Source organism: Hyperolius riggenbachi, chromosome 2 (genome assembly GCF_040937935.1).
Source record: "Hyperolius riggenbachi isolate aHypRig1 chromosome 2, aHypRig1.pri, whole genome shotgun sequence".
Taxonomy (NCBI): Eukaryota; Metazoa; Chordata; class Amphibia; order Anura; family Hyperoliidae; genus Hyperolius; species Hyperolius riggenbachi.
Window position 1 is genome coordinate 145,197,849 of NC_090647.1, and position 144,179 is coordinate 145,342,027.

The following is a 144,179-nucleotide window of genomic DNA, read 5'->3' on the forward strand; positions in this document are numbered from 1 at the left end:
ATGGTTATAGGATCGATATAGGACAGAATAAAGTATTTACATTCTAAACAACTGATCTGCAGTAAACATGAAACTGAGCAGGTTTTGCCATTACGGCTACTACTGACAAAACAAATGGCCTTTTTTGTGGTGAAGCTACTGGCTGGAACAGAGACGGATCCACTTCAAAGGGCCGGTAAACATTACAAGCTCATTTCTAGATCTTAATGAATACCTGAACTCAGGTACAAAAAATAAAAATAAAATAAAGGCAAGCGTAGGCCTTCGCACCAGTGCAGAGGAATGACAGAAGGGGGAGAGAGCAGAAGCTTGTTTATTAGGGTAATCACACATGGGTTATATAAGGGCAGGAGTAGGGAAAAGGGGCAGTGAGGCTGTGCTGAAGCAGACTTTTAAAAGAAACCTTAAGTTTGAAGGGGGAAAAAAAAAATCCTAGACACTTAACTCGGGAGAGGGAAGCCTCTGGGTCCTGAAGAGGCTTCCTCAGTCATCAGCCAGCCTGATCCAGCGCTAGTAGTTGCGAAGAAACAGGAATAATAATATTTACTTTGGCATTTACTTTGGTCGATCAGGTGTGCTCTACTGCGCAGGCGGCTTGCACTTGAGCAGTAGAAACTACCCCATCGTGCTCGGCCATTTTCGCCAGAGCCCGAGCTGAAAGCCGCTAGTGTACCTGCGCATAGTGGTGACAAGAGCCAAGGTAAAATTGTAGCATAAACCCCTAGTCCACGAGGGAACTCACTTGGCACAATCCGTAAATGGTTCCAAGGTTAAACCACAAGTATGCAGCTGTTCAGCTGTAAAGTACTACAATACAGCTGGGAAAATGTAAAAGACATAAGCGCTCCTTGTGCTTAAAAAAAAAAAAGTATTAAAAAAAAATCCTCACTTTCAATTTAGATAGCGGCTCGCCTTATTAGATGGAGAAGTGACTATTTTAGGCTTCCTTATTTTTTCCCCGAAAGTGTGCTTTCGGGTGTCCCAGCGCTGGATCACCTCTGCTGAGGATGGGGAAAGCCTATTTAGGATCCAGAGACTTCCCCCTCCCGAGGTAGGTAGCCGTATTGGCATAATTTTTCTCTCCAAGTTCACTTTGAATTTTACTTTTTTGGTGTAGACTTCAGGTTCATTTTAAAACCAAAAATGTAAGGAAGAGATCTAAATGTTCGAGCCACCCATTCTACAAATTGCTGTCAGTTACACATAAAAAGAAAACAAGCTTTTGGCATGTCAGAGTTACCGTGAAAAAGGCTTGAGTGCAGGTGATGTATGATATGTGAAGCTGGAGAAACGTCAGAGGCTACCTTATATGAAAGGCTCTCCAATAGCCTTTAGTCTGTGTACCCCCCCCCCCCCCCCCCGCCCCCCCCCCCAAAAAAAAAATCAAGTGTGCTAATGCTGAAGCCCCTATGTGACATCGCCAGCCTCGGAAACTGGGCCTCCTAAACAGATCCAACTCAGATTACGCAGGGATTTCTCCGTGAATGGCCAGCACAGCCATTACAAAGTTATTCAAGTATAGAAATTTTATTTTTGTTTTCCAAAAATATGAATTTGCAGCTTTGCACCGTTTAGAATGTTCCCCCCTTTTGATTAGGTTTATGCTGGTGAAATGCAGTAGGACGTACAATATGATCACCCATTTCATTCAAAAAAATGGAGCTGGGTGATGAAATGGGCAAGGAGGAAAAAACAAAACTAAAAAGGTAATTAAAACTGAATAAAATTCTTTGCACCATTGGCCTTCCAATTTAACCACTTATCCTTTAGCCAACTACATCCTTTTGGGACTTGAGAAATATTTTTGGTAAAAGAACAATAATCAATTAAAACTCATTAAAAGCTATTCATTGATGGAGTTGGCAAATACGTAATTATGCATGAAGTTCTAGTCTTCAAGAACTTTGTAACAGTCATGGGAACATTCAGAACTGAAGTCTTACCTGCCTCAACTTATTGCAATTTACAGAATAGTTTGGATTTATGAATTTTAGGACTTGCTTTGGAAATATTAAAACTGCATGATAAAAAATAATAATTAAAAAAAAAAAAAAAAGCACCATTCTTACATTCTGATAAGCATACGCAAAATATTTCAGGTCAAATAAGCTGAAGTAAACATCTAGTGCTAAAAACATCACACGCACTCACACGCGTACTGGGACTTAACTTTAGTCAACCCAAGTGCAAACAATGCTCTGACAGGAGACAATCTGCATCCGAAAGAGGAAAAGAGAAAAATAAGTGTTGTACCTGTTAGCTATGGAAAAAGGATGGGAAAGGAAAGAACATATAGTTCCCTAAATGATGAACATACTATAAACATTTAAAATACTGATGGCATGGCAGACATCACAACTAGTGGTGACAGATGATGGGAAGGCCAGAAAGGAATAAAACGCTGAAACACGCAATTACTAAAGTGCCTAGCTGGCAGAGGTATTTTGCAGCAGTGCATAGTGGGAATGTCGAACAGGGATCCATCAACTGGCTAAATGCAGCACCACATTTGCATAAAGAGGAAAGCATTTATGCAGTGCCCAGCGTGTCTTAGGCATGAGATTGGAGGACCACTGAAGAACGGTTGCTAAACTAATAGAGAAGAGTACAAAGAAAAAAATACTAGGGCAATAAACTGAAGTTAAGGTGCTGCTTGCCCTCACAGTCCCGTCACCCCCCAAAAAACAGATTGTTCTGCCCCTGAAATAAATATTAAGGCCTGGTGACCCTTCAGCAGAATAATGGCTTTCATGATCTTACAGCAGCAAAGACATGAATTGCACAGGGGGGTTCCCAGAATACAGATGCAGAGGCCTCATCACCTTCAGCAGCACAAGGCTGCGAAGGCATGGTCAGCCGATGCAAGAACCACAGACTAAAAAAGTACCCATCAATTCCACATTCCACCACACCTGGACTTCCTCCCTAAATACAGGAAGGTACAATACTACAGAAGCTTCAGTGCAAGCCAGGGCAGCTCAAGAGAGCAGCTGAAAATAGAATGGAAGCCCAGGCACAGCTCATACATGTGTCTTGTTCTCCTTTAAAGTGCTTTAAACTTATCCTAAATAAATTAAAGTAAGGTTTTGGGTAACCCGCAGGGCGGGATAAGCTACTCAGTGTAGCAGCCATCCATGGCAATGGAACTGTGCCGATCCTTAGAATATGGAAGGCTGCCACCATTAGGAATGGCAGTCTTGGCAGCGATGCCGCAGTTCTTCAGGAGGTTGAAGCTGAAGGGGAGGATGGCATCTTTTTGTGGGAAAGGCTTCATGGTGGATAGGATAAGTGCCAAGCAGTCTGCTACGTCTTTGTTGGGAGCACAGGCCAAGGCTGGGGTGTGACCTGCTGTCAAAGAAAGAAAAAGATGTCATGCAAACAATATTACTGAACTAAGAGTCAAAAAATATTGAGTGTCAGTGTCTTAATTTCTAATTCTACAACGTGCTGAAGTATACCCCACTAAATATTCAGTAAAGCCCCATTTCTGGAGGACTCAACTGCCATTCTCTCTGCAGTATTGTATTGAAGGTTTAGGTCAGCACCACCATGTGATAATCATCTCCTTAGTAAAACATAACGCTTTATTACAAAAAGTTAAAAATGGGTTTAAAAAGAAGGGAACTGCTGCTCGTTGACAGCCTGCTGTTTCAGGCACTCAGCCTTTTATCAAGCTGAACAGCCTTTGTTCAGCTTGGGGCTCCCCAGCTTGATAAAAGGCTGACTGCCTGAAACAATGGGCTGCTGATGAGACACGTTACCCTTCCTTTTATACCCATTTTTTAACTTTTTAAATAAAAAGCTATGTTTTACTAAAGAACAGATCATCATGTGAAGGTGTCAGCCTAACCCTTCAATACGTGACGTAACTGTACTAGAGGACAGCCAGGTCCAGGTACCCCACTACTTTTTAACCACATGGGTGCGGATCTCACAGAGGTAACGATTCTCTCTGAAGTACGTCACTTCATGCCTTCACCCAGTAGTGGCCACAGAGTACAGAGTACCAGTATGGGCGATGATCACTGCATCCACTACATGTGGTAATGTCCCTTGGTAAGGATGATCAAAGAGATGCAAACAATTTATCATCGCAATCAAAATTTCATGTAAAATGTTATACAGCTTCAACTTAGGGTTCGTATAGACGTCCGATAAAGATCGTTCGTTACGAACGATTCGTGACGTTTACACGATATTCAAATTAGACTGAAAAGATCGTTCGTAATGAACGATTGTGTACACACGTGAGCGATATAAGTATAAAGTACTGAACGACGAACGATTAAAAAATGCGTGCGCAAACGGAAGTGACGTTATGACAGGCAATAAGAACATGCGTTATCGAACGATCTTTGTACACACTGCAACGATTGAACGATTATCTTTCGAAAAAATCCGCCGGGTTGGATCGGTCGGATTGAACGATAACGGTCGTTATCGTCCAAAAAAACGATCGTTGGAAAATTTGGAGCGCACGATTATCGGTCCGATTGTCGTTATCGTTCGTTTTCGAACGATAGTTATCGTACGTGTGTACTCAGCTTTAGACCTAGTATTCTGCTTGGTCTAGTTTCAAGTTACATATAATTTACATGAAATTTGAATGCAAGGGGAAATTTGCATCTCATTAAACATCCCCGCCCATTAGTAGAATTTCCTGTTTAAACTACCATTCAGACTTTTACTACTAATCAAAAAAAGGGATGCGCTTCATTTTACAAAACAAGGTTTATAAAATAACCAATAAAATGTTAATATTAGATAGATCAGATGTGTACTTTTCAGGTACCCCCCATATAAAATGGCCACCAGGGCATAGATTTCAGCTTCTGCATGGACACGCTACAGCTCACTGGCTCACATTGATCACAAGGTCAGGAGCCAATTAAATAGTCTCCTGACTGGCTCACAGAGTTCTGCTGTTATAGTGACGGCAGAGCGAGTGAACTTCAGCGACGAGAGGGCGGTGCGATCTGCGGGAATGGAGGGTCAATGCAGCGGGTTTGTCTAATGGTTTTTGCACCAGCAGTCTCCGGTTCTTAACCTCCTTAGCGGTATGGACGCATTATTACGTCCATTACCGCCGGAGGTCGCCGCTCAGGCCCTGCTGGGCCGATTTTTTATCAAATAAAAAGCAGCACACGCAGCCGGCACTTTGCCAGCCGCGTGTGCTACCTGATCGCCGCCGCTCTGCGGCAATCCGCCGCGAGCAGCGGTGAAAGAGGGTCCCCCCCAGCCGCCCGAGCCCTGCGCAGCCGGACCAATCAGTTCCGGCCAGCGCTAAGGGCTGGATCGGAGGCGGCTGACGTCAGGACGTCGCTGATGTCCATGACGTCACTCCGCTCGTCGCTATGGCGACGAGGTAAGCGAAACAAGGAAGGCTGCTCATTGCGGCCTTCCTTGTTAATTCTGATCGCCGGAATTGAGGCGAGGCTCAGCCCCACCTTCAGTCAGCGAAACCGACGTCTAATACCGGTGTACAGCCGATCATGCTAATTGGCTGGCGGGGGAGGGGGGAGCAGGGCAAAAGAAATAGAACAGTCAAATTTATTACAAAAATAAAAACAAACTATGGAGGGATCAGACCCCACCAACAGAGATCTCTGTTGGTGGGGAGAAAAGGGAGGTGTGAAATCCCTTGTGTGCAGAGTTGTGCGGCCCTGCAGCTTGGCCTTAAAGCTGCAGTGGCCGAAAAAAAAATAGCCTGGTCACGAGGGGGGGGTTTAACACCACAGTCCTCAAGTGGTTAAGGGGCCAGACACTGCTGGTACTGAAGTAGTTAATACTGGAACATCTGTTTGCATAACAGAATTTAGAAGATCACCAAGTGTGGTCCTACTAATTAAACTGAATGCAAGCAATGCTCAAGCCATCTTTTTGCCTTCAGCCCACATGCAATAATATTGTAAATGTAATATCTGCATCAAAGCAGCATAAGCTTACTATAAGCCAGAAAATCCTGGCCTGTATTAGGGACATTCTCACCTTCCTCATCCACAGCCTGAACAGTGGCTCCTCTGGTTAGCAAAGCTTGGACAACAGATGCAAGCCCATTTCGGGCAGCAATGTGGAGCGGCCTATTAATATAAAAAAGAAAAGTAGAAACGTTAAAAAAAATGTTATGTAGGACTATGACCTTTTACAATGCAAAAGGGCTGATAGAATTTAAAAAGGGACCTTGAGCTGTTCTTAAAATCAAAATTGGGACTTATCTGGGGCTTCCGCCAGCCCCCCATAATCCGCGAGATCCCCTGGCATCTTCCGCTGTCCCGCAGTCTGGTCATGCAGTGTCTTCCAAGCAAGTCAACCATGCGCGCTCCCAAAGAGTGCCCGCCGCGTCATCACGATGGGTGCAGTCAGGCTCCTGTGACTGCACAGTACAGTGTTAACAGAACCATGCATGTGCAGGAGGCTGGTGGCGCCTGGGGTGATGAGGCGGCAGGTGCACTTCAGGAGCACACATGGGCAACTTGCCTGGAAGTCGCCGGATTAATGGACCGGACAGCGGGACCATGGAAAAGGCCAGGAAGATGCCGGGGGACCTCGTGGGCTATGGGGGGCTGGCGGAAGCCCCAGGTAAGTCCTGATTTTGATTTTAAGCTCAGAGTACCTTTAAGAATCATCAGTTTGCATCATTAAAAATGTCAGTCCGCTAAACATTGTTATTTTTAATGTGGATTACCAGTAGCGGGTTGAATCACCCCTGGCAAGTCTAGGGATATTATTCCAGTTAAAAGCGGTAGGTGGTGGGCAGCTTCATATCGGGATCAACATAAGAGAAGTTCTCTACACAGGTCTGAATCAATCTTAAATGCTGCAAGATGAATGGAAGTAACAAATAGGATAGCCCTACGTTGGTTGCTTCTATGATAAACTAATTCTGCTGCCATACTGTCCCATGCTGGTATTTAAAGATCCTCTGGTTCCCCCGCTGCCACTCTGTTTTTTCACTGCCGAATTACAAGTCAGCAGCTGCTGCGCCTGCGCCGCCCTAGCCACGCGCATCCTTGTTTCCCCGTAGCCGGGGGGCTTCCTGCACTCCTGGTGACGGGTGTGCGAACGAGGATGTGCGGGGCGAGGGCCACGCAGGCATAGTGGACGACAACTAAAGAAAGAGAAACTGAGCTGCGGTGGGGGACTGGAGGATCGTTGTGTACAAGTGCGGGACAGGACGGCTGCAGGGGGCTGGGAGAAGCCCCAGGCAAGTGAAAGTTTGTTTTTTTTAACTTAATTCAGGTTCCTTTTAACATGGGACCTGTCAACATGCACATTTGTCCATTGCAGAAATGTGTTCATCTACCATGTGTAGTGTGAACCTAGCCTTAGAGTGAAAAGTAGACAATTATTACACTGACAATGATGATCTAATGGTATATGACAAAAAAAAAATTTGTTTCATAAAACACTAATGAATAGCACAGGATATAGATATACAGTACCACCAGGCTATACTACGTACATTTGCAGCATGCTGTTTGTTGCATTGATAAGGCCAAGGTCCCGTGTCTCCCCCAGAAGCAGCAAGGCACATTTCTCATGACCCTGAAAAGAAAAAACAATTATATAAGGTCTATAACATGTACAAAGAATACTACACTCTGACAGCAGTGAAAATATGCATCAAACATGCAGTTATGTGTATAAAGCACTTGAGAAATACAGATGTGAAGCAAACTGCTTTTGATGGCGGGAGGGAGGGGGGGGGGGTCTTGGTGCAATGTTTTGCTTTATGGTGTAGCAGTTCCCTTATGTTCACCTAAAATGTTTATGTAAGCACTTGGAGAACCACCTGCTGTCCCCACTGCAGACTGTGCACAAGTGCGGAGCCGAGAGAGCTTTCCAAGGGTTCCCACAGCAGCACATTCAAACAGGGACAGCATTGGAATGAGGACAGCAAAAGAAGGGACAGGGAAGGATCTATAGGATCCAGAGTCTTCCCTCTCCCCTGCACATTTTATTTAAATAACATGTACTTCCAAATAAAAGTCAAGTCTCTAATATACACCTTGCTGCAGGCTAGGTGAAGAGCAGTGTTCTTGTTTATATCCATCACAGTTAAATCAGCCTTCATGTGGAACAGCAGGAACTCTAAAAATTAGGAGGTAAAGGAAAAAATTAAAAACATACAAAAAGGAATCCATTATTAAATGGTTTAGCAGTATTTTTTTTTTGAATAATTAAATTTCATATTTACCAACTGCTGAATGTTTTCCATTCTGTGCTGCCATCATTAGAGGTGTCTGACCGGACTGGTCAGCGGCATTGGCCTCAGTCTGGTGTCGCAGCAGTAGCTGTAAACCATTCACGTTGTCAGCAAAGGCTGCAGCATGAAGAGGAGTCCTAGAAAAGAGAGTCATCAGAAACTGATCAATGCTCACTATGTGGGAGCAGGACTATCGGGTTAGAAGGCAAACATTTCTAAACTTTAAAAAGTACATCTGTAATCTGAGAGTAAAAATACAATAAAGATCAAGGGTATGTCAGTCAGTCAGGGCTGGTGCACACCAAAACCCGCTAGCAGATCCGCAAAACGCTAGCAGATTTTTAAACGCTTTTTTTTATTTTTATGAGGCGGTTTGCTAGCGTTTTGCGGATTGCTGCTGCGGTTTTCAGTATAGTAGATTTCATATATTGTTACAGTAAAGCTGTTACTGAACAGCTTCTGTAACAAGAACGCCTGCAAAACCGCTCTGAACAGGCGTTTTTCAGAGTGGTTTGCGTTTTTCCTATACTTAACATTGGGGCAGAAACGCATCCGAAATCCAAAAAATGCCTCACCCAGGCATTTTTCGTTTCTGCAAAACGCCTGCCGCTCTGGTGTGCACCACCCCATTGAGATACATTGACCAAGCAGATCCGCAGCCGCAAGCGGATCTGAAAACGCGGAAAAAGCCGCTCGGTGTGCACCAGCCCTCAGTCAGTCAGTCAATCTTAACCACAGTATTTGTTGTTAAAGTTGAATATTGCAAGGGGGGTCATAAGAGAAACTGAGGAAGCCTCTAGAGACTATCCAGAGGTTCCCTATACCGAGGTATGTTTTTTAACCAGTTCACCCCCAAGGGTTTTTACTCTAACGGACCAGAGCAATTTTCACTTGTCAGTGCTTCTCCCTTTTATTCCCTAATAACTTTATTACTACTTATCACAAGAAAATGATCTATACCTCGTTTTTTTCACCACCAATTAGGCTTTCTGTGGGTAGTACATTTTGCTAAGAATTTTTTTATTCTAAATGCATTTTAATGAGAAAAAAACAAAAAAATAGAAAAAAAATCATTATTTCTCAGTTTTCAGCCATTATAGTTTTAAAATTAAACATTCTACTGTGGATAAAACAAACACATTGTATTTGCCCGTTGTTCCGATTATTAAACCATTTAAATTATGTCCCTATCACAATGTATGGCGACAGTATATTCTTTTGAAATATAGGTGTTATTTTTCTGTTCTGTTTTTTTTTGTTCTGGCCATAATTACAAGCCCCAATGTAATAAATTAAAATTAATTTTCCCCCATAAAATATAGATTAAAAAAACTGAGTCCCTAAGGCAAGTATTTATTTATTTATTTTAAGCTGATTTTTTTTTTTTACAAGTGTTTTCTTTTGGAGGGGGAGTGTTGGAAGTGGAATTTTATTAATGTTATTACTCATGTGTATGTACTTGTAAATGTATGTATTTTGTATGTGTCCTATACTTTTTGGCCACAAGATGGCGCTAGTGAACACTTGTTATAATAAGTGTTCACTTTTTTTTTTTTTTTTACACTTTATTTAATTGTTACATTTCCTGTTTTTGTGAATGGACGTAGCCGCTGTTCGCGGTCACGTCCATTCACTCCAGGCACTGCGATTGGGTAGAGGACCGTTTGGTCCTCTTCCCCAATCCCTCAGCACGGGATCCTGACGGAAACGGCGGCCGTAGCAGCGCGCACACGGCGGTAGCAGCGGCGGGAACGCGTGACTTATTAATACGTCATGTTGCCGTTAATAAGGTAAAGCATGACGTATTAATGCGTTAGGATGCCACTAAATGGTTAATGCAGATTACAAGCCCGTTTTAAGAACAGGTGTGTTAAATGGCGATGGCAGACACCATTGCAGTTCACAAAGAGCAGAACTATGCAGCTCACCCCTTTTAGTAACTGGCTCTGACGGAAGTGGCAGTATACTTAAAATGGGGCCATCTACACAGGTGGTTGGGGTAAGGCACCTCCAAATGAGCTGAAATCCGTTGTCTGCAACTACTATCATTAGAATGTTTTTTCATTATCTCTGGAAACTGTGGTGCTTAAATTGCTGTGCAAGTGTTCTCCCTGACCTTCATGCTTGCCTCTGGAAAGAACAAGTCAAAGGAAAGTCCCTAAAGTTCCCACAGAGCGCTCTAGAGTCAAAACAATTGTTACTGTGCCTTAACTCATGGCGGTGCGATTAGGCTTCCTTGAAAGAAAAGGTACATTCAACCCAAGAAATTCATTAGAATTAGTTCTCTTTTTGTCACAAACATGCTCTAGTTATGGTATGCAGGAGAATGGAGAGCAAGGTCAGCTCATTTTTCATCAAGGTGTACTTAAGAACTTGAAAGCTGGAAAAGCTTTAGCTATCCATTATCCTGCCTTCACAAGGAGGTTTTCTATGGTGATAAGTTTCATACGAATGTAAGACTTGCATTGCTTTACTGAACTAGCGAGTATAGGCCCTACGATAGTCAATGATTGTCTGCAATTAGACAACACAAATAACATTTCTATCACTCTTTTCTCTCTGGCGGACTCAAAGCACCAGAGCTGCAGCTACTAGGACGTGCTCTATAGGCAGTAGCAGTGGTAGGGAGTCTTGCCCTAGATCTCCTACTGAATAGGTACAGGCTTACTGAACAGGAAGAGCCAAGATTCAAACCCAGTTCTCCTGTGTCAGAGTCGGAGCCCTTAACCAGTACACTATCCAGCCTCTGGTTACGCTATCCAGCACTGGTTAAACTATCCAGCCACTGGTTGAAAGTTTCTTGATCTAATGAAAACCATTTCTAATGATAGTAGTTGCAAAGGAGGGAGCATCAGGATCATGTAAGACACAATATGACTCACAAGGCAGTGAACTCCTCCTGGCCGTCCGCTTGTTAGGAGCTGAAAGGCGGCGGTCGGGAGTATACAGGTAAAAATATGCTGTCTAGCATCAGTGCAGACACAGACTCTTGTAATTCAATATGGATGTACCAACCTCCCTTTGGCATCTCTGCTATTCACAATCTTGGCACCCATAGCTTCTATAAGCATCTCAGCCGTACCGACTTGGCTGTTAATTCTGTAGGAACAATACAAATCATGAGAATTATATCTTTCAAGCATTTAGAAAAATTAGCCCAACTGCAAACTCAGAGTACTTACACTGCACAGTGCAAAGGGGTGAAAGGGTTTCCTTCGAGGTAAGCAAATGGGTTGTGTTCAAGTAACAATTCCAAACAATCTTCGTGCCCTGAAAGAAATTAGTTTCCAAATTAATGATAGAACTCCTACAGGGAAAAATAACTCAAACCATGCATAGACTAAAGAATGGTTAAAATGAACCTGTAACTATTGCAATAACATTTATTTCCCATTGACACAATTCACACTAGTTACAAACATCTTTTAGATTCTGAGAATATCAACCATAAATAATATTTGATATGCCCTGAAGAAGGGTCCTGGGGTGGGATTCAAAATGTATCAGGCGTACTGCATATTGTTGGAAAGCCAGTAGACCAACAGAATTCTTACAATTTTATTTATACGCTGAGAATCAAGATCACTTGTAAGCAGAGAATATTGGGTCAGTGAAAAAAAAAAATCTTAATACACAAGAGAGGTTCTCATTTTATTTGCTCTAGATAGCTGAAACTATGATCAGGAGGAGGCAGCAAGAAGAATCAGGAGACAGGCTGCTCTACAGAAAAGTGGTGTGGATGTGTCAGCTGAAGCAGTTTGAAGCTTTTTCTTTTCACTCTGAACAATTCCCCTGCAGCTCTGGCTGAATGTTTTGTCATTCTACCTGACTGTGGCTTGGTGTCAACAGAACACCTCAAATTCCACTTCATTATGAGCCTGAGCACTGCCGACTGGCATTCTCAACTCTTTGGATACATCTTTTTATATACTTTTCCTATTTTATGAAGTCAAACAACTTTCTCTCCCTCTCAACTCTGTAAGAAGCTCTGTATAGCTTACTTTGGTTGCTAAACGTAAAGGTACCTGTAGGCAGAATAATAATTTTAAAAAAAGTTAGAGATACTTCTAGTCTAGAGGCTTCGCTGATCGTTCTACACCCCCTCCATTCCTGTGCTAGGACTGCCTTTACAATACTAATCTTAAATGTCCAATTACTGCTTATAGCAACATTGTGTACGAGTAACTCGGTGTACGAAAGCGGCCATGCTGTGCAGGAGCAAAGAATGGCCCCTCGCCTGCGTAGTAGCATGAAGCCGCTTGTGGACAGCTTTTCCCTCCGTGCAGGAGTGGCTCTGCCGTGCTACTACACAGGCACAAGCTTTGCTGGTGCCAGTGCAATGTGGCTGTGCTGTTGTACGATTAAATTCAAGGCAGTGTTTTTAAAACCAAGTTACCAAAAACAAACTGTGATGGCAGCAATTTTGCCTCGATTTTAATGCTGGCTGGGAGAGAGCATTTGCTTCTCGTGTATTTTGCATTTAGCATCTATATAAAGGCAGTGTGGGCAAGTTCCTTGGTAGTGGGAGTACCAAGGTTCTTGGTGTCGCATTGGGGATTTGGGGGTCCCGTCTGCCACGTGCACCAGCATTTGTATTTTTAAACTTCAATTTTAATGCAAGTCAATAGGACAGTGTTTGTTTTTTTTAAACAAAAAAAGGATCAAAAAGCAATATGCAGTGCGTCTCTGCCCTAAAGGGAGAAAAAGATCAGTGGACAACTAAATGGGAAGAAGGATTTCCTTATCAGCAGTGCATTTTAATAATAGCGTACCTTTCTTCCATTATTCACATTATACATATTCTAGTGATAGCAACCAGAATTTGACATTGTAGTTTAAAATAAACAACTGTTTGGAATCAGAATCATTTTTATTTGGCCAAATAAGTTTTTGGGGTAGAAAGTTATTGGACATGCACATCCATAAGGTTGTAGCAGCACTTTATTCGTTGAATTAAACATGGAAACTCATTATACATTAACCATTTCTGCTGCCCGGACGTGATGCTCACGCCCGGGCGGCTGCTCTGCTGCGGTGTCCCCCGTTAGCCCTGGGATCAGTGAACGGGAACATGGTTCCCGATCACCGATCCGTGTCCCCAGCAGAAAAAACGAAGCGCTCTTACAAGAGGCTTCAGTCTTTCTGCATTTAAAATTTTCCGTGTCCTCAAGGTCGCCATCTTGTGGCCAAATAGTAAAACTACATCTACATATTTTTTGCATTACAATTTACACGTATAATAGTAAAACTACATCTACATATTTTTTACATCACAATTTACACGTATAATATTAAAAATTAACTATTTTTCACACCAAAATATTACCCAAATAAATTTTTTTTTAAATATGCATATGAAGGGGGTATACTACAAACATTTTTTAAATTATAAGCTTGTAAATCGTGGTGGATGCAAAACGGAAAAAATGCACCTTTATTTCCAAATAAAATATTGGCGCCATACATTGTGACGGGGACAAAATTTAAATGGTGTCATAACCAAAACAAACGGGCAAATAAAATACATAGGTTTTAATTATGGTAGCGTGGATTATTTTAAAGCTATAAAGGACGAAAACTGAGAAATAATGAATTTTTTCAATTTTTTCTTATTAATCCTGTTAAAATGCTTTTATAAAAAAAATAATTCTTAGCAAAATGTACCACCCAAAGAAAGCCTAATTAGTGGCGGAAAAAAGATATAGGTCAATAAATTGTGTTAAGTAGTGATAAAGTTATTAGCGAATGAGTGGGAGGTGAAAATTGCTCTGATGCATAAGGTGAAAAATCCCTGCGGGCTGAAATGGTTAAACATCCAAAATGGCTCAGCAGCCTGCAGAATGCCAGTGAATACAAAATCAGGCAAATGTTATGCCTCACCATTGTAAGCAGCCCAGTGCATGGGAGTGTAACCATTGTAATCCACCACTGCATCCAGTGGGTCTGTAGACAGTGCAGCCTGCAAATACACATGCACCAGGGTTGCATGGCCGCAAGCCGCAGCAAAGTGAATAGGCGTGCGTCCCTTGTAATCTCGACACAGTACAAAGGCATCATGGTCCAGCAGAGCACCCACACAGTCTTCACAACCAGTTACAGACTGCAAGAGAAAAGAAAATCACATTTAATAAAGGACACCAATATTTTGTGAATAAATGTGACAGAGATAAGTGTAATGTACCACAAGGCTATCCTCAGGAGATCTGAGGACTACCAGGCCTACATTTTTACAACTGTGCCCCAAATGCTTCTACATCTGGCATGCAGTCCTATTTCTAGATCTGGAATGACATTTTGTAGAAGCTTTCCTGAGCACATTAATGCACTTTGCAGAGGCTGCAAGGAACGCTAAACTGTGCTGCAAATTCCTGAAGAGCAGCTGGCAAATTAAAGGTGCCCATACATCAGGAGATTATGGACAGATTCGACAAAGACGAATTTCTCTAATCAAATCTGATTAGAGATACATTTGTCTCTTTGTCCAAGCTGCCCATATACTGCAGGCCGGTTCCCGTCCAATTTTAGCATGAAATCTTCAAGGAATCGGTTGTGCCCGCCACGTCCACCCCGCCGCTGCCCCTCAATATATAAATGTGCCCACCGTGTGTGAATGTATACATCACCTGCCCAGGTAATGTAGAAATGCATACACAGGTGGGCACATTTATACATTACAGCGGCAGCGGTTTCATCCTTCGTTCCGGAATCCGCCACTGCACACCCAATCAACTAACATCTTGCACCAGGCGCGATCGACCAATGTGACCAATTTTGGCCCGAAATTGGTTGCATCGTAGATCGGCCTGCACTTGGTCACACAGATTTTTAACCAATTTCGATAATCAAATTGGTTGGTCAATTGGCTACCGAAGTCGCCAGATGTATGGGCACCTTAACTCTCTACGTCCTTCTCTCCCAAGGGTGGTAACTAATAGACAGCATTAGGCTGTGAGCACACCTGGCTGTTTAGAAAACCATTCGATTTTTGCTTTGTGTGCTGCTACATTTCTTTCTTTGAGAAATTTTGAATGAGTTTTTCATTATTTTGCCTTTTTCAATAGAATAAAATACAGTATCATATAAAAAAAAAAAACACACACACACACATCCTCTGCATTTCCCTAGAAATACATAATATGTGAATTTAGAGAAAAATGCAGCAAGTTGGGAGTTTTGAAAAAACGCACACCGTAAAATGCAGAGATACGCGGTTTTTCATGCGGCCCGTAGACTTTCATTATTGGGAAAATCCCAAGTTTTCTGCAACGCTAGTGGTTTTGCCTAAGTGTGCTCCTAGCTTCAAGTTTTCTTAACTACAGCCAGCCGCATTATTTTGCAATTCACATATTTTTATATAAAAACAAAACTAAGGACAACGCAGCCTTCAAAAGGGAACCTGAAGTGAGTACAATTATGTAAAATAAACACATGCTGTACCTGCAAATGAACATTACATAGTTACCTCGCAGTGAATTCCTCTCAGAAGCTCACTATTTTCTTCTTACAGTGATCCCTTCCAGTTCTGACAATATTTTGTCAGAACTGAAATATACCAGTTGCTGTCAGTTATATATCAGCTGCTGTCAGTTACAACTGAATGTGCAAGGTAATGTCCATGTTTTCCTATGGCTCAAGTGGGGGATATTACAGTTTAACAGTCTTCTGACCAGGAAGCTGTTAGGGGGTAATGGCCATTTTCAAAATGGAGGACATAGAATTCCATTGGTCACAGTGGACAAACAGGACGCAGGAGAGGAGAAAGAGATTGAGGAGTAGACTACACTGGAGGTAAGTATGATGTGTTTATGTTTATTTTGACTTTTCATTTTCAGTTCAGGTTCTCTTTAAGTTTCTGTTTCAGAGCCATCATATGGAATTTTGTAGACAAATGTGTTGCTTACTGCTCTGTGAAGTGTGGTTCTCCCTCTTTTATCTCCAGCATCTACAGTGGCTCCTTTCTCCAGCAGCAAGTGTACACAGTCAACATGTCCATTCATCACAGCAAGCATTAGGGGAGTTCTTTTAAAAAGTACAAAAAAAAAAAAAAAACAGGATTAGAAATGTATATACACTCATTCGGTCAAAACCTGTCCTTATATTGCTGTGTTGTGCAATCGAATGCACAATGAGATTTTTCAGCAGATTTACCGTCCTATTGATTTTCCGATTCTAAATGATGGAAAATCAGATTGGACATTTTATTTTTATTTATTGTCTTTATAAAGTGCCAACATATTATGCAGCGCTGAACATTAATTTAGGTTACAGACAATATTTAAGGGTGACATACAGCAATATGACCATACAGGAATACAAGAAAACCAGATCACACAGCACAGGATGAGCACCAGGTAATGCTTAGTCACTGGATGGAGCATGGAGATTAGACAAGTGAGGTTCACTCAGATGCATAGCATGGGTTCACAGTAATGGAGGTGCAAGATCAGGTAGGACACAAAAGGAGGAGGACCCTGCCCAAAGGCTTACAATCTAGAGGACATGTCGGAATTTATCCATCGAACTATCTATCTGCTTCCCAAAAAAAATCTCATGGTGTATTCCCAGCATTACATTTAGCAACTGCTCCTTTGCTATTGAATGCTCTTTTTTCAAGAGCTTATCTATATAGTTATTGGTTCGGTTATTCAGCTGTGAACGCATTTGTTACACTGCTTTTTCAAAAAAAAAAAAAAAAAAAACAACAACGGATAGTCACAAAGGGGTACCCTAATCTAATGTACAGAATGTGAGATTTTAAGTTACATTTAGTACTGTAAAGACCAAAAACTGCAAGCACAACAAAGAAAATCAAAGGTGCTTGCATAAACCAAACTTTACATAATCTCAGGCCAAAAGATGTAGCGGCCTGTTAATTAGGCCAATATATGATGTAGCAGCCCACTAATTTGCCTATATCCATAAGAAAAACGGTCTCTACCACCTTGTATAGAATACAATTCATATTACAACACAGATCCCAGCTAGTCTCCTTGCATCTTTGAATTCCAGAGAAAAGAGAAGCTCTTTCATTTGACTAAGAACATATAAAATATTAACATTGTAACTTGTTGCAGGTCTTCAGCACCTGTTATCTAATGTGGCTCCCAAGCAAAATATCAGCAGGTAACAACAGTAACTGACATTCAGTGTCCCATCCATATTAAAACCTGGAAGAATGATGAGAGAAAGAACTCACTGGCCATGTGCATCTGTCACATCAGTAATATCCAGTCTCTCACTGCTATCAATCAGCAGGTGCAGAACATCAGTGTTTCCAGAAGCAGCTGCAAAAATAAAACAAGTCAGTTATAGCACAACTAAATGTCCCAGATACTAAAGAACCAGCAAACCGAGAAGTTTAGAACCAGTCAGGTGGTTAATTCTTTCTAAAATCTCAGTTATGAGACTTCCCCAACCCCCCCCCCCCCCCACGCCCAGGACCACCTAGACCAGGGGTAGGCAACCCGTGGCTCCAGAGCCGCATGCGGCTCTTTTTCACCTTTGCCGCGGCCTCAGGTAGTGTGTGTCAGTGGCTGCGGCACGTGTGTGACGTGTGCTGCCGCTGGTCGGCAGCCTATCAGAGAGGCCGCCGGACCGGTGCATTGCGGGGCTTAGGGCGGCCATTTTCCCGTAGCCCTGCAGTGTAATGCAGGCAGGACGTGACGTCGGGAAGGAAGAGGATCGTGGGAGTTGCGCGCCACAAGGAGGTCGGGACAGGAGGAGATCGTGACAGGAGGTCTTCTGACTAGGTGAGTAAATGGGTTTTTCTTTTCATATCTGCTGAAGGATTGTGCATATTGGGGTCATTTCTGCTGAAGGATTGTGCATATTGGGGTCATATCTGCTAACAATTTGTGCATATTGGGGTCATTTCTGCTGAAGGATTGTGCATATTGGGGTCATTTCTGCTGAAGGATTGTGCATATTGGGGTCATATCTGCTAACAATTTGTGCATATTGGGGTCAGATCTGCTAACAATTTGTGCATATTGGGGTCAGATCTGCTAACAATTTGTGCATATTGGGGTCAGATCTGCTAACAATTTGTGCATATTGGGGTCATATCTGATCCTGTATATAGCATTAAGGTGAGAAACAATATATGCAGTGTTAGATTTGTTTTATAATGGTTTTGCGGCTCCCAGTTTTTTTCTCTTTTCGGAAACGGGTCCAAGTGGCTCTTTATGTCTTAAAGGTTGCAGACCCCTGACCTAGACTATGATGTCAACCTATATGCTCATTTATTAGGTGCGGAGATAAAGGCTAGGCTGCTGAGACAATGAATACTTAGGTTATGTGGTAAAACATTGCAGGCAAATCTCACCTGCTACATGCAATGGTGTCCATTTCTTCTTGCGGTCCTTGATGAGTGGAGAGGCCCCATGGCTCATGAGTACCTCTACACACTCTGTGAACCCCCTTTCTGTGGCGAGGTAAAGCGCAGTGCGGCCCTTGTGGTCACGTACGTCCAGGTTCACCAGCGTTTCCGCTAACGTTTTCAGGGCGTCATAATGACCATTGTAGGCCTGTATACAAAGTAGGAGCAAATTATTATTTATTGGATTTATATAGCCCCAACATATTACAAACTGCTTTATAATAAAAGTTAAAGAATCTTAATAGGGGTATGGACAACACAAGTAATTAATAAGTAGTAAGTCACAATGCCAGATCATGCACTGGAGTAGTAGTCCAAGTAATTCAAGTTCATGTACTTCTGTAAACCGGATGCACAATCTGGTAGGATACACAAGGAGGGAGGGCTCTGCCACAGGCTTACAATCTAAAGGGAGGGGGTGGTGACATGATTGGAGAGGGACTGCATTGAGACTTTCCATGGACTGTCTAGGCTGAGAGCGGTGATCGCGGCTCGCAGACTAAATGTAAACGCAGGAGACATTTGTCTCCTTTGTTTACATTGAACGGCGCTGCTGCTCAGCAGCGCCGTAAGGCAGATCGGCGATCCCCGGCCAATCAGCGGCCGGGGATCGCCGCCATGTGACAGAGGACATCCTGTCACAGGCTGCACAGGACGGATAGCGTCCTGTGCAGCCCCGATCACCAGGGGGGACAGGTAGGAGGGGGGGGGGGGATTTCGCCGTGGAGGGGGGGCTTTGAGGTGCCGTCCCCCCGCAACATGCCAGCCGGCAGGAGCGATCAGACCCCCCTGCACATCATCCCCATAGGGGGAAAAAAAGGGGGGCGATCTGATCGCTCAGCATGCAACCTGATCTGTGCTGGGGGCTGCAGAGCCCACCCAGCACAGATCACAAAAAACAGCGCTGGTCCTTAAGGGAGGGGGGGGGGGGGGGTAAAGGCTGGGTCTTATATAGACAGCCAGAGTTATCTGCTGAATGGAACAGATGTGAGGGACCAGGAGGACTACAGAGGGCTGGAAGAAGCCACTGTAAGTTCAACTGGGCACATCACTTCACTTTGGGTTTACCTTAACCACTTTACCACCAGTGGTGCGGATATCTCCGTCCCTTTTTCCACCCTGTCAACACCAGGGATGGAGATATCCGCACCTCCCGCCGCTGTCAGTGCTCCCGCCCCCGCCCGGAGATCAATGAACGGGAAAAAACGTTCCCGTTCGTTTATCTAAGCCCCCCGCAATGATCGGCTGTTTCTATGAGAAGCGTTGATCATTGTGAGGGGGAAGAAAAAAAAAAGTTCCCAGCCTCATACCACTTCCTGCAAGCGTACTTCCTACGCTTGCAGGTCACATAAACAAAAAGTTACTGTGGCCATCTTGTGGCCAAATAGTAAAACTACACCCTAAAGCATTTTTCATATACAAATACATTAGTTTTACACGAAAAATTAACTCATTACCTCCCACACTCCAATTTTTTTTTGTAATTAATTAAAAACAAAAAATACATAGTTACCTTAGGGACTGAACTGTTTAAATATTTATGTCAAGAGGGTATAACACTGTTACTTTATAAACTATGGGCTTGTAATTAGGGATGGACGCAAAACTGAAAAAAAAAAAATGCACCTTGATTTCCAAATAAAATATTGGCGCCAAACTTTGTGATAGGGACAGAATTTAAACGGTTTTATAACCGGGACAAATGGGCAAATAAATTTAATTGGTTATAATTACAGTAGCATGCATTATTTAAAAATTATAATGGCCGAAAACTGAAAAGATTTTTTTCCCACATTTTTCCTATTTTCGCATTAAAACACATTTAGAATAAAAAATTCTTGGCATAATGTTCCACCTAAAGAAAGCTTAAATTGGTGGCGAAAAAAAAACAAAAAAAAACAAGATATAGCTCATTTCATTGTGATAAGTAATGATAAAGTTATAGACAAATGAATGAAAGGAGCGCTAAAAGGTGAAAATTGCTCTAGCGCTCAAGGGGTAAAACCCCTCAGTTGTGAAGTGGTTAAAACCTTGGCCTCCATCTTTAGTCTTTGGAATGTAAACAAATAAGGACTCCAATGCACAACTCCCAAAGTTCAAGCAGGTAATACTATGGATGGACACAAGAAAAAAAAAAAAAAAAAAAAAGACTTACAGCCAAGTGCAAAGGGCTAACTGGTACAGTGCTTTCCACATCATCCAGGCAGTTGAACGACATCTCTAGGAGCTAAAAACAAACATGTTTGGTCAGGAGTAGACAGCTCTATGTTATACAAAATAAATATGACAACTAACAGCATTAAATATTCATAGTGTAATTCACCTCACCCCCAATTATAATACCCTATATAAGTGCAACTTCACTCCCCTTATTCAACGGATCTTACAGGACCTACACAAATGGACGGCATATAAAATCTCCTGGCTAGGCCGGATCTATGCTCTAAAAATGAATATCCTACCCAGAATACTGTACTTATTCGAAACCTTACCAGTCCTTGTCCCATCCTCTCAACTGACGTCTCTACAAGCGGCATTCCATAAATTTGTTTGGAATTATAAACGACCGAGAGTCCATAAAAACATTCTTAACTCTCCTAGGGAGCAAGGTGGCCTGGGATTACCACTCCTACGCTACTACTATTACGCTGCTCATTTACGTCAGCTGTCAGAATGGTCCAACCTCAGAGTACATACAAAATGGGGTCTTATTGAAGCGACCAGTATGCTACCCATCTCCCTAGCTTCTTTACTCTGGTCTCATACCACACCAAAAATTCAACAACAGCATTTACTCCCCACCATCAAATTTACTTTACACATCTGGAGAATTGTGGCCCCGTTGGGTAGGCTGAAGTCATCCCCCTCTCCTTTGCTACCAATATTGGGAAACCCCAACTTCACTCCAGGGCTCTCCAAGTCCTTCATGAACACCTGGTTCACATTAGGCTATTTTAACCTCAGCAATTGGATCCACCCCCTCACAGGGAAAGTGTACACTAGATCGCAGCTCGAAGACAAAATTAACTTTAATATGCAGCGGACCATGGAATATAATCAGATTACCCATTTTATAAACTCAATTGTCCACAAACCCTTAACTACCCCTTTTTTCTCCCCCTTTGAGAGACTATGTAATCGTAATGGACATCAAAAGGGCTTAATTTCGCAAATCTATATAATCTTAATGACCAAATCGGGAACATGGACCCCAGATCACCCATACATGTCAAAATGGTCATCTTCATTGTCCACACCCATAACAATGGAAGATTGGGGAAAGATTTGGGAAATCGCCAAACACTCCTCACTATGTATACAAATTAGAGAAAATATCTACAAAATTTTGTTTCGCTGGTATCTTACCCCAGAAATACTGTCTAAAGTATACCCTGGTACTTCGGACTTATGCTGGAGGGGCTGTAATGAAGTAGGAACGTTAGAACATATCTTCTGGCTGTGTCCCTTGTTGACCCCCCTGTGGTCCAAGGTCCAAGAAATCATTACCTCAAATACGGGCGTCACAATACCACTTGACCCCCTATACACGATTCTGGGCAAACCTCTCCCAAAGGTGAACAGATACACAAATCGCCTGATTAACCATATACTAACGGCAACCAGATTAACTATTGCCTCCTCTTGGAAAAATATAGCCCCCCCAGATATCTCTGAAGTCATTCTTAAGGTCAATTGGACCAGGTCCATGGAAGAATTAACTGCATCCTTAAGGGACACCAAAAACAACTTCCATAAAATTTGGGATTCATGGCCCTACTCATCCCCCATCTTCCAACCCCCATAACTTCATAACTTCACACCCTCCTCTACATGTTGCAAGCTGAATCAAAGATGGACATCGTGACTCCAACAGGACACTTTCTTGACTATCCAGCATGAGGCCCTGACTTGAACACCTCTCTATTGTCTAATATATGATGTACGACGACTGTAGCTATGGCTAACCTTCAATTTCTTTCTAGAACGACCACTTTTCTTTTTTTTTTATATACCTCATATCTCTACTAATTAACCACTACCCTTTTTCTTCGTTACCTAGTTATAGTTATACCTCTCTAATAAGAAACCATAAGTTTCATTGGATTTCAGTTATACAAGAACTTTGAGCTACTCAACTCTCATGGATGGAGAACTAAGCATATATAGTCAAGATAAACGAGCTGTATTAGTTAACCATTACTATGTTGTTATCCGATTGATAAACTATAATTGTAAATCTTAGAACTTTTTATACAATATCACCTAAGTCCAAATACTCTTGCTATATCCTGTTATATGGTTTTGGCTTGTAGCATAATACATCCTGTTATAATGTCTGATTGAAAATCAATAAAAAAAAGTATGACAAAAAAAAATATTCATAGTGTGTATAATGCTACAGAAGAGGTTATTGCTCTATAAACTGAAAATAATATGAACTCACTAGTTCCAAGTTCTGTCTGTTGCCAAAAGCAGCTGCATAGTGAACAGCAGCATATCCCTGTTTATCACGAAGTGAAGGGTCGGCATTGTTGTCAAGCAGGTATTCTAAGGCCCTAGAAATAAAGACAATCATTACTGAAAACCTTTGGAGGGATTACATGTGCGCATATTTAATAGGGTGTAACAAATTGGTTAAGTTGTACTGAGGTATACCGGTAACAAATCAAAAATAAGAGGTCACGCAATGTTACTTGACGGTAAGGACAACTCAGGAGCACTTACAAGAGCTACAGAGATGCAGACATGGTTCATGTTAGCACAGTTAGTAGAGGACATCTGTTAAGGTCACATCCCAAAGATTCATGAATAAATGGCAGAACAAGTGTATGCCTGCCTGCCCGTACACATTTACTGGTCATGTATCTGGTCCATCTTCTCTGAAGCAATAACTCCGACTGCAACGAAGGGGCGTCACTATTACCCATAAACACCTGCTTCCTAAGAGCACAATCTGTCACCGCTGCTGAAAATTATGGGGAATGTAGTTCCTCTAGCCTTATGTACCGGTATACGCCCAGTGCAGATGGCAAATGCATATGACTATGGAATTAAAGCAGATGGGACTTTATCTCCCGATTATAAAAGTTATTTTGACCATAGAATGTTGCATTCCCAGCATACAAAGAAGCGAAAAAACTGGTCGACTTGGTTCAAACAAGGTAGCTATAGCCCTGGAGAGTCAGAGGTGACATCTGAGCAGCCGTACCATTTTTTTCAGGCTGGCAACCCACACTTGCGTATCTTCAGGAAGTTTTTATAGCCCCCCCCCCCCCCCCCCTTTCTTTGCATTCCCTCCAAATAAGCACAAATGCATGCCCTGAGGCTGCCAGGCTCTTGACACTTCTGACAAAACAAGAATGGCCCCATGCGGGCAAGAGTGCCATTATGAGGGGCAAGGGTGTGGGGGCCATTGCATTATTTTGAATCATCTGCATCAGCAGAAAGTCTGATCCAGGGTGAATAGACATGGGTAGGGAAACACTAACTAGACAAATGTTAAATCCCCCCCCCCCCCCTCCTTTATAATTGCAAGATAATAAACGGTCTTCTAAAAAAAAAAAAAGGTTCAATTAACTACTTTTTAGATTTGTTTCAAAATATGGGTGAAATTGCAAAATAAACCTACATGAAAGCCTCCTTTTCTAGTGAAGCTTTTTCATCTTCTTCTGACTCCTGGCTTGTCCCAGAGTTAGAGTCCATTGATCTGAGTAAGAGGATTAGATAGATTTATATTAAATATGGAACATACAGTATGCACAAAGTTCCACCCAAGTACACAGCCTGCTGTTGAGTCAGAGGATGAAGCATCAGATTTTCTTTTGTGAGAAGGCAATTATTAAAAGTGGTCCTCAAGGCATTCTGGAAGTTTCTGAAAAACACCTGTTACTTGAGCTTGATGCACTCCCAGGTCCAACGGGTGAATAAAGTATACAGGGCCCTTTTCCACTAGCAATCGCAAATCACAAACACCAGCAATTACGATTTTTCATTCATTTTGTTATGCGATTGCGATTTTCATTTGCATTGCATCATCATAAAAATCGCTCCAGAAAGGGATTGCAATTTCCAAATCGAATCACTGTGGAAAATACTTCTCGTGATTTCTATGATAAAAGTAACAACCCTAGCGATTTAAAAATCACTAGCGATTTGCGATTTAGCAATCGCTCTAGTGGAAAAGGGCCATCCAGGCCATTCTCTCATTAGCACCAGCAGATGGATATTATCCTCTCTGCACACACATACCCATCAGATGGCTTACAGCCCCACTGCCCAATCTCTGCATTCTCTCCTCCTGGAGCACTGTATGTTCCCAGTTACACTTTGCTGCCAGCCCCATGCCCTGCCTCTCGTTCTCACCAGGCACACACACATCCATGGCTGGCTTGTACATTCTTCTTAGTCTTACAGTCTTTTATTGCAGCTGAAGTAATGCCACATATGCACTAGACTGAGGCAACTAAAATGTGCTTGAAGGAGAAATGAGCACCCCTAGGGGGTACTTGTCTCAGGAGGAAGCCTCTGGATCCTAAAGAGGTTTCCCCCATACTTCTCACCTGAGGGGATCCAGCGCTGGGACCCCCGAAGATCGAAGTATTGTAGGGAGCCTTTCCCTCGGGCTTTGTCAGAAATTTCAAAGCCTGATTGGGTCTTTTCTACTGTGCAGGCAGCAAGCTGTGGCAGTAGAGCAGATGAGATCAGGCTTGCCAAGATCCGCTTATCTGTATCTGTATCTAGGCATGCTAATCTGCATATTCTGTGAAAACTCCACTCTTATCTCCTCCATTACACAGGCAACTGATCTGTATCTGCACTGCAGCTCTCAGATTGTGAAAACTCTGCCTCTGAAATCTATAGCTAGTAACACCTTTTTCACCTGCCCAGACTGAAATCCCACAATCCCTTGCAAGCGCCAAGGCACTCTGGAGAAGCTGTGGGCGTGGCTTAGTTTATAGGAAATTAGGGTATTAAAACAAAACAAGTATTTGGCTTGAGGAATGCCCTATAAACTATATGTAAGGAACACAATTATGCAATGAGTAAAAGTTCACCTCGGATCCACTTTAAGTTCTATCTGTCCTGTTGTCTTCTCACCAATAACTGCCTAATCATAGACAGGAAGGTACTGCTAAAGGCAGTAAGCATCCCAAGCGCACAGAATGCAGCTCTGGCAACAGCTACCATAAAAAAGGGAATTACATTGCAATTCAGCTCCTCATCAATTTAAGTCCATGATTAACCAAACCAGCCAATCCAGGAGATTCTTTCGAATTTGCTAGCTTAGGTGTCATGGTTTCAAACACAGCACTGATAACCTGGCCTGGAGTCTGATCTTTACTGCTTGGTTGGTAGCTGCAGCTTGCTGCAATATTGTTGGCATTGGAAGCACAAAGCCTAGGGCGGTGTAAGTGCAAGCAGGGCGTGACTGAAGCCATCTTACCTGGACTGTTCAGTCTGGTTTGAAGCTTTAGAAGCTTTATGGGGAACTCTACAAAACAAAAACACATTTATATTTCCAATAAATGGTCAATGAAATACTAATAATTATGAGTTGTTGCAAATATGCCAATTTTATGAACATGTATGCAGCCTGAAATTAGATTAGTTGTAATCAGCTACTGCATTGGATTGCTCAGATTCCGAAATGAATAAAATTAACATACAAATTCTAAACTCAAGATCATTAACACCTAATTGGTCATCCCTACTTCTAAAGATGCCCACTAATGATACAATCTTGATTGCACAATTTTACCAAATTATGTAGCAGGAGGATAAACAGATTGAATATACTTTGGATGGATACTTCAGCTAGTCCTTCATGTTACATAAATAAAAACAATAAGAATGTAGAATTAAGAGATTGTACCATTAGTGGGCACCTTAAGACGAGCACAGTCCAAATTTATCGTTTAAAATTAAAATGCTGAATCTTGGGGAACAGCAACAACTATGGTGTGTTTCACTGCAACAAATATTAATGTTTTCTACTTTAGAATTCTGCTGCCTAAAAAGGTTGGTCACTTTTGGTGACAGTGACGCTTGTACAGCTGTCCCCATCTAGAGAGCATAAAAAAAAAAACAAAAAAAAACACTTTGCGTTCGGCTGTGAGAGTGTATAGGAAATGCTAGTTTGAGCACTGAGGATTGTTTTAATGTATATATGGTTTGCTAGGGAATATAATAGACAATTCCAACTCCTCCAGAAGCTGACTGGATATTTCATGCACAAAAATACTCATTTAACACAAAATCGCAATATTATTTATCCTGCCTGGCGTTCTATCAAGATCGCCAGGCTGGCGACCGGACGGTTTTTTTTTTAATTAAAAAAAAAAAAACTATTTCATGCAGCTAACTGAAAGTTGGCTGCATGAAAGCCCACTAGAGGGTGCTCCTAATCCATACTTCTGATCGCAAGTAACAAGGGCCGCGATGAGCGGCCCTTCTTATTTTGCTTTCCTCGTCGCCATGGCGATGAGCGGAATGACGTCATGGACGTCAGCCGACGTCCTTATGTCAGCCGCCTCCGATCCAGCCCTTAGCGCTGGCCGGAACTGTTTGGCCTGGCTGCGCTGGGCTCGGGTGGCTGGGAGGGCCCTCTTTCGCCGCTGCACACGAAAGTTCCGGCTGCGTGTGCTCCATTTTATTTAGTGAAAATCGGCCCAGCAGGGCCTGAACGGCACCCTCCGCGTCTCTGGACGAGCTCAGCTCGTCCAGAACGCTCAGGAGGTTTTCTTTTGTGCCATATAACTGTCTCTTTCCTTTAGCAAAGTCTGATCTTCCCATTAGGTTAAAAACTGCAGCAACAACTCTCAGGCTTAGTGCACACCGAGCGTTTTGGAGCGATCAGCCGGCCGCATCCGCCTGTAAAAACGCTTGGCTAATGTATTGCAATGGGATGGTGCACACCGGCGGTTTGAGGTTTTTGCCCAGCCGCAAACGTGCCTCCTGCTGCACGTTTGAGGTTTTCTGAAGCGTTTCGTCCTCAATGTAAAAGTACAGGAAAAACGCAAACCGCTCTGAAAAACGCTACTTCAGAGCGGTTCGCCAGGCGTTTTTGTTACAGAAGCTGTTCAGTAACAGCTTTTGCTGTAACAATATGTGTAATCTGCTACACAAAACCGCTAGGTAGGTTTAGAAAACCTCTCTAAACATACCTAGAATCGCTCTGAAATCAGCTCTCAAAACCGCTAGCATATTGCGGATCTGCTAGCGGTTTTGGTGTGCACTGGGCCTAAAGCTGGCCACTAGCGGTCCAATTTCTAGCGAAAAAGCGTTCGAACGATCAGAAATTCTGATCGGATTGGTTGTAAATAATCTCCATTGGTGGACACAATCGATTGTGAACGAGTGAAAAAAATGTCGCCCGAATGAATTTTCGTCGAATGAAAATTTGGATTTTCTTGGTGGTCGTGATAGATAGGAAGCAAAGATTGGTTAGTTGATGGTGTAGTGAACGATTTTTCGTCCGATCAGAATTTCTGATCGCTCGAACGATTTTTCACTAGAAATTGGACAGTTAGTGGCCACCTTAAGAGTCAGAACAGGAAGGAGCTGTGGGAGATTGGTTCAAAAGCCTGTGCTCGTTACAGAATGAGTAGAGAGCAGAGAAGTTCCCATCAGATCATACAACTCCTTCCTGATGTGACAGTCCATTTTTGCTCCTTCCTGATGCAATAGAGTCCATTTTTAAGAGTTTGCATACTGCTGGATTCTTAACCTGCACAAACTAAGTTTTTTTTTTGTCTTATGCAGTTTGGCAGATCTGTTCTATTGACAGTTTCATATGCTGGAATTTAACATCTCCCCCAAGGGGAGAAAAGTATTGAGAAAATATTTAAGGGTTCACCTCAGCTGGACTCCTGGCCCACATATACAGCACACAACGCTCCCCCTTCCAAGAGCTCACTTAGTAGAAGGTGAATAGGGGAATGCCCCTCACACAATTGATATTTAATGCAAACATTCAAAATACATTTAATTAGAAAAGACAGTCACGTGACCAAAGTTTTATTCACAAAAGCTTGCAGCTGTAACGTTAAAAGTTCAGCAGCGGACAAGAATACATTTCTATGAGATATAAAAGGGTACTCACCTCCTATATGTATCTGAAGCAGCAGCATAGTGAAGGGGAGTGCAGCCTTTATAGTCTGCCACATTAATACTAGCGCCAGCATTGACCAGAGTCATTGTACACTGGTAGCTTCCATTAGCAGCGGCATAGTGCAGAGGAGTCCTACAACATTTAAGATTGAAATATTAATGGGGATTCAATGTATAAACAATTCAAATATGTACTTCAAAACAAAAATGTATACTTTAGCATACTACATTTTACACCTATAGAATTACCACAATACCGGACGCTAATTTGAATAAATAGATTCCTTGAAGTTTAAAAAGACACAACCTAAAGTGAACCTGAGGTGTTCTTAAACTGATGAGCTAATAAATTGCACCTATCCTCCTCCTAAAATTACTTTTTAGATATTCTGTGGTTTTATTTTATGTTTAAGTATTTACAAAATTAGATTTGATTTAATGCTCAATTGTCTCTGTTCAATAGCAGTCTATTAAAGGGAACCTAAACGGAGAAAAGGATATGGATTGCCTGACTCTCCTGCTGATCCTGTGTCTATAATACTTTCAGTCACAGCCCCTCAACAAGCATGCAGATCAGGTGCTCTGACTGAAGTCAGACTGGATTAGCTGCATGTTTGTTTCAGGTGTCACTACTGCATCCAAAGAGATCATCATGACTGACAAGCAACTGGTATTTTTTAAAAGGAAACATCTGTATCCCTCTCAGCTTAGATTCCCTTTTAAAGAGAACTAGATACGAAGAGCATAACAGATTTATACATACCTGGGGCCTCCTCCAGCCCCATCAGCCTGGAATGCTCCCACACCGCCTTTCTCCGCCGGTACCGGGTCCCGTCATTTTCGGACAGTTGAGCTAGTCGACGCAAGGGCAGTGCGCTCCCTCTGTATTGCGCAGGCGCATGCGTAAAGAGCCGGAGGGAGCCCCTGCGCATGATGGAAGACTGGCCGCGTCTGGCAGACGTGACTGGACCCGGCACCGGCGATAGAGGCAGATGGGGCTGGAGGAAGCCCCAGGTATGTATAAAATCTTTTTTTCATTTTTTAGCTATTCTTCGTCTCTGGTTCCCTTTAAGTATTCCAGAGCTAAAATATATGAACTGTCGACTTTTTTTTTTATATATCTATCCCCTGTACTCAGAAGTTGTTCTCTACAAGGAAAACAATATGGCTGTAATTCCTCCTCACTAAGGGTTGTGCTATACTCTGACAAGAGTCCCACAAGAGAGAAAATGTTACTTGTAAGCCTTAAAGAGGAACTCCAGTGAAAATGTAATAAAATAAAAATAAAAAAAGAGCTTCATTTTTACAATTCTGTATAAATGATTTAGTCAGTGTTTGTCCATTGTAAAATCTTTCCTCGCCAAGATTTACATTCATCACATGGTGACATTTTTACTGCTGGTAGGTGATGTCACGAAGTAGCTGCTGCTTGCTTTTTTTGGCAGTTGGAAACAGCTATAAACCGCTATTTCCCACAATGCAACGAGGTTCACAGTTTCCTGTGGGAGGAGTTTCACAACAATATCAGCCATGCAGAGCCCCCTGATGCTCCATTTGTGAAAAGGAATAGATTTCTCATGTAAAAGGGGGTATAAGCTACTGATTGGGATGATGTTCAATCTTGGTCACGGTTTCTCTTTAAAGTGAACCTCCGGACTAAAAATTGACTCAGCAGCACTGAAAAGGCTTTGTGTTTCTTTAACAGTTTCACAGCATCAGAACTTTGTTTCTCTTATACAAGCCTCATTTTTTAGCTGCACAGAAGAAAACTGCCCGGGCTTTTTTCCCCTGATGCTGTGCAAAGCATGATGGGATTTCTGATTTTGTTGTTCTCATTCTGCTGTTCTGGTGAATTTTATTTTTTTTACATTTTGAATTTGACATTTGAAGCCTAGCGTGTGCAGCTGGGAGGGGTAATCAGGACACAGGACAATTGGAACTGTGTTTCATGCTCCCTGTCACCTCCTTTCAACCAAAAAGATGGCTGCCCCCATGACAAAGATGGCAGCCCCCATGAATCACAAACATTTACAGGGTGTGTAAGAGATTACCTATCTATTCTAATTAACATAACTAATGTAACTTGATGACAGTATGTTTAGGCTGAAGTTCCCCTTTAAAGAGGAACTCCAGTGAACATTTTACTGTTGGCAGGTGATGTAGCTGCTACATGGTTTTTGGCAGTTGGAAACAACTGTAAACAGCTATTTCCCACAATACAGCAAGGTTCACAGACAGGAAACTGCCAAAAGTTCGAACTTTTCTTGTGGGAGGGGTTTCTTGTGGGAGGGGTTTCACCACAATATCAGTCATACAGCGGCCCCTGATCGTCTGTTAGTGAAAAGGAATAGATTTCTCATGTAAAAGGGGGTATCAGCTACTGATTAAGATAAAGTTCAATGTTTGGTCGGAGTTTCTCTTTAAGGTTAACTCAGGCAGAAAAAAAAAAAAAAAATGAAGATGCTTGGCACTGTGCATACACATTTCTCTCATGTCACCTTGGGTACCCTTTAAAAAGTGTACCCTAAACCCCCTCCCCCCCCCCCAAAAAAAAACATTTATGCATCCAGGTCTGCCTCCAGCCTGCTGCAGGCCGGTAGCTTTATTGCCGTCCTTCCAGGCCGCCTCCATCCACTGCTAGCTTTCCGGCTAAAATTTCCAGTCAGCGATTGGAAGTTATGCCTAGAAGGCCAGCAGAGGCTCGAGGCAGCCCGGGAGGATGGCGATGGAGCCAACGGCCTGAAGAAAGCACCAGGTATGTATAAAAGGTTTTTTTTTTCTTCATCTCAGGCTTCCTTTAAAGAAGAAATGTGTTAAGTATTAAAATACAAGTATCTGTCCTTCGCTAATATAGGTAGATTGCACATGTCAGGTATACTATCCAAGAGCTATGATCAGAATCGGTGTCAAATCCCCTTACCTTCCAAAATTATCCTGTCTCACAAGATCAGCGCCACTGCTCGTCAGCAAATTAAGACATTCAACATTTCTGAAAAACAGAGATAGTAACATAAGACAAATGTCTTCAATACAATTACAACATAAACTTATAGGTTACCCAACCAGAATCACTAGGATTTTCTATACTTGACCTTAAAGGACACCCGAAGCGAAAATAAACAAATGAAATAAAACGATTGTATCTATCTTCCCGGCTCCTAAAAATGACTTAAGATGTTCCAGTTTTATTTTTAAATCTACTTTTTAAGTTTTAACTGTTTTGTTTTTGCTCAATGACACATTCATTGAAGTATGCCCGAGCTAAAATTTATCAACTATTGGCCCGTTTTATATCTCTTTCCTGCTCCCAAAAGCCAATTCCTGCTAGGAAAGTGTTTTATAGTTGGAATTTCTTATCAGTGAGGGTCACACTGTAATCGCTTCCTGTCTGAGTCAGGACTGAGTCAGCCACATACATACCTGATATTTAACTCTTTCAGGCAGAGAAAGAAGGAGAAAAAAAAAAAAAAAAAAAAAAAGGAACACAGCATAGTTGTGTGCTAGGCACTGTACTACATACCCATGTCTATCTCATATCACAGGTCACTTCGGGTATCGTTAAAAGCACACCTGAAGTGAGTGGAATATGAAGGCGGACATCTTTTTCCCTTTGAAACAATGCACAGTGCCTGGCTGTGCTGCTAATCCTCTGCCTCGAACACTTATAGAAATAGCTGTGTGATTCAGACACTCCTGCAGCCAAACGTGATCAGCAGGACCACAGGCAACTGGTACTATTTAAAGGGAAATAAATATGGCAGCCTTCATGTGCTCCTCAATTCAGATGTACTTTTAACAGCTTATGGTTTTAGGACATAGATTCTACATCCTAATTAGTGCTGCTGTAGGTTCTAGGACGAACAATCCATATCCTTGATTAAAAACCACCGTCATGCGTCCTGTGCAAAAGTGAATGATTGCTGCTAACAATTAAAATAAAATAAATAAATACAAAAAAATAAAAATAAAAAAAGTGACAGGGTCTTAATAAAGTGCTTTGGTTTTTTTCAATCCCCAGTTAAGTTTTAACCCCTACATAGCTGGTTAGCCTCTGCAATACATATTCCTGTTTATACACTTAATGATCTGCACCTGTAGCAGTCAGATGCAATCGCTAGGGCACCAGTTTGAGGCAACAATGCTGTACGGATGCAATGCTATGCCACTGCCTAGCCATGCATCTGTACAGCACTAAGGGCTTCTTCACTCTTGGCGCTTTTGCTTTGCTGATCAGCAAAGCGCTGCTGAGAATGTATCCCTATAGACAGATTCTCACAGCAACGTTTGCAATCAATCGCAAACGCGCTGCATGCAGTGCTTTGGTGATCATCACGCGGATTCTCTTAATGAACGTGAAAGGACTATAAAATAGTTTTTTTTGGGGGGGGGGGGGGGGCAGGGAAGGGGGGGAAATAATATTACCCAAATAAAATAACTAAAGCGACACAGCTTAAAAGGAGTACTGGAGGGGAGAAGGAAGCGTTGAACTTACCTGGGGCTTCTACTGCCCCCATTAAGCCCCCCCCCCCCCCCCTGCAGATTTCCTGTGCCCACACCAGGACAAAACCATCCTCTGGTACCTGCCACGGCTCAGTGCCTGGTTTTTGCAACTTTAAGGTCGCTGTCCACTGTGCTTGTGTGGCCCTGGACGCACGTGTCCTCACTCCCACTGACGTTAAGTGGGCTGTGGTGGGGACCGAAGGATCGTTTTGTCCCAGCGTGGGCACAGGATGTCTGCGAGGGGCTGGTAGAATAGATGTAATATGTTGGCTAATATAGATTCAAATCAACAAATAAGGCAAGTTTAACTATTTATTCCCCCTTACAGTTGTCCTTTAAGTGTCAAAAAATGTCAGGAACCTTAGAGGGTAAAAACCCTGGAACGCAAACCAATTTAAGAGAATAAGGGGGGAGGGGGGCGGCGCGCCCTTGGGTGGTACATACCTCAGGAGGGGGAAGCCTCTGGATCCTAATGAGGCTTCCCCCTTCCTCCACAGTAGTCCCAAATCCAGCGCTAGCTCCCCCGAACATCCGCTGACAAGCTTCACACAGGCACAATAGCACCTGTAGCACGCGGCAATATTTGCCTATTGGATCCAGCGCATGCACATTACAATCTTCCCCCTTGGCCTCCGGCGGGAAATAGCCAAGCCCAATCAGGCCTGCTCTGGTCTCGCCTGCGCAGTAGAGCGCTCCTGAACCGGCTCGGATATTTCCGCAGGAGCCCAACAGAGAAGATGGTACTGCGCCTGCACTGGATCCAAAAAGGTAACTATTGCCATCTACAGCTGTCCGGGGTTCCCAACACTGGATCGGGACTACTGCAGAGGACAGGGGAAGCCTCATTAAGATCCAAAATCTTCCCCCTCCTGAGGCAAGTACCCCAGCGGCACTTTATTATAATAGGTTCTCGTGAAGGAACATTTACATATTGCCTCCACCTCCTCGTCTGAAAAGCCTTCATCAAACGGCAGTATGCAAGAATTGTAGAAGTCAAAGGTACATCTAAAAAGACCAAAAAAGCCTTCAGAGAAAACTGCTTGCATGCTAGCCAGAGGCAAACGTTTGATGACCGTGAAGGATCTCATCACAGAAGTCTATTATTATTTAGTATTTATAGAGCGCTAACATCTTCCACAACGCTGTACAGAGTATATGGTCTTGTCATTTAACTTTCAAGGTCTCAATGAAATTGCTATAGTAAAATGAAATGGTTGTCTCACCCCCCGGCAGCAGCAGCGTGGAGACAGGTCCTTCCAAGGTTGTCAGGTGTGTTGATATCAAAGCCGGCAGACAAAACATGTTCATTGCTCAATGAGGCCACTATACTGTACAACTGACCTGAAATGATAAGCTAGTGTTACAAATACAGAGGTTTACGGTGCACCACTGTCCCTCACACACAGTACTTCTCTCTTCCAACGCATGAGTAAATTGATGGCATGCATCTGTCACAGCACTCCTACTGCTGTATGTTCAGATGTAGCACTGCTGAACAAATCCCAACTGTAACGTGGACATGTGATCAGCATTGCTACACAACAGTGGTATTACTACTACTCAAAAGTGGAATTACTGAGTTTCAGCACCAAGGAGGAAATGGTTCCTTAGGATCCATTCACAGAAGAGATGTGTGGGGAAGAATGCCCTCCAGCTTCCACGTATGGCTTTTGTAACATGATAATATGTCCTAAAGCAAAATAGTTTAAACTACTGTTCCCCAAAACAAGACATCTTTTAGGGTGACAGGGAGTTTTGTAGGCACCATATTTAGTTCCCAGGCAAGCAGCCTGCTCTGCGGAGATGGGAGGACATTTGTGCAATGCTCTGATAGGAACTTCAGGCAACAACAGCTGCTGCTTATGATCCAACACAGATGGCCTTAGTGGTGTTAGGGTAGGGTAAACTCCTTTAAAACACAGATGATCATCTAGGATTGTGTCAACTGAAGAAAATTTAAAAGCGTGAATGTAGCTTTAGAGGATGCAATTTTCTGTATTTTGGGAGCACATTGCTGGAGTGTGAACAGCACAATAAACGAGTACAGGCAAGAGTGCAATGCGCCTTCCTGAGCAGAAAATGCAAAGCTGGGACTAGCACATACATACGTAAATGCTTATTCTACTACCCCTTATGTATGGATGATATTGCCAGTCAATAAAGAATAGCAAACAAAAATATGACAATCGTGTTTTTTTGGTTAGAATGTTTCCCTTACCTGAGGAAAGTAGCTTACGGCAACAGTCTGAGAACCCATACAAAACAGCCAAGTGCAGGGGGAACATACCATGAACTCCACGTCTTTGGGGGAGGGAAAGGAAGAGAGGCAGAACAGAAAAAAAAAAAAAAAAAAATTAGTCTGAGGAATATCCATATATACATAAGAAATTTCTCCTACAGTGTAATGTAGAACATAATCCTATGCGTGAAGAAGAAGGAAAAAAGAACAAAAAAAAAAAAAAAAAACGACATTTAAGTCGGACATACACTGGTCAGTGTGGCCATCAGATAGGTCCCTTTCAGATCATTATCTGATCAGTCCCCACACCTTACACTACTACAGGCCTCTAGTTTTGGCCCCTAGTGTTTAGTCACTTGATTCACAGTGAAAAAGACCATCCAGTGCAATTGAATAAATTGTTCTAAGGCTAGGTTTCCACGTGTGCATTTTGAGTCCGATTTTTCTCTCAGAAAATTCGCATTGACTTGGCAAGTAATGTTAGCAAATGGGGCAGTTTCCATTCAATGCAAATTTTCGTACAAAGACTCGCATAGAACACGTAAAAAATTGACATGCGAATTTTCAGCAAGCAGAAAAATATCTTACACGATGATGTTTTGCAGGCGAAAAGGTCACTCTACAGTGGAAACGTAGCCTTGGACAGAAATACATTTGGGAATTATTGCGGCGTCAATTTTAGCCATATTGGGGGGATTTTGACAAGTGTATGGCCACCTTTAGATCAAAACAGATACTTATTTCCATTTAAACAGAAGGGGACATTCATTGGTTTAATGACAACCTTGTACGTTAGCATACACACCGATGTGTGGACTATTCATATGAATGCGAGTGTTGTAAAAGCCTTACCTCGCAGTATCAGCACCATTTGTCATCAACGTACTAATTAGCAGCTCATGCCCATATCTAGCAGCAACATGCAGAGGAGTATTGCCATATTTATCAGCACAGTCAATTTCTCCACCTATGGGGAATAGAGAAGCGTATTACAGCAGCGTGCACCACCACAATGAGGACAGGTGACTAGTTACAAGAGCAGCAACGTACCATTCTGAATCAGAATTTGGGAACGTGTAAACCTTCCATGTATGGCAGCCATGTGCAAAGGGCTCTTCCCTTCTTTACTCTGAAAGCAGAAAAAGAAAAAGGTAAGCATATGCAGCATTACACACACACCTAGATTAAACAACCTAAACTATGTGCAGTACAGAAAAAAACCCTGAAACCGGACTTCATTCTATGTACACAATTTGGCACTTGCGCAAATGATTCCTTGTAACTTCAGAGTTTACTAGTTGTTACGGCAACCAGTTGTCCCCAGTCTGGCAACTGCTTCCCACACCACATGACAAAGTATGTTACAAGCAGCAGCCAGAAGGGAGCAGAGAATAAAAGCAATGAATTCTCATGTTATTTGTAATGTACTCTAAAGCCTGACAAAGTATCGTCACATTTACTGTACAAAATCTTCATTCCCAATTTCCCATAGCTACAATAAGAACTATGATATGATAGCTCATATCTATCACATTCTCATTCACTACTACCGATCAGCTACTCAAGTGGCGGCATACGATTTCTTGCATATCTTAAAGGATATATAAAAAAACATCTTCACAAATGGCTGAATAAGCCGACTATTTGCGCATATTTTCAACTCTCAATAAAGCTCTATTATAAATGGGGGCCTTAAAGGGAACCTAAACTGAGAAGGATATGTATTTTTCCTTTTAAAATAATACCAGTTGCCTGACTCCTGCTGATCCTGTGCCTCTAATGCCTTCAGCCACAGCCCCTGAACAAGCATGCAGATCAGATGCTCTGACTGAAGTCAGACTGGGTTAGCTGCATGCTTGTTTCAGGTCTGTGATTCAGCCACTGCTGCAGTCAGAGATCAGCAGGACTGCCAGGCAACTGGTATTGTTTGAAAGAAAACATCCATATCCCTCTCAGTTTAGGTTCCCTTTAAGAATAATAAAATCTCTAAAAAAGGCCACAATTCTTTATCTACAATACATACTGGCATTTCTGAGGTCCTCACTTGAGGATGCCCCAGCAGAGAGCAAACACATGCTTGGTGTAAATGCTCCTAAAGGGTTACCAAGGTAACCTTTGGAGTTTTAACTTGACCCATATGGGCTGACTGGAAGGAATTGGTATAATCCAAAGGCTTCCCATGTCCTCCTTGCCTCCACTGTTGCTACGCATGGAGCCCCAGAACATACATAACAAGAGCTTGTTGGCTGTGTTATTGTGGCTATTCCCCCACCATGTCCTGCTATACTGCTCGAGTATGGCTTATCCATATGACTGTGCAACTCGCGCAGGTGCAGCACTCTTGCACAAAGAGGAGCGCGGTCATAAAGGAGGACCCAAGCGGCAGTGTTGAGGACAACATGTGAAGCCTCTGGAGAATCCAAAGGCTTCCCTCTTTGTGGTTAAAGGACAATTGTAGCAAGAGGTATATGAAGGTATATGGAGGCTTCCAGATTTATTTCCTTTTAAAGCCAATGGGTACCGCTATAAAAATAAAAAAGTCAGATACTCACCTAAGGAGAGGGAAGGCTCGGTCCTAATGAGCCTCTCCTCGTGCCCTCGGTGCCGCGCTGGCTCCCCCGTTCGCGCCCGCCGCCACAGGGACTTCGGAGGTCTTCGGGAGCACTCGGGCTTCCGAAGACGGCCCGCTCCATACTACGTACGCGCGAGTGCAACATAGAGGGCGCTCGCGCATGCGTACTATGGAGCGGCCCCGTCCTCGGGAGCCCGAGTGCTCCCGAAACATCCCTTCGGCTGCGGAAGTGGCAGTATTTGACCAAACTGGTCGAATACTGCCACGGGGGATCCTGCGCGGGACCGGGCGAGGAGAGGGAAGGCTCATTTTTTTTTTAAACTGTAAACATTCACTTTAAGCAATATCAGTTATCTGGTATCCTGCTGATCCTTTCAGCCATAGACACTGAACAAGCATGCAGAAGATCAGGTGTTTCTGACAAGATTATCTGCATGTTAGTTTCTGGTGTTATTCAGACACTACTGAATCCAAATAGACCAGCAGGGCTTTCAGGCAACTGGTATTGTTTAAAAGGAAACATGTCAGCCTCCATATGCCTCTTGCTTCAGTTGGTGGTGGGAGTTGAACTTTGGGGAGGCCCCAAAGTCCAGCTTTAGTTTCAATGGACAATGGTCTGAGATGCCTCTTGGAAGCATCTCTACGTTATGGACCAAGGTTTGTCCAGCAGAGGTGGCATAGACTAAGTCTATTCGGGATAGGAGGAGTGGCAGGTAAACCCTTGCACATCTGGATGCTTCCAGCGCCACACGTCGTTAAGGGAGTGGGCGAGTGACCAGTCAAAAAGCGCAGGTGCTTCTGAGTTGCGAGGCGTGAGTCTGTCCACGCCTGGGGATGGGACCATATTAAAGTCACCCAAATAAAATTTATAGGGGGTAGCATATTGATAGGTTAGCTGTGTAATCTCATGTAGGAGATCTGTTGATGCTGATGTTGTATAATCCCACCAGAACAAGCGTGAGTTCGTGAATTTTGGCATGGATTAGGACATATCGTCCGGAAGCATCCAGATGTAGATGGTGTAGTTGGAATAGCAGGTTTTTCCTGACCAGGATGCTGAGGGCCCGTTTCCACTCTCGCGGAAACGGCCGCGAATCCGCAGAGTTTCCCCGCAGGCAAATCGCGCGGGGAAACTGCCATAGGGGACAACGGCGCCGCCGGCCGAATCGCTTGCAGTAGCGATTCGGCCGGAAACCCCCACAGAATTCGCGGCGGAGGCTGCGATTCCCATAGCCGTGCATGGCACGGCTGATGGGAATCGCCTGCGATCCCGCCCACCCGCTCAGTGCCGGCGTGCGTCTACGAGACGCACGCCGCACTAGTGGAAACGAGCCCTAACTCCTCTGGAGTATGAGGAGTACGTGGAGTGATAGCAGTTAGCAATCCATGGTTTTTTGAGAGCTAAAAGCTTGCTGCCCACCAAGTGCGTTTCCACAAGGATAATAACATGGGGTTCGTGTTTCTTTAGGAAGTTAAAGACCAAGGATCTTTTAAATGAGGAGTTGAGGCCTCTAACGTTCCAAAGAATACAGTTTACATACTCTCTTTTATTAGCCATAGTCAATTGGAGAGGTATACCTAGACAGCGTCTCAATAGAATACTCATCGGAGGGGTAGGTGGACCAGACCTTGAAAAATAACCTGGGGAAGGGAACAGCATCCCCAGTAACCTGTGCCCCCCCCCCATATCAAGTGCAATCCCACCCACAACAACCCATCCCACCATCCCCCCCCCACCCACCTCCCAGGTTATCTTAAACCCACCCTGCAGCTTCCCCCTAACACCGAAGTTGCTTAGACCCTTAACCCCTAACAGTTGCGAACCTGTACCCAAACCTGGAACTGAGTGTGTGCTCCGTACTGTGGCTTAATACGGATAAATGCAGAATGTATGATAGATAGGAAGGGAGGATAGGGATGGGAAAGAGGGCAAAAGGGAAATTGGGAAATGAGGAATGAGGGAAGGGATAGGGGCAGAGTTGCACATAAGTGTGGATAAGACACAGTATACAGTCATTGTTTACATCTCTCCTCTCCCCACATTCTGCATATACATATAGCCATCATATACGGTAGTAAAAAAGAGCAAAAACAATAAAGTGCTATTTGGCTGCTCCAGCTAACAGGCTGGTGCTCCACGTTGCATATATTCAGTTTCGCCTCACACCGAGGTGGAGAAAGAAAAGTTATTAAAGTAGGATCAAACAGTCTGTCTCTAATCCTGTAAAAAGAAGATCTGAAGGTGATGGTTAGAGTGACCTGCTGTCTATAGCATGGCCCGGTAGATATTCCAGCGAGACGTGTCCACGTAGGGCCTAGTAGTGAAAGTGCGCGGCCAGACCATAGGCCTCTAGCCGTTATTTATCAGTGGTGGAGCACCAGCGATTATGCAGTACATGTCGTGGGAGCAATCATTATTTAAAGTGAAGGAAAAATAAAGAGAAAACATAATCAAGAACGATCTCACCATCAGCGGAGAGTGTCCAGCCAGTCGGATGCCTCCGTAGCCGTGCTAAAGAACTCAACCTTGTCGTTATGTTGGACGCGCAGTCTCGCTGGCAAAAGCATGGCGTACTTGAGGCCTTTGTTACGGAGACGAGATCTCACACTGTCGAAGAGCTTGCGCTTTCGTTGCGTCTCAGCCGCCAGGTCTGGAAAAACCATCAGGGTTGCATTTTGGTACCGCAGATCCTCACACTGGCGGGCTTACTTCAGGACCAGATCACGATCTAGATAGTTGAGGAGTTTGAAGATGAAGGGGCGGGGGTAGGCGCCCGGAGCTTTCCCGCGGGTGGTGATCCGATGTGCTCTCTCCACCACAAAGCAGTTAGAGAACGGGGCCTCGGGGAACAGTTGCTTGAGGAGGGTGATAGTAAAGGATGGCGGATCTTCTCCCTCTGCTCCCTCCGGTAGGCCGAGGATGCGGATGTTGTTACGCCTGTTTCTATTTTCCGCGTCCTCCATCTTCGCTTCCAGTGCTGAGATGCGCTTGGAGTGGTCCTTCGAAGTGCTGTTTAGAGTGGCGACGGAGTCTTCTGTAGTGCTCACTCGTTGCTCTACGTCCCCTATTCTGGCTCTAATGGCGCCAACGTCTTGCCGGAGAATGGTGACTTGTGATTGCACATTGTCAATCTTGAGTGCAAGGGCGTCTCTCGTAGTAACGATCAGATCTTTGCAAGACGTGATGGCTGCAAGTAAGGCTGCTGCGTCAGGCTGGTCTCCGTCCTCAGACGCCATTGTCTGTACGGCTTTGGCCTTCGTTTTAATAGAGGATATGGCGGGCCGGCCTACTTCCGGTTTGTATGGCGTGTCCTTATTTCTTGCTCTATTGCTTCTTTTTGCTGACGTGGATGTCATCACCTGATGGCTAGGTGTTCCCGTTACCGCAGGGCTGAGAGTGAGCGATTGTAGGATAAAAGGTGTAGCAGGATTTTGCCCGGTAAGGCTAGCCACAGACGGAGCTCCTCTTCAGCACGTCTTCTCAGTCCATGCGTCTGGCCACGCCCCCCCACCAGGGGCCTTTTAATGGTCTCCCGCAGACGTCCTGTGCCTGCGCAGCCACTCACCGATGCTCCAGTCCCCGCCTCCGCTTTATTTTTCTGACATTAAAGTCGCAAAACCACTGCACCTGCCTGGCCGTGCCCTTGCTCCCGCTAAGTCACCAGGAGTGAATTGCGCAGGCCCAGTACAGTCTACGCAGGTGCCATGGTTTTCGGAAATTCCTGAAGTGGACTGGAGGCAGGGACAGGAGCATCGGTGAGTGGCTGTGTGGGCACAGGGCGTCTGCGGGGGTCCATTAGAAGCCCCTGGTAAGTTCAACTCTTTTCCCCCCCAACCGCCTACAGTAGTCCTTTAAGTATCTTTTTGTTTGTTAGCAACAGTCTCAGGTTCTCCTTAAAAAAAAAAAAAAGGACAGGCACAAGCAATTTAAAGAAAAATTCATCCAGCCCCTGGCAGCCTATATGTCCCTCGCCGCAGCTCTGGTGTCCCGGGATCCCCTCAGTTAGAGATGCAAACCTCACCAGGTCAGCATCTTCTGCGTCTGCACCACTCTTGATCGTGCTCACATGGCCTGGAGCGTTCATACCTTGTGAGCGCGATAGTGAGTGGCGCAGATGCAGCTGACCTGGCAAGGTCAGCATTTCCAACAGAGGAGATCCTGGGACCCCGGAGCTAAGGGACATATCGGCTGCCAGGGGCTGGATGAAGCCCTGGTAAGTAGTTTTATTTTTTTTTCTGGATGGGTCCCACCCACCCACCAGCTACCCCATCAAGCTATTCCTCTACCTTTATTTATATTTGGAGTTTTTAAAAAACGCTAGCGTGACCGTTATCACAGCTTTGTGAATGAAGCGCATAGTGTGAACAGGCCTTACTTAAAAGCATTGCTTTACTGTAAAATATATCTAACACTACAACAACAAAGTCTCTGGCCTTGAAAATTGACTAACACTGGATTACTGTTGTACAAGGACCATCCATGTACAGTCATGGGCAAAAGTTTTGTCAGTGACACAAATGTATTTTGCGACATTTGTACCTTCCAAGTTTTTGTGGTATCCACAATCCACATTTGTTTTGTACAAAGTGACGTTTGCAGGGGTTCCTTATGATCCAAAAGCTATTTGCAGGGCTCCTTCCAGGTAAAATGGTTGAGATGGGCTGCTCTACCCTGTTGACCATTCCAGCCTGTCATTGCCAACCTGAATTCCTTGGCACGTTGTCTATATAAGATTCATTGGAGCCCATATCAGCTGGGTTCTGGCGTGTAGCCCTGCCACCTTGCAGGAAAAAGCCTCTACCTTTTCTGTATCTGTTATTGAAAAGGCCAGGGCCATTTCCTGCAAGGGGACAGAGCTTTGCACCAGAACCTAGCTGATACGGGCTTCCAGTTAATCGTATTAAATAGACCACGTATTGGGGCATTCTGACATTCACCCCCCCCCAAAAAAAAATACTTAAAATATAGCTACAGAGCAGTTGTTACATAGAAATCAAAACTAGTCCTTGGTAAAGAACATAGAGGGGTGCAGAAAGAATATCCACTAGGCTTCCTAGGCAATGTAACTGTGGGTACATGTAAAAGAATGATGTGAAGGTACTCTGCAGGAGTGTGGGGATTGTGCTTCTACCACAAATGCATGCACGAACTGAACCAGGTTTATGGGTTTACAATTGTTGTTTAGTATACCGCAGAAAAAAAAAATAAATAAATAATCAGGACAGAAAAAGAAAAAAAAAAAATATGCAAAAAACACATTTGTGTCAATGCAAAAACTTGACCATGACTGTAGGTTTTGTTTTCCCTTTCAAATTAATTGGCACTAGACTTATTAAAGACAACCTAGGTTGTTTCACAATACTGCTGCTTAACATGTGGGTTAGTTATGTCCATAACAACTGCTGATTCTAGCATAAATTACGAAGAGGTATAAATTTAAATGAATTGCATATTATAACATAGGTGGTCTTTAAAATGGAAGTTACTGTATACTGCTTTAAAAAAATATTAAATAATCACAGCCTATATAAGTCTTCTAATGCATTTTTCTTGTGGCAACGGATTGCAAGGAAAGAGAAAGCAGCACATCATCAAAAAAAACAGCTTTAAAGCCAAAAAAATAATGCTCTTAATGTACAAGTTGCTGTAAAGGCAAAATAAATTACAAACAAACAATACCATTCATTTATGATGTGCAAGATACCTTCTCGATCAGTTAGGTGGTTCTTTTGCTGAGATATCAAATGGAACAGTGAAGCTTTACTTAAAGTACTACTGTCACCAATTGCAGTATATAGAGAAAACAAAAAAACAAAACCTGTACACTAATGGGACTCAAAAATGTTCAGTGCTTCATCTGTGCTTCCGCTCTTCAAGAAACGAGACAATTCTCAAATGTCAAACAATTTAGAAGCTGGAACCAGAGCTAAAATAGGTAGCAAAAATGTATTGGAGCAAAATATACACTTACATAAAACCGGCAGCGAGTGATCAGCAGCATACAAAAGACATACCCAGAAATGGACCGTTGTTTTACGCTATTCAATGCATCATGAGTCAACATGTGGAGGCAAAGTAAACCGTCTGTAGTGTTTGGGGCATGAATAAAAGCCTTTATTCCACTTCAAACCAGCCTACATCAGCCAAACAGGTGCAGAGTGTGTGCGCCACAGTGACATACAATGCCATTGCGCGCAGTGACCTGTAGCAGCAGCATTAAGCAACACAGCGCAGAAAAAAACAGTAGGGATGGTCAAGGAGATGGAAATAATTCCAAGATGATGTAGAATTAACTTTAATGAAAATTTATGCAGCTTGAAAATGGACCAAATTAAGCCAATGTTGAATTCAACTGCTCCATTTTCAAGTTGCATAATAAAATTTGCACAATTCTGCATTAACTTAAAAATGAGTTCCATCTCCACCATCACTACAAACCAGTAAGCAAATGAATGCATTGCTAGATACAGTATAGTAGGACATAGTGTCTAAGATACAATCGATAATTCCATACACAAAAAACAAAAAAAAAAGGGTGACAAAGACCACCAGTGAATGATGGGGAATCTATAAGAAAGAGCACTAAAAACGAGAGTGCAGCCCTAAGACTGGGAACACGAAATTACCCATTAAGAGCCCAGTGAGTGTTTTTTTTTTTTTTTTTTGTTTTTTTTAAAGGGACCAAACCATAACCAAGAAAAGGGGGAATAAATGAGAAAGCCAGGACACTCCTAAACAGAAAAGCACCAAAGAAATGGGTACACAGAGCAAGGGGTGCATATAAGAGATGGCCATTAACACATTTTCAACACTACCAAATAGTTGGATCATTACTTTCAGAGTATAATTCTAGATCAGAAAGAGCTTGCAGGTCTTATGCCACAAATGAAATAAAACCCAAAAGGGCCAAATAAAAGGACTATTGTTCCTTCTCCCAAGTACCAAATCGATAAATAATTTTACATATCTACTTTAAATCTGGTTAAAGAGAATCTGTATTGTTAAAAATCGCACAAAAGTAAACATACCAGTGCGTTAGGGGACATCTCCTATTACCCTCTGACACAATTTCGCCGCTCCTCGCCGCATTAAAAGTGGTTAAAAACAGTTTTAAAAAGTTTGTTTATAAACAAACAAAATGGCCACCAAAACAGGAAGCAGGTTGATGTACAGTATGTCCACACATAGAAAATACATCCATACACAAGCAGGCTGTATACAGCCTTCCTTTTGAATCTCAAGAGATCATTTGTGTGTTTCTTTCCCCCTGTTCTCATGCACTGAAGTTTCAGGCTGCTCGTTTCTTCCTGCAAACAGCTTTGCCCTTGTCTGTAATTCTTCAGTATGTGAAAGCCCAGCCAGCTCAGAGGACGATTTATCCAGCTTGTAAAAGATGAGAGAAGAGAGAAGCTGCCCTAATCTAAATAATACACAGGCAGTGTGCATAGAGGGGCCTGGAAGGGGGAGTTCATAGCAGAACCACAACACTGAAGAACTTGGCAGCCTTCCAGACAGGCCGACAAGTCTGACAGGGGAAAGATACATTGATTTATTACAGAGACTGTCATAGTAGAAAGTGCTGCAGTAAGCTAGAACACATTAGAATAGCTTTTGGAACTTGTAGGATGATAAAAAACAGGATGCAATTTTTGTTACGGAGTCTCTTTAAGTCAAATTCTCTGGACATGGAAACATTGAATCCCTTCTTCAGTACTTTAAGTGTGTCAGCGATGGTACATCAGACAAATGACTAACTTGCACATCCATAATTTATATCTTATGGCTTCATTTATTTAATAGTTCACAAAGCACGGTGTCCTGTGTTGTAAGTAGCAGCAAAACACATTGTTGCCACCATTTTGGACTCGCAGGGAGACCCTTTCAAGACACTCGTTTCACAATGGCGGTTTCTGCGCCTTCGTCTCCTACGTTTTTTCCCCCTAGAAAGGACTTGTGAGGTTTTCCAATTAGAAATTGCCAAGTTACATTTATGTTTTTGCGAACTGGTTTCTGATTCAGAAGCAGATTCTGATGCAGAACCAGATTCAAATGACCAAAATCCCCTTTTCCTTCTACCAAACCTCTTATTTTTTTGAGAACAATGTTTAAAGAATTTCTTTTCCCAGTTGAATAGCTGACCACTTTGGAAATCTTTCTGATCTCTTAAAAATTGAATACGCTTTCTTTTCTTAACCTTATCTTGTATGGGAACAAGTCTCTTCAGTGTTTGATATAATGTCCTTCGCTCTCTCACTGTCAACGGTTTCATAAAGTTGGCTCTTCAGGGCTTCAACCTCTTCTGATATTTTCTGGTATTCCTGCTCAGACCTTACTAATGGTAATCCCATCAGAACTTTAGCATGGTTGAGGTGAGCTTCTTTCTATTTATCTACAAACTCTGCATCATCCGAATATTCAGCTGGTGCTTGATAAGATCTAAAAGCTCTAGAAACAATTCCCTTTTCTTCATATATTTTTAAGGATGCAACCACCCAAAACAGTTTTATCTCCTTCTTCCATATATTAAACAGTTTCTGCTCCAATATTCTGGCACTAATGTCATTGTAAGCTTTCTCCCAATTAAGTCTTCCAGAAAGTAAGGACTCATTGGCATCTGTCTGAGCTACATTCAGAGTTTCCCCCTTGCAAATATCAGACTGGTCCTGTTGCAATGGTGCAAAAGTAGAAAAAAAATAAAAAATAATAATATTTTTGCACACAAATAGACTCAAAAATACTCAAATCTCCACTCCTCAAGGAACAAGGTAATCCTCATCTCTGGAACAACTGTAGAAGCTGGCACCAGAGTATACAGGTAGTGAACATTTATCGGAACAAGATTTGAGCAATGAGCAGCACACAAAAGCAGTGCCAGGTAATTTTCAGCTTGAGGATTGTTTTATGTTATTCAGCACATTGACAGGGTTGTCCACCAACACAGAGGGGGAAGTTAACTGTCAGTTGGTATTTGGGGCATAAATAAGAAAACATTGTTTCGCTTTCCAACCTGTCTCACACCTCTCCCATGTCCTTTTAGCAGGATTCATCAACAGTATTTTTTGGCACTGGCTTCATTTCTACCCCGCTACATCAGACAATGCATTCATTTGAGGCTGGTTGGTTTACTTTTCTTCATGTTAAGCCTCATCTACACGCGCAGATGAGGCTGCGATCCGGCGTCTCGATTAGCCGCCGGATCGCCTCTTCCGCGTGCCCGCCGCGTCCCCGCATTCGATTCCCCGCATATCTTCCGCTCGATTCCCTGCCATTGTCCCCTCGCGGGGAGCGAGCAGGGAATCGGCGGAAGCAAGATCCGTCCTGTTGGATCTTATCAATCGAGCCGCATTAGCGGCTCGATTGATAAGGAGCATCGCGGCCGCATCTACGCGTGTAGATGCGGCTTTAAGGTGCATACACACGTCTTATTCAAACCAAGTCGTTCAGACTCCTTGTACATACAGACTACAGAACGTTTGAAATGCTAATTACAGCTAATTTACATGTTTGATTGGTCAATGGACTGGATAGAACAATGGACTAGATCAAATGCCTGAGCAAACGACTTGTTTTTTTTTAAGTCTATAAAGGCCCGTACACACGCCGGACTGGAGGCAACGACGGGTCCGTCGTCACCTCCCGCTGGGTGGGCATTCCAACGACAGTCCGGCGTGTGTACGCACTGTCGGCGGACTGATACAGCGGTTTCTGAGCGATCCGCCGGGCAAAGCGACAGGGGACATAAGACCACTGAGTGAAGCCTCAATTGGCTCCTGAGTCTTCCCTTTCTTTAGTCCAACGTTGTTGTGACAGCGCTCCTCTGACGACCTAAACAAATAAACACAGCCGCCTATAGTGCATTAATGTAATACAAATCAGCGATATAGCAATACACTCAGCGATATAGCAATACACTCCACCCAACACGTGCATAGGTGACAACAGTGAGTTCCACTCTCAGTGAAATATAGCCCCTTTGGTATAGCAGCTCACCAGATGGACACCACCTCAGATTCCAGGTGGGTCTAATGCGTGGCCTTCAAGCGGCTAACTATAGATCACAGCCTCCACACTTCAATGTAAACAGCCTCCACACTTTGTTTGGTAGTAGAAAAAGGCTCCAGGTTTAATTGCACATATCCACATGTAAAACAATAAAAAATACACATAGCGTAATCCAATTTTTAAAAAACAGAAATGGCCCGCGCAATATAGCGCACTCACTCAGGTAGATGTATCATAAGCATCTCGGGCATCAGCCCACCAATAACGCTCTCCTTGTTTACAGCGGCCGCTGTAAACAAAGTGTGGAGGCTGTGATCTATAGTTAGCCGCTTGAAGGCCACGCATTAGACCCACCTGGAATCTGAGGTGGTGTCCATCTGGTGAGCTGCTATACCAAAGGGGCTATATTTCACTGAGAGTGGAACTCACTGTTGTCACCTATGCACGTGTTGGGTGGAGTGTATTGCTATATCGCTGAGTGTATTGCTATATCGCTGATTTGTATTACATTAATGCACTATAGGCGACTGTGTTTATTTGTTTAGGTCGTCAGAGGAGCGCTGTCACAACAACGTTGGACTTTTGATACAGGACTTGTGGTAGCGAATACTCATTTAGATAATTCTACATTTGGCTGGCGCAGTTCCTGTTTTATGATATATTCCCTTTCTTTAGGTAAGAATCATTTTGTACCAGAGTTTCGGCTCGGGTACACTTTGAAGGAAACCAGAAAGAAACTTTTTCCGCTGTCCTCCACTGTATGCAGCTCCGGTACCGTGTCCCGTAACTTCCAGCCGTGGGCAGTCTGCGCAAGAGAAATGCGTCCTCTACGCATCTCTCCGACATCCACCGCGCACTTCCTCTTGCGTGACTGGAGGAAGTTGTGGGACCCAGTACCGGAGCTGCAGCTAGCGGAGGACAGCGGCGTGGGAGCGATTCATGTACATGGGGCTGGAGGAAGCCCCAGGTATGTATAAAAAAAATGTTCTTTAAAGACTCTGAAGTCTCCCTAAAATGAGGTTTTTATTTTAAAAACCTCATTAACATTATAGTCCGACCTAAAATGCAGCAGAACCGCGGCTGAAAACCCCCTCAATCACCCCAAACTCACGGGGGGTACAGGGCAGGCAAAATCCACGACTTTCTTGGCCGTGGATTTTGCTGCCGCCTCTATGCGCGTTAATCAGCGCATATCTCCACCTCTCCCCCGCCCCTCTCAGTGAAGGAAGACTGAGAGGGGCGGGGGAGAGGCGGCGATCGACGCTGATTGACGCGCATAGAGGCAGAGCTGCGCTGCCTCTATGTGGAAGTTGCCTCCTTGTACCCCCATGAGTTTGGGGCGATCGAGGGTTTTCAGCCGCGGTTATTCGGCATTTTAAGTCTGGACTATAATGTTAATGAAGTTTTTAAAATAAAAACCTCATTATAGGGAGACTTCAGAGTCTCTTTAAGCTCTGTTACACAGGCCCGGCCTTAGACTTTTTGCCGCCTGAGGCAATCCTTAAAGAAATCGCCACCCCCCCCAGCCATGGGTGTGGGGGGGCCACCCGAGCTGGAGGGGATAGCAGGCAGGAAGGGGGTATTGGGCCTGGCGGCGGAGAGGGGGTCGGACTCCCCCCTCCCTCGCCTGGGCCCCCCGTCCTCCGCTTCCCTCCATCTTTAAAAAGTTACGTTGCTGCCTGCAGCTATTGTAAGAGACAACGGGCGGGGATCACTCACCTCCGGTGTAGCAGGAAGTGACGTCAGTGGAGTGCAGGCTGGAACGAGGAAGAGGTGAGTGATCCCCGCCCGTTGCCTCTTACAATAGCTGCAGGCAGCAGCGTAACTTTTTAAAGCTGGAGGGGAGCGGAGGACGGGGGACCCAGGCGAGGGAGGGGGGGGGGGGGGGGGGGGGTTCCGACCCCCCTCCCCGCCGCTAGGCCAAATACCCCCTTCCTCCCCGCTATCCCCTCCAGCTCGGGCGGCCCCCCACACCCACGGACGGGCGGGTGCCGCCCCCCCATAAGTGCCGCCTGAGGCAAAAGTTTCACCCCGCCTCATGGGCGGGCCGGCCCTGCTGTTACACTTAAGTACTACCAATTACTGACTGGGAACAGCAGCCCTTCAAATATTATAATATCTCGCTACCTTCTTTTTCCACTAGCCACGATTGCACTGCTATCCATCATGTATGAGCGCAAATGCACCAAAATCATGCAGGCCAGCAATTGTGATTTGGGGAAACGCTAAATGTACTATTGGAAATAGAGCACCGCATCAACATGTTATTGCAATGCTCTTGCCATGGCACAATGTAGGCAAATCACCTTCTGAAGCGGATCGCAGCTAGTGGAAAAGAGCCCTTAGGGCTCTACTTTACTAGGAAATGCGATCACAATCGTGCGATCACGTTCCCTCCTAATAACTACTGCGAGTTTAAAAGGAATACTGTAGGGTGGTCGGGGGAAAATGAGCTGAACTTACCCAGGGCTTCTAAGGGTCCCCCGCAAACATCCTGTGCCCGCGCAGCTACTCACTGATGCTCTGGCCCAGCCTCCGGTTCACTTCTGGAATTTCAGACTTTTAAGTCTGAAAACCACTGCGCCTGTGTTGCCATGTCCTCGCACCCGCTGATGTCACCAGGAGCGTACTGCGCAGGCATACTGAGTCATACCTGAGTCACAGAGTCATACCTGGCGCCTTTGTTACAAAGGCGCCAGGTGTAACTGACATACTGCTGTTGTGTACTCCTACCCTTACTGCCTGATGAAGCGCGTATAGACCTGCGAAACTAGTTGTGATTAACCCTTGGAGTGTACCAATAAATATACCTTTGTTGAATACACAGCTTGTGGTGTCTGCTTGAAGGAGGCAAGTCCACCACCACTGCCTCCTAAGCATTTTTAAATATTGATTTTAAATATTGATTTTATTCTTTTGGCGCCTCTGTTCATTTTACAATACGTTATACATCCACCCTTGGTGGAGGGGGATACCCCTTTTTCTTCACGTCTACAGAGAGCGATTTCTTAATCCTGAGTGAGGACAAGTTAATCTCCTCACCTGCCTATACAGTGGTTGCCTGGAGGTAACCCTGGTTTGTGAGTAAACATTTTACTCTCTCATCATATCAATTGCCTTGACTTACTACACTATATTGGGCTCTGGGTTCTCTTTTTACATATGACTTGAATACAGGTTACTGGCTTCTAGTGAGTACAAATCACCTGTGTGTTCCTGCTGGAACCCATTGGAGGACCAATTGATCAGGGTTGCTATCCCTGACTCCAGTTCCTCAAACCCAGCTAACCCACACAGAGATCTGCATAAAGAATTCTAGAAAGTTATTATATTAACTCTGATCCTCCGAGTACTCTTCAGGTACAGAGGCTGAGATTATCACCAGTAACAAATAAAGTCAGTAGGACTTTCAGTGTGTCCAGGATGAAAGTGAACAGCCGGTTATGTAAACACATTTTGGAATCTGTTGTTCCTAAGCAAAAACGGTATGGAATCTTACTCTCACTACTCCTTCCACAGCTTCTGAAATAGAACTTGAGTGGAAATACATGAAAGCTTTGTCTTATAACATCATTCTGAAGTTAGTTGAACTTTTTAACTTCTCCCTCATCCACCCAAGCAGACAGAAAGCACACTTCAGAAAGCTATTATATTACACAACTAGAGTGGGTATCCTGCCATCTGACATACAAAACTAGATCAAAAGCTTTAGGAGAGCTGGTCACATGTCACACACTAATTACTGTAAAAAAAAAAAAAAAAAAAAAAAAGTGTGAAATACAGTAGAGTCTCAGTTACTCTGCACTGGCGGAGATCGGCTGATGCCGAATAAGTGTGCTTTCTGGTTGCATAAGACTCAATGTTAAAAATAGGCCTAGCTAATACAGAACTATACCCCACTCTGAATGCGTATCATGAACTCTGTATTCAATATTAAAATACAGTAACTGAAAGGGAGCCATGGAACCCAGTCTAAACGCAACAGAATCCACAAACAGCCTATGAAGTTGGCCTTCATCACTTTGAGTACTGCCGGCGATATGTGCTAGTCGGGTGAAACTTCTGGTTAGTTGAGTTCCGGATAACCAGCACCCTGCTGTACAACAATTTTTTGAGCTAGACATGCTGGTCTAATACAAGTTTGGGGAGCAGTAACACTTGATTTTTATAGAAGATCATACCTTACCATTAGGCCTGGGGCCCACTTGCAGCAACTGGCAATCTGTGGCAATGGGTAAAGTGCTGCAACAGTGGAACCCTAAGAAGGCGATTCCATAGCATTGTTGCAATCGCAGCGCTGCCTGCAGCATTTTTGTGAAAACAACTGCAAGTGCCCACCACCTACCAATTAAAGTAAGCCAATTACAGCATGCTGGAAAGTATAAGAACCAAATGTAAGCCAAAAGAAACATGTGTATTCAAGCATTCACAATGTAAAGAATTTATCAAAACTGTAATTTTATTGGAGACATGAATAACCTTAAAACAGGTGGGGAGGGGAGGGGGGGGGGGGGGGGGAGAAAGACACCTTGTGGGCCCATACCAATGGACACATGCTAGTAATTCTTAATTGAGCTAGCAGAATTCCCCTGAGAAGAGTTTATGATAAACCCTTACAAGGCTCATATGAACTTCAAATAATGTGCTGTATTCTCAGACAAATGATTAAAGTGCCCGTGCTAATACCGGTGCATAACAAAACAATAAGAATAAATGTTCAAGTAGTGCAATGTGAAGAATCAAGGCCATGGCAGTGTGAACCTGACGAAAAATTTGCAACCATGAGGTTAAAACCATACAAACCCAACTAGTCCTAAATGAGAAAAAGCGGGGGAAAAACTACTTATGAAGCAGTATCATAATCCTTCATGTGTGGCGTGGTCCGCTGACCACTTCGTCAGAAGAGCAATATAAAATAATGCTACTTAGCCATTGCAGAAATCACAAGTGACTCCCAAAATTGGAAAAGCACCGCTAGTGGGCCCCAGACCCAAAAGTAACGCAAATCTAGAGACATGACTAACTGGGTCCAATTATTCTTTATCTTCCTTTGTAAATTATAAAAATTCCTTAAAGCTGGCGAGTTAAACCAGTAAGTGAAGCTCCAAACATAACATTTTCATTTGTGACAATTACACTTTCTCTGTAGAAAACAGAATATATATATTTTTTTTTTTTAAAAGCAAGCAAAAGTAAATCTAAAATCAACTTACCTGATAATTGACATCAGCTCCATTGTTGACTAGCAGCTCCAAGCACAGTGCCCCATTTGTGGAAACAGCAGCAAAGTGCAGAGGGGTGAAACCTTTCTCATTGGGCTGATTGACATTAGAGCCATAGTTGACCAATTCATTGGCCACAGCATCCTGTCCCATGTAACAGGCAATGTGTAGGGCAGTGTTCCCGTAGCAATTGGGCTCATCAATCTGATCGAGACATTTAGAATTTTAAGTTGCATCTAGTATCTGCACACATTCAAACATGAACTAATCTATAAATTTAGACAAGCATTAAAAACATTGCACAGTTTCTCTGTTCGATAGTAATTACTTGAGCAACAATGTAAATGGTTTCAGTACATACATAAGATAGAGGCATTGTCTAACATTAAGCGATGGTTCAGACTGGCGTTCTGCAGTGCTAAACAGACCGTGGCACAAGGTAGTCTGAGCGCTGTCCATTCAAGTGAATGGACAGCGCCGGCACAATGATTTACAGTCATTTCACAAACACCATGTTCCGATCCTGATTTTTCACATTTCAAGCGATCCTGGAAGCTACATGTGTTAACTTACCAACGGCGCTGCTCCATGGCCCCTGTCTAACAGGGCATCCACCTTGCAGCTTTCAATTATGCAGTTCAGAGTGCTTGCATCCAGTGCTTCCTTGGCCGGATGCCAGGAGATGGTGTCCCTGGCTGCAGGTGCATGCCAGAAGATGTAGTCATTACATCATCCAGGAATAAAAGATTAATGAGTACATCTCCCAGCATGCACTAGAGGCTGAAGACAAACTTCCTGGCATGTGGCCGTGCATGCACAGAACATCACGAGCACTATGAACCACGACATTGAGGCTGCAAGATGGATGCCCTAGTAGAGACAGGGGCCATGGAGCAGCACCATAGGCAAGTTAATTTAACGCTGCCCCTCCCCACAGATAATTTACGATTTCCATATTTTTACATTAAAAAGGTGCTCAGGTAGCTTTAAGCATCTCTACACACCATTCCTCCAGCATTACATTAGAATCTAATGTGTCCTTTGTGACTCTGAGGAGGTAGAGTAGACTAATCGTTCACAGAAAGTAGGTAGAGAGCAACATTAAGCCCCACCAATCTTACCCAGTGAAGCAAAGACCCATGCTGACAGCTCGCATTTCAGATTAATGAAGCAGCTAAGGGAGGTGTGAAATGAAAATGTTGGACTTATTTGGGCTTAAAAGTATTGAACCCTGCAAGGGCTTGCCTGTAATCATATAGAAGAACATTTTGTGATCATTCCCTAGTAAAATAAAATAACTGTATTTTTTGGACCAAAAGTGGGAATAAAAAGTCACTGCGTCTTATAGTCCAAATGTAGGGAGTTCCTGACTTGTGAACACCTGTCAATACGAACCTCCAACCCGCCTCAATGTCGGGGACTCCCTGTACTGTGCCCATGCAGAGGAGGACACAGGGGGACACAGTTGGACACAAGGAGGGCAGAGGACGACACGGAGACAAGCAGTACAAGGGGGCATGGGGTACAGAGGGGGCATAATCCACAAGATGCCCCTTCACCATGGATTCCCCAGGTTTCGTATATATATTTTTTCCCCTTGGTTCTTGTCCTCTAAACCTAGATGCGTCTAATTGGTCCGAAAAATACGGTAAATTACAAAATACGGTAATACAAAAGTATCACTCTTACCTCAACACCCAGTTTCAGTAAATACTTCACAATATCAATCCTCCCACTAGAAGCAGCTACATGGAGAGGAGTGTAACCGTCTTTATCCTTCGACATGGCATCAGCTCCCCAAGAAATCAACAGCTTCGTAATCTCCAGATGTCCTGGAGGAAGAAAAAATAAATAAATAAAAAGTGTAAAAGGCTGTTAAAGTGGAATATAACCCTGCATTTCAACTTTGCTCTAAAACATTATTTACAGTATATTATATGCAACCAGCATTGGAAGGGTTACACACAGCTTTAAAGTTCCTGGAGATTTCTGCAGACACATCCGAAGCTGACAAAGATACATTTTGTTTACATAAATGTATCTAAGTGTTGAATGTGACTCACTCTCTCAGGAGCTGGAGGACAGCCAAAGAGTGTAACATTTCTCAATAGATACATATAACTAAATAGAATGTATCAATCTGAACTTCTGCATATCTCTCCCGGAACCTAAACCTCTGTGTTTAACCCTTCCAATGCTGGTCTAGTAAAAAAATAAAAAAAAAATAAAATGCTTTTTGCATAGAATATGCTGTAAATAATGTTTTAGAACAAAGTTGAAATGCAGGGTTATATTCCGCTTTAAGTTAACAGTGATGCATTTCCCACAAATGTTAACACAATATGTAACAAAAGTGCACGTTTTAAAGATAACCTTAAGGCCCCGTTCACACTTGCGTTTTGGCAAGTAAACGGACCGGATCCTGACCTGATCCTGATCAGAACCGTACGGTTCCGATCCGGATCCGGTCCGTTTGTATCAGGCATGCATCAGGCTGCCATCCGGATCCGTGGGCAAAAAATAGTTAAATATAAATAAAAAAAATGTTCGGGTCAGCAGAAGGTGCACCTGGTGCACATGTACAATCAGGTTCCTCCGCTGTAGGCATCACCTCCACCTCCGATATTCTGCCAAACAGCTCCAGCACGTCTGTCACTGCTGCTCCACTCCAGACATGCTTGGCCCATGTGTCCCCATCCGAAATGGCCGCTTGGATACGCATAGGAAGTGGGGTAGAACGTCAGGTTTTTGTAGGCAGTGTGTTCTGTGCCTTCCGTTTCTCATTGGTTTCTGTGTTCCTGATGGTGCTGTCAGGCTCAGGTCAGGCTCCGGTCAGGATGCGTGGGCCGGAGATCCGGACACAAAAAATAGCGCATGTTGGAAAAGAGCCCGGAGTCCGGATCCGGTCCGGCTCCGTACTGTACGGAACGTACGTATGTGAACGTCCGCATAGCCTTTGCATTGCTATGCGGAACGTACGTTCCGTTTGTACAGTATGCGGTCCGGATCAGATCTGGAAAATCCGGATAGAGAACGCTAATGTGAACTGGGCCTAAGTTAAAAAAAAAAAAAAAAAATATGAGATGAGCTCACCTGGGGCTTCCCTCAGCCCCCTGTACAGGCCGGGAACGCGAACAATCACTCGCGTTCCCATGCCTGTCGGCGACGGCGAAACCGGAAGTCGTCGCCGGCGGGTCCAGAGGCATCGGAGCGGAGCTGCGAGGGCACCGATCGGCTGCAGGGGGCTGAGGGAAGCCCCAGGTGAGTTCATCTTTTTTTTTATGCCTTTAGGTTCACTTTAAAAGGAACCTTAACTGAGAGTGATATGGATGTTTCCTGTTAAACAATACCAGTTGCATGGCAGTCCAGCTGATCTCTGTGGCTGCAATAGTGGCTGAATCACACCCTGAAACAAGCATGCAGCTAATCCAGTCTGACTTCAGTCAGAGCACCTGATCTGCATGCTTGTTGAGGGGCTGTGGCTAAAAGTATTAGAGACACAGGATCAGCAGGCGATTCAGGCAACTGGTATTATTTTAAAAGGAAAAAGCTATATCCTTCTCAGTTTAGGTTCCCTTTAAGTAAACCAGAGCTGGCATAAAACTGAGATTTGATACTCACCCGCGGCTTCCTCCAGCAGCGTAAACACGGCAAAGTCCCTCGCCATCTTCCCGCTGTCTGCCGTTTATCGGCAATCAGCTCAAGTAACTGGCTCAGTCATGCCAGTCCGGGTCTACTGCGCATGCGTGGGAGGTCTGCGCATGTGCAGCAGACCCAATTGAGCCAGTTACTGGGGCTGATCGCGCATAAATGACAGACCAAGGGAGGATTGCAAGGGACTCAGACGTGTTTATGCTGCTGAAGGAAACCACGGGTGAGTATCAATTCTTTTTACACCAGCTCTGGTACCCTTTAAAAGGATGTCTAAAGATTCACTGAAAAGAAACGCAAGCCCACACTTAATGGGTTTTAATGCATTGCAATGCATTTTTTTTTCTCCATAGCAGTGCATTGAGAAAAAGCTTCAGTTTTTCAGTGAATATAGTGCAAAAGAGGCCATAGGGAAACAGACGCTGGCTGCACGTCAGCTGCCCTTTCCGTTACAACTGACAGCAACTAGTGTAAAAAGGACCCCAAGGGCCCGTTTCCACTTGTGCTGACCTTTGTGCTGAAGCCAGTCTGCATCATAATCCCTCTAGCCAAGCCATGCACTAAGGGGATTCGGACGGATTGCCCATGAAAATGCTGCAGGCACGTTTTTTCCCCTGCACGCAAATTCGGAAGAAGCCAATATCAATGGTCTGCAATTCCCTGTCTGAATTTGCGGGTGGGGAAATGCTGTGAATCATCGTAATGGAAACAAGCCCTAAATGAAGATAAATTAAGCATTTGAGAAGAATATCTGGTGAATTATTAAGCAAAGATATCTGCATGTGATCTCTTATTACAGTGATAAAACACAAGTACTACCACTCAATGACAGCATGAATAACTGTTACATGACACTCACCCAGGTATGATGCATATATGATGGGGTGCCGCTCCTTCTTGTCACTTACGCTGTGGTGTGCCCTTCTGTTCAGTAACATCAGTACTATCTGGAGAGGGAAAATAGCATGCACAAAATATTTAGTTTTACTGTCTGTACAATAGATTTATAAGAAATACACGGGCTGATAAAGAATGTGTAACGCACCTCTGTGCTGCCACTGAGCACAGCATGATGGAGTACAGTACGTCCTGTGCGATCTGGGGTGTTGATGCTTTTCATCTGTGCCATTAAGGTCTCTGCACATTTCGTTGCTCTGTTGGCTGCAGCAGCATGTAATGGAGTTTGCCAATTCTTGTCCCGAGCATTGACATCTGCTGAATGCTTGACAAGCAGAGACACAGCTCTCTGCAATAGGAAACAATTACCATAATAAATTCTAGTGCCAGAAACTCTCCACACACTGCCTGAAGCACCATAAGAAGAAAGGTCTAGCCAAGCATCTCATGTTAGGATAAAATGAAAACCTGTTAAAAAAATGGAAGAATGGGACTATTGCTCACTTGTTTTAAAAGTGCAGGCTCCAGAGCTGTCCGCCCTACATCGTGTGTTTTGTATAAAGTGAAGTCCATTTAGTTTAGAAATCTCAGAGCCTGCCCCCGCTGTGGTTACGATCCTCGTCGATCGTGCTTCAATGGTCAGGAGTATTGGGCACATGCAATGTTCATAGACTTAACCACTCAACGACCAGCTAACGCCGATAGGCGGCGGCTGGTCGCATGTGGTTTTCCATCCTGTCAGTTCACGGCGGGGGACTCCATGAACAGTCTGCGAGCCTCCGATCACGGCTCGCAAGCTAAATGTAAAAACCCAGGGAAGAAATCCCCGGTGTTTACTGTCACAGCAGCGCCGTAAAGGAGATCGCCGATCCCCGGCCTCTGATTGGCCGGGGATCACCTCTGTCTGATAGGCTGTAGCCTATCAGAGGCGGTACAGGACGGATCACCTTCCTGTACCGCCCATAGAGAGAAGGGGAGGGAGGGAAGGAGAGGGAGGGGCGGGAATAGCGCTGAGGTGGGGGGCTTTGAGGCACCCCCCCGGTACCCACAAATTGGTGGCGGCTATCAGACCCCCAGCAGGACATCCCCCTAATGTGAAAAAAGGGGGGGGGGGAGGGGGGGGGGGGGAAATGGTCTGATCGCCCTGCCTGAAACCAGATCTGTGCTGGGGGCTGAAGAGCCCACCCAGCACAGATCATTAAGAAATCAGCCGGTGCATACGTGGTTTTTAAACTGCACATGCACTGGACACCCCTGGCCACAGAAGCACAAACGAGGATGCACACCATAGCTGCACATGCGCGACTTACAGATCTTTCTAAGGGGGCAACAGCACAACTGGTTGATTGGAACCACAGCGACGGACCTGATATAGACTGTGGGGCGCTGGAAGAAACCTCAGGTAAGTTAAACTGAACTTCTGCCCCTTGCCTTGGGTATCCTTTAAAGGAAAACTGTAGCAAGAGGGATATGAAGGCTGCCATATTTTATTTCCTTTTGAACAGTACCAGTTGCCTGGCATCCTGCTGATCCTCTGCCTCTAATACTTTTAGCCATAGACTCTGAACAAGCATGCAGCAGATCAGAGATTTCTGACATTGTGAATAGAGCCCAATCATTTTCCGCATGCGGAAATGCACTTGCGGTAAATTCCCAACTGAAAAAAGAACATCTTGACATTCACACATTTTTACGCATGGATTTACCACATGCGTAAAAGTGTATGCATGGTTTTCCCGCATGCGTAAAAAATGCGGTAAAAGTCCACAAAAGTCGGAAATTCCCGAAAAAAAAAAAAAAAAAAAAAAAAAGTTCACAAAAAAATATGGCCCCTTATTTCTGACTTAACTACCGATTCTTTTATCATCTACTAGTACTTGGTGATATATTTCGCTTCCCATTGACGTAAATGGAGTCTGGAGCCTTGAGTACGGTTTGCTGGACTTTAATTTTATTTTGGGACAAGTTTTTTTTATTCAATTTTTTTTTTTCACACGCACGGTTTCCACATGTTTACTATGTAATTACGCATGTTTCCCAATTTTTACGCATTGTTCCCGCGTGCAGAACATTTTTAGTGAATGTGGAAAAAATGCGGAAATTATCACTGGTGGTGATGTAGCGGTAAAAAAAAAAATAAAAAAAATATATATCTTACCGCATGTGTGATTGTGAACAGAGCTAATTGTCAGAGCTGACAAGATTAGCCGCATGCTTGTGTTATTTAGATACTAATGCAGACATCTAGATAAGCAGGCTAGCCAGGCCACTGGTATTGTTTAAAATGAAAGAAATATGCAAAATGGCAAATCGAATTGAATCCCAATCGGACATGTCGAATTTAATCGGATCGTAAATAGAATCGTAATAAAATCGCACAAAGAATCGGATCGTGTAGATTGGGCTTAAGGGTTGCTAAGGTTGAGAACAAGAGGCTTTATATTGCAATAATAATGATCATGCAACTGTATACCACATTCTATATTAAAGTACAACCTTTATAAAATACTGCAATTACTCAGAGCTGCTGAAAGGGGATACAACATTTTAAGTAACTATAGTTCAGCCTTTTTCCCTACCTCCCAAGTACTCACTGGCTGTTGATTGCGATTGGAAAATACCTTTGTATTCGGTTTCCCCAGTACCCAAATGGATGCAAACAGATGTTCTATTCTGTAAAGTGCCCATCTACTTTCCCGATACCCTTTGCTAGAACTTCTAGTAAATAATGAAGTAGCAATTCTCAGTAAATGCCACATAGAACTTACCTCATTTCTTGCTGCTGCTGCCCGGTGCAGGGGAGTAAACCAGACCGAATCTTTTGCATTGACATTAGCACCTGAGAAACAAAACTCATTAGGTCAACTTCACTGTACTAGTGTCAAAGGGAAGCAAATTGTTCATTAATATGTAGAATTCTCATAGTAGAATTACTGATATCAGAGGTTCATTTCTTTAAAAAAAACGCACCTGACTTTATTAATAGTTCCATAACTGGGATGTCTCCTAAGTAGGCAGCAGCATGCAGAGGAGTGCGCCTCTCTTGGTCCTGTGAGGGGGAAAGAAAGTTAAAATTCAGACCTAGCCACCTGGCTCAAGAAGGCAAACAGAACAATTTTCTTGACTATGCACCACGTTCTGAGGTGATGCTTTTTACACGCGCACGCACACACACACACACACACACACACACACACACACACACACACACACACACACACACACACACACACACACACACACACACACACACACACACACACACACACACACACACACACACACACACACACACACGTGTAATGTCTGCTCAGATGGTCCGCAGTGATGCGTCTGGAGCCATGTAAATCGCATACCATGGTGCATACAAAACAAAAGCACCACAAACAGTGTAAACAAGCCCTTAAAGGACACCTTAAATGAGGAATATAGAGGCTGCCATATTTATTTCTTTTTAACCACTTGAGGACCACAGGCTTAAGCTACGTATACACATGCGACAACGATCGTTTGTTGTCAACGACGAACAAACTTATAGTTGATGAAAGAACGACCTAAGTAAAGTTAGTTTTAAAAGGTGTGTAACGATCACATCGTTAGAACGAACGTTACATCACGTAAAAGCAACTATTGCGCCTGCGCATAAAAATGAAAAGTTCCATGGAGACATAGTGAAATGCGCATGTCAAGCCTAGTACGAACGACCGTTTCCAACTATGTACTACTTTTGCAAACGATAGTCGTTGAAAAAAAAAAGAATCCGCCAAGCTAGATTGTTCGTTTTTAACAATCTAGCTCGTCTGTCAGACTTAATGGTCGTTGGCTGCTTTTTTTTTTTTTTTTTAAACGATCGTTTCAAACGACTATAGTTGCATGTGTGTACGCACCTTGACACCCACCTAGTGACCAGGCTATTTTTTACAATTCAGTGCTCTGCAGCTTTAACAGCTCGCTGCAGAGCCATACAACTTAGCACACAAGTGGATCCCCCCCCCCTTCCTTTTCTTCCCACCAACAGAGATTTGTGTTGGTGGGCTGCCATTAATATTTTTAATTTTTTTAATTAAAAAACGTAATTTCCTTTAAATTACTTCCTCCCCCTCCCTCCCCCCGAAAGCCAATCCCTGTGATAAGTCTCTCATAGGCAGCAGCCTGTGAGAGCTATCACTCTGTGAGCCGCTCCACAGGACAGCCGAGTGACAGTGCTGTCCCAGTACAGAACTGTAGTAGATCGCAGCGCTGTACAAGTAAAAGTCTGCCAACAACTGTTGACAAAGCGGAGATGCGCGCGCATCCGCACAAACGATCCCCGCTAATCTCCTCCCTCAGGACTTGACGCTTTCCAGCGTTAGGCGGTCCTGGGGGAGCCACCTTGCGACCGCCAATTGGCGTTAGGCAGTCGCAAGGACGTTAAGCAAAACCAGTTGCCTGGCAGACCTGCCAATTTCTTTGGCTGCAGTAGTATCTGGATCACACACCTGAAATAAGCACGCAGCTAATCCAGTCAGACATGTGATCTGCATGCTTGTTCAGAGTCTATGGCTAAAAAGATTAGAGGCAGGGGATCAGCAGGACAGCCAGGTAATGTGCATTGCTGAAAAGGAAATATGGCAGCCTCCATAACCCCTCCCCCTTCAGGTGTCCTTTAACAATTCTCCCATCCTGTAGGTCATTATAAATGCACGTGTAACATAACCTGCACTTGCTTCTTACTACAATAAACTATTTGTCACACTGCTATTTTCTGTAACTTTTTCTTATACCACACATTGGGGATGACGTGCAAGGAATTAACCTCCGCAGCAGCACAGAGGAGGTAGGCAGGGCCATGGAAAGACTAGGTCCCACTTACCAAAATGTTGACATTTTCTTTTTGCCTCAAAAGCAATTTTACTTCATCTACGTTGCGATTGAATATTGCTTGGACCAGTGGATGCTACAGAAAAAGAAGAAAATATTTACATTAGGGAAGAAACTTTATTGCTTAACTAGTTAAAGGTTACGCCATGCAGATACAATAACCTGTCGAGATTTCAAAAGGAACCGCATAACCACAGAAATTTACAGTGCAAATGTAATATGAAAGGCTCAACAGGGCAGAGATCACAAATATAACAAATTAAGCATCACCATTTAACTAGTTCAAAAATAAATAAATAAAATAAAAAATGAAAGTTAAGAAGTGACTATGTAGGGATATGGGCTCTGCAGCTGCAATTACTTTAGATTTGATGAGGAGTTCTATTTTCAGCTACAAGGTACAAGTATGGGTTCCCCGGTTGGACCCTCAGTGGCAAATTTGTTTATGGCCAGCCTTGAGAAGACGCTGTTCATGGACAACGCGGAGTACGTTCGAGATATTCTCGCGTATTACCGCTTTGTTGACGATATTTTGATATTGTGGCAGAGCACGCCTGAACGATTCGGATCTATGGTTGATGCGGCCAATGTTTTCCATCCGACAAATTTACTGCAGAAATTTCCAATACTGCTGTGAATTATTTGGATGTGTTTATTTGTCACGAGGGGAGTTCTTTGTTGACAAAATTGTTCTCAAAACCTACTGAACGAAATAATCTTCTGAGGACGGACAGTTTCCATGCTAATTGTGTAAAGAGGGGGATCCCTAAAGGCCAATTCTTAAGAGCCAAACGGATCTGTTCGTCCTTAGCTGATTATGACAAAGCCTCCAATACATTGATTGAAAAATTTAAAGCAAGAGGTTATGATGTTGAGTCTTTGAGTAAAACTTGCTCGGAGGTTAGACTTTTGGACAGGGACAGGTTAGACAGGCAAGCAGGAAAACCAGTAGACGATCAAATGATCGTATTCCGTTTGTAACTACCTTTTGCCATCAGTCAGATCAGATCAGGGGTATAATCCGCAAACACTGGTCTGTCTTAGGCCCCGTTCACACTGCACGCGTTTCCAGCCGCGTTTTGGAAACGCGTGCAGGTGGCCGACACGCACGACATCAGACATTGCATAGAGTGCAATGTCTGATGTTCACACTGCATGCGTTCCGGACCTGTGCGGTCCGGGAACGCATGCTGCATGCATTTTTTGTAAAAACGCATGGCTGTCCCATTCACTTTTCAGTAATGGGATCAGCCACGCAACGCACACAAACGCGGATGGCGTGCCTTCGTATGCGTTCCGCACGCATGGCCATCCGCGTTTGTGATGTGAACGGGGCCTTACAGTTAGACAGTGAGTATGGTAGGTTGCTTGAACAACCACCATTGTTTGCTTACAAAAAGGGCAGATCGATTGGTGATACTGTGTGTGACTCGGATATACGGAAAATGACGCAAGATGTAGCAGCTCCAACGCGACGTGGTACATTTCCTTGCCTAAACTGCAATTGTTGTAGTTCAATTATAAAAGGCAATTATGTTTTACATCCTCGAACCGGTCAAAAAATGTTTATTACGAACCGTTATTTTTGTTACACGACTTTTGTGGTGTATGGCCTGAAATGTCCATGCGGTCTGGTCTACATCGGTAAGACCAGACGCATGGCTAAATGCAGGATTCAACAGCACAAACAGGCTATCACCAATCATGCCGCAGGCAAAGCGAATTATGACACTCCTGTAGCTAGGCATTTTGTACAGGCTGGGCATGCTGTGTCACAACTGAGGTGGTTTATTATTGATTCCATTCCGCCGCTTAAGAGGGGTGGCAATAGAGACAAGTTGCTTTTACAACGTGAAGCTAAATGGATATGGAGATTCGATTGTGTCTCTCCTAGGGGCCTTAATGAGAACAATAATCTTACCTGCTTTTTGTGAATTTTTTTTACAGGGGGGACTCCACAGAGGAATAACGGACTTGATGCTTCTGTTAGATAAGTCCTTGACTCATTTTATAATATTGTGCAATATTATGTAATAGTTATGAATTTTTGATATGTTTATACACTCATGTTTATTCAGATTTGTCAGGGTAGACATGCACGTGTAGTTCCCTGATTGGTTGTATACACTTTTTTGAATTTTTAGATGTCACTTCCTGGGTGTGGGGTATTTAATGCTCTGTGTTGATGGTGGGCGGTACACCTGATGAAGGGCTCCGCCCGAAACATGTGTTATCGCTTGCTCCAATACAGCTTGTCGCTGCATACAGCTGAGTGTCGTGTCTTTTTTGATGTATTGGCAGTGTGGCTGCGTAATCTACAGCCTCTTTATCTCTAAGCAAATAGACTGATGCCTCATGTTTACACAATACAACACTGGTGGTTGTGCATTTATGTTGGCACTATATAAATACAAACCATATTAATTTATACATCAACATGCAGTATCTGTGTTGGGCCTGGATCCCACTAGCAGGGCTTTTCTAAGCACTTGTGATTTGTAAAGCGCTTGCTAATGTATTTTTTTTTTTTTTTTTTTTTTTTAAGAAATCACATCCCTCAAGTGGGATCACACCTATGGCATTACGTTAGCAAGAGCTTTTCAAATCACAAGCACTCAGAACAATCACTGTTAGTGGGTCCCAGACCTTGCTGTCCATTGCAGTGCTGATCCCATTCAGTGACCATGAATGAAAAAGCACTGTGTAAAGGCATGCAGCAGCGTTTTACCATGATGCACTGCTGTGCAATAAGCAAAAGGTAACATCAGACAGTGCAGGTAAAGGTTCTTTACCACGTGCCTCTGAAGAAGCTTTTCTAAGCGAAACAGCTGTCAGGCCTCCCCTCACCCACACTGTACACCCCGCTGTGTCGAACCGTGGATTAAAGGTACATTTTGCATTGCTTCAGTGCCTCGTCTTTCTCCTCATTGCATACCACACTGTCTGTTCCCGGGAGCACGCTGCAAGATGGAGTACAGTATCCAGGTTACCCTATGACCTCCCTACCCGCAACTAGTGCCAGTCTATTTCTCTCTTATTGCTACATCAAAGTAGTGTCTGAAAAAGCTGTGAAATCAGCAGAGCATCAATTTCTTTGTTTTCAGAATATGAACTGGCTGTACTGGATTAAAAATGACCTGCCCTGTGTCAAAGTTCAAATAAGCTTAAAGAGAACCCGAGGTGTGTTTAAAGAATGTTATCTGCATACAGAGGCTGGATCTGCCTATACAGCCAAACCTCTGTTGCTATCCCAAACCCCGCTAAGGTCCCCCTGCACTCTGCAATCCCTCATAAATCACAGCCATGCTGTGAGGCTGTGTTTACATCTGTAGTGTCAGTCTCAGCTGCTCCTCCGCCTCCTGCATAGCTCCGGTCCCTGCCCCCGTCCCTTCCCTCCAATCAGCAGGGAGGGAAGGGATGCAGGCGGGGACTGGAGTTCTGCAGGAGGCGGGGAGAGCAGCAGACTGACAGTATAGAGATAAACACAGCCAGCTCTGACAAGCTGTGTGTCAGCAGCGTTGCTGTGATTTATGAGGGATTGCAGAGTGCAGGGGGACCTTAGGGGGGTTTGGGATAGCAACAGAGGCTGGGCTGTATAGGCAGATCCAGCCTCTGTATGCAGATAATATTCTTCAAACCCACCTCGGATTCTCTTTAAGCAGCGTGACTGTGGACTATTCAGCTTCGCTTTATAAAAGGGAAGGTTCACGGTGGCTGTTAAAAAAATAAAAATGCCCATCCACTTACCTGGGGCTTCCTCCAGCCCGTGGCAGCCAGGACGTGCCCTCGGCGCCGCTCCGCAGGCTCCCGGTCCCCTCCGGTGGCCGACCCGACCTGGCTAGGCCGGGCTCTTCTGCGTTTCAAAATGCGCCTCACGGGGGCGCGCTGACATCATCGGACGTCCTCCGGGCTGTACTGCGCAGGCGCAGTAGTTCTGCGCCTGCGCAGAACAGCCCGGAGGACGTCCGATGACGTCAGCGCGCCCCCGTGAGGCGCATTTTGAAACGCAGAAGAGCCCGACCTGGCAGCAGGCCTGGCCGGGTCGGCCACCGGGAGCCTGCGGAGCGGCGCCGAGGGCACGTCCTGGCTGCCACGGGCTGGAGGAAGCCCCAGGTAAGTGGATGGGCATTTTTATTTTTTTAACAGCCACCGTGAACCTTCCCTTTAAAGGACACCCCAACTGAAATGTGAGATGAGATAGACATGTGTAAGTACAGTGCCTAGCACACAGATAACTATGCTGTGTTCCTTTTTTTCTTTCTCTGCCTGAAAGAGTTAAATATCAGGTATGCAAGTGGCTGACTCAGTCCTGACTCAGACAGGAAGTGACCACAGTGTGGCCCTCACTGAAATTTCAACTATAAAACACTTTCCTAGCAGAAAATGGCTTCTGAGAGCAAGAAAGAGGTAAAAAAGGGGAATTTCTTATCAGTGAGGGTCACACTGTAGTCACTTCCTGTCTGAGTCAGGACTGAGTCAGCCACTTACATACCTGATATTTAACTCTTTCAGGCAGAGAAAGAAAAAAAGGAACACAGCATAGTTATCTGTGTGCTAGGCACTGTACATACACATGTCTATCTCATTATGTCACATTTCAGTTGGGGTATCCTTTAAAGACAGAAGGTAAGTGGGAGAAGAACAGCCTGTAGTTGCAGAGAAGTGCAGAAATCACAACTTTGGCAGTGGAGAGCAATATAGCACACTATATTCACTGCTGATATTTCATGACAATGTATGGAGGACTGAGGAGTTGGAGTCAGAGCAATTTTGGGTACCTGGAGTCGGTTTCATAAACTGAGGCGTTGGATGATTTTTGTACCAAATGCACAGCCCTGGGAACCTTAACACAAACAAACAAAATAATATGAGTTTCACTTACCTGGGGCATCTACCAGCCCCTCGCAGTCACTCACGTCTCCTCCGGTCCCCCACCGTCAGCTAGTTTGATTTTTGCTGACTGAGTTGGCAGGCTGCCACGCGCACCTTTACACACGTTCCCGCAGGTGCAGGACGCCATCGCGGACAGCAACACGTATCTTTATACGCGTTGTGCGTCTAAAGATACACGTTGCCGTCCACGATATAGCATCCTGCACCAGCGGGAACGTGTGTAAAGGTACGCGTGGCAGCCTGCCAACTCTGAGTCAGCAAAAACAAAACTAGCCGACGGCGGGGGACCGGAGGAGCCGTGAGTGACTGCGAGGGCACAGGATGGCTGCGGGGGGCTGGTAGATGCCCCTGGTAAGTGAAACTTTTTTGTTTGAGTTAAGGTTCACCTTAAAGGTCTTCCGAGGCCAAATAGAAAAAAAAAAGTTAAATACCTGCATCATATTTGAAGGCACAGAGGACGCCGTCTGCGCCTTCCGCCGGGTCCCCGCAGCTCAATAGCCCCCCAGGCCGGCTCCCGACCTCACGCCCAGGGTCGCCGGGCTCTCCTGCCTCTACAAACATGGGTGCATGAGCTGGCTACGGCTGCGCAGTTCGCATAGCCGCAAGTGCAGCTGTTCAGCCGCACTCGCTGCTATGCGGACTGCGCAGCCGCGGCCAGCTCATGCGGCGGAGCGGCACAGAGAGTGCAGACGGCGTCCTCCGTGCCTTCAAATATGATGCAGGCATTTAACTTTTTTTTTTTTTTTTATTTGGCCTCGGAAGTCCTTTAAAAAGAGAACCTGAACTGAAAATAAAAAGTCAAAATAACCATACACAGGTCATACTTACATCCTGTGTAGTCTACTCAATCTCTTTCTCCTCTCCTGCTTCCCATCAATGGATTTCTCCGTCCTCCATTTTAAAAATGGCCATTACACCCTAACAGCTTCCCGGTCAGCACATTGTTGAACTGTATTCAGCCACTTGAGCCATAGGGAAACATGGACATTACCTTGCACATTCAGTTTTAACTGACAGCTGCTAATATATAACTGACAGCAACTGGTATATTTCAGTTCTGACAAAATATTGCCAGAATTGGAAGGGATCACTGTAAGAAGAAAATGGTGAGGCTTTGAGAGGAACTGACGGTGAGGTTAGTATGTACCGTAATATTCATTTACAGCAACGTCATAGGTTTGCTTTAAATAATTTTCCTTGCTTCAGGTTCCCTTTAAGGAGTCAGAGTAATTTAGGGTACCTGGAGTCGGTGGTTTTATAAATTGAGGAGTTGGAGTTGAAGTCGGATAATTTTTATACGGACTCCACAGCCCTGGATTTTTGTACCAAATCCATATCCTTTGTAAAAATTCTAAGGCGTCGAAATCGAGGAGTCGGAGTAATTTTGGGTACCTGGAGTCGGCGTTTTCATAAACTGAGGAGTTGGATGATTTTTGTACCGACTTCACAGCCCTGAATGGATGATGTCCTGAGAACAGGAGTACCTGGTTCATGATACTGTAGCTGGGCAGATACTGATGGAATTTGTCTCCTACTCAATGGCAACTAGTGTGTTTAAAGTAGATACAAAACAATGGCATGGCAATGTGGAGATGTGCACGGCAAAAATTAAAATAGGAAAAAAAAAAAAAAAAAAGGGGGACACCGAGAGCCCACTATAGTGTAGTATGCACTGGTAATTGGAGTAAATGCAGTATACTCACCAGGGTTGTGGAGTCGGAGTAATTCTGGGTACCCGGAGTCAGATGATTTTTGTACAAAATCCACAGCCCTGGTAAGTAGACTAAGGAGTGGGAGTCATTTTGGGTCCCCGGAGTGGGAGGTTTCATAAACGGAGGAGTAGGAGTTGGAAGATTTTTGTACTGACTCCACAGCCCTGATACTCACAAGTCAGGGTTACCACATAGGCAACCACTGTATAGGCAGGTGGGGAGACTAGACCTGTCCCCACTCAGGATTAAGAAGTCGCTCTCTGTAGATTAAGGAAAAAAGGGGCAACACCCCTCCACCAAGGGTGGATAAGTATAATGTGGTATGGATACAAAGGCGCCAGAAGGATAAAAAGATCTAAAACGTTTAAAGTGAGGAGGTAGTGGTGGACTTACCTCCTCCGGGCAGACAAGAAAATGTCGATCAATTTTCAGCAGCAGCTCCGTCCTAGACCCCGGCGATGACGTGAGGCCTGTTCTGCGCCTGCACGAGCGGCGCTGTCAATCACCGCCACGTGGACCGGTGCGGACTGCGCAGGCGCAGTAGTTCTGTGCCTGCGCAGTCCTCTCCACGTAGTGGTGATTGACAGCGCCGCTCGCACAGACGCAGTCCAGGCCGACCTGACGTCATTGCCGGGACCGGGACGGAGCTGCGGCAAACAGCTGCGTGCAAAGCTGTGGCAAGGGGCATGCTGGGAGCTTGGGGGCTGGAGGAAGCCCCGGGTAAGTAACGCTTATTTTCTTCATTTAGCTTGATAACTCCTTTAACACCAAACTGACTTCTTAGATATGCTAAGGATGGTAAATTTTATACGAAATACAAGGCTTTAGACAACAATAACTCACCAAGGCTTTCCAGCATGCATTACTATGAATACGCCACTGGGAGACTTGGGCGCAGGATAAAGCCAATATACGGCTTACCCTGCTCTCACACAAGTCCAGGCGGCATTAATCACTATTCCCCCTCCAGGTCAGTAGGGATTAGGGAATGATGTAATTCATGTTCCAGCTATTGTTGGTGGACAAATTAAGCTCAGTCTTCCTAAGGTACTCACTGTGCTCTGCTACAGACGTAATTCCAATTACAGCCTATGGTGGTGCCGGCTGCGCCCAAATTTCCTGCGCTGTTTTAAAAGTACTCGTCCAGCATTACTAATAAGCTAAGAGACACCTGTACACACTTTGAAAGAATACTCAAAACACAATGTCAAATGGTCGTTTCCGCACCAACTTCCTATTGTATTTTATCGACAATATCACAATGATATTGTCTGTTGCATGGCAGTGGACTTGGTGTGAAAGGGCCGAGCATGCGCAGTATGCCCCGGACAACTTTCCGGGACAAATTGCGGAGGATACAGGCTGCGCAGAAGGCCAGCCAGGGGCTGATCAGCCTGGAGGAAGCCCCAGGTATGTATAATTTTTTTCCTGTTACAACACAAATTATATTTCATACAACATGAAACAAACTTAATAGGGGCCTCAATTTTTGGGGGGCATATAAATAAAAAATCTGGTAATCAAGTAAAAAGGATGCTAACCAGGTAATACAAAAAGTTAAAAATCACTATTACTTTTCTTGTTGATAAATGATCATTCCCCAGTTTACCTGACTTATTTGGTACAACACAAAAAAAGAAGTTGCAGGGCATGCTGGGTTGTTTTTTATTGCTGCTCTACTTCCCCCTAAGACTTAACTAATGCAGCCTAATTGGCTGAAGCCTTTCTCCCTCCTGTTTTCCCCTACCACACCTCTGTTCCTCTTAGGATTGGCCAGTATTTCTCATGCTGAGACAATGCACTTTCTATAATGGAGGCATACACAATCAGGCAGAGAAGACTACAGGAGGAAATGACATCAAGCTTGGCTTCAAAATAGATAGGACACTTAAAATGGGAAATGCTAGTTTTTTTTTTAACACTGTAGAAAAATCAAACCGTGGACAGTGTAATACATATGTAAGTAAAGCAAGTATTTATCTGTGTTTTTTTTTTCTGAGATAATCTGGCTGACAGCTCCTCTTTAAATCTAAATATTTAATGAAAATTGCTAAAAATAAATAAATAAATGAAGGGGGTCTTTTTTTTATTAGGCTTGGTTCCTAATCGGCAGCTCCATTTGGCACAGAGTGGACAGTTAAGTGTCCACTACATTTTTATATGGCATTCACAGGAGGTTAAGTTGCACTATAGGGGGCTATGGCAACACATCTGGCATCAACCCATTCAGAAAAACTAGAGCAAGTTCTAACTTTGCATCCATTTGCCAATCCATATTTTTAACACCATTTCAGCAATAGGATCCGCTTCCTGTGCTGAGCAGAGCTTGCAAAAATGTACCCAATGGTTAGATTTTTGCACCAAGTAGAAACCAAGTCTGAATCACTTGCATCTTTAGGAATTGATGCAGTGCACAATTTACAGCTGCACAGATTTGTTAGCAGTGATAGCTTTCCAAATTGTATTCAACTGTATTTCCACTGAAAGCTGTATAAAAATGAAGTATCAATGGCATGCTGCAAGGAAGAGAAAATTACTCCTCTGATTTCCCGTTAGGGAAATAATTTACAAGGTCAACATACATCTAATATCATGTATGGCAGCCTTTAGATTTTGCACCCTTCTGAGTAAAGTGCTTCCGAAAATATGCCAACGCTATTAGAATGCATGACAAGACATAACAGTAAGAATTATTAATTCTGATCCTCTGCATGATTTATTAAGTCATCCAAATGAAAATCATCAATGTGGACAAGTATGATGATCACATCAGGTGATGCTTCCGGAGTGCCAGCATATTTCTGAGCTGCACAATATGGCATCCATGGATGCTCAGGCTGCTGGGCCCACACCTCGCTTCCCACGGACACAGTAGACATGCGGGGATGGGTGCTTGCATGTGACACGGGGCAGCATCGGGCCCTGTAGAGGTACAGCAGCGAGCTCCCACAGGGGAGGCAGCCAGCACTGATGGTGATCGGCTGCTACAGAGGCCCAGGCCTGGCAAACGTAGCACTACTTCCCTACATAAACAGTGCGCGGCCACAACACAGCGCCACCCAGCGCTCAGCCTCCGCTACAGCATGCAGTGAAGAAGCACGGGAAAGGGGGTTATTACCGGGCGGCCCGGAGACGCGCCCCGAAGTCACAACGCGCATACACCCCGGTGGCACTGCGCTCTATATACCAACTATGCTGGCAGCGTGCTTCCTGGCATTGCACCGCACTCTCCCTTCACATCGCACCCTCGGCCCTATTGCTGCACACACTGAGGCCTGCACCTCCAACTAGGCCGCAGCCTGCAGCAAATCGCCTGCCGCACACAGCGCGCCTCACCTGGTCAGTAATTTCGAGGACTCCCATGTCCTGCGGTCAGTCAGCATGGAGGTCCCGTCATTAGGCGGTGTACCCCGCAGGACGGTAACTGTAAATGGCTGCGAGCACCCCCTCTGCACCTCAATCCTCCGATCCCTTTTCTTATTGCTGCGGGAAGCCAGGGCCCGCCTACTGCTAGTGTACAGAGCGCCCTCTGCTGCCGCTGCCTCAGCTCTGCGTCTCCTGCACATCCTCCTTGATGTTCCATACAGTGCCATCAGGCGGTACACATTGGAAGTACGTGACAAACAAACGCAGGGCTAGTGCAAGTCATCAAAAACAATATGCCTTGCACTGATGAGAGTCAGAAACAGCTGTTTGCATGTTGGATTAGGGCCCTTTTCCGCTAGCTGCGATCCGTTGAAGTGGATTGCAGTAATTTTGCAGATCGCAAGAGCAACTTCGTGGTGCTCATTTTCACTAGTGCGCGCCATTTTTTTTCCCTGAACGCAATTGGCAGCTTGCGTAATTCTCATCACAATCTCACTTCATTCCCGATGGCTACGGCACAAACGGCGGCAAGTGGAAATTGCTGCATGTGCGATCACAAGCAGTGGGAAAAGGCCCTTTTGAAACCGCACACTTGTGTTTTTGCGATGCGTTTGTATTTTTTGCTTGCGTTTTTCAATGTGTTTGCATTTTTCTTGTGATTGGTGATTGGCTAAAAAAACATAGTGCTCAAAAAGTGCTGCAGTCACTAAGATTACAATTTCCTAAAATCATATCGCACCACTTTGTACAGTTCATCCCGATTTTCATGATGGGCTTTGTGATTGAAAAAACGCATGCGATTACAGAAACGCAGTGCAATGCAGCCAGTGTGTACAGGCCCTTAGTATGGCTCTGTTACATTGCAATGTGTGCTTTTTTGTCAGCATGGCCTATGATGATCTTTGTGACATGCACTTTAAGCCTCTTTCAGACAGATGACTGAACTGCGTGCTTGACATGCATTACCAGAGTAGAGGCTGCAGCAACTGAGTACCGAGATCACGCCACAAGCATATCTTGCGGTAGTTATGTGCACTCACAACGGGGAATATTACCATGTGCTTCGTAATATTACCATGAGCTGTGTATGTGTGAGAGTATCTCTGCAATTTAATGAATCCAGCCCAATGTTTTATACTGGTTGAACTCGATGGACGTATGTCTTTTTTCAACCAAAATAACTATGTAACTATGTTTGCCATCTATAATGAATTGACACTACTAAATAACTCCAAACTAGGTAAATGCTTCCAAAAGCGGTTCACTGATATCTGTAATTTAGATAGAGAAGAATGATCCGAAATACTGAAAGAATTCCCTACAATGGTGGTTTCTGCTAGAGACAAGTTACAGCAAACTAAATGTCTGCATAGGGTCTATCTCAAACCTGAACGCATGCACAGAGCGAGTGCTGGTAGTTTGGATTGTTGCTGGAGGTGTTTGGTGGAGCTTGGGAGCTTTATACACATTTTTTGGTTATGCCCACAAATTGTCCCCTTTTGGAGGGGTGTCCTGGGAATAGTCAACACCCTGCTTCAGACCTCATTGGCTTTGGACCCTGGGTTACTGCTACTGGGACGGTTTGGTGAAACAAATCTTACTAAACACAAACAAATGCTAGTTCGAGTGTTGAGCTTCCATGCCAAGGAGGAGATCCTGAAATGTTGGAGAAAGGCCTTCATTCTCGGATCAGCTTATTTCGGCCCGCGGCTCTCAGAGCCGAGCGCTGAAACTGGGTGCCCCATAGCAGCAATGCTATGTGGGGCGCGTAGCGGTAATTCGGGGCTCTGGCGGCCGCCAGACCCCGAATTACATCTCCTTTCGAGTTGCGACAACTCGAAGGGGGAATAGTTTTTAACGCTGACTCGGAGTTTAGCGGCAGCGGTGAGAGCCGTCATTCAGCTCTCACCGTGCCGAACTGAGCGACGCCGAAACAGTATGCACCCCTTTATTCCTATGTTGGACACATGAGCAAGTTTGGTCAATAAAGTACTGCCCTTATACAAAACAACATACCTAAATAGATACCTAAAACACTGCCTCTAGGTATGTTTAATTTAAGCATCATCTACACCAGCTGTGCCCAACCTACGGCCCGCGGGCCATTTGTGGCCCGCGAGGCCTGTTTATGTGGCCCGCGCGGAGGTGTCCTGCAGAGGGAGAGGATCGGGTGGTTATATGCTGAGGATGGAGGCTGCCCGCGGAGGGAGAGGATCGGGTGGTTATAGGCTGAGGACGGAGGGAGAGGATCGGGTGGTATTGTTACAGACCGTTATCCTTGCATTCGGCAAGTAAGTAGTTCTGCGCATACACCCTCGTGTGCTGCGTATTCAGCCCCGGGTAGCGCTGGGATAGTTAGAAAGCCTTGCTAATTGGTTACTGCAGGAACCTTCCTCCAATAGGAATCAGCCTGATTCCTATTGGAGGAAGGTTCCTGCAGTAACCAATGAGCAAGGCTTTCTAACTATCCCAGCGCACACGAGGGTGTATGCGCAGAACTACTTACTTGCCGAATGCAAGGATAACGGTCTGTAACAATACCACCCGATCCTCTCCCTCCGTCCTCAGCCTATAACCACTCGATCCTCTCCCTCCGCGGGCAGCCTCCATCCTCAGCGTAATTACTAAGGCACAATACCACCCTATCCTCTCCTCCTCCGCAGGACACCGCGGGGAACCCCCTCAGGCCCACACAGAGCCGACAGGCCCACACAGAGCCGACAGCCCCCTCAGGCCCACACAGAGCCGACAGCCCCCTCAGCCAGCACAGAGCCGACAGCCCCCTCAGCCAGCACAGAGCCAACAGCCCCCTCAGGCCCACACAGAGCCGACAGCCCCCTCAGGCCCACACAGAGCCGACAGCCCCCTCAGGCCCACACAGAGCCGACAGCCCCCTCAGCCAGCACAGAGCCGACAGCCCCCTCAGCCAGCACAGAGCCGACAGCCCCCTCAGCCAGCACAGAGCCAACAGCCCCCTCAGGCCCACACAGAGCCGACAGCCCCCTCAGGCCCACACAGAGCCGACAGCCCCCTCAGGCCCACACAGAGCCGACAGCCCCCTCAGCCAGCACAGAGCCGACAGCCCCCTCAGCCAGCACAGAGCCGACAGCCCCCTCAGGCCCACACAGAGCCGACAGCCCCCTCAGCCAGCACAGAGCCGACAGCCCCCTCAGGCCCACACAGAGCCGACAGCCGCCTCAGGCCCACACAGAGCCGACAGGCCCCTCAGCCAGCACAGAGCCGACAGCCCCCTCAGCCAGCACAGAGCCGACAGCCCCCTCAGGCCCACACAGAGCCGACAGCTGCCTCAGGCCCACACAGAGCCGACAGCCCCCTCAGCCAGCACAGAGCCGACAGCCCCCTTCTGCGGAAACACGGCCTGAAAATGGTCACAACTTTTGCCAGTACTTATCTCTGTGAGCAAACTTTCTCAGTGATGAAAAGGGCAAAAACTGGCTCACGTTCTCGCATCACAGATGTCCATCTTCATTCTGTATTAAGAATAAATGTTACAAATTTAGAGCCAAATATCCAGAAATTGGTTTCTGAAAAACAGCCGCAAACTTCTCATTAAGAAAATGTACATCAAATGGTGAGTACAACAATTCTTATATTGTCGTTTTCTTTCCATTTCCAACACCATGTTAACTGTTACTAGAAAAACGTTAAAAGTTTTACATCGAAATTTTGTATGCATGTGTTCCGGCCCTCGAGATTTTTCTTGATTTGAAGTTCGGCCCTCGGGCCAAAAAAGGTTGAGCACCACTGATCTACACAGTACAATTTTCCATCAGATAAACGGATCTATGAGATAGATCTAATAAGAAATAGCATCGTGTGTAGACGGTCAAATTGTTTCAGATCAATTTTGCGATAGATTTTGCCTTGATAAGTACCCAAAATCTATTGCAAAATCTAATGCAACCCGATTGGACCGGTTGGAAATGATTGAATAGGTCCATCTAATAGATCCGATCTGGTGGAAAATTGTACCATGTAGATGAGGCTTTATACTACCCCACCTCTTGTTTCCCCCCTATTCCTTTAGATTGTAAGCTTGCATAGGCGGGATTCTCTCCCCTTTTGTGTCGTGGAATTCATTATACATTTTATTCATCATGTTACTTTTGTCACTGTCATCATCAATTCTGTATTTTGTATCAATTCTTTATTTTGTCACCAATTATGTATCTTGTATATTGGTGTATTCCATTTGTCTGTATTATTATGTACCCCATGTTTGTTTCTTACTTTGTACAGCGCCAGGGAATAGGTTTGCACTTTATAAATAAATAATAATAATAAATGATGCCCTAAGAATTACAATAAAATCTAAGGTATATGGGAGGAAAGACGAATGGACTCCATAAGTCCCAAATTTTTATACCCATACTCCATTAGGGCTAGCATTTAATGGTGTGTGTGTGTGTGTGTGTGTGTTGTGTGTTGTGTGGTGTGTGTGTGTGTGTGTGTGTGTGTGTGTGTGTGTCGGGGGAAGGGGGGGGGGGGGGAGGGGGCCTGGACTAATCTTTCTCTCTGTCTCTTTTCTTTCTTCCTCTGGAGTGATACAGCATTGTATTTGCGTAAAATGACTCGCTGTGAAAGCTGAGTAGTACATCGACTATTTACAATAATAATGGCATTAAAGAAAACCTGAACTGAAAATTTAAAGTCAAAATAAACATACACAAGTCATACTTACCTCCTGTGTAGTCTACTCCTCAATCTCTTTTTCCTCTCCTGTGTCCTGTTTGTCCACTGTGATCAATGGAATTCTCTGCCCTCCATTTTGAAAATGACCATTACACCATAACAGCTTCCTGGTCATCACACAGTTAAACTGTAACGTCGCCCCTTGAGCCATAGGGAAACATGGACACATCAGTTCTCCTCTCAGTTGTAACTGACAGCAACTGATATATTTCAGTTCTGACAAAATGTTGTCAGAACTGGAAGGGATCATTGTCAGAAGAAAATGGTGAGCTTCTGAGAGGAACTGATGGCAAGGTAACTATGTAATGTTCATTTCAAGTTACCTCATGTGTTTATTTTAAATAATTTTACTCAGTACAGGTTCCCTTTAATGCTGCATCCTCATGACTGTTCTGTAACATTCTGCTGATATTTTATGCTTCAATCAAACTAAGATGTATGGCTCTAGATATCTGTACTACTGCCTATCTGTTGTGCTTTTAATTACAAAAGAAAATTTTAACGGTTAAAAAAAAATCTTACAGAGACATGGTCAGGCCAACTACTTCATCAAGAGCCCGATGAAGTTCTGAGTTTATTGTAAAGCCCTCAAAATGCTAACATCACAAAATTTGCATGCCGGAGTAAATTGTGGGAACGCAAAAAAAAAAAAACACTCCAAGAGACATTTTTGTAAAAATCAATTTTAAAGTTTTGGTGTTTTTAACCTGGAGTGTCACATTGTAGCGATTTCTGTCACATTTTCCTTCCCAGTTCCAGAGTCAATTAGTGAAACTTTTAATACTCAACATGACACTACACCTTTAGTATAACAGTTGAAAAAACAGATAGTGTGGGATCCCCCTGCCTAAGCACTGTTAACTCCTTGCTTCCATGCAGGTTGACATTCCCCAAGGAATTCAGAACTGACCAGTGTGGAACTTTTCCCCCTGAGCAATACCAACCCATATGGTCCATAAGATTGCAGTATCCTGTGGAGGGGTTTGGTGAAGCTTCCCCTGTCCACAGAGCACCCTTGATCAAGGTTATGGACAATGGATTTATCCCCATCTCCAGTGCCGAGGAGGTGGGGGTAACCACCGCCATGCATGTGTCGGTAAGCCTCATGAGGTGAATTAAGGTGGAATCTGGAAGCCCACTTTAATATCTAGCGGACCTTAGTTGTCCTTTCCACTCCCCCCCCCCTTTCCCCTTTCAGGTAAAATGAGTATAGGGTACACTCATTTCCAGGGGAGTTTCTAGGCAAAATTGCTCCCAGAGCAAGGGTGTTGTGCCCCCCACCTTCCCCGCTCAAAATATTATTTACAATGTGATATTTAGCCCCCCAGTATAGGTAGCCAGCTATTGGTGCCCCAGTGTAGGTTAGCCAACACAAGGTACCCAGTGTATTTTCTACAATTACTTAGCGCTCACACTAAAGAGTATTATTGAGATCCCAATAGGTGCACTTTACACATACACTCCAATGTCCATTGGAATACAATATACAATATAATGGAAGTCAATCTTAATGTAAGTCCCAGGTTTGCTATGTGTGAACCAAGTCTCTCATATGCTGGTTCGCTCCCAAATTCAGGTAGAGTTCCACCTTCAATTTACACTTTCTTTACTGTGTCAGCACTCAACAGCTATACCAAGACTTATTTCCACCACAAACAACCAATTGGTGAACGACTCACCGAGTATTCATGACCACCACTACAATGGTCAATATCGCCTGCGGGGCACTCAATGGGCTCCCCTCGCCACTCGGTCAAGTCTTCCACTCTCCTGTGTTGTCAATTGCACTTTCAGCATGTCATTACCTCAAAGCAATAATATGGATCATAGCGCAAACATGTTTCACTCCTCCAAACAGACACAAGATATGCCAACAAAGTCTAGTAGAACAAATCCATCTACACACTCCAGGGGAAAATGCACCGCGTTTCGCAGGTATGACCCCACTTCATCAGGCAATAGGTAGGAGTAGGTACAGTGCCGGTCTGCAGCTGGGCCAAGTGCCACTGACAGTTCTCCCCCCTTAAAATACACCACAAAACAAACTTCCACTGCGCTCCAACTTGAACCTCCACGGGGTCTGTGGTTAATCACTTTAGGGTGCTGCTCCTGGGTTACTCGGGACCAGTAATTGGCTGATAAGCAGAATAAGGGATTGGGAAAACAAGAGCGCTCTCTAGTGCATTAACTGTTTTAATTTGGCTTCATACGCAAAAGGGTTAAAATAAACTTACAATATAATCAGATAAAACATCACATATCTCACAAAGAGTGTATCATCACCGCTTCCTGCAGATGGAAAAACCAACTCTGGTCGCCTCAATACTGTGGCCAGCAGTGATTGGAATCCGGAGTTCCGGTAGCGCCAGCGGGAGGAGGAAACGGCGGAATCTTAGCAGCTGCCTGCGCCTATTGCGTCATTACGCGTTTCGGCGTTCAACGCCTTCGTCAGATGACGCAATGGCGCAGTGGACGCATTAAAAGTACGATTGGTTGCTTAGCAACCTGTGTTAAGGGTTACGGAAGTCCGATATGCCGCGAATACGTGTGCGCCTTACAAAGGGCGTGCGGACGTTCTACGTCATGTTGCCCGGCAACCAGAGGAGGCAAAAACAAAATACAGTGGCCTCACTCTTCCGGGTAGGGAGCCGGAAATACGTGTGCGCCTTACAAAGGGCGTGCGGACGTTCAACGTCATGTTGCCTGGTGACGGCGGGGGCAAAAATAAATACAAAGGCTTCGCTCTTCCGGGTGGGGGCGGTGCGGCTGTTAATTAATCTCTAAATTCCATCACCGCTGCCCGTATCGGGCGAATGGCTAATATAACACATAGAATTTCAATTTAAAACCTATAAATAATGTAAATATAAATATAAATTCATATGAATCTTCTCAACTTATTTAAATTATGGACAGTCCTATACATAATATTAACAATAAATCTAATGCCATAAGACCTTATAAATCTCCACATGTTTGTACATTATAGCAGCTAAAGTCCTGGATCAAATTACTAGATGATTCATAGCAATCAGATATAAACCTATCAATAAACTTAAAAAATAATAAATACATATACTTATACACATGGCTTCATAAAAAACTCATAAGCATACGTCTATAGGTAGTTGATGGATGGATAAATCAGCAAATAGACATATACATGGATGATCAAAATAAATGTATAAATACATAGAACCTTCAGTCATAAGCTTATCATAAGCACATGAAGGCGTGTTTATCATCTTCCCCCAATTTTTCATAGACAGAAATTATCCAAATGATTATCATGGCAAACGTTAATCTCAACATGGGGGGGGGGGGGGAGTATTTTGAAAAAGAGGAAAAGGGAAGAAACATGCACACAAGCATACTCACAGATGCACGCCCATGTTCAGACGCCCTCCCCCCCAAGGTCAAATCCCTATAGACGTCTCTATACATTTATGTAGTTGATCTTATATGTACGTGGCTACTTCTAACCCCTCATTAAGGCCTGCTGGAGTGAGGGAATTCAGTTTAAAAATCCAATAGGATTCACGTTCACAGAGCCTCTTGTATCTCAAGCCTTTATTAATGTTCTTAGTGATAACTTCCAGCCTCATGATCTTCAAACTATCCACTTTGCCATCATGTGGCATCATTTAATCGTATTGCAGGATCCCTGGCTGAAGAGTGAACTTCCAGAGAATCCGGAAGTTATCTTTAAGAAAGCACGATCAATTAAGAATAAGCTCGCGCCAAGTAATATAAGAAACCAGCAACAAGAGAAATGTTCTTCTGGACTTCTATTCCCGCATCTAGTAGGAAACTACAAATGCAATAAAAACCGGTGTGGGTGCTGTTCTTTCATCCAAAACCGTAAATCCACCATCTGTGATAGCAATGGTGAAATAATCAAATTGAAAGATTTCATCAATTGTAGTTCCTCTTTTGTTATTTATGTACTAACCTGTGGGTGTCAAAATAAATACTATGTCGGTAGAACCACCAGACCCCTGCGACAACGGTTAGGCGAACATAAGAGGAAGATCTTGGACGGGTGTACAAAACATACAGTCCCAAGGCATTTTTTGGAAGCACATGATGGCAAAGTGGATAGTTTGAAGATCATGGGGCTGGAAGTTATCACTAAGAACATTAATAAAGGCTTGAGATACAAGAGGCTCTGTGAACGTGAATCCTATTGGATTTTTAAACTGAATTCCCTCACTCCAGCAGGCCTTAATGAGGGGTTAGAAGTAGCCACGTACATATAAGATCAACTACATAAATGTATAGAGACGTCTATAGGGATTTGACCTTGGGGGGGGGGGGGGGAGGGCGTCTGAACATGGGCGTGCATCTGTGAGTATGCTTGTGTGCATGTTTCTTCCCTTTTCCTCTTTTTCAAAATACTCCCCCCCCCCCCCCCCATGTTGAGATTAACGTTTGCCATGATAATCATTTGGATAATTTCTGTCTATGAAAAATTGGGGGAAGATGATAAACACGCCTTCATGTGCTTATGATAAGCTTATGACTGAAGGTTCTATGTATTTATACATTTATTTTGATCATCCATGTATATGTCTATTTGCTGATTTATCCATCCATCAACTACCTATAGACGTATGCTTATGAGTTTTTTATGAAGCCATGTGTATAAGTATATGTATTTATTATTTTTTAAGTTTATTGATAGGTTTATATCTGATTGCTATGAATCATCTAGTAATTTGATCCAGGACTTTAGCTGCTATAATGTACAAACATGTGGAGATTTATAAGGTCTTATGGCATTAGATTTATTGTTAATATTATGTATAGGACTGTCCATAATTTAAATAAGTTGAGAAGATTCATATGAATTTATATTTATATTTACATTATTTATAGGTTTTAAATTGAAATTCTATGTGTTATATTAGCCATTCGCCCGATACGGGCAGCGGTGATGGAATTTAGAGATTAATTAACAGCCGCACCGCCCCCACCCGGAAGAGCGAAGCCTTTGTATTTATTTTTGCCCCCGCCGTCACCAGGCAACATGACGTTGAACGTCCGCACGCCCTTTGTAAGGCGCACACGTATTTCCGGCTCCCTACCCGGAAGAGTGAGGCCACTGTATTTTGTTTTTGCCTCCTCTGGTTGCCGGGCAACATGACGTAGAACGTCCGCACGCCCTTTGTAAGGCGCACACGTATTCGCGGCATATCGGACTTCCGTAACCCTTAACACAGGTTGCTAAGCAACCAATCGTACTTTTAATGCGTTCACTGCGCCATTGCGTCATCTGACGAAGGCGTTGAACGCCGAAACGCGTAATGACGCAATAGGCGCAGGCAGCTGCTAAGATTCCGCCGTTTCCTCCTCCCGCTGGCGCTACCGGAACTCCGGATTCCAATCACTGCTGGCCACAGTATTGAGGCGACCAGAGTTGGTTTTTCCATCTGCAGGAAGCGGTGATGATACACTCTTTGTGAGATATGCGATGTTTTATCTGATTATATTGTAAGTTTATTTTAACCCTTTTGCGTATGAAGCCAAATTAAAACAGTTAATGCACTAGAGAGCACTCTTGTTTTCCCAATCCCTAGTTCTCCCCCCTTGCCTGATCTTCATACCTTTCTGTGGATTGCTGCATGGACCGACATTGAAATTGTACCTTTCGAACTGTGTTATTTCTGATCTACTGTGTATGACCCCTGTATTGTTAGTGGATTAACTTACATTGTTTGATTTTGCACCGTGCTGCTTTGTTTAACGGTTGCTGCCCTGGACTGTCTGATTTCCCCGACTGCATGGTCTAGCGTGCTTCTGGTGGTACTCCAGGCTTCCCGGCCTCACTCTCTATACCTTGCACACAGAAGTCCTATGGGGTAACGGTAGTTGGGTAGGCGCTACTGGTCATCTCTTGTTCACGCAAGGGCCTGCTGTATTAGGTAGGGGTATAGAGACTGAAGGAAGACGAGAGTTATGCCAGACCTCACACTTTCATTGAAGAAAACACCTGATGCAGGTTTGCACCTTCCATTCACTCACCCACCACACCATTTTAATAAACTCTCACTGCAGGGAGCTTATCAGCCATAACAAGCTCTGCATCAACTAAAGCTACATACACACGTTAGATCTAGATGGAATTCAGCATTTGGGGTGCTGGGGTCACCTAGCCAAAAATTCAGCATGCAAACAGGTGTCCCCCAAGCTTATTTACACATCTGTTTTGTACAGCAGGAGACATTCTTTTCCTTTGGAAAAAAAAATGTGTATACCATTTATGACTAGCAGCACCAGGTAAGAATTATGTTTTTACAGTTAGGCTACTGATTAGGCCTCTTTCATGAGGGTACGTAATCACCATGTAGTCTAGTAGGGAATAATTTGTGCACATATTTTTGGAAGCTAACACCCTCCTTTACTGTACCTGTTTTGAATGCAAGTTGTGTAATTTGCCTGTTTTTCGAGTTCTGCACACCTATGCAGGTAGTTAATTCGGGTGCAGGCTCTGGAAGCACTGCCAATGTCTCCTGCTGTACAAAACAAACGTAAGTATACTTGTGGCTAGCTGTTGTCCTTCCATACCTATATCAACAGTACACATCACTCTGGTATATCAAAACAACACATCTGTAAAGTACTAATTTCCCACAGTGTTGCCAGCACGATCAATCTTGATCCTCACGGGCGTAGCAATAGGGGGTGCAGAGGTAGCGACCGCATCGGGCCAGAAGGGCCCAGAAGGGTCCACCCTCCATCACAGTATTAGCTCTCTATTGGTCTTGTGCTGGTAGTAATCTCTTCTATAGATGCTTTGATTGAACAGTAGTAATCCTCAACACATTGTTCCCCATTCCCTTCTAGCACCTCTGACACTGGGGTTAGCATTGGCAGGTTTGGTGCGCCATATCAATTATTATGTATAGAATGCTTGGGGGGGCCCCATGTAAAACTTGCACCGGAGCCTATAGCTCCTTAGCTATGCCACTGACACTAATGGTGCACATGTATGCAAGTTCAAGCTGACAAACTCCCAAGAAGTTAATTAGTTATAGCTAGCTCTGAGAAACTTCCTGCTGTAGGAGTTTATCAACTTGATGCAGGGCTTACTGCTAAAGCTGACAGACTCCCTACTATGAGAGTTTGTTAAAATAGTTTTGAATGTGAACTGCATGTGCAGAAGTGTTCGGTGGGAATCCAGTCAAGGTCTAGAGAAGATTGGCGTGGGACATACCTATTTCACATTGAGGAGAGTATGTGGTCATATGCAGCCCCCTTGGGGCCTTCCAACATACCTATGGTAGTAATTTTCCCTACTCCCCCCCCCCTTCCCCGAGCACCTGAGGTAGTGTCAGTGATGAGCCCTTTATCCGTAACATTGGACATGGGTGCTCTGTGGAGGGTGCACCACTCACCCTCTGCAGGGTAATCACAAATTATGAAACATGTGGGTTAGTATTGCTTCGGGGCTTTTAACCCCTACACTCATAGGCTCGAGAATTCCCTGGGGAATTCCAGACTGCATGGGGACAAAGTGTTAACAGTGCCTGTGAGGGGGAGACCACACTGTCCATTTTTCAATTGTTTACTGTGACTTTCATTTAACATTTTGAGAAAAAAAAAATGGACAGCCTTAGGTCTACCATGCTGGCAAGTATTGTAAAGGGAATTAGGAATCTGCCAGTGTGGGGCACTACATCTTGATAAATACCAATCCATACTGTCCATAAGAATGGGGCGTATCCTGTGGCGGGGGAGCAATAAGCCCCCACACTCTGCAGAGCATCGTAGTCCAAAGTTATTGACAAAAGACACACTCCCACCTCTGTCTGCCAGTAGGTGGGGATAACTTCTGCCATGCATGCAGCGGTAGGCCTAGGATGGGAGGGAAATATGGTAGAATATGGAAGCTTCCTTTAACATCAAAGGTGCCCCCAAACATCAACTATCTCCAGGTGATAGGATAGGGGACCATTGGTACTCCTTACCTATTCCCATTATCCTGTATAGGGAAACATCCTGCATAAGGAAATGTCTGGGCACCTTGGAGCACCAGCAGACACCTGTAAGTGCCAGTCCCTGGACCTAGGCAGGTAAGTGGCTGTGACACTTCTCCATACAACAGAACAGGCTGCCCAACACAGAGCTGAGCAGCATGTCTGTGCAGGTATTGTGTCACCTAATATGACCATCAATGATTATTGAGTGCAACAGTTATATTGCTTTTATATGTACGTAGCATATCCCTACTTTTCCAAGCCTAACCAACCAATACTCCAAAACAGTGTGTAGCAAGCACCGACTGAGGGAAGGTAGTGATGTGCTATGACCCAGGCACTCCTGCATATTTGAGTGTCTTCAAATCATATTCCGTAATAGTACAACCAACCAATACGCCCCTCTGCAGATAAATCTTCTCCACTGCCCAATCCACCTCTCAACTGCCGATAACTGTGGTGGAGTCAAGTGATGGCATCCAAACAAATTACAACAAATAAGCCTACTTCGCCAGTTTTACTTGCCCTTCTGATTGACTGTGTAAGCAGTTCAGTCCAGTAAACAGAGGAGAGACAATCGCATCCTCTTTTATTCCTTCCCACAATCTAATATTGGAAAGTATGTCATTATAATTCTTCTACTTAATGCCCTTAGTTTACCTTGCAAAAACAATTAGCAAATTATATTTAAATGCCTAACAACTGGCATGCGAGAGCTTGTTAATAAGCATTTGATAGGCATACCCGCTGCAGTCAATGGAGTTTGAAAGCTCCACATTTCCTTTACAGCTTATTGAGCAGTTCCTGTTGGCACAGTATTAAAATGAGATGCAAAGTCAAGCTAAATAAAAACTCTTTCGTCAGACAACAATGTGAACAAACCAGTTCACTTACCACTACATGACTGGACTTTGGCATGCGTTTGGCTTTGCGGACGTCAAGACGGGGTTTACAAAGCTACTCAAACATGTTCTGTAGCCAGTCCCCCTGTGGAATTGTGGGTAGTTGGAAGTGTTGGTTGCAGTGCTGCGCTCATGGAAAGTTCTTAGGATTATTAAAGCTGCTTGTGTTCAACACCTGCCAAGGGATGTGGCAATGTTTGCAAAGCACATCATTCATTATTAATAGACACATTTGGAAGTTGATGTCTTGTAAAGCTGCATCCAAGATAACTCTTATGTTCGATTTAACGTTCGATTTTCCCATTTATTAGACCAAAACGATCGAATCGAAAGAAAGAAAAAGAGAACCTTTTCTTTCAATTAAGAACAATGAACGATTATCCCATTTTTCCAATAAAACTCTGATCGGACATATTGGAAAAATCTTTATATTCTATCATTTTTTCCAGATTTTTTGACAAATCAAATGTTCATGTGTGGTACCTCGAAAAACACTATGCATTTTTTTTTTATCTAATGGAATAATTGAACAAAATTATCTAATGGAAAAAAAATGAACAAATTGTACCATGTATGGGCGCTATTAGGCTAGAAACACACTTGTCTGAGTTGTGTGCGTTTCCCAGGGGGGCGGAAAACTCACACAGAATCGCACATAATAAAAGTCTATGGGCCGAGGTGCAAAATGCAGCTATCTGTATTTTGCACTCTAATGTTTTTGAAACACATGCAGCTTATTTCTGCATTCTGTTTAATATCATACATTATCATACAATGCTTGCCTATTTGGATGCATTTTGCATGCATTTTATTCAAAATAAATAGCACTGTATTTTTCTCTATTGAAAAGGAGGGAATATTAACCTCCCCAGCGTTCAATTTCCCCAGGATTTCTGTGCAAACAGTGATAAAATTTATTTTTAAAACTTTTTTTTTTCTGTAACTTGCCAAAATGTGTCAAGCAAGGGTCTAGTATGCAGTGCAGGAGAGTATTGATGTGTATGCATGTTTATACTGTTCACAGCATGTTTTTTTGAACGGACATTTCTGTCCATACCGCTGGGGAGGTTAAAGTGGATCTGCAATAAAAAACAAATTGTGTCGGGGTGGGGGTACCTGTTTCGGGAGGGGGAAGCCTCTGGATCCTAATGAGGCTTCTCCTGTCCTCTTTACCCTCCAGGATCCTGCGCTGGCCACCCCCGAATGTCACGTGCGTCAATATTTACAATCTGCAGTATCAGCTTTCTCGGTTATTTATGCCTGAGACCGATTGAGTCCGCTCTACTGCGAAGACATGAGTCCCGATCGGCTTGTGTATTTCTGCCTGAGCTGATCAGAAAGCTGATACTGCGCCTGCGCAGGAGCGCAAATTGTAAATATTGCCATGCACTACAGTGCCTGCGCACAGCTTGTTAGGGGATTTCGGGGGAGCCAGCGCTAGATCCCTGAGGCTCAAGAAGATGGGGGCAGCCTCATTAGGATCCTAAAGGTGGGTACACACACAAGTGTTTGGAAAATGAAAGATCACAGACCAATGTTACCCCCTTCCATGTAGTATGAGACCCATACCTACACAGTCTATTCTATGGAGCTGAACTCCCCATCAGATAAAAATCTTTGCAAGATGCTGCACACAAAGATGCTGTACACATGCAACAGATCAGTATCTGCAAAAGATCTGTTCCTGCAAAAGATACGTTCCTGGAAAATGCATTTATAGTCTATGATATCTGCAGATCTCAATACACACCTTCTTTAACAGACACTCATCTGCAGATCAGATCCACCAGGATTGATCTTCAGATCTGCAGATAATTGTCTGATCTGCAGATGAATGTCCCTTAAACAAGGTGTGTATGAGATCTGCAGATATCATAAACTATGAATGCATTTTGCAGGAACTGATCTTTTGCAGATACTGATCTGTTGAATGTGTACAGCATCTTTGTGTACAGCATCTTGCAAAGATTTTTATCTGATGGGGAGTTCAGCTCCATAGAATAGATTGTGTAGAGTATGCTCATATACTACATGGAAGGGGGTAAAATTGGTCTGTTATCTTTCATTTTCCAAAGACTTTTATCTCAAGTGTGTACCACCTTGAGGCTTTCTCCTCCCAAGGTAAGTACCCCGTAGGAGAACTTTTGTTTTCCTTACAGTTCCACTTTAAAAAATGCAAATGCATGAAAAACAAAAACGCACAACAAAAATTGCAAAATACGCTGAAAAATGCAGAAACGCGCATTGCAGAATACTCATGATTTTAGCCTCCTAGCCTAAGTGTAACATGATGAGCAGCACCATGCGGCCAGCTCTTCTGTGTACATACCTCCAAACTTTCTGAAAAGCACATATTTAGGCAAAGCACACACTTCCTGCAATACCTCCAAATATGAAATCCATTAAGTATTAATAAGCTGTCAGTTTATTATACTGCTACACATGCTTGCAATCAGCAGAATAGGAACAGGGGTCACAAGGTTGCAAGCACAACAGCGTCTCATGCTCCCAGAGGGCCTGTAAAGGTGTGTACTGCTTCCCGTGGCTGGCATTATGTGCATCACTATTGTGGCACTTTAACATTTTGGACGCGGCACACAAGTTATCTTATACATAGCAGATAATTCAGTGGGACGACAACGAGTATACTGAAATATAATCGAAAAGCCTGTGCAATCACATGACTTTAGGCTGAACAGGAATTGATAGCAGAAGTCCTCTGCAATATATCCTGCCTTTCAACACTGCTACCTAGTGGGGGAAAGACAGTACCAGATTGCTTACCGTACTTACTTTTTGTTATGCTACAGTCCTTGGACTATAGCTTGAGTCTAATAATTATTAAAATACCATACTAGGCTGTTCAAGGTGTTTTTAAATTTTTGCTTTCCAATGCGATCATGTTTTTTAATTGGTTTTCCAAGCACGATTTTTTTTTTTTTGCATGATTTTGTAATTGCACCAACTGTAACAAAATGAGCAACATGCTAGGGAAAAAGCAGAAAGTTGTCCACTTTTTATCACGGAGGAAACGCAAACGAATGGTAAAAAAAATCCAGAACCACAAGCGGGTAATTGACTTTCATGATATGTGCATAAACGTGAATGTTACTTAGCAACATGGAAATCACACATAAAAATAAAATAAATCAAAATAAAATACAATTTTCTAAATTAACTCAGACTTGCAAGCCACTAGTTAAATTGACAATTAGAAGGTTTTACTTTCAGCTACATTACCTGCACACAAGATTATCTGTCAGGTGTGTACTATGTGCTTGATAAAGGAATGGACTGGTGCATAGCCCCATTGGAGTTGTGCGTTCTGATATACTGCATATGTATTTTTCACGAGTGATGAGACACATTAGTGTTGGTGAACAATAAAGATTGAACTGCAAGTGGACAACTTTGTCACATTTTTCCTAGAAACACTGAGTGGGTTTTGGCTTACCTACAGTGATTCCATACCCGATGCTATTATGTCACATGTAGCTTTTAACAGTACAGAATAAAGGTCATTGATGACCATGTTCTTAGTACAGCTTGTTCACATGCATGCAGCATCAACAAGAGGTACTATTTTGGTCTGAGGATTTTTTCCTACTACGCATTACTGAAGTGCTTATTAAATTAGCTATCAGTGTCCAAAGCTGGCAGCAGTACACTTTAAGTTGGAGAAAAAACTCAGGGGATAGGTTTCCATTTATATTACTCTAGTCCAGTGTTGCTACGAAGGAAAGGAATCAAATTCTAAAACAATGAGAACGTAGAATCCTATGAACCGAATGTGTCCAGTTTAAAAGTGAATACAACAGTACAAACCAGAAGAATATGACAGTTCGTTACATGTTAGGAATCCTGGACAGAGGCACATCCAGAGGGGTGCATATAGGGCACATGCCACAGGCGCCTCTTACTTTAACCTCCCCAGCGGTATGGACAGAAATGTCCATCCATAAAAACATGCTGTGAACAGTGTAAACATGCATACACATCAATACTCTCCTGCACTGTATACTAGACCCTTGCTTGACACATTTTGGCAAGTTACAGGAAAAAAAAGTTTTAAAAATAAATTGTATCACTTTTTGCAAAGAAATCCTGGGAAAATTGAACGCCGGGGAGGTTAAGGGACTGGCGGCGCTGCTCTTCAGCATCCCTGCTATTCCCTATATATAATTCCTCCTATCTCCCTCCAGAGATCCCCACAGCAGCTAGGGCCTAGCATCAGCTCTGCTCTCTAGCATCATGTGAGTGGGGAGTAGGTAGCAGAGCAGAGCAGTTCAGAGATGGAAGGCTCGATGTTGGACAGCTTGGATATAGGTAAAATCTATCAGAATACATTCAAAAGAAAAAAGGTGTGTGCTCATACCAGGAATCACCTGACTTATACTGCATACCGGCTGCCAAAATGTCTATCGACAGATTTAAAGAAGCACAGCAAGTGCACATTGCGTCTGTTTGCCAGAATGTGCAGGGTCTTAAACTAACTCACTGCTATGCTCTGCAGGAGTTGGCCCACGCAAAATTCTTGGCATCTAAACATGGGCACTGTGTGTAGGACTCCCCTGCCCCCAAGAAAGAAAAATCTCACTACTCAAGAGCACAGCGACTGCACCCCCAGGGGGGCAGAGGACCACCGACAGCCCACTCCAAGGCTTGGCCACTGCTCAAGGGGAGGGTCACAAATCCTCCTTTAGGGAGGAGGCAGTGTAGATAGTTCCCCTCAGGGTGCACTGTCTGCGGTTGAGTGGAGTGTCATCACTGCCCCCCATTTCTTGGGAGCATAGGAAGCCTACATGCGGCACCCATGTTGAGATGCAAAGAATTTTGCATAGGCCAACGAGTTGGTTTAAGACCCTGCACATTCTGGCAAGTACTGTAGATGCAATATGCATTTGCTGTGCCCCTTTAAATTTGTCAATAGTCATTTTGGCAGCCAGTATATAAGTCACGGCTCCTGAGCAGCGAGAGTAATGGGGTGTTAGATGGGGTGTGCTTGGGACGTCAGCGCTGCACTGTTTCTTGGGGGCATAGGAGGCCTACACGCGACACCCCTGTTAAAATGCAAAGAATTTTGTGTGAGCCAACTCCAGCAGGGAATAACAGCGAGTTAGTTTAGACCCTGCACATTCTCGGAAGCTTATGCAATATGCATTTGTTGTGCCATTTTATTAGTAAATAGACAATTGGCAGCCAGTATACAAGTCAGGTGATACCTGGTCTGAACACACACACCTCTTTTCTCTTTTGTATGCAGTAAACTCTATCAGCACTGCCAACTCTGCACATGAGGAGTTCTTGTTAATGGGAGCATCAGAACAAGAGGGCTGTCTGTTACTTGGGGTGCTTTTTGTCACCAGGGTATGTCACTGGGGGGCAGTCTTTAACTGGAGGCTGTACCTGAAGAGGCAGAACACAGGAATCCATCTGTTAATAGGATCTCCCATAAGTGCCATCTGTTATTGGGGCCTATCATGAGATGCTTCTTTACTGGTACATGCATGCTGTCCAATTATATTATTTTGGGGATGCTCTAGCCAGGGGTCTTTCATTCATATAGGGTGGTCTTGCCGCAAAATTTCTCGTTTCTGGAACAAAATTATACTGGTCATTTCCGCGGTTTTGCAGAAATCAGTTCCGAAGGACCCTTGGTCAGTTCTTTTGGGGCATAAGCCAGCAGCTCTCAGACACTGAACACAGGCTGATCCAACATATCTTAAATGCTTTAAAATAATTTCAAAGCGCAATAGCAAATACACATAAATTGCACGTGTCCCACAGAGTGCGCTATCACCAGACCAGGCAAGTCTTTCCAAAATCACTATATTTATGTTAATCTCACATCAATCAGTTCTTATGACTTTCTAGTCTTCTAAAAAAACACAGTAGCCAATTCCAGTATCTTGCAGCTTTACAAAGTGACCATCACCAGTGTTGCGTAATATGTTGGTGCTTTATAAATACAATAAATAAATAATAAATAAATCACCATTAGCACCATATAGAAACAGACTCACCAGACGTATTGGCCACTGTTAGACTGGCCAACCATGCACAAGTCCAGTAAGCCTAGAAACCTCAGGATCCTGGTATCAGCTTTTCCAAAGTGTCATTCTCCGCTTTCATTTTCTTTGTGCAAGACCTTCCTTATAGCACTGGGAAATCCAGCCAGGAGCTCTGATCCACCCACCAAGAAGCCTGCACAGCTCATCAGCAATACAGTCTAACAGTGGCCAATACGTCTAGTGAGTCTGTTTCTATTGGGTGCTAATGGTGATGGTCACTTTGTAAAGCTGCAAGATATTGGAATTAGCTACTGTGGTTTTTAGAAGACTGGAAAGTCATAAAAACTGATGGATGTGCGCTTAACATAAATATAGTGATAGCTTAAATGCTGCCAAATCATGTAGCCGCCAGTTGCGCTCTAGATCCTTACTTGTGACTAATGTGTTAAAGTGAGTTGATTTTGCCATACTCTGAAAAAAAATTGACCGCCAGACTACAGGATGCTGTAAAGGACTAAAAAGAGTCTAAAGTCTCCTTCTTTAGCATACAGTTGTGTAATTGCTATTGAGTGTTTTGGCCAGTTTGACATTGATTTTGATCATTTTAGTCATCTTGTTTACAATTACATCAAAGAGGCACTTTTAAGTCAGACAAATAGAACATAACATTTATAATGAAATAACCACAAATGTCTTTTCTGTGCTCACATCATTATCAGTTTTATTCAACCCCCAAGTGACATTCATTCTTAGTACAACATCCTTTTCCAGTTATAACCGCTTTTAATCATGAAGCATATTTTGACACAAATGTCTTGCAGCGATCTACGGGTATCTTAGCCCATTCTTTATGGGCAAAAGCCTCCAGTTCAGTCACATTCTTAGGCTTGCACGCTGCAAATGGTTTATGTAAGTCGCACCAGAGGTTCTCAATCAGATTAAGTCTGGTGACTGCGATGGCCACTTCAAAGTGTTCCAGCCTTTAATCTGCAACCATGCTTTAGTGGAGTTGGAGGTATGCTTGGGATCATGGTCCTGTTGAAAGGTCCAACGTCTCCCAAGCCTCAGGTTTGTGATGGACTGCATCACATTTTCTTCCAATATCTCCTGGTACTGAAGAGAATTCAAATACCTTACACACACTGAAGCTTCCCTGTACATGCAGAAGCAAAACAGCCCCAAAGCATGATTGACCCCCCGCAATGCTTCACAGTAGGCAAGGTGTTCTTTTCTTCATCTGCCTTGTTCTTCCTCCTTCAAACATAGCGTTGATCCATGGGCCCAAACAGTTCTAACTTCGTTTCATCAGTCCACAGAACACTACCACAAAAGTTTTGGGATAGTGTTCTGTGGACTGATGAAACAAAATTAGAACTGTTTGGGCCCATGGATCAACACTAGGTTTGGAGGAGGAAGAACAGAAGAACAAGGCCTATGAAGAAACGAACACCTTGCCTACTGTGAAGCATTGCGGGGGGTCAATCATGCTTTGGGGCTGTTTTGCTTCTGCAGGTACAGGGAAGCTTCAGCGTGTGCAAGGTACCATGAATTCTCTTCAGTACCAGGAGATATTGGAAGAAAATGTGATGCAGTCCATCACAAACCTGAAGCGTGGGAGACGTTGGACCTTTCAACAGGACAATGATCCCAAGCATACCTCCAACTCCACTAGAGCATGGTTGCAGATTAAAGGCTGGAACACTTTGGAGTGGTCATTGCAGTCACCAGAATTAAATCCAGTTGAGAATCTCTGGTGGGACTTAAAGCGACACTTAAGCCAAATTAAAGCAATGAGTTGTACTCACCTGGGGCTTCTACCAGCCCTCTGCAGCTGTCCGGTGCCCACGTAGACTCTCTCCGATGCTCCTGGCCCTGCCGGCAGCCACTTCCGGTTTCGGCGACAGGAGCCGACAGGCCGGGAACGCGAGTAATTCTTTGCGTTCCTGGCCGTAATAGCGCCCTCTATGCTGCTATAGCATATAGCTTATATCATATAGCAGCATAGAGGGTGCTATTACGGCCAGGAACGCAAAGAATCACTCGCGTTGCTGGCCTGTCGGTTCCTGACGCCGCAACCGGAAGTGGCTGCCGGCGGGGCCAGGAGCATTGGAGCGAGTCTACATGGGCACCGGCCAGCTGCAGGGGGCTGGTAGAAGCCCCAGGTGAGTACAACTCATTTTTTTTATTTGGCTTAAAGAGGAACTCTAGTGAAAATAATGAAGTAAAAAAAGTGCTTCATTTTTTACCATAATTATGTATAAATGATTTAGTCAGTGTTTGCTCATTGTAAAATCTTTCCTCTCCCCGATTTACATTCTGACATTTATTACATGGTGACATTTTTACTGTGGGCAGGTTATGTAGCTGCTCCTAGCTGTTTTGGCTGTTAGAGACAGCTGTAAACAGCTAATTCCTGTCTGTGAACATTGTTACATTGTGGCAGTTTGCCCAGAGTACCGCAGTACTCAGAGCTTCTTGTAGGAGGGGTTTCAGCACAAAATTAGTCAAACAGCACCCCCTGATGGACTGTTTGTGAAAAGCATTATATTTCTCATGTAAAAGGGGGTATCAGCTACTGATTGGGATAAAGTTCAATTCTAGGTTGTAGTTTCTCTTTAAGTGTCCCTTTAAAGAAACCAGTTGCAGCGCGCAAGCCTAAGAATGTGACTAAACTAGAGGCTTTTTCCCATGAAGAATGGTCTAAGATACCCGTAGATCGCTGCAAGACACTTGTGCCAAGCTATGCTTCACGTTTAAAAGGTTATAACTGGAAAAGGATGTTGTACTAAGTACTAAGAATGAATGTCACTTGGGGGTTGAATAAAACTGATAATGATGTGAGCACAGAAAAGACATTTGTGGTTATTTCATTATAAATGTTATGTTATATTTGTCTGACTTACAAGTACCTCTGATTTAATTGTAAACAAGATGACTGAAATGATCAAAATCAATGTCAAACTGGCCAAAACACTCAATTTCAGTGGGGGTTGAATAATTTTGAACACAACTGTACATCTGAGTTTATAAAACACTCAAATTACAAGCTAGGACACTGACACTGCAAAACTGCATAATTTGGTGCAATATTCTTTTCCTCTTGGATCCTCCTTCCTGTATTTAGGCTGCTGCAAAATTGATTGATCCTGGTGGGCTGCTTTGGTCCTGCAGCCTCCCACTACATGACTACCCTCTCAGCTGTCCCATCTCAGATGTAATTCCAGCTACTTCTTATGTCTGCCCAATCACTACATAGCTGCAGAGGGCAGTTGAAGCCCACCCCCACAAGAGGCAAACAATGGCTTTATCATCCTCATAAGTATAGGGTACACTTGGGATAAAGGACTCAAAGGGGCTCATGGGAGTTGAAGTACACCCAAAGTGAAAATAAACTGACGACATTATATTTATTCTCCTACTCCTAAAAAGACTTTAAGTATCCCAGGTTATTCTTTTATATTTAAACATTTTCAAAGTAGGTTGAATTTTTTACTGTCTCTAATCAGTGGCAGTCTATTAAGTGTCCCAGAGTCAGAAAAACGTCAATAGTCCATGTATTTTATCTCTCCCTGCCATAAGTTGATTTCTGCCAGGAAAACTTTATGGCTGTAATTTGCTTATCAGTGAAGTGTACTACAGGGTGGGCCATTTATATGGATACACCTTAATAAAATGGGAATGGTTGATATTAACTTCCTGTTAATGGCATATTAGCATATGTGAGGAGGGGAACTTTTCAAGATGGGTGGTGACTATGGTGGCCATTTTGAAGTCGGCCATTTTGAATCCAACTTTTGTTTTTTCAATAGGAAGAAGGTCATGCGACATCAAACTTATTGGGAATTTCACAAGAAAAACAATGGTGTGCTTGGTTTTAATGCAACGTTATTCTTTCATAAGTTATTTACAAGTTTATGACCACTTATAAAATGTATTCAATGTGCTGCCCATTGTGTTGGATTGTCAGTGCAACCCTCTTCTCCCACTGATAGCAACACCACAGGAGAAATGCTAGCACAGGCTTCCAGTATCCGTAGTTTCAGGTGCTGCATATCTCGTATCTTCACAGCATAGACAATTGCCCTCAGATGACCCCAAAGATAAAAGTCTAAGGGGGTCAGACTGGGAGACCTTGGGGGCCATTCAACTGGCCCACGACGACCAATCCACTTTCCAGGAAACTGTTCATCTACGAATGCTCGGACCTGACACCCATAATGTGGTGGTGCACCATCTTGCTGGATAAACTCAGGGAACATGCCAGTTTCAGTGCATAAAGAGGGAAACACCACATCATCATGTAGCAATTTCGCATATCCAGTGGCCTTGAGGTTTCCATTGATGAAGAATGGCCCCACTATGTTTGTACTCCATATACCACACCATACCATGAATTTTTTTTGTTCCAACAGTCTTGGAGGGATCTATCCAATGTGGGTTAGTGTCAGACCAATAGCAGTGGTTTTGTTAACTTCACCATTCACATAAAAGTTTGCCTCATCACTGAACAAAATCTTCTGCATAAACTGAGGGTCCTGTTTCAATTTTTGTTTTGCCCACTCCGCAAATTCAGTGCGCTGATCTGGGTCATCCTCGTTGAGATGCTGCAGTAGCTAGAGTTTGTAAGGGTGCCATTTGTGAGTAGCTAATATCCGCCGAAGGGATGTTCGATTAATGCCACTCTCGTGACATGCGGAGAGTGCTACGCTGTGGGCTCTTGCTGAATGAAGCTAGGACAGCCACTGAGGTTTCTTTATTAGCGACAGATTTCATGCGTCCACATTTTGGCAAAACCAACACTCAACCAGTTTTACAAAACTTAGCAAGCAGTTTGCTAACAGTAGCATTGGAGATGGGTGGTCTCGTAGGATGTCTTGCATTGAAATCTGCTGCAATGACCCAGTTACTGCGTTCACTAGATATCAACACAATTTCTATCCACTCCCCACGTGTTAACCTCAGCGACAGATCAATGACTGTAAACAAAGAGAAACTTGTAAATAACTCATGAAAGAATAGTTATGTTAAAACCAAGCACACCATTGTTTTTCTTGTGAAATTCCCACTAAGTTTGATGTGTCACATGACCCTGTTCCTATTGAAAAAACAAGTTGGATTCAAAATGGCCACCACCCATCTTGAAAAGTTTTCCCCCTCACATATACTAATGTGCCACAAACAGGAATATCACCAACTATTCCCATTTTATTAAGGTGTATCCTTATAAATGGCCCACCCTGTATATTCCCGACAAGACAGAAGCTGTCACTTCCATGCCTAGAAATTAACTCTTTCAGGCAGCAAAACAAGTAAAACAGCCTGGTTCTTAATGTTTTGTACTGTACATACACATGTTTATCTCATGTCACATATCACCTCAGGTACACTTTAAGTCCAGGATAGTATAGGAAAAATCAAGAACATCTTGGGAACTGGCTTTGGCGTATTAACTTTAATAACACAGGATAACAAATTGGCAGACTACCATTTGTATCTTTGTCGGGGAAAATTTGACTGTAACCCACCCCCTGAGGGATTTACTGCTACAGCCACCCAGGTGCTCATGAGAAGGTACAGCACTTGTAGGAGTTTCACATGCTAATGAGCCTGATAGGGCCAGTGCTGTTGCTGTGTGGGGGCTGCCTTGCCATGGCAGCAAAGACAGTGAGCAGAAGTATAGCGAGTCTGTTTTGAGCCAAGGATGAATAGGCACAGCTGTGTCAATCACCTGGACACTTTTTGCTACATTTGTGGTAAATACACCCCATGTAATCAAAGCAAGAACCTGACCAAGAGGGCAACTGTTTGAAAGTATTACTTCAGATATAAAATTGGAGATCAGGATAAAAGCTGGGCACCTAATATATGTTGTGAGGTGTGTTATGATAGTCTAACACAATGGCCGAATGGGAAAAGGAATAAACTGGCTTTTGCAGTTTCTCTGGTTTGGCGTAAACCAAAACACCATCACTTGGACTGCTACTTCTGTATGACTAAGATTGCTGGATTTTCAAAGTCTATCCTGATTGTGAATCAGCTAACCTGACTCTTTCGGTCTGAAAATTTGACTTTAGCCATGGATTACAGTATCAAGGGGAAACAAACGGACAACGCACAGAGGTATGTTGATCCAGTATGAACATACCGCTGTGCTTACCTTAGGTCAGTGTTTCTCAAATCTGTCCTTGTGACTCCCTAACAGTGCATGTTTTGCAGGCAACCTCACCTATGCACAGATGGGGTAATTAGTGTCTCAGCTTCATGAAAACCAGCTAGCTGAGACACTAATTACCCCACCTGTGCATAGGTGAGGCTGCCTGCAAAACATGCACTGTTGGGGAGCAGGGATGCTCCCCGGATGCATTCACGAGTAATCACAAGTGATTCAAATGAGGTTCAGTTGGTGCAGGTGTGCGGCGGGGGTACAAGGGGTTATTTACCCATAATTCCGCCATCCACCCTGCATTCCAAAGAGCTTGCACGCGTCCTCACACCGGCGCACTGCCCCCTTAAAGACCAGGGTCTTTAAGGGGGCCTTCTGATGAATCGCCGCACATTCGTCACCGGTCCCAATGCTGCCCCATCACCGCAGGCTCCTCGCTCTGCCATCTCTATGACAGCAGAGTGCTGACAGCCGGTCAGGAGCTGCTTTCATTGGCTCCTGACGCTGTCTATCAATGGTAGCCAATGTGATTGGCTCTCCATGATCATGTGGTCAGGAGCCAATGAAATAGTCTCCTGACCTGCTTACAGAGCACTGCCGTCTTATAGATGGCAGAGCAAGCGAATTGCGGCGGGTTCAGAGCAGAGAGATTGGCGGTATCAGCGGGGACACGCAAGTTATCAGGTTGAATCTACATCCAGTCAGAGCGGCAGCACCACCTGCTGGACGTAGATTCATACTGCGTCGGTCCGGAACTAGTTAATCAACTCTACCGAGACATTAAATACCCCACCTGTGAATCTTTGTGGTTTTCTGAAAAACATGCGCCGTTGGTGGTACTTGAGGATTGGGAAGCCCCGGCTTAAAGTATTATGCTAGGTACACACTGAGATTTTCTGGTAGATTTACTGTCAGATTGAATTCCAACATGTCCAATAGTTTTCCCATAGAAGTGAACAGAAAATGGTTGGAAATAGATCGCAAATGTTGGAAGTGATTGCTCTGACAGAAAATTTCATAGTGTGTACCTAGCATTAGAGACAAAAAGATCAGTGTTATGGCCAGCAACTTGCATTGCTTAAAAGGAAATAAATATGGCAGCCTCCATATCAATCTCACCTTGCGCCCTTGCTCAAGAACGCCTTGCTGAATAGGTAACTAGCTGCAGCTAGGATTGAAACCATGGTCTCCTGTGTCAAAGGTGGTGTCTAACAGGTATATGATCCAGCCATTTACTTACTACTATATGAGCCTGATGCTATGGTTATATTAATTTTGAACACAAATAACTTTTGAGCATTTCATTCTTAGTGTACGTGTGGCATTTGTGTCCTGTGGCTGATTAGTGCATTCTCCATCCACACCACCCCTACACACTCTTTTGCCTATCCCATAACCAGCAGCAAAAATACACAGCAAGGCCAGCATAATTTGACAGATTTTATTAAATGCAATTCAGGTTAAACACTGTACCCCCATTTAATAAACCTAGCATAGCTGGGTAGAGCAATAAAGAGGCAGCCATAGGGTTATAGAAAATAATATGCACATAAATCTCTCTCCATGTTCCAGAAATCCATTATAGAACGCCTCTTCTCAGAAGTGGTCCCGCACAGGCCAGGAAAAAAAATTGCTCATACAGTTTTGGAGCAGACAATCAGAATAATCCACATTTTATAATGGCAGTTGCTGTCATTTCTGTGCAACTGTATAAAACCAAGGCATTGAATCAGTCATCAGCGGTTTATCATTTTGAGATCCACGAAGACTTACTGGCCACGTTTACATTTGTTTCGGCAGCTTCTTTAAGTACCTTCATGATCAACTCATTTTGTCGGAGTCTCTCTGCCATCATAGCAGGATCTTCTTTAATTGCTTGCTAGAACAAAAATAAAAGAGATGACAAAAATACACTGACTTAAACTTACAACAAACATGATTTATTCTGAATGATATTAACAGAATTTGCAATAACGTTCTCTTATGGAGTGTTACAATTATAATAGCATATTTCAGATTTAAAAAAATAGTCCATGAAATGTTTGTCCCTTTTCCTAAGTATCTGCTTTTAGGTCATTCTCTGCCTCAGGCACAAAAGCACCGAATCGGAAAAAGGTACTGAATTAAAAGGTAATCTGAAGAGAGTTTAAAAAAAACAAACAAAACAAAACCAAAACAGATAAATACCTAAGCAAAGGGAAAGCTCTCGGTCTTAAGCCGCATCTACACGCGTAGATATGGCCGCGATGCTCCTTATCAATCGAGCCGCTGATGCGGCTTGATTGATAAGATCCGACAGGACGGATCTCCGCACCGCCGATTCCCTGCTCGATCCCCGCGAGGGGACAATGGCAGGGAATCGTGCGGAAGATAAGCGGCGCCGGCGGGGACTCGAATGCGGCGCGCGAGCGGGGACATGGCGGGCACGCGGAAGAGGCGATCCGGCGGCTAATCGAGCCGCCGGATCGCTACAATGTCCCATGGTGTAGATGGGGCTTTAATGAGCCTTCCTTTTCCTCTCACTGTCCCCACGTTCCAGCAATGGATCCCTGGTTCAAATCTCCCGCCGGGGAGGTTTCGGAAGGCTTTGTGAGCCCAAGTTCTCCCAAAGATGGGCAGCTCAATACTGCGCATGCGCTCGAGACAGCATGCTCCCTCATGCACAGTACGGAGCGGCCCATCTTCGGGACCACTCAGGCTCACGGATCCTTCCGTAGCCTCAGGCAGCGCCAGAGAGCAGTCTTCGACTGATCGGTCAAAGACTGTTAACGGGGAGCCAGCGCTGGAGGAACGGAAGACCGATTAGGACCTAGAGCCTTCCCTCTACTTAGGAGAGTCTCAGTTTTGTTTTGTAAAGGCCCTTCTGACTCCATTTAAGCCCATGGAGAACTAGATGACTTTATACCGAGAAGACTGATACTTGCCTGTTGTCTTCAGAGTCGTCCCCCCCCCTCCCCCATCTGATCAGAAAGTTCTCCAAAGCAATTTCGAACCGCACATGCGCAGTGGACCATCGCTTCGTTTTGTTGCGCATGTGTAGATCAGGATTAGTGCATACGCAGTTCTAAAATACTCATCACTGCTAGGGGAAACTTTCGAGAGGCTCTATGACAGGAATAGCCAGTCAAAGAAGAAGAGTACCAGGAACAGGGAATCGAAGGGACCCCAAGGAACTAGCAGCACCAGCCTCCTCAGGAAAGGTAATCTAGCCTTCCATGGGTTTGATTCATTCCCTCCTCCTCCCCCCCCCCCCCCTTCATTCTGGAGGTACGTTAAAGCAACCTGAGCAGAAATTTGAAAACAAACCTCCACATAAGGGAGGGAGGTTTGTAATGGTCTGTGTTGCTGGGGTGCAGGGGTTTGGACGCACCTTTAACAGAGTGCTGATCCCCCAGCCAGTACGGGACTCTCCATCTTCTCAAGCTGACCGGCAGCCTCAGCAGGCATTTGCAATTCCCAGCAGGGGTCACGTGTGTACGCCGCAATGCATGTGGGGAGAGCTCTATACTTGCATCTCCTGAACTACATTTCCCAGAATGCCTACTGAAGCTGCAGTTGGTTTGAGAAGATGGAGTATTCCGTATGGGCCAGAGGATCAGCACCCCATAGGCAATGGTACTCCCTTCAACCCCCAGTGGTACACCACTATTACAAACCTCCCTCCCTTATGGGGACGTTCGTTTTTAAATCACTGCTCAGGTCACTTTAAGGGACTACTGAATTGGGGCAATAATAGGAAAGTAGATCGGGATAGTGACAGCTTCTGAATGGGCATGACTGAACATTATTGTTCAGTCGTGAGGGGTTATGCTTGGTGCACACTGCTATGAAAATTCTCACCCAATAATTTCCAGCAAGTCCGATCTGCTTCCAATCAAGAATTTTGAGTTCAGTACTGCACAAAATCGATCCCTTACTCAATCTGAAGCAGATTGGACAAGCGGGAAATTTCCAGTCTGTTGATAAAATGACATGGTGTGTACCAGGCATTAGATTGAAGCTATCGGCATGGAGCAGATCAGCAGGGTTTGAGTCAAGTGGGCAAATCCCAGTTTTTTTCCCCTTTCAGTAGCAGTAAGATTTCCATTCATTCCTCTCTCAAAGCCACCTGTGACAGCTATGGAGGAGCAGAACCGCAGGTCTTTACTCCCAGCAAGTGTGGATCACTGTATGATTTATTTTTTTATCTCCCAAGAAGAGCATCCAGATAAGTTTATGGCACATGTACAACTGTAAGACCTCATTCACACTATATACACTTCCGTGTACATTTCAGCAGTGCGCTGCACCCATTTTTGGCAAAGCGCAATGCTGATCTCATTCACTGTAATGAATAGGATCAGCAACGCAAGGCAACATAGAGTGCGATCGGGTGCACTTGCTTCCCGAACGCACGGCCATACGCGTTGCCTAATGTTAATGAGGCGTTACTTTATACAGACATGCACCCCAAATTGTTACATTTTGTTTCAGGCCATTGGTCCTTGCTTGACTCAATGAGAAATAAATCCTGGCAAACAAACCAAAATTTCCATTCTCTGTCCACTGCCCATAGCGGGCACTAGCAAGTGGATGGGATCAGCTGACAGGCGGGGGGAGGGGGGAAAGGCTGCGCATCCCTAAATACATGTTGCAATTGAATGGTTAATCGCATAGGCATACACCGCCTCTGCCAGACTGAAAAATGCACGCCCTGCATCCAAGACAAGTGCTAACATTTATTAAACTAGGAGGTGCTTTAGCTTCCAAAATGGTTTGCATGCAAAGTATATTATACTAGACACTTGCGCCACGGTGAGGCAGACCTCCGGGCAAGTGACCTAACCTAAATTTAAAACCTCGGGAGCAGCTAAGCAGAAAAAAAAATGTGTAACTTACATTTGGTAGAACAGCGAGGAGAACGCCAGCGCATACCACTAAGGCTGCATCTGATATAACCACCAGCTCAGTGTGTAGCACCTATGTAGACTTTCTGCACACTTCGCATTCAATTCAGATGCAAATCATATGCAAATCTGCTACTACTTATCATGCAAACAGGAAACTCAGGAGGAGGGGCTGGGAGCAGCTAACCTGACAAGTTACTTTGGGCTCTATTCATAAAACATTTGTGGCGAAAAAACTCCTGGAGGGAAAATACCGCAGCGGTATTTTAGACTTCTGTGTGGTAATTCATAAAAATCTTGCCAGCTGCGATGCAAGTGCGGAGATCTCCCGCTGAAGGCTGGCGGTAAGCTGTCGGAAGGCATGCGGAAACACTTCAGCCGACAGAGTCCCTCCGTGCACTGTTCTCTCTGGGAGGTGTGTCCCATTCACTTGTATGTAATCCGCAAAAGCAGAGGAAGCGGTATTTCCCGTCCACATACCGCTTCCTCTAAAAACTTTATGAATGGCCATTTTGTTACTTTTTTCTAGATAAATCTAGAAAAACACTGGAGAAGGCGGAAATTTCTCACTCTGCTGGGGGAATCATAGATTTTCATGCGGGAACAGCTTTTATGAATGTCCACTTTGCTAAATGGACGGGAAAATCCGCTGTTTTGAGCGGAAAACTTGTGGTAAGGTTTTAGGAATAGAGCCCATAGTTACAATGGGCTCTATTCATAAAACCGCTGCGGTATTTTACCTCCAGGATTTTTTTCGCCACAACTTTTTTATGAATAGAGCCCAATGTTGTTTGCATGATAAGTAGTAGCAGATTTGCATATGATTTGCATCTGAATTGAATGCGAAGTGTGCAGAAAGTCTATATAGGTGCTACACACTGAGCTGGTGGTCATTTCAGATGCAGCCTTAGTGGTATGCGCTGGCGGTCTCCTCGCTGTTCTACCAGGTGAGGAGATTAAACCTGCCCTCACTCAGGATTAAGAAGTCGCTCTCTGTAAATCGGAAAGAAGGGGGTAGGTCACCCCTCCACCAAGGGTGGACATGGTATAGCAGTAAGAGAACAGAGGCACCAGCAGGATAAAAGGTAGAAAAAAAAAAAAATACACACACACACTTAAAACTTGCTCGGAGGAAGCGGTGGACTTACCTCCGGAAAGCAGAAACGAAAGACTGTCCGAATATTAAACACGTTTATTGAAAAGTACCCCAAAGATGCAACACGTTTCGCAGGCACAGCCCGCTTCATCAGGCAATATGGTGGGGACAAACAGAAATTCGGCAGTAGCACAGAGAGGCACTATACTTGCTACTGCCAAATTTCTGTTTGTCCCCACCATATTGCCTGATAAAGTAGGCTATGCCTGCAAAACACGTTGCATCTTTGGGGTATTATTCAGACAGTCTTTCGTGTCTGCTTTCCAGAGGCAAATCCACCGCGTCCCCAAACAAATTTTAAAAGTTTTATCTACTTTTATCCTGCTGTGCCTTTGCTCTCTTACCACCACCCATCAGACACTTGTGAAAGTTATTTTAAACAGAAGATGGAAATCATCAAGTCGAAAAAAAACTTAGAGGAAACAGTAAATTGAATAAGGACCCTTATGCTAACATATAAGATATACACAAATATAAACTACAGCTGACAGCACAAGCTACGAATTGCACCTTTGAAATGCATCAAACATGAAATCTGTGATATACCATACATATCAGAACTTGCTATTCTAATGTCAGGTTTCAGTTCAGACAGAGCAGTTGCTGGACATCTTATGTTCACTGTTTGATAATCACATACAGTAAAATATGTAATACCATTCTGGCTCTAACCTTTATGAGAAATGTGGATCATGCACGAGGTACCCAGCCTTACCTTCCGCATCTCTAACACCTGTTCATGGCTTGGTACCATTAATGCCCATAGCAGGCACCCCACCCCTGTGAAGCCGGCCAATGACAATGTCGCGACCGCTATGCGCACCAGCGTGGACATGGCTGCATCTACACAGCGAAGGGACACGGACAACTCAGCAGGTGAATGCAGCCACAACAATGACAATCACACCTCCGAGTTACACGGAGACAGCGCTTATGAAACCGTACGCACTACGCAGACGACTCCATATTGTGGAAAGCTGGAGCTACTTTTTTTTTTTTAAGTCCTCGTTTTTGTGCGCAGCAGTCCATGGCGTCCTCCATTTTTATGAAGTCCTGGCAACGCTGCTGCATACGGAGCAGTTTATACAAAATGTCGCCAGTGGAAGAGACAGACGTCATGGACGTCAGTGGACTGCAGACTAGATTCTTCACGTGAGAGAGGTCTCTGATGTCTGCTACTATGTTGAGGGTCAGTTAATCAATGTCACAGAAGCTACTGCTGTTATTACGGATTAATCTGATGCATAAATAGGAACTGTAGTGAAAATAACATAATGAATACAATTTCTTATTTTTTTACAATATTCATTTATAGATTACTTAGTCAAATGTTTGGCCATTGTAAAATCTTTCCTCTCCCTGATTTACATTCTGAAATGTATCAGTCAGAGACATCTTTAGTTCTGTAAGCTGATCTGTACAGAATGTTCCTTAGTGAGAGTTCTATGCACAGAGGGAGATACTGCTTGTTGGAAAAAGCTATTATTTCCAACAATGCAATGAGGTTCACAGGCAGCAAACTGTCAGTGCCAAGGTCATGACATCACACTATGGGAGGAGTTTCATCGCAATATCAGCCATACTAGAGTGACCATATTTTTGTGGGTCCAAACTGGGACGGGGGGGGGGGGGGGGCGGCGCGCGCAGCGCGCCGCAGCGAAAAGTGGGAAGGAGTGAGGAGCACGCAGCGGCGAAGACTGGGGGAGGGGGGCTGGCGCCGAAAAAATGGGCGTGGCCATGACATTGTATGGGCGGAGCTAACGTAATGATGTAACAGCGAGGCATAAGAAAGCAGTGTTTACGCCATGATGTGGACAAACGAGACTTTGTATCATTACTTTCAAATCCTAATTATGGGTGCGCAGGTGCTGAATAATATGGATGGAGAATTAATCGATAATAAATGGATCAATATTTTATTATAAAAGTCAAAATTACATGCATAATGCACATGCATTACCCTCAATCACACTGTATCCACACATGCATGGGAGTCATATGGTGTCCATTAAAAAATGTGTAAATTACATATATACTCTTAAAGACTCCGCAGGGTTTTTCTTTAAAAATACTAAAAGACTGAAAGAGTATCTCTAATCAATCCCACAGTTCCGTGGCTGTTATCAGCTTTCCCTGTATATGTTTATGTCCCAAACAAATTGTTGTCCACAAATATGCACTATATATACTGTTTGGTGGGTTTTGAAAAAAAAGGTTGATGTCACCTGACACTGTGGTATTCCTGATGCTTAGTTCGTTTTGAACTCCCGACCTGGGTAGCGGCGAGCTACGCTTTGATCTCCGTGGCTCCACGTAGGTACTGGACGGTGTCACCGGCCGAGTTCTCCTATAGTCACTATACAGTGGGTAAGGAAAACATAAAAAAGAGTAAGTTATGTAATAGTATGTAAGGGGAGTCATTATGGTGATCCTGAGGAGCATTGGTGTCCTTTGGTTTTTTATTATTATTATTTTAATTTTATATTTATATTTATTTTCATTTTTTTCTCTATTTTCATTTTTTGATCTATATTTATTTATTTTTATTTTTTATTTTTTATGTTTTCCTTACCCACTGTATAGTCTAAGTATCCATGTATGGACTTTCGGGTCGTGTATGCAATATCACATACATACATATTGAGGCAAGTTCCATATGCATATATATAGCTAATGGTTTTTTGCACTAGATGTTAACTCGAGTAATTAAATAACTTTATTTGGAGAGGAACAAAGGGGAAAAGGGGGCGGCACAAAGAAAGGAGGAAGAGGAGGATCCTATAGGATTTATAAAGATGGAAGCCACTAGTGAACAGGAGGTACTGATTCTGAGGAAGACAATAGTTATTGTCGAAACATGTCAATCAAAGTCAGTCTGTAGGGGCGCCCCATTGACTGCTGAAGTACCGAGCACTAGGAGGTTTGACTGACATCTGAAGTTGATGCTAAAAAATCTGCTGTTCATTTCAACTCTTGCAATCCAGGAAGCGCTGTGGAACGCATCCAATCCAGGAAGCGCCGTGGAACGCAAAACAGCAAGGTGAAAACCCGGAGCTTAACACAAAATAGAGCGGACCAATACGCAGCTCCATACCACTGGGAAAAGACGTGACGTCACCGCGCAGGAGCGCTCTGAGTTGTATGACTGGAGAGTCCGGCGAGTTCCCGCGAGACTATAGGAGAACTCGGCCGGTGACACCGTCCAGTACCTACGTGGAGCCACGGAGATCAAAGCGTAGCTCGCCGCTACCCAGGTCGGGAGTTCAAAACGAACTAAGCATCAGGAATACCACAGTGTCAGGTGACATCAACCTTTTTTTTCAAAACCCACCAAACAGTATATATAGTGCATATTTGTGGACAACAATTTGTTTGGGACATAAACATATACAGGGAAAGCTGATAACAGCCACGGAACTGTGGGATTGATTAGAGATACTCTTTCAGTCTTTTAGTATTTTTAAAGAAAAACCCTGCGGAGTCTTTAAGAGTATATATGTAATTTACACATTTTTTAATGGACACCATATGACTCCCATGCATGTGTGGATACAGTGTGATTGAGGGTAATGCATGTGCATTATGCATGTAATTTTGACTTTTATAATAAAATATTGATCCATTTATTATCGATTAATTCTCCATCCATATTATTCAGCACCTGCGCACCCATAATTAGGATTTGAAAGTAGTGTTTTTTAAGGTGGGAGGAGGGGGATACCCACCTCATCTGGGAAGCAGCAGGTGGGCAGTATCAGGATCTTTTTAGCTTTATTCAGGCAGCGCCATCTAACTTTTGTTGTGAGACTTTGTATCATGGGTGTGCAGAAACTGTGTGATGCTAATAGTATACCGTAACCACAAAGCAGCAAACATAGCCATCTATGACCATTAAATAATAAATGCAGTAACAGTTACCCCGGACACCAGAAAATAAACGCAATAGGCAACATGTCAGTATAAAATAAATGCAATGCGGGCAAACATGTCAGTACAAAATAAACGCAATGCGGGCAACATGTCAGTACAAAATAAACGCACTGCGGGCAAACATTTCACCAGAAAAGAAACGCACTGCGGCCAAACATTTCACCAGAAAAGAAACGCACTGCGGGCAAACATTTCACCAGAAAAGAAACGCACTGCGGCCAAACATTTCACCAGAAAAGAAACGCAATGCGGGCAAACATTTCGCCAGAAAAGAAACGCACTGCGGGCAAACATTTCGCCAGAAAAGAAACGCAATGCGGGCAAACATTTCGCCAGAAAAGAAACGCACTGCGGGCAAACATTTCACCAGAAAAGAAACGCACTGCGGCCAAACATTTCACCAGAAAAGAAACGCAATGCGGCAAACATTTCGCCAGAAAAGAAACGCACTGCGGGCAAACATTTCGCCAGAAAAGAAACGCACTGCAGGCAAACATTTCGCCGGAAAAGAAACAATGCGGGCAAACAATAACATTTCACTAGAAAAGAAACAATGCGGGCAAACATTTCACCAGAAAAGAAACAATGCGGGCAAACATTTCACCAGAAAAGAAACAATGCGGGCAAACATTTCACCTGGAAAAGAAACAATGCGGGCAAACATTTCACCTGGAAAAGAAACAATGCGGGCAAACATTTCACCTGGAAAAGAAACAATGCGGGCAAACATTTCACCTGGAAAAGAAACAATGCGGGCAAACATTTCACCTGGAAAAGAAACAATGCGGGCAAACATTTCACCTGGAAAAGAAACAATGCGGGCAAACATTTCACCTGGAAAAGAAACAATGCGGGCAAACATTTCACCTGGAAAAGAAACAATGCGGGCAAACATTTCACCTGGAAAAGAAAGCATTTACTCACCTGGCAGAAGTGTCCGGCCTCTGGCGCGCTGCTCCGTCCCGGGACCGTCTTCCTCCTCCTGCTCTTCTCTCCCGCGCTGACAGGGCTACGGCAAGATGGCGCCCGAAGCCCTGTACTAGTGACACAAATAGGTCTCCAGTACAGGGCTTCGGCAGCCATCTTGCCGTAGCCCTGCTCGCCTGCCGGTGTCGGAAACAGACACCGGAAGAGGAGGCTGGAGCGGGGCTGCGGGCAATGAACTGGCACGGCGTCTATAGACGCCGCTGCCAGTTCATTGAGGAGAGAGTGGCCAGAGTCCCGAGGCCGGGACGTCCCGCTGCTGAAAGCGGGACGTTTCCCGGGACCTCATTAAGCCTGGGACAGCGGACCCCGAATCCGGGACGTGTCCCGGGCAATCCGGGACGTCTGGTCACTCTAGCCATACAGACCCTACTGATAATCTATTTGAGAAAAGGTAAAGATTTATCGTGGGAAAAAGGGTATCGGCTATTGATTGGAATGAAGTTAAAACCTTGGTTAAAGTTCCTCTTTAAAGGGAAGGTCCAGGAAGACTAAAAATAAAAAAAATCACTTACATGGGGCCTCCTCCAGCCCCTGGCAGCCATCCTGTGCCCTCGCCGCAGCTCCGGTGGCTCCTGGTCCCCTTCGGTGAAGATGCAGACCTCGCCAGGTCAGCATCCACTTGCACTCCAGCATGAGGCTCACGGAGTCGCACTGACGTCATCCGGATTGTACTACGCAGACGCAGAAATACTGCGCCTGCGCAGTACAGTCCAGCTGACGTCAGCGCGACTACGTGAGCCACACGTTGGAGCCCAAGTAGGTCTCATGTACCGGAGGGGACCTTGGGCCATCGGTGAGGGGCAGAGCTGCGGTGAGGGCACAGGACGGCTGCAAGGGGCTGAAGGTAGCTCCAGGTAAGTACATTTTTTTATTTGTATTTTTCCTGGACGTGTGCTTTAACGTGATATTAGCTGTCAAGCTGGAGCTATTATAAGCTGGGGTTTATTGTGGCTTGGAACCAGATGGAAAGCAAGTTCGCCGTTAGGACTGCTTCATACCGTGATAAGCACGTTTTTGCCCTGCTAACGAAAGCTTTGTCTGAAAGGGATCTACTGCCATTCCATTCAAATGACATGTTTTTTAAACAATTGTGGAGGCAATTGGAGTTGTTTGTGTAAAGGTGGCCATACACTGGTCGATTTGCCATCAGATCGACCAACAGATAGATCCCTCTCTGATCGAATCTGATCAAAGAGGGATCATATGACTGCCTTTACTGCAAACAGATTGTGAATCAATTTCAGCATGAAATCAATTCACCATCTGTGAAGCTGCCGCTGCTGCCGTTGCCCCCCGGGCCCCCGCATACATTACCTCATCCGGCCGGCGCGAGTCCCCTGGTCTCCGCTGTCTTCTTCTCTGCTCTGGGCTCCAGCTTCACTGTACTTCCTGTCCCGGGAAGTTTAAACAGTAGAGGGCGCTCTATTGTTTAAACTTCCTGCCGGGACAGGAAGAAGTGAAGTCTGCCGGACTCGGAGCCCAGAGCGGAGAATAAGCAGCGGTGACAGCCGGGACTCGCGCTGGCCGGATCAGGTAATGTATTGCCGCTAGCGTCGGGCATTCGAACGCCAATATCGATGCACTCCTGACCCGCCGGCAATCGAGCGAAATCTTCTGCACGGACAGGAACGACGGGAATTGACGAGAACGATCGATTTTGGACGGAAATCAATCGTTTGGTCAGCGTTTGCTCAGCGATTTCAGAGCCGATTCGATCACAGTGATCGAATCGGCTGTATATCGGCGGGAAAATCGGTAAGTGTATGGGCCCCTTTAAGGTCACAGTAGATCCCATCATCTCGTCTTGAACGCTATATGTAGTGCCCAGTGTTCACGCATCTGTTTCCAACTAGGGGCTCAAAATGTGATGATGGAACAATGGGAACCATTACCAAACACCCTTTTTGTGAGGTAGCAGAAAAGCGATAAGCATCGACTAAACAAGCAGCCGTCCCACCAGACAGACGCCGTTTGAACCAGCCCTTACTTGCTACAACTGGACCCTGCAGCACAGTGCAGAGTCAAACCGTGTATAGCCGCTCCTTGGCCCAGCTCCTCCAGACCCTTCTCCCCAGGAGAAAGCAACATCTAAGTCCCGGTGGGGCTTGCTGGTGGCAGGCAGGGGAAGCATTGCTCTAGTATACTGCACACAGAGCTCAGCTGGTGATGGATATGCTCCAGTTCCATGACTGAGAACACACTGGCCCAGCTGTTTTGCTCCTCACCCTTCTCCACTGCTGCAGCATCTGGTTGCTTCCCACCTGGTTCCAGGCCACAATAAAGTCCAGCTTATACTGCTTGGGCTCCTTTAACACATATGGGCGCACAGCCACCTAACGTGTCCAGCCTGTCACCCTCCATGATAGAGTGCTTGGCTAATTGGTTATCAACAGACTTTTCTAGTAGAAATAGCAAGTAATGGCAGTTTCCCTATGAGGCTTCCCAGTGGGTCACCATACTAGCTCCTTTTCAAGTTGAGGGTACATTCTGGACATAGCTTCATCCCACCTTGACTTATAAAAAAACATGGACATCAGTCAGCCAAACACCACATTTGGACTAATCGGAGCCAGGGACATGGGACACAGTCACAGGGATATTATTATATAGGATGTACTTGTATGTACATATTGTTGGATGCTCTTATTGTACTATGCATATGCTAACAGCTAGGAATGTACTTTGTTATTTGCTGTCCTTTGTTATACACTCTCTTCCGCTATGGAATATACATAAAAATTACTAATAATTATGCTGCTACATACTCTTCAAAGCTGAATGGACAGAAGTCTTATGTAAAAAAAAAAAATGAAATAAAATAAATTATAGATATGTGTTGATTTGAGTCGTTTCTGGGGTAGGACAGTAATGATATGTGCAATTAATTAACTAATACAGCTCTCCTTCATGTTTGTGTGTTTAGTTGGCAGCTGCCAGTCCCAGTCTGACCCTCCCCCTCTCTGAAGCCTTCTTTTGAGAAGATAATAGATAATCCCTGTACAAGCTGCTTTAGCTGTTTGAGAATCAGCACATCTCAATGTCCCCCATCCCCCTGTTCCATTTCAGCAATGGAGCAGCAGAGCTGTTTAAATATATCCATAGAGAATTTGGAGCGCGTTGATAGTATTGACTTTTAATGTTCCCGTTTTGAAATGTAAGCAGCATAAGGGCTCATACTCACGTGCCTCCTGGTCGTACCTGGAAATGTATGTGCAGCACTATTAGCTGAGGCTACTAACATGGCTTCCTGAGACAGTTCACAACTGTCCCTCTTTTGTAAGCAAACCCTCTGTCCCTCATCTTATGTCTCTTATTTTGGCCTGATCTACTTAGTTTTTTTCTGTTTCAAAATGTTTATAGAGTAAATATAACAATTCACAATTTGCACTACAAAAAGAAGAGTCAATTACACATCATATCAATAACGTGAAAAACAGACAAAGCATAGTTCAGTATAGAAAGAATAATACATTGCCTGTATATTCAAAGTAAGTAACATGTGACCTATTCTCCACTTTCTATTCCACTAAATTATTCTAAACAATGTAAGCCATTTGAGTCATTGGAAGACTAAAGCCTGGTACACACCATGCAATTTCCTGTTAAATAAATGGGTCAAATCAATTAATTCAGTCAAGTCCGATCTGATTCCCAATTGTCTTTCTGATCAATTTTGTGTAGAAGTGTGAGAGAACGCGGAAAAGCCGCTGCGTGTGCTGCTGAGGAGGCGGCGGATTCCGCGTCCAATGCGGTGGTTTGCACGCGGAAGCGTGCGTCTGGTAACAGGGCAGAACGCGGAAAAGCCGCCGCATGTAACAGTAAGGCGGCTGGTTCCGCGTCCAGCACGGCGGTTTGCACGCGGCAGCATGTATCTGGTGTGGCTGAGTCTGTTAGTGCACACAGGCTTAGGAATACGCGCGCACGCGCTGAGAGGCAGAACTCTTATACTGGGCAAGGAGAGATCAGCTGATCACGCCGATCAGCTGACTCCAGAGCAGGTTACTATTGGTTGATCAATTAGGGGTGGTGCCGGAGAGCACTACTCCATATATAGTTACTGCTGGCCAGTCTCAAGTTGTCTGTCGTTGCGAACACTACGTGGAAGCACTCAGACCTTAGTCAGATCCAACAGTGTGTTTGAACCAGGTGGACCTGGGAATTCACACTGAGCCAGTTATTCTGTTTATGCTTAGACTAGTTCCAGGGTGTAGAGACCACGGACCTCACACCCAGACTAGGGAACTTGTGTTATCTATCTGTTATTCATCAGACTAGTTCCAGGGTGTAGAGACCAAGGACTTCACACCCAGTCTAGGCATTGTTGATATCTGTTATGACTTACTGCTTTCCTGATTATCCCTTTGATCTCTGATTCGGTACCTCGCATATCTGATATTCCGTTGCCAGACCCTGCTTGCCTTGGATACTGAATCAGCCTTCTGTCTTTGTACTTAATCTGTCCATGTGTTGCCGACCAGGCGTGCCCGACCCTTAAGAGATAGTTTCCAGATCAGATAGTGACATCCACCTTCAGGTGTCACTCACTCTCTGGTCCTTCCTATCTTCAGCCTGACTCCACCCCTTGGAGAGTCTCAGTCTGCTGGAAGGTTCCTGTGCCCTCAATAGCAGTATTCCTTTACTGCCTATGATCATCTGCTCAGCAGGTGCATTACTCAAAGTACTACTGTTACACCAAACACTCACATACCTATAGGTGTCCAGAGGTTTGCAATATATCTGTATTATCGGTGATTCTGCAGATCATCAATAATCAGGTATATATCTGCATTCTTGGTGATACTGCAGATCACCAATAATCAGATTCTCTCTGTGTGCTGACACCAATCGTTACAGAAGTGATTGGAAAACAGACCAGAAAAAAGATCGGAATCAGATCGGACCTGATAGAATTAATCGATTTGACCCATCTATTTAACAGGAAATTGCATGGTGTGTACCAGGCATTAGTCTTCCAACAACATTACCTGACTCAAATAGCTTACGTTGTTTAGAATAATTTAGTGGAATAGAAAGTGGAGAATAGACCACAGTCCTATCAAAAATATTGATTTGACCCATCTATCTGACGGGAAATTGCATGACTATTGCTAAAATCAGCAATATTCTACTTCTGAATTCCGATAGTAAAATACTGGTAATAGTTACCGATATTTTAGCTAAAAAAACCCTACTCTCACACAGGACCCTCCCTCTACCAATGCCTAACCCTAAGACCTCCCTGGCTGTGCCTAACCCTAAGACCCCTCCCCTGCTGGTGCCTAACCCTAAGACACCCCCCCAGTGGTGTCTAATCCTAAGACCTACCCCCAGTGGTTACTAAACTTAAGACTCTCCTTGGTGGCGCCTAACCCTAACCCCCAAAAAAACGTTTCCTCCCCCCTCTACTGCAAAGAAATGATTTGCAGCAAAGACTATAAATTAAGGTGCCTGGGGCGCCCGATAGCAGCCACTGCCATGCACCCAAATTTTCATTTCTTTGCTGCTAATTGTGGCTTTTATAGTAGGCACCTATGGCGGTGCCGTTTTTTTCTGAATGGGCTCCTATGCCCTTTTTACCTGCTTTGAATTGCATGGTGTGTACCAGGCAAAAAGGCTGTTCTGATCTAATGATCTGTACACATAAATGTTTTTGTATTTTTCTCAAAAGTGGTTATGTTGTGCACAGTTTATGACCAATCTCTATATTATTGTTTTGCTTTTATCCAAATGCAAATATAAAGGTAGAAAGGACCAGTGTGCAATCTAAGAAACCACCTTTCATGACAGTGACAGTTACACCTGTTCAGTTCAGCCATATGGGATGTATTGTACTATGCAAATGGGAGGGGGAGGAGAGGCAGAAAGTGCCTGGGGACAAAGCTATGTGCTGAAATCAACAAACCCAGCCTATTGCTTGCAGCCAAGGGAGCAAAATGGGGGATGCTTTCACATACAGAAAATTAACAACTAAAACAATCATGAACAATTGTTTTGGCTCTGAAAAGTTTGAGGTTTGTATTTTTTTTATAGTGAACCTGTGACGAAAATTTTAGCAAAAGTTAGATACCTCAGAACAGTGGCGTAACTGAGGAGCTTGGGGCCCCTAGTACGAGTTTAACATGGGGCCCCAAGCCCTCTATTAATATGAAGCCCCAAAACCTACCAAGGACAGTTTCAGTGTCAGAGTGGTGTAATACGAGTAAGGAAACAGTTAACCTCCCTAGCGTTCTGGACGAGCTAGGCTCGTCCAGAGACGCCGGAGGTCACCGCTCAGGCCCCGCTGGGCCGATTTGAATATTTTTTTTTTAAAACACGCAGCAAGCACTTTGCTTGCTGCGTGACTTACCCGATTGCCGCCGCCCGCCGCCACTACCCGCCGCGATGCAGGCCCCCCCCCAGGCCAGACCCCGTGCGCTGCCTGGCCAATCAGTGCCAGGCAGCGCTGAGGGGTGGATCGGGTCTTCCTGTGATGTCACGACGTTGATGACATCACGACGTGGGTCACCATGGCGACGGGGGAAGCGCTCCAGGAAATCCTGTTCAGAACGGGATTTCCGGACAGGCCATTGCGCCAGGCGGCGATCGGAGGGGTGGGAGGGATGCCGCAGGGAGGGGGGGAATCATGTAGCTAGTGCTAGGCTAGCTACATGAAAAAGAAAAAAAATATATGCAAAAAACGTTCCCGCTGCAGCAGGGCCGCGGGAATCAGAACGCCAGGCAGGTTAAGGATTATTACTATTCAATGCACATATAGAGGTGATTATTACCCGCATAGCACCAATGAAAAGCTGATAAGATGGATGAAGAAAGAGGGCCCCTAGTGGGGCCCTCTGGTCCAAGGGCCCCAGTGCGGTAGCAACTTCTGCACCCCCTATTGCTACGCCACTGCCTCAGAAGAGTGACATCTTGGGGTAGTCCTGAGGCTTCCCTCATTCTCTTCAGCCTCACCATTCCAGCGCTGGAACCCTCTGAACAGACTCAACAAGCCATGTGGAATATGTTCTTGAGGCTGTGCTCCCATCATTGTACAAGTGCAACCACATTGCTCAAGCCCAAGCATTGCCCACACCTGCGCAGTAGCATGGAGACGCCTGTGCATGGCTTCTTCCTACGTGTATGAGTGGCTCTGTGCTACAGCGCAAACCTGTGCTATACTCCTGTCTGCACAGTGTGGCTGCTGCACTGAAGAAGAGGGTCGCAGCGAGCATTGGTGGAGTGCAGGAGGATCGGAGAAATCTCTGGAAGAAAACTACAAAGCTCAATCGCAGAAAAACCGCACTGCAAAACCGCAATTATACTGCATTTATCCTTGCATTGGTGTTTTGCAGTATAAAAGAGCTCTAACAGCTTCTCATAGCCTAGAGTCTAATTTTTTTAACCAGTAGTTAGCTGAGTGTTGCATATCTATGGTCTCTTTACCGATTGTCACATCCTCAATCTATTCCACTAAAGATTGAAAAGGGGGCACTGTTTCAGCAAACATATCTGTTTCTGGGATTTTTTTTTTTAAATAGTATTGCCTGTCAAACATCTACTGGCATCATTACAGTCATATAGGTAACTGCATGGGTCTGGGCACTCCTCAGCTTATCCAGATTGTCCACTGGTTGTGGGAAAGGATGAGCAGACTTGATTTTCTAGGCTAATTGCTGTTGTTCTCTCCTGAGATATGCCAGTGTGCAGGAAGTCCTATTCTTCTTCACATGCAGGGAGGTTTGAGAATGCATATTTACAGTAGGATTTCTTATTCTTGCAGCTGTGAGGCCATGACATCTGACCATCATATAATGTTTGTGCAGATATTGTTATCTAAACCTTCAGATAGACAAAAGATTGATCTGTAGACTGTAGAGCTCAAAAGTCAATATTAGTCAGGTGCTGCCTTCAGTGATGAAAGCCTCATAGATGGTCGTGTTAAGTGCAGAAAATAGTGTCAGCAAATGTGAAAATTGCTTCCCCAAGGAGATGTCATGTCACTCTAGTATAGCGCAGTCATCCAGGAAACACCAGCTGCTAATAAAAAAGCATGAGATAATTGGCAAGTAGTAATATTGCAAATAACAGGTGTTTTTTTTCATACAAAATATCATTTTGTGCTTCTATACAGTAGAATCCCTTTATAGTAAACTCCTAGGGACCGGGTAAAGTATACTATAGTACTGTATCTTTATTCTTTATCAAAATGTATCTAAAGTATGAATGGGACAGGGCAGAAAATCTAGGCCATTTTGGGGTGGGGCAGGAGTGGTAATTGATCCAGGGCAGAATGGGCTTAAAGCAGACCTGAACTCAGAATAATAACCTTTTCAGAAAAACATTTCTTTGTTACAGCTGATACAAATCCTGCAATAAATCTGCACTGTTTCTACTTCCTGCTTATTATTATTATTATTATTATTATTATTATGGGCGATTTCAACAAGGCCAATCTTCGCCAGGAGATGCCACGCTACTACCAGCACGTGGAGTGTCCTACCAGGGGCGCGAACACTCTCGACCACTGCTACACAGCACTGAAGGATGCCTACAAGGCAGCCCCAGGGGCAGCTCTCGGCTCCTCTGACCACTGTGTCATCCACCTGATCCCCATCTACAAGAGACGCCTAGAATCTGCTAAACCGACTCTTAAATCCACCAAAGTATGGTCGGACGAGGCCAAGCTCCAACTCCAAGCCTGCTTTGATTGCACCGACTGGGAGTCCCTGGAAGCACCAAACATAGACGAGTGGGCAGACAACGTTGCCTCATACATCAACTTCTGTGAGGACTCTTGCGTACCAACCAAAGTCTTCAAGGTCTACCCGAACAACAAGCCATGGTTCACTAACAAGCTACGGCAACTGCGGAGGCGGAAGGAAATTGCACACAAGACCGGCAACCAGGAGGACTACAGGAAGGCGAGGAACGACCTTAATCGAGAACTGAGGGCTGCCAAAAGCGACTATGCTGAGAGGATGGAACAAAACCTGCGCTCAAATGACATTCGAGCTGTGTGGAAGGGTCTTAGGGCTGCCACCAACTACAAGCCCCCCCCCCACAACAAGCACCTCCCAGTCCGGAGCTAGCCGAAGAACTCAGCAAGTTCTACTGCAGGTTTGAGAGGCAGGAAGAACAAGTGGTCCATCTGGAACCGCCTGTTCCCCCCCCCCCTCCCCCCCCTCACCTCGAGGAAAACACCACAAGTCAAGTTCCTCCACTAGTAGTGAGCGAAGCTGATGTCCTGCTACTCTTGTCAAGGTTAAACACCAGGAAAGCGCCTGGACCGGACGGCGTGTCTCCAACCTGCTTGAAAACCTGCTCCAGGCAACTCGCTCCCGTCCTCTCTGCCATCTTCGCCAAATCACTAAGTGAAGGAAGAGTCCCCAGATGCTTAAAGAGGTCGACCATCATTCCTGTCCCTAAGAAACAGGGAGTCTCTGACATGAACAACTTCAGGCCGGTAGCCCTTACTTCCATCATAATGAAAACTCTAGAGCGAGTGGTCCTATCCAACCTCAAGATCTCAACTTTGCCCCTTCTAGACCCCCATCAGTTTGCGTATAGGGCAAACAGGTCCACTGACGACGCTATAAACATATGCCTGGAGTTCATTTATGACCACCTTGACAGACCAGACACGTATGCCAGAATACTACTCCTGGACTTTAGCTCGGCATTTAACACTATCTGTCCACGCATCCTACAAGAACTGGCCACACTTGGTGTACATCCAAGCCTACGCCGCTGGATCACGGACTTCCTCTCCAACAGGACCCAAACTGTCAGGCTAGGTGACATCCACTCACAAACCATGACCACGAACACAGGTGCCCCCCAAGGCTGCGTCTTGTCCCCACTGCTATTCTCCCTCTATACAAACAATTGCAGGTCCAAGGCAGCTTCAGTCAAGGTCATCAAGTTCGCCGACGACACCACCATTGTCGGTCTTGTCACCAAGGACAACATCCAGGAGTACTGTCAGCAGGTGGAAAGAATCTCCCAATGGTGCAAGGAGAACAGGCTGGTGCTCAACACTGCAAAAACTGTTGAGCTAATCATTGAATTCAGGAAATCCACTTCCAACCCACCACCAATTTACGTTGATGGTACGGAGGTGGCTAGAGTGCCTTGCGCCCGTCTCCTGGGCACTACCATCTCCAGCGACCTCAGCTGGAGGCCTAACATCACTGCCATCCAAAGAAAAGCCCAGCAGAGACTTTACTTCCTTCGTCAGCTAAGGAAGTTCGGCATGGCCCCGGAGATCTTGACCAGCTTCTACTCCGCCACCATCGAATCGATCGTCTGCTCTTCCATCCTGGTCTGGTACACCGGCGCAACCGCCAGCGACAGGCTCACACTTCAGAGGGTCATCAGGGCAGCGGAGAGGATCATTGGAGGACCTCTCCCCTCACTTGACCTCCTACACAAGAGAAGGTTGAGATCAAGGGCGCTGAAAATCGCTAACGATCCTGCTCACCTGGGCCACCTCTACTTCTGTCAGCTCCCACTAGGACGGAGACTTCGGGCCATCTCCACAAGGACGGCCAGACACAGTAACTCTTTCTTTCCCGCGGCCGTCAGCCTCCTTAATTCCCTCCACATACTCCCATCAGCACACAAAAACTGACAAAAAGTGTTGACAGGCCTTCCATGAGTACTGTAATGGGGGTAGATGCTGCTCTAGAATGTAACCAGGGGCGGACTGACCATTAGGGCACTCGGGCACGGACCGAGGGCCCGTGGTCAGGGGGGGCCCGCCACCCGCAAGAGAACCCTGAGCAGGAGGGGAGACAGCCAGTGAAGGAGGGCGATGGGCATAGCAGCGGAGAAGGGGGGAAGTTTCCCCCCCCTTCTCTCACCTTGGGGCCCCCCTTCCTGGCTCTCCCCTCCGTAATCTGCATAGTGCAAAGTAAACAGCTGGAAGCGGCTGACAGCGGGTGGAGATTTACCGCTGTTCAGCCATTGGAGGGATCGCTGATCTGTGTGCAGCTAGTGTGGGCTTGAGAAGCCCAGACTAGCGGCTCACAGATCAGCGCTCCCTCCGGTGGCTGAACAGCGGTAAGTTTCCGCCCGCTGTCAGCCGCTTCCAGCTGTTTGCACTTTGCAGATTACGGAGGGGAGAGCCAGGAAGGGGGGGCCCAAGGTGAGAGGGGGGGGGGGAGAAACTTCCCCCCTTCTCCGCTGCTATGCAAATCGCCCTCCTTCACTGGCTGTCTCCCCTCCTGAAGACACTACAAGCCTGGCTGCATATACTGGGGGCACTTACAGACCTGGCTATACTGGGGGCACCTATACACCTGGCTGCATATACTGGGGGCACCTATACACCTGACTACATATACTGGGGGCACTTATAGACCTAGCTACATATACTGGGGGCACCTATACACCTGGCTGCATATACTGGGGGCACCTATACACCTGGCTGCATATACTGGGGAGACCTATACACCTGGCTACATATACTGGCGGCACCTATACACCTGGTTGCATATACTGGGGAGACCTATATACCTGGCTATACTGGGGGCACCTATATACCTGACTGCATATACTGGGGAGACCTATACACCTGGCTACATATACTGGGGGCACCTATACACCTGGCTGCATATACTGGGGGCACCTATATACCTGGCTATACTGGGGGCACCTATATACCTGGCTGCATATACTGGGGAGACCTATACACCTGGCTATACTGGGGAGACCTATACACCTGGCTGCATATACTGGGGGCACCTATACACCTGGCTGCATATACTGGGGAGACCTATACACCTGACTACATATACTGGGGGCACTTATAGACCTAGCTACATATACTGGGGGCACCTATACACCTGGCTGCATATACTGGGGGCACCTATACACCTGGCTGCATATACTGGGGAGACCTATACACCTGGCTACATATACTGGGGGCACCTATACACCTGGCTGCATATACTGGGGGCACCTATATACCTGGCTGCATATACTGGGGGCACCTATATACCTGGCTGCATATACTGGGGGCACCTATACACCTGGCTGCATATACTGGGGAGACCTATACACCTGGCTGCATATACTGGGGCACCTATACACCTGGCTGCATATACTGGGGGCACTTATACACCTGACTACATATACTGGGGGCTCTTATAGACCTAGCTACATATACTGGGGGCACCTATAGACCTGGCTGTATATACTGGGGGCACCTATAGACCTGACTGTATATACTGGGGACACCTATAGACCTGGCTATACTGGGGACACCTATAGACCTGGCTATACTGGGGACACCTATACACCTGGCTACATATACTGGGGACACCTAAAGACCTGGCTATCTATACAGGAGACACCTATAGACCTGGCTATCTGTACTGGGGACACCTATAGGCCTGGCTACCTATTCTGGAGACACCTGTAGACCTGGCTACCTATACTGGGGAAACTTATAGACCTGGCTATCCTAACTGGGGACATCTATAGACCTGGCTATCTTAAATGGGGACATCTATAGACCTGGTTATCTATTCTGGGGACACCTGTAGATTAGGCTACTTATACTGGGGACACCTATAGACCTGGATACCTGCACTGGGAAAACCTATAGACCTGGATACTTCCACTGGGGATACCTTTTGACCTGGTTACCTATACTGGGGGCACCTATTTTGGGGGAACTGCTGCCAGATTAACTATTTTTGGGAAACTGCTGCTGCCAGATTAAGTGTACTTTGAGAAACAGCTGCCAGATTATGTGTATTTTTGGGGAACCGCTGCCAGATTGTGTATAATGGGGGAACTGCTGCTTCCAGATTCTGTGTATTTTGGGGGAACCACTGCTGCTACATGTATTTTTGGTGATCCGCTGCCAAATTATGTGTATTTGGGGGAACCGCTGCTGCCAGATAACGTCTATTTTGGGGGAACGACTGCCATATTATCTGTATTTTGGAGGAACCTCTGCCAAATTGCATGGATTTTTGGTGAAATGCTGTCAGATTACATGTATTTTGGGGGGAAACACTATGGCAGAGTTCAAACTTCCCCGGCAGACCTTTTACACCACTGCTAAGGTCATGTATATTTTGCCCCACCCATGACCACGCCTACATTCTGTTGCGTGACCACACCCATTTTTTGGCGCGCCACGCTACGCGCGGCGCAGGGGTTTTTGTCAGTGTACAATATAACATATTTACTGTTGTCAATAAATTATTATATCTTAGTCTGTAAAAATATAACGTGAAAGGTGGGAAACACTGGTATGGGGGCCCCATAATCTCCTATTGCCCGGGGGCCCCATGAGTTGTCAGTCCGCCCCTGAATGTAACACAATGTCAAGTGCAATACAATGTGAATGTAATTGCTTTCCTCTGTGTATAAATGCTCTAGCGTGTAACACAAATGTCAAGGGCAATATAATGTGAATGTAATTGCTTTCCTCTGTGTATAAGTGTAGTGTTAACTCTGTTCTGCTGTCCTACGCTACCTACTGTTGTCTCTCTTGAGCTATATGTACTGTGCCAAATCCAATTCCGGGCATGACCCAGTCATGCTTGGCGAAATAAATAATTCCTGATTCCTGATTTCATAGAAGCAGACATATTGTTAACATCTTGTGCTTTCAAATGAGCTTATCTATCTTATCTGTCAGCTGACACAGGGGAGCGATCAAATTACAACTTGTGATTAGTCACAGATATGGCTGAATTAGACTGGCTAAACTCTCTACATACATACAGGGTGCATTTCTCTATGTTTTCCTTCTGCCCTGTGCAAGAGTTCAGGACCACTTAAATAGCTCTCAGGGCCGAATTTGGAAAAATTCTGCCCCCAGCAGACTCACATGATGCCCCCCAGTATAATGTGTCCCCCAGGATAGGTATCTTGCCAGTAGTTGAAACAGAGGGTGTCCCTAGTACTTGTAATCAAATGTGTCCCCCAGTATCAATAGCCGGGGGAGCCCCCAGTATACGTAGCAAGAGAGGGTCTCCCTAGTATAAGTAGCCAGAGAGGGCAGCCATAGTATTGGTGGCAAGAGAGAGTGGCCTTAGTATAGGTAGCCAGAGAGCACATCCAGTACAGGTGGCCAGAGAGCCTTCCCCCATATAGCAGGTAGCAAGAGACTTTAGTATTAGTTAGGTAGAGAGTGTGCCCCTAATATAGGTACCCAGAGATGCCCCCCAGCATAGGTAGCAAGAGAGCCGTCAGTATAGCTAGCCAGAGAGTCCCCCAGCAGTAGCAAGAGAATGCCATTCCAGTATCGGTGGGCAGAAAGCCCCCCCCCCCCCCCAGAAATAGCAAGAGAGCCCTCCCTCACCCAGTATAGGCAGCCAGAGAGTCCACCAGTAGTAGCTAGTTAGCCCCCCAGAGGTAGTCTAATGCCTCATACTCACGAGGCACATTTGTGGCCTGTCGCTAGCACACGGGAGCGTGTGCGCGACAGGCCAGCGACAGCTTGTCGCATACACACGGCGGAGGGACCTGGCAACTAATGTGGCGGAAGCTGTCGCTGTTGCTCCTCCCCCCGCCGGAAGCCCAAGGTATTTACTGCTTGTTGCTGTCGCTAGTCCGCATACCCACACAGACTAACGACAGTTGCGGCGGAGTTGCGGCGGCGACTGTCGCCAGCGATTGACCACGTCAATCGTCTGGCGACATCAGCGACGAGCGACGGTTCGGGGTGCGCGCACGTGCAACATCGCATATTCACGGGCGACCTGTCGCCGCAACACGTGTAGCCCGTGAGTATGGGCCAAAAGAGTCGTAGGCAGAGATCTCCCCCCTCCATGAAGAGGGGTTAGGGATAGCTTGGTCATCATTCCTCACTTAACCCAGGTGTCATGGACAGGAAGCACAGGAACTCTGTATTTGGTAAAATAAACAGCTGAGGATGAGGAGTGCAGCTGTGAGAGTGTGAAAACCTTTGTTACTGTTTTGCTTGGGGGTGGAAGCACCAACAAAGACTGCAGTGGGGGAGGTGTTAATGGAATATTCCAAGGAGTGGAAGTAACTGTCAGGTAATGCAGGCCATTCATGCTTGCTAAAAAAAAGTGCCACAATAGTGCCAACTGCATATTTTGCATATATTGCAATGATGATGGCCAAAACAGCTTGACACAGCTGCCTTACAGGGAACCCGAATTGAGAGGCATATTGAGGTAGACATACAGTATGTACTTAATTTTAAACAATACCAGTTGCCTGGCTGTCCTTCTGATCCTCTGCCACTTAGTGCCGGTTTCCACTAGCCAGTATGCGTTTTGCAGGATGCGCATTGGCACTTGAAATGATGCGAGCACGCCTCCAGATCACATAGCCATGCCATGTGCAGCTAGGGATTCCAGTGAGTATTGCAGAAATCCTTTTAGGAAGCATTCAAGGCTAGCAATTCTGGTCTCTGCTATCTCTGACTAATTAAAATGGCAAAGCGTTTGCATATTGCATTCACCCACCAGAATATGCAGGATCTAAACTATCCACCTGCGCTTCCTGCAGGAGTTGGCCCACGCATTATACATTGCATCTCAACAGGTGTTCCGAGTGTAGGCCTCCTTGTACCCCCAAGAAATGAAGGGTAGCGCAGACACCCCCACAAGGCATCCATTGCCCGGGAGCGCTGCAACTGCCCCTCAGGGAGGAGGGAGCGAGAGAACATGGCCAGTACAAGGAAAGAACTGTACCACCTAAATCACCGGTAAAGGTCTGGCTGTAAGTCTTTGACAGTGTCATCACCCCAATCCTACTCTACGGAAGTGAAAAATGGGGCCTCATAACTACCCAGAGCAATAAAAATGGGAATTTGGCACAACAGAAATTCATTCAGCTTGCAGTCCTTGAGTTTGACACCTGTGGTCTAAGGCTTTGGACCCACTAGCAGGATTTTTAAAAAAAATTGCATCCCTCAAGTGGGATCACACACATAACATAACATTAGCAGAACCTTTATCAAATCACAAGCGCTCAGGAAAGCACTGCTAGTGGGTCCCAGGCCTCCTGGTGCATTTACTTTACCCCAGACAGTTGAACCTGTGATGTCCAAAGAACTCCACTTCTAACATATCTGCCCATAAATATTTAGGAGGAGTGCAATTTAGTAGAGACTAGACTTATGGCCCATACTCACGAGGGACAATTGTCGCCGCAACACGCGGGGCGCGCGTGTTGCGGCGACAGGTCGCCCGTGAGTATAGGCCGCGCGCACACCGAACTGTCGCCCGGAACGGGCGCGCACCCCGAACTGTCGACCGTCGCTGAAGTCGCCAGGCGATTGAAATGTTCAATCGCCTGGCGACAGTCGCTGCCGCAGCTGTCGCTAGTCCGCGTGAGTACGCGGACTAGCGACAGCAACCTCCATTGAGGTACGCAGAGCTTTCGGCGGGGGGAGGAGGAACGTCGGCGACAGCTTCCGTCGCGCCGCTGGTCCCTCTTCCGCGTGTGTATGCGGAGGGACCTGGCGAGGAGCTGTCGCCGGCCTGTCGCCCACACGCTCACGTGTGCTGGCGACAGGCCACTTTTATCGCCCGTGAGTATGGGCCATTAGACAAAGGGGGTACACTAAGAGACAGTTGGAGGTGGGATGCTAGAAAGGTACCAGAAGACCACGTTCAGATTTATTGAAAACCAGAGTTTGGAATGGGGCTGAGGAGGATCAGGTAACTTTTGTTACCGGCTACAGCCTGGAGTTCAATAAGATTACTGATATTGTCAAAAAGTACATTCCAGTGCTGCACCCGGACACAAAACTTAAAACAATCCTGGACAGAGGCTGTCGTTTTTCTGCCAGAAGGGCCCGAACTTTAGGGTCCATTCTCTCACCCAGTCTTTTTCGGTCTCCTTCCATCTCTCACACTCCTACGTGGTTGGCCACAGTGGGTTCTTACCCCTGTGGTTTTTCCAAATGTAAATATTGTCAGTGTCACAAAAGGGGCAACTCAATATTCTCTTTTGTACACAACAAGAGTTTCCCCATCAAACAATATGTAAACAGCAATACTAAATGTACAATTTATGTCATATCTTGTTTGACATGTCCTATCCAATATGTGGGGTGCACCACTCGCCACTTGAGAGCGCGTATAGCGGAACATTATTGTGGTACCAATTGGAACACTTTCCGTAAGTCCGCTGTTTCAAAACATTTTGAAATTGTGCATAGGGGTGATTTGTCCTCTTTTAGTTTTCAGGGGGTGGAGCGGGTGGTTTGTCCAATCAGAGGGTGTGATATTTAAAGATTGTTGTTAAAACGTGAAGCTTTTTGGATTCACAGATTGGGCACTCACACACCACAGGGTCTAAATAAAAAGTGGGATTTAAGCTTGGTTTACACATACTGAGAGATTGTTCACCTTTTCAATTGCAATAAGTGTCATGCCCATTAATTAGATTGTATTGTTTGTTATTGGTGTTTTTCTCTTTCCTGCTCACATATAATGTAAAATTCAGTGGTAACATTTTTACATCTTTTTATATGCTATTTTCAATGTTATTATAGTATTTCTGTATTGGATTTACTGAGGATGTATATCCCTTTAAGGAGTAGTTTGTATGTCTCCGGGGGTGGAGTTTTCTCCTTCCTGGCTCCATATAAATTCCTGCTTAGACAGGTTCACTTTTAACTTCGATTAAGGGCAGATGGTAGGCCCGATACGCGTGAGTTGATCCTGTGATTTTATTGCACCGTCTGTGGATTTTTCTAATAAATTTATTAGCCTTTTTACTTCAACCTGCTCTGGTGTGTGGATCCTTTTTTTGTTCATTTATCTCAAAAAGCTAGTCACAAATTCAAAACAACTTTTCTACTCTTTCTCTGTAGCTCACCAACACTGAAATAACTAGAAAAGGCTTTAGCTGCAATTTTTAAGTTCCCATGCTCTAAAATCATGGGACAAGGTGAAGTATGTATTTTACTGTTTGAAATGGTCAGCTATGCAGTAGCCCACTAGGCTTGGTGTATGTGTTTATATACTATACTAGAAAACATGAATTACTCAGTAATTTGTTGGGAACAGATAATAATAGAGCTGTGACACTGGATGTTGCAAGCGAGGATGGTACAGCAGTGAGCGACATAGCGGGGATGATGGGAAAATGAGGATTAGCTGGTTCCAAGGACAGAGCCGTCTTAAGACTGCTACCAGCTGGAGAGAGATCTACTAGCTTCCAGCATGAGAATTCACAGCCACTGAAAGGTAGGAAATATTACAAATATTTCACATTTATTCAGCTTTAGGAAAGCAAACTTTTGTTTTTCATTACAACTCAATGACATCCACTGAACTAATAAATGTCTTCATTCAGTGACATGGCTTGTATAGCACTCATGTGACATTTTTTTAACAGGCCTCCATATTTTCCACGTTGTTTTACTGATTGCAAGCTCTTCTGTACAGGGGATTTCTATGCTGATGTGTGAAGGATGCAGTGATGTTGTTTTATGTGTGTACATTGTTTCAGTTGGCATTGTGTATTGTTTTGTATCTGAGATATTAAGCAAGTCTGCATGTGTACAGGGATATCACATCACAAGAGATTTTATGGACTTTAATTGCATCATAAAACCATCAGATTTTGAAGGAAGTAAAAGTATATTACCAATAGCAAGCAATGAGAAACGATACTAGAAAACTAATAGGTAGAAATTGATATGTTGATCTCACTTATGAACACTTTTGAACTCGTCTGGTTTTGGTAACTAAGGTCTAAGTGAACACAGCAAATACCTTAAATGTGAACATTATGATGTTTATTTCCATAGAAACACAATCCACACACAGTATTATAAAGAGGCATAAACTGACACCTTACATCCTGCTAGGAGTAGCTGTAAAATATAATGTGAATCAATAGGAACAATTGTGTCCTTTTTGTATTCTATGTTACTTTGTTTATTGGTTAATTAGTTCATTGTTTATTATGCTGCGTACACACTTGCGATAACTATCGTTTGTAAGGAACGATAGTTACCAGATGAACGATATTGGAAAGATTGGAATGCAACGATGGGATGCAGCGATCATCATACACATTGTAACGATCGTTCTCGCAGAAAAGAACGATCAGAAGGAAATGTTGCGTACATATTTATTAAAAATTAAAAAAAAAAACACTAACATGGAGTTACAATAGATAAAAATATATGATTGTTAACTTGAAAACAAAGCTTCATTGAAATGAGCAATGTAACAATCTTTACGGCTGCGCTACAAAGGAAGTACTGAAGCTGGGCAGAATTCAACGCAGGCGCATTGGCCCTTGTAACGATCGTTCTCGGCCGATGTCTGTACACACTATAGTTTTCCAACGATTGTCGGTAGATACAATCCGTCAGGTTGGATATCTTCATCTTCCCGATGTCGTTCTTTTGTCGTTCGTGTTAATGATCGTTGGGTAAAGTTCTTTCCCCGATTGTCGGCGGAACGATCGTTAATGAGCTGTTTCAAACGACCATAGTCGCCAGTGTGTACGCAGCATAAGTGGATAAGCTGAATAAGGTGTAGTTTAGCTGCATTCTTTATTATCACCTGCAATTATGGAAACTCTTCTCATTTGTGTTTTGGTTTATCTCACATTTGAACTTGTCCAGACTTTCCATAGTTTAGTTGGACCCAAACAAGCACACTTTTGGTACTGGTACTTTATATTATTTTGAAATGTCTTTCAGTCAGGCTGTTGCAGTCCCTGATAGGTTAGGAATCATACACGTGAGATGCACTCACATTGCACCCAGGGCTCAGCTTTCCAAAGCTGCTGTGCTGATTGCCAGCTGATCATTTGCCTGCTCAGAAAACCTACAGGAGTGGAGAGGTGCCACAGATACTGTACTCTATAATGCAGCCACATGCACTTCAGTGGCTGCATGTGTATATAGGCCTGGGCATATGGGGAATACTAGAGTGGCAAGAGGAACTTGGTCTGTTTCTGTTCTTATTAGTACAGCGTTATTCTAAAAAGGAACATTGGATTTGTTGCTGGAAAGCTAGACAAGACAAATAACATTTATATTGCGCTTTTCTCCAAACAGACTCAAAGCACTTGAGCTGCAGCCACAAGGGCGGCCTTAGCAGGCAGTAGCAGTGTTGCCCAAGGACTCCTTACTGAATAGGTGCTGGCTTACCGAAAAGGAAGGGGCGATTCCCCACATGCAGTACACATACATCGGGGAGTTCTATGTTGCTCGGGGATACCTGAACCTGTCATGGTCATTCCATTTTAGTTTTCAGATAAAACATTATTAATGTAAATAAACAAACTTGAATAAGATTATTTCTAGTTAGTTAATTACAAGTATCTGGGAATGTTTGAAAAAACATTTATACAGTTCTTGAAAGTGCCTAATAAAAATCTGTGCATTAGAGGTTTTTTTTTTGAGAAAATAATTTCAGTTTATATTTAGATCAATGCAGAGGGCACAGCAGACCATCCCTCTCCTATTCCAGTCCTGCAGACACTAAGGCCCAGTTCACATTGAGTTTTAGAGTCAAAAGGATCTGGTGAGCGGATCCAGTCTCTGTTTCACCGGACCGGATGGCTCTGTCCGCGGCCCTGTTCACATAGTGAAAATGGATCTGATCAATGAATGATCGGATCAGTTTTCACTCAGCAATACATACCTAATCTTCCGTAGCAGCTGACGGTAGAGGATTCCTCTTCTTCTGCTGTGACTACACAGCGCGTCATGTAACTAGTCACATGATGCGTCATGTAGTCACATGACGCGGAAGAAGATGGAAGCCTCTACCGCCGGCTGCTATGGAAGACTAGGTATGTGTAAACCCTCCCTCACCCACCCACCCGGCTGCTGCACCCTCCCTCACCCTCCCATCGCTCAGGTTTGCGTCGGCCCATGCCCCCATCCCCCGTGGAACGGTCCGTTTCTTCACTAGTGTGAAGAAACATTTCCGTTTTACATTGCCCCAATGCTGCTGCATTTTTTGTCTGGATCCATTCCGCTAAGCAAAACGGTCCAGAAAATAAGGGCCTGCAGCAATTTTTAGGTCCAGGGATAGGAACGTACCAACAGACACATGTGAATGGATCCTTTGATTAACATTGGATCCTTTCACATCCGTTCCATTTGTACAGTATACGTTCCGGTTCCGATCCGGAAAAAAATGCTAATGTGAACCGGGTGGCACCTCTGGAACCCAACCTCTGTGTTTCTGGCTCCTCCCTTTATGCTAGGTATTGGGTGTTGCAATCACCCCTGTGATCCCTGCCATCACAGGGGGGCCCAGAGGCTTTGGGGGCCTCTCCACCTCCCTCTCCCCAACCACAAGTGCAGCCAATTAGCAAAGAAACTTCCCCACTAACTCACTCACTCATCTACTCACTCACTCACAAAAAATGTGTGCAGTAGTGTGTGGAATTGTTTCCTGCTTCCAGATGCTGCTTCCCAGCAGAACACTCACTGCCATTCACCAGCTCCCAATCACGTGGAGTGTGGGGACAAAGGGGGCCCCATGCTATCATTTTTGCAGGGGGCCCCTATTAAGTCTAGTTAAGCCCATGATTTGAAGGCTAAATGATCACGTCTATGGCTAGCTTTACTGTGCAGTTACACTTTGAAGGTGCTCTGCTGTTTCATGTGTTTATCTTTATTTGTATTATTTTGTTGCAGAGGCATGATGAATGAAGTGTCAGTTCTACGCTTGCCAGTGGAAGATGATGTCAATGAAGTAATACATGGTTTGGAAGGTGTGGCTCTGAAACACAGTGACAGCCGGCTGCCTTTTCAGGTAATAGTCTAAGAACATGGATTTATGAACTTTTTTTCTGAATTCTGTTAGTTATCAATTGTTATGCCTGAAGATAGGCCGGTAATGTGCGACCTTTTAGTCTATTTCATTGGTTTCTTTAATGGACCACTACAGCAAAAGAAGAAAGCAGTTAAAATCTGACAGAACCAACAGGTTTTTGACTAGTCCATCTCCTCATGGGGGAATTCTCCATTTCCTTTATTTTCAAAAGCATTTCCTGAACGGCAGTTACTAAATCTAACTGCCAAAATAGTGTGTAAGTAAGGAAGGCGGGCTGGTACTATTTTGGCAGTTAAACTACCATTCAGGTCATCTTTTGAAAACAAAGAAAACCCTGAGAATCCCCCATGAGGAGATGGACTAGTCCAAAACCTGTTGATTCTGTCAGATTGTAACTGCTTCCTTTTTTTTTGTTTTTGTTTTTTTTGTTGCTATAGTGGTCCTTTAACATACACCTTTCCCAAAAGTCTTTAACAAGCAACAGGATTAGTTGTTACACAGCTTTTATTCAGGCTTTTCCTTATCTTTTTTTGTGAGGAGAAAACTGCTAAAAACCGCTGGCTGCACTTCTGACCATGTGATTATGCCCAACACAACGCATGCTGGGAGATTCACAATGCATTGGCAGCTGCTGCAGGCAACCCACTTAGCCTTTGCTTCCAAGTAGCACCCGTGCCCTTCCCAGCCAGGGCACTATCTGCAAAGAGTTTGTATGTTCTCTCTGTGTCTGCGTGGGTTTCCTCCGGGCATTCCGGTTTCCTCCCACATTCCAAAAACATACAGATAAGTTAATTGGCTCCCTCTAAAAATTGGCCCTAGACTACAGTACTTACACTACATAATATAGACATAAGGCTATGGTAGGGATTAGATTGTGAGCTCCTTTGAGGGACAGTTAGTGACAAGATATATATATATACACTGTACAGCACTGCGTAATATGTCGGTGCTATATAAATACTAAATAATAATAATAATAATAATAATAGCACTGCAATAGAAAAAGCTGCATATTTTTTTCCTAACTACTGTATTTTTTGCACTATAAGACTCACTTTTTCTTCCCCAAAAGTGGGGGAAAACAGTCACTGCCTCACAGTCCAAATGCAGGAAGTTCCTGACTTGTGAACACCTGCAAATACGAACCACCGCCGCAATGTCGAGGAATCCCTGTACTGTGCCTATGCAGAGGAGGACAGCAACTAATAGATTTTAGCGCTGACAAAATCTTGCCAAAACTGGAAGAAATCATTGTAAGAAGAAAATGGTGAGCTTCTGAGAGGAACTGACGGTGAGGTCATTATGTAATTTTCATTTGCAAGTGCATCATGTGTTTATTTTAAATAATTTTACTCAGTTCAGGTTCCCTTTGATGCTGGGAATACACGGGTCGATCCGGCGGCCGAATAGCCGCCGGAACAACCCCAGCTGCGTCCCCGCTCGTCTGCACGTGTGCACGTATCGATTACCGATCGTCCCTGCCGGTGCTCCTTATCAGCCGCTCGATTCCCTGCCATTGTCCGCCGGTGGGGATAGAGCGGGCGGGGGTCAAGCAGCGTGATCGGACCAGCTGAATATTATCAGCTGGCCGGATCAGCTGCTCGATACACGGTACAGAAACGTACCGTGTATCCCCAGCATCAGACCTGCACACAGCAGGTGTTGGAAGATAATGCTCCACAAAGCTGTCCTACTGTTTTGTAAACTATATCTCTCTGCTGTTCAAACTATGAAAATAGACTGGAAATAAAAAAACAACAAAACAGTGTGCCCCACCCATGTGCCCCACATCATGCTTGTAAGCAAAGGGGACGTGGTTCTGAAATGGAGATGCTACATAGGCGCCCCCTTGCAGAGATCTGTCCTCACAACTGGTGGGCATGGAACTCTTCAGGCAAATCCTGGTGGTGTGCCCAATAATAGGAGAAAGGTGCTAATACCTTTAAAAGAGGGAAGCTTCAGGATACTATTGAAGCTCCCCTCGGTCAGCAGCAGCCCCCCAATGCTGACTGCGCTACCCCGCCCCCGTTGCTGAGCACAGCCTCTCTCCACATTGGGGCTGCGCAGCTCTTCTCCTTGCAGTCATAACCGCGCAAGAGACGGGCGAGCACGGCCGTGCATGTGCAGTAGGACGGATCCCGCAGAGAGGGAAGCCTCAAAAGGATCCTGAGGCTTCCCTCTCTTTAGGTATCTGCTTCTGTACTCGGGTAGACTTTAATATTTTATACTGAAATCTTTGGGGTTCTTTACCAGGATATCTGTCTTTATCAGTAGCCTTGACTGCAATATGGGCCTGATGCAGGAACCAGTGGTAAAACTGCCATGCACCATGGCGCTCAGCAATTTTACCAGTACTAATAGCAGGGGGGCAACGTGTGCATTGTGGAAGGGATCTACACAAAGGTGCTGGCCGGCCTTCCTACTTGTTTGCCCACTATTTTAGCTGTAGAACTGAGCAACTGCCTTTCAATAAAGGCTTTTGTGAATTAAAAAATACCAGAGAATCCCCCACCAGGAAATGGAGTAGTCCAAAACCTGTCAGATCTTTACTAGCTAATGTAAGCGACAGCGACATGTAGAAAAAAAGTAATTTATAGTGCATTTCACTCTGGAAGAAATCTACATTTTATGTTCAGTATGTATTTTATATTTTACGCAACACTTGTCCTTTAACGTTTATTCATATAGTGTAAGATCAGGAGGATAACATGTAGCCTATTAGTCATAGCAGGTTTCTAAAGAAATCTTGAAAGAACAGGTGGGTGAATTATTAATCTTTACTGTAAAAAGCTAGCCACAGAAATCAGATAATAACAGCAATTCAGTCTTTGCTTTGCTGCAGTTATTACAAATGAATATCCAGATATATTCACTGACCCAGAACAAGTATACAGGGATAAAAGAGACCAAAAAGCCGTCAACTAAAAAGCAAAGCTATTCTGTATGTAAATCTGCCTTCTTAAGTTAGAAGGTATTTGTGATAATTCAGCTTTAAATGAACAACTCGGGTCTCCCATGATGCATCACTCTGAATATGCAAATCACATCTTTATTCCCCTGAAATCAAGGCTGCACATCCAGAACCACTGTTTTATAGTGAGGCTATAGCAATACATTTTACAAAGCATGCATACGCCCTGTTTCTGACTTTCTTGTCCTCATGGTGATTTTTTTTTTTTTTTGGTGATTTGTTTTTTTATTTCAAGTTATCTAACTAGTGGAACATGGCCACTTATCAGAGTAGTGCACTATAATTTATTTTACCTCCTACATACAGTATCTGTAATGTACAGAAGCTATTGGTATTCTTATGGCTCTGAACCTCTTACTGACAGGTTCTGGACTATTCCGTCTCCTCATGGGCAGTCCTCATTATTTCCCAAAGCAATCAGATTGAAACCCGTCCCACAGTGTGATGTCACTGTGATCCACCTGATCCAGCCAGCCAGGGGACCATGTGGCTGGTGGCCATTTGCCTGAACTGAAACAAAGGACATTTTCCATGTGCTCAGACTTCCCAGAAAGGACATATTTTCACCTGGCTTAAGTATCCGTTTATTTCTTCCCTTTTTATTTTCATACTGCGCTATTATTGTCTCTATAATTGTTGATTTTAACGATTTTCTGTATATATTAATAATTTATATTGCATTTATAATAAACAACTAAAAAGTCATTTATTTGTTCAGCTACCCCTGCTATTCAGCCACACAAACAGAACCCTAGCTTCTGAAGAGTCGCTACTACTGTTGATAGCTAGATAAAATAGAGTGTGTTTAACCGTTTTATTTGCCGGTTTTAGTATCAGTGTAGAGGTCTCCTACCCTTCTGTAGGAGTGGTGGCAGTTGGCAGTTATACCCTAAAAATAGTGTGTAAATTGTATTACTGTAACTCACAAGCTCCCTTCTAGTCTGTCTGCTGCCAAAATTCCAGCGGTTTCTGCGCACCGATTGCGACCACAGATTGCATGGTCTGTGTGCTGAAACCGATTGGAAGGCATTGTGCGGTCTGGCCACTAGGGGGTGTGTGACAAGAAGTAAAAACAATTCCAGTGCATTAACTGTGAAAAAATGTATTTATGTGTGGATTTTGCACTATAGAGCTGCTTTAAAGGGGAACTGCAGTAAAAATATCATAATGAATAAAATTGCTTATTTATTACATTATTCATTAATAGATTATTTAGTTAGTGTTTGGCCATTGTAAATGCTGGTGGTGACATCTTTCATTCTGCAAGGTGATCTGTACGGAATGTTCGTTACTGAGAGGTCTATGCCCAGAGGGAGATATTGGTTGCTTGTAAGTTGGAAAAAGCCGTTATTTTCCACAACTAGGTTCACAGACAGAAAACTGTCAGGACCAAGGTCATGATGACATCACACTGTGGGACGGGTTTCACCACAATATCAGCCATACAGACCCCCCGGGTGATCTACAATAGATAATGATTTCTTGTGGGAAAAAGGGGTTTCAGCTACTGATTGGAATGAAGTTCAAACCTTGGTTAACATTCCTGTGTAAAGGAGTTATTTGGCCATAGTATCCAACTTTGTGATCAATTTTGAGGATCTGGTCAGCTAAAATTATATCAGTCTGGCTGAATTTTTTTTTGCATTGTCCCTCCTCCTCCCCCATGCTTTCCTTTGGTTGGTGGAAAGATCAAGCACTGATAACAGTTGATAAATTCTGGCTAGCGGATACATTTATATATTTTTACCAATAGTGATTTACCAGCTCTGGGATGAGATGTTCTGATACTGTCAGACAGTGCAGTTTCTAGGCTAAAATGCACCCATGGCGAGGGTGTAAAAATTGCCCCCCCCCGGAGCAAGGTATGGGTGCCCGCAGTATAGGTTAGCCAGGTCTAGTAGCGTGGCTGGGTGGTGTAATGGTTAAGGGCTCTGTCTCTGACACAGGCTCTGCCTCTGACGCAGGAGACCAGGGTTTGAATCTTGGCTCTGCCTGTTCAGTAAGCCAGCACCTATTCAGTAGGAGACCTTTGGCAAGTCTCCCTAACACTGTTACTGCCTATAGAGCGCGCCCTAGTGGCTGCTGCTCTGGTGCTTTGAGTCCGCCAGGAGAAAAGCGCAATATAAATGTTATTTGTCTTTGTCTTATTTGTCTTGTCTAGTTGCACTCAGTATAGGTCCCCCCAGTATAGGTAGCCAAGAATAGGTACCCCAGTATAGGTAGCCAGCTATTGGTCCCCCAGTATAGGTAGCCAGGCATAGGTGAGCCAGTATAGTTTCCCCCGGTATAGGTTAGCCAGGTAGGTGCCTCCAGTATAGGAAGCCAGTATAGTTGCCCCCAGAATAGGTTAGATAAGCAGGCGGCCCCGGTATAAGTTAGATAGGTAGGTGCCCCACTACAGGTTAGCTAGGTGGGTGCCGCTAATATAGGTAGCCATAATAGTTGCCCCCAGCATAGGTTAGATAGGTAGGTGCCCCCAGTATAGGTTAGTTAGGTAGGTGCCTGCAATATAGGTAGCCAGTATAGTTGCCACCTGTATAGGCTAGCTAGGTAGGTAGGTGCCCCCAATACAGGTTAGATAAGTAAATGCCCCCAGTATAGGTTTGATAGGTAGGTGCCCCCCAGTATAGGTTAGATAGGTAGGTACCCCCAGTATAGGTTAGATAGGTAGGTGCCCCCAGTATAGGTTAGATTAGGTAGCTGCACCCCAGTACAGTTTAGATTAGGTAGCTGCCCCCCAGTATAGGTTAGATAGGTCGTTGCCCCCCAGTATAGGTTAGATAGGTAGGTGCCCCCCAGTATAGGTTAGATAGGTGCCCCCCAGTATAGGTTAGATTAGGTAGCTGCCCTCCAGTATAGGTTAGATTAGGTAGCTGCCCCCAGTATAGGTTAGATTAGGTAGCTGCCCCCCAGTATAGGTTAGATAGATAGGTGCCCCCAGTATAGGTTAGTTAGGTAGGTGCCTGCAATATAGGTAGCCAGTATAGTTGCCACCTGTATAGGCTAGCTAGGTAGGTAGGTGCCCCCAATACAGGTTAGATAAGTAAATGCCCCCAGTATAGGTTTGATAGGTAGGTGCCCCCCAGTATAGGTTAGATAGGTAGGTACCCCCAGTATAGGTTAGATAGGTAGGTGCCCCCAGTATAGGTTAGATTAGGTAGCTGCACCCCAGTACAGTTTAGATTAGGTAGCTGCCCCCCAGTATAGGTTAGATAGGTCGTTGCCCCCCAGTATAGGTTAGATAGGTAGGTGCCCCCCAGTATAGGTTAGATAGGTGCCCCCCAGTATAGGTTAGATTAGGTAGCTGCCCTCCAGTATAGGTTAGATTAGGTAGCTGCCCCCCAGTATAGGTTAGATTAGGTAGCTGCCCCCCAGTATAGGTTAGATAGATAGGTGCCCCCCAGTATAGGTTAGATTGATAGGCACCCCCCAGTATAGGTTAGATTAGGTAGGTGCCCCCCAGTATAGGTTAGATTAGGTAGCTGCCCCCCAGTATAGGTTAGATTAGGTAGGTGCCCCCCAGTATAGGTTAGATTAGGTAGCTGCCCCCCAGTATAGGTTAGATAGGTAAGTGCCCTCCAATATTGGTTAGATAGGTAGGTGCCCCCAGTATAGGTTAGATTGGTAGGTGCCCCCCAGTATAGGTTAGATTAGGTAGGTGCTCCCCAGTATAGGTTAGATTAGGTAGGTGTCCCCAGTATAGGTTAGATTAGGTAGGTGTCCCCCAGTATAGGTTAGATAGGCAGCTTCCCCCAGTATAGGTTGGTTAGGTAGGTCCACCCCCCATAATGGAGGGGGGAGCCGGAGCCTCGAGAGGGCAGCCCGACCTCTCCCTGGGCCGCCCTCCGTGCTCTCCCCTCAGATGCCGAGTAATTAGCGCAGCAGGAAGCTCTGTACGCAACTACTCACCTTCCTGCGTTCCACTCGCCGCTGACCTCCTCTCGGCATAGACGCTGATACACACGCTGCTTCCGGCTAAACAGGAAGCAGCGTGTGTATCAGCATCTATGCCGAGAGGAGATCAGCGGCGAGTGGAACGCAGGAGGGTGAGTAGTTGCGTACAGAGCTTCCTGCTGCGATAATTACTCGGCATCTGAGGGGGGAGCACGGAGGGCGGCCCAGGGGAAGGTCGGGCTGCCCTCCCCGCGGCTCCGGCTCCCCCCTCCTTTACAGCGCCACCCCAGTTAAACTTCTTTGTAAATGGTACTTCACTACGGCCAAGTTGCATCGTATTTATCCCTCAGTATTTCCCTCAAGGTGGCCACACACCATACAATTTTTTAAATATCTAAATTTAAGAATTGCAATCAATTTTTCTGACTGATTGTAACATTTCAAAAATATGACCAGTGTACTACACTTGTATGTTCAATTTTTCCCCAATTATGATAAAAATGATTGGAAACTGACAAAATTGCTAGGGTATGTATATTAATAATATACAATCTACACACACCATACAATCTTTAGAAAGATTGAAAAGAAAAATACCTGGCATTCCAGATCGATAAAAATCGAAGAAAATGGGAAATCCGATCGGATTTTTCAGGCGAATTAAAAAAAGTTTTCAATTTTTTTTTCGGAAGATCCGATCATTTGTAACGAATTGCCGTAAAATCGGATCATTTTATTGTATCGTGTGTGGGCACCTTTATGTTTCCGGGGCTGTGGTGCTGAAAGCACATTATCACATTTTTGGGATGCCCAATTGTTCAAGCGTTCTGGGCAGAATGGTTCACTCTGATAGTGCCAATTTTCCCCTTTTCTATTCCATTGAATAAAAAAACTATTTGCTCCTAATAAAGAAGTACCTAGGCCTATTAAAAAATATATATATACAGTAGATACTTTCTTCTGGCAGCTGTAGGTGTTATTGCACTTAAATGGAAAATTCCAGACCTTCCATTTTCTTTGGTTTCAGACAGACTGCAAGTGATAAAACTGTTTGATAGATTGTGCTATGCAGTTGCTGCCATGGATGATTTAGACAAATATTATGAGATATGGGAAGAATGGACCAGTGTGCTAATCTTTGACATTTTAACCCATTTTGTTCAGGTGCTTAAATTACCTGTGTTTCTTTAGTTTGATTTGAAGTGACATCAGTTATGCTGTTATTGTTTTGTCATGTCTTTTAATTTTGAATAAAGCCTTGACTTATATAAAAAACAAACCAACAGATGCTTTGGGCTTCTATAGGTTGACTCGCCCCCCAAATTGTCATCCGAGAGATTGAGTCCCGATTCCTTTGGGTGACAACAATAGTGTATGCACCTTTAGTCACAGAATCTAAAATTACAGATTGCCCAGCAAAGTTCATAGTAAACCAGAATTCCTAGGAATTCGTAAGGGGCTAAAAAGGACCAAAAAGCCTTCTTACTAAAATGCTACGTAAAGCATAAAATTTGCCTTCTTAAAAAAGAAGGTATTTGAGATTATTCAGGTTGGAGTGTACATCTGAAGTGCCCCACAATGCATCACTGCTGAATATGAAAACCGTCCCTTTGCTGTTCCTGAGTATAATTGCATATGAACTGCAATCTTCTGATTCTATAGAATCTATTTGCAAATAGCCTATACTTATTTACTGTACTTGTAAACATTTTTTCTGTTAACTTGTCTCTGCTCTTCTATAAGATATTTCCTGATCCATGTGAGGAAGAAGAAGTTCCAGTAAAGATGAGAGGAAGGCTGCCTTCCATTGTGGTGGAACCAACAGATATCATTGATGTAGAGAGCGGGGAGCTGCGATGGCCTCCAGATTCTGTAAGGAAAGACAAAGATCAGGCTACACTCAGAGAAGAGGAAACAGAGGAAGCGGAAACAGACCAGCAGGCAGGTGAGTTACAGATAACATCTGGATATATACAAGACAGGCCTTTATCTAAAAAGACCATGTAGACCAAAGTGTTTCCTGTGGTTTTCCCCCCATTTCCAACAACAAGGCTACTAGGCAGGCACAAGCAGCGTCCTTTGGCACAGGTAAATAAAGAGAACAATGTGCTTCTTTGTCGCTTGCCATTTAATGATACAACTTGCCGATTCGCTAAGTAGCATCATGGGGGAGCTGTACACAAGCTAGATTCTTGGCCTGAGACCTTGTAAAGCGATCATCTCAGCCATGTTTTTTTTTCTAGCATTTGTATCCGATTTTACTCTAGCATATAGGCTATTTTGTATCTCAGTGGGTCTCTAATCTGCTGCTGCACATTTCAGCTGTATTAAAGCAGCCACATACATACATGTTGGTTAATTATCAATCTGGTCATATGTACAGTTCTCCTGCTCTAAACTGATATAATGCTATCTACAAGGATGTACTGTGTGTATAGCCAATAGTCAGCCCCTGCTCCTGCTCCATGAAATGGGGTTGGGTTTTCAGGATAATGCATACAAAAGTCCCTCTAGCTCCTTGCACAATGTCCTCAGTAATTTCTTCACATGCTCCCATGATTTCTTAAAGTGAACCCAAGTAAAAAAATACAAGATTTCAGAAATAAAATCTATTTTCTAAATTATAATAATAAATAGCAGCCTTTTTTCAGCTGCATGATGACAAATATAAAATATTTTACATTTATTGGAGGAACCCCTCCCTTCCTTTTATATTGCCGGGACAGAATCCGGCAGACTGGTGGAGTAGGAGGTGTCCGGCAAAGGAGGAATTGCTAATGGCTGCCCCCTGTATTACCCTAGTTATGAAAAGAGAAGGGTGAAAAACATGCACTGAAATGCTCATAGGCTTGGAGGAGTGTTTATGTATCTTGGTATGTGTTAGAGCAGGGGTCACCAAACGTTTTGGGTCGAGGACCGGGTCAACATACTTCAGACTGCTGGGGGGCCGAAGTATACATAAAATGATGTCTTTGCGGGCCAGACAGTGACGCATACCCAGGTGAGAAACTGAAGTCCAATTGGACAACAGTGTCACCTGATGTGGAATTTGATTGGAAACCAGCAAAATTACTGCTTTCTGGCTTCCATGTGGATGGGTGGTGCCAGCACTGCTATTCTATATGTGGACCACCAATATTTAAATGTATAACTGACCGCATCTATAAGTAATACATTTTGCATGTGGGGGGCCGGTAAAAAAGCCTCAGGGGGCCTTAGTTTGAGGACCACTGTGTTAGAGTGTTGCAACTAAATATTTTGGCTCTATGCCACCATGTCCCCTAATCTGGGTCTCGGCACCCCGCTAGTGTAAAAGACCTCAGGTGCCAACTCCATATTAAGTGCTGCCATGCTGTGCATCAGTGGCGTAACAGTAGGGAATGCAGAGGTTGCGACCGCACCAGGGCCTCTGGACCAGAGGGGCCCTCCTTCATGTTATTAGCTTTTCATTGTTGCTATGCTGGTAATAATGAACACCTCTATATGTACATTGCACAGTGGTAAACCTTAACAAACTACTTCCTTACTCTAAATTCTACTCTCTGACACTGAGCTTGTCCTTGGTTCTGGGGCTACATATCAATAGAATGCTTGGGGCTCTATGCCAAATTCGCACTGGGGCCCCAAGCTCCTTAGTTACGCAACTGCTATGTCCTACTGACATAATTCCACCATGCCTCCCCCCCCCCCCCCCACACACACACACACATACAAACCTTATATCCTGTGTAAATTCAAAAAGAGGGCACGTGCACAGAGGAATGAATGGGGTGGGGAAGAGGATTGAATGGGAGAGTGATAGCGGGGAACATCACTGCAAGCCTGCATCTTCCTGTCTGAAAATAGAACTTTAGCTAAAAGTCAGATTTTTCAAAGAGTGATTACGTGGATTCGTGAGGAACAAGGACAGTGCACAGAGATATGTGGATTCAGCATGAACATACGTCTGTGTTTACCTTAGGTGGTTTTGCCTTTGGTCAGGTATCCTTTGATGCATTAATTAGTGTATTATAAAATATGTGATTGTGCTTTTGTTCATAATATGTAAAAGTGTATGCAACGACTCATGGCAACAGTTATACATGATAACTGTTTCCGGTGCATTTGTGCTTATAGTGGAAATGTTATTTTTGTAAGGGATTTCATACTTAGCTTTGAAGCCTGTTTTATAGTTAGCGCATCGTACCTCTCCTACTTCACAGTGCGGTATGGAAAACTTCACTGTAACAATAAAAGAGTTGACAATTCTACGTGACTGTATATAAATCAGTCATCTTGAAGTTGGAATAGACTATGGTTTGAAGCCAGGAGCAGATGACTTGCTCATATATCTGTGCAGATTACTCACTTATGTTAACCTTGTTCCAGCTTCCTGCAGACTAGAAGAAATATAATACTGGAGAGGTTTCAGAGACTTTGGCATCACTTTAGAGAGACAGCATGTCATGTGCTTGGCAAGTCAATTATGACCTATTGATATTTTATTCTTTATCCTTGTAATGATTTAACTTCCCCTGGAAACAAAATAAATAATAGTGTAACTAGACACTGTACCTTTAAACTACAGTATATCACGATGTAGTTATTCTATTATATATCAATAAAAACAAAAACAAATTGGGTATGAGTAACACAACACAAGCAAAGTGGAAATCAAGACAAGAGACAGCGGTTGTAGTATCACCATTGTATTCCTCTGCTATGGGAGACCTCCAGTTGCTTTCCCCCTACTCCCTTCAGACCCTCTGCTAAACAATGGATAGCTGTGCAGGAATTGCTGGGCAAACACTAGAGAACTCTGGACGACAATCAGTATGGTCTGAGCATTACCTAAACACTTTGCATAGCTTTTGCTATCAATTAAGGATTTTATTAGATGGCTGTATAAGCTGTTTTTAGGGCTGGAACATTCAATCCACTGTACACTTCTGATCAATGAAGGATTCAATCAAAATAGTCACACTGTCCATTGATTGAAAGTGAGTTGCCCTGCTGACCAGTCATAAATATATGATAAACAATTATTTTATAATACTTTGAGGGACTGTGTACATTTGTCAAGTAGGGGAACAAAAGATGGGTTGGAAATGCCTTTGTACATGTGTGTATAGTGTGTTAGCATCTCCAACTGACTGATCATCAAAAAGGATTGATTGGTTTGACTGACTACAAGAAAGGTTGCCCATGGATTAGCTAATGTCTGTCAGGCCTTAGACCCCAGTCATTTTATACCTGTGATTTTCTAAATAATTGCTTGAGAATAGCTGACTTCAGGAAATACCAGACATTGACATAGTGTATGAAATCAAATGCAACAAATGTGATGTATTCCGCTTGTGAGTAGATGGGAAGGAAAGTCATGCTGTGCAGAGGTACATGTGCATCAAGCTGGCCACTAGGGGTGCTGCTAGGGTCCTAAAAGATCCACAGCACCACTGGAGGCATAAATGTATGTGAACCAAGCAGCAATGTAACTAGAAATCTGCATTGTCCCAACCCCAGCAAAAGTTTGGATGAAGCTTTGGATGTTAACTCTGCCATTTACTGTAAGTTTGTTTATATTGATATTCATTGCACTATTTGAGTACAATATACAGAACTAATGAAAAAGTTGAATCTCTATTTGACCTCAAGACATACTACGTATAAATATACACTATGCCTTTTGTTTATATCTGGTTTAATTACGTTTCATACAATTGAATCCTGTTAGACCTGAAACTGTGTGTTGATGGCATTGGATATGCGGTTTGGTAATTTCATGTTGTTTTTTTTGGGAAACACCAGCCAACAGAATATTATGTCAGTTCAAACAAATTCTTCTTTTCTCCTAAGTTTTCCCCTAGGTGAGATTTTCACACCTTATCAATAAAATGCCTTTTAAGCCACCAGCAAGCAGGAAAATGCTCAGAATAATTTTGACAGTACTTTTTCGCCCACTTTGTGGTACCTATTTTATTGCAGAGTGCTAAAAAAATAATTTTAAACAGAAGATGAAAAATGATATCCTAGGAGAAAACCTTGGAGAAAAAGTTAATTGGATCGGGCCCAATGGCTGATTTTTCCTTTATTTTGTTCCTACCAAGAATAGCATAGTTGTAAGGCTATAGTGGCCTGTAGACGCCAGTGGAAGACTGCATGCACAGGCATGATGTAGCTGTTCTATGGCAGAGGGCCTGGAGAACATTGTAAAGCAATCCATTAATTTATAACCTCAGCTTGGTTGAACATGGATGTCTAT

General features: G+C 44.4%; 3 protein-coding genes across 5 annotated transcripts in view; 1 reads left to right on the plus strand and 2 right to left on the minus strand.

Annotated features, from left to right (window-relative positions):
* Positions 1-1,379: 1,379 nt before the first annotated feature.
* Positions 1,380-72,768, minus strand: ANKRD52 (ankyrin repeat domain 52). Of its 2 annotated transcripts, none has more exons than XM_068267640.1 (29): positions 72,580-72,768; positions 62,631-62,714; positions 60,749-60,827; positions 60,547-60,617; positions 57,927-58,127; positions 57,741-57,828; positions 54,920-55,062; positions 53,222-53,434; positions 36,484-36,562; positions 36,286-36,400; positions 35,413-35,495; positions 34,418-34,535; positions 31,615-31,683; positions 28,687-28,827; positions 26,029-26,076; positions 24,214-24,291; positions 23,029-23,140; positions 20,740-20,811; positions 18,531-18,732; positions 17,403-17,490; positions 16,108-16,225; positions 14,087-14,306; positions 11,389-11,476; positions 11,222-11,305; positions 8,198-8,343; positions 8,009-8,091; positions 7,463-7,545; positions 5,989-6,080; positions 1,380-3,345 (listed from the first exon to the last, which is right to left on the minus strand). In XM_068267640.1, exons 1-29 carry the CDS (start codon positions 72,604-72,606, stop codon positions 3,113-3,115), a joined length of 3,258 nt encoding a protein of 1,085 aa, XP_068123741.1. In that variant the 5' UTR covers positions 72,607-72,768; the 3' UTR covers positions 1,380-3,112. The 2 variants fall into 2 exon arrangements, with proteins under 2 accessions (XP_068123741.1, XP_068123740.1); XM_068267639.1 differs by having other exon boundaries at positions 1,380-3,348.
* A 27,036-nt stretch (positions 72,769-99,804) lies between these two features.
* UQCC3 (ubiquinol-cytochrome c reductase complex assembly factor 3) lies at positions 99,805-105,407 on the minus strand. Its single transcript, XM_068267643.1, has 2 exons — positions 105,135-105,407; positions 99,805-100,256 (listed from the first exon to the last, which is right to left on the minus strand). Exons 1-2 carry the CDS (start codon positions 105,252-105,254, stop codon positions 100,125-100,127), a joined length of 252 nt encoding a protein of 83 aa, XP_068123744.1. The 5' UTR covers positions 105,255-105,407; the 3' UTR covers positions 99,805-100,124.
* A 112-nt stretch (positions 105,408-105,519) lies between these two features.
* The window catches only part of LOC137545887 (protein LBH-like), a 50,359-nt gene continuing 11,699 nt past the window's right edge, over positions 105,520-144,179 (plus strand). The window contains exons 1-3 of one of the 2 annotated variants that reach the window (XM_068267642.1): positions 105,520-105,608; positions 130,935-131,052; positions 139,682-139,883. In XM_068267642.1, coding sequence (XP_068123743.1) covers positions 130,939-131,052; positions 139,682-139,883 — 316 coding nt within the window. In that variant the 5' untranslated portion in view covers positions 105,520-105,608; positions 130,935-130,938. Of the gene's footprint in view, positions 105,609-127,404; positions 127,507-130,934; positions 131,053-139,681; positions 139,884-144,179 lie in introns of those variants that run through there. The other variant, XM_068267641.1, reaches the window with a different exon arrangement.

Excerpts from the sequence above, each read along its gene's own strand:
- ANKRD52 (XM_068267639.1), bottom strand. The coding sequence starts at position 72,606 with ATGGGAGTCCTCGAAATTACTGACCAG. Across the intron at positions 60,618-60,748 it reads GGAACTATTAATAAAGTCAG|GTGCTAATGTCAATGCAAAA; the intron begins GTGCGTTTTTTT and ends TTTGTTTCTCAG. Across the intron at positions 14,307-16,107 it reads GAACCACACTTCACAGAGCA|TCTGTAACTGGTTGTGAAGA; the intron begins GTAAGCAACACA and ends TTTCTCTTGCAG.
- UQCC3 (XM_068267643.1), bottom strand. The coding sequence starts at position 105,254 with ATGTCCACGCTGGTGCGCATAGCGGTCGCGACATTGTCATTGGCCGGC. Across the intron at positions 100,257-105,134 it reads AGGTGTTAGAGATGCGGAAG|CAAGCAATTAAAGAAGATCC; the intron begins GTAAGGCTGGGT and ends TTTTTGTTCTAG.